This window comes from Maniola jurtina, chromosome 2, assembly GCF_905333055.1.
Source record: "Maniola jurtina chromosome 2, ilManJurt1.1, whole genome shotgun sequence".
Taxonomy (NCBI): Eukaryota; Metazoa; Arthropoda; class Insecta; order Lepidoptera; family Nymphalidae; genus Maniola; species Maniola jurtina.
In genome coordinates, this window is record NC_060030.1 from 1,212,626 (window position 1) to 1,353,191 (window position 140,566).

General features: G+C 37.6%; 11 protein-coding genes and 1 long non-coding RNA gene across 16 annotated transcripts; 4 read left to right on the forward strand and 8 right to left on the reverse strand.

Annotated features, from left to right (window-relative positions):
• Nucleotides 1-876: 876 nt before the first annotated feature.
• LOC123871255 lies at nt 877-2,278 on the reverse strand. The gene has a single exon (XM_045914954.1). The coding sequence runs from the start codon at nt 1,920-1,922 to the stop codon at nt 1,029-1,031; it is 894 nt and encodes a 297-aa protein (XP_045770910.1). The 5' UTR covers nt 1,923-2,278; the 3' UTR covers nt 877-1,028.
• A 600-nt stretch (nt 2,279-2,878) lies between these two features.
• LOC123871266 lies at nt 2,879-8,228 on the reverse strand. Its single transcript, XM_045914967.1, has 2 exons — nt 7,660-8,228; nt 2,879-3,619 (listed from the first exon to the last, which is right to left on the reverse strand). The coding sequence occupies exons 1-2, from the start codon at nt 8,198-8,200 to the stop codon at nt 3,357-3,359; spliced, it is 804 nt and encodes a 267-aa protein (XP_045770923.1). The 5' UTR covers nt 8,201-8,228; the 3' UTR covers nt 2,879-3,356.
• A 1,933-nt stretch (nt 8,229-10,161) lies between these two features.
• LOC123872460 lies at nt 10,162-11,455 on the forward strand. The gene has a single exon (XM_045916747.1). The coding sequence runs from the start codon at nt 10,487-10,489 to the stop codon at nt 11,270-11,272; it is 786 nt and encodes a 261-aa protein (XP_045772703.1). The 5' UTR covers nt 10,162-10,486; the 3' UTR covers nt 11,273-11,455.
• Nucleotides 11,456-28,209: 16,754 nt separating this feature from the next.
• LOC123872246 (clumping factor A-like) lies at nt 28,210-29,199 on the forward strand. The gene has a single exon (XM_045916413.1). The coding sequence runs from the start codon at nt 28,213-28,215 to the stop codon at nt 29,197-29,199; it is 987 nt and encodes a 328-aa protein (XP_045772369.1). The 5' UTR covers nt 28,210-28,212.
• A 5,359-nt stretch (nt 29,200-34,558) lies between these two features.
• LOC123870771 lies at nt 34,559-35,484 on the reverse strand. The gene has a single exon (XM_045914183.1). It carries the CDS (start codon nt 35,446-35,448, stop codon nt 34,738-34,740), a length of 711 nt encoding a protein of 236 aa, XP_045770139.1. The 5' UTR covers nt 35,449-35,484; the 3' UTR covers nt 34,559-34,737.
• Nucleotides 35,485-40,199: 4,715 nt separating this feature from the next.
• Nucleotides 40,200-42,038, reverse strand: LOC123870779 (protein lethal(2)essential for life-like). The gene is made up of 2 exons (XM_045914195.1): nt 41,565-42,038; nt 40,200-41,147 (listed from the first exon to the last, which is right to left on the reverse strand). The coding sequence occupies exons 1-2, from the start codon at nt 41,879-41,881 to the stop codon at nt 40,943-40,945; spliced, it is 522 nt and encodes a 173-aa protein (XP_045770151.1). The 5' UTR covers nt 41,882-42,038; the 3' UTR covers nt 40,200-40,942.
• Nucleotides 42,039-60,874: 18,836 nt separating this feature from the next.
• LOC123877989 (protein lethal(2)essential for life-like) lies at nt 60,875-61,470 on the reverse strand. Its single transcript, XM_045924956.1, has one exon. The coding sequence runs from the start codon at nt 61,388-61,390 to the stop codon at nt 60,890-60,892; it is 501 nt and encodes a 166-aa protein (XP_045780912.1). The 5' UTR covers nt 61,391-61,470; the 3' UTR covers nt 60,875-60,889.
• Nucleotides 61,471-61,800: 330 nt separating this feature from the next.
• On the forward strand, nt 61,801-70,385 carry LOC123877955 (myrosinase 1-like). Of its 2 annotated transcripts, XM_045924912.1 has the most exons (11): nt 61,801-61,822; nt 61,907-62,008; nt 62,441-62,519; nt 64,296-64,408; nt 65,397-65,589; nt 65,980-66,151; nt 66,749-66,953; nt 67,988-68,082; nt 68,516-68,818; nt 69,104-69,345; nt 69,803-70,385. In XM_045924912.1, exons 3-11 carry the CDS (start codon nt 62,476-62,478, stop codon nt 69,930-69,932), a joined length of 1,497 nt encoding a protein of 498 aa, XP_045780868.1. In that variant the 5' UTR covers nt 61,801-61,822; nt 61,907-62,008; nt 62,441-62,475; the 3' UTR covers nt 69,933-70,385. The 2 variants fall into 2 exon arrangements, with proteins under 2 accessions (XP_045780868.1, XP_045780861.1); XM_045924905.1 differs by lacking the exons at nt 61,801-61,822; nt 61,907-62,008 and having other exon boundaries at nt 62,416-62,519.
• A 33-nt stretch (nt 70,386-70,418) lies between these two features.
• On the reverse strand, nt 70,419-93,147 carry LOC123877970 (zinc transporter 2-like). 4 transcript variants are annotated; one of them, XM_045924945.1, is made up of 10 exons: nt 93,079-93,147; nt 76,491-76,660; nt 75,984-76,088; nt 75,502-75,622; nt 74,759-74,938; nt 74,227-74,323; nt 73,195-73,362; nt 72,515-72,646; nt 71,911-72,019; nt 70,419-71,437 (listed from the first exon to the last, which is right to left on the reverse strand). In XM_045924945.1, exons 1-10 carry the CDS (start codon nt 93,084-93,086, stop codon nt 71,292-71,294), a joined length of 1,236 nt encoding a protein of 411 aa, XP_045780901.1. In that variant the 5' UTR covers nt 93,087-93,147; the 3' UTR covers nt 70,419-71,291. The 4 variants fall into 4 exon arrangements, with proteins under 4 accessions (XP_045780901.1, XP_045780884.1, XP_045780879.1 ...); XM_045924928.1 differs by lacking the exon at nt 93,079-93,147 and adding an exon at nt 87,742-88,135 and having other exon boundaries at nt 73,195-73,359; XM_045924923.1 differs by lacking the exon at nt 93,079-93,147 and adding an exon at nt 87,742-88,133.
• Nucleotides 93,148-106,507: 13,360 nt separating this feature from the next.
• On the reverse strand, nt 106,508-108,554 carry LOC123873180 (probable flavin-containing monoamine oxidase A). The gene has a single exon (XM_045917909.1). The coding sequence runs from the start codon at nt 108,356-108,358 to the stop codon at nt 106,733-106,735; it is 1,626 nt and encodes a 541-aa protein (XP_045773865.1). The 5' UTR covers nt 108,359-108,554; the 3' UTR covers nt 106,508-106,732.
• A 3,441-nt stretch (nt 108,555-111,995) lies between these two features.
• On the forward strand, nt 111,996-116,106 carry LOC123872262. Its single transcript, XM_045916433.1, has 2 exons — nt 111,996-115,695; nt 115,967-116,106. The coding sequence occupies exons 1-2, from the start codon at nt 111,996-111,998 to the stop codon at nt 116,104-116,106; spliced, it is 3,840 nt and encodes a 1,279-aa protein (XP_045772389.1).
• An 11,402-nt stretch (nt 116,107-127,508) lies between these two features.
• Nucleotides 127,509-129,624, reverse strand: LOC123874128. The gene is made up of 3 exons (XR_006797836.1): nt 129,544-129,624; nt 129,225-129,226; nt 127,509-127,519 (listed from the first exon to the last, which is right to left on the reverse strand). It is a non-coding gene; the product is annotated as an uncharacterized LOC123874128 (long non-coding RNA).
• Between the last annotated feature and the right edge of the window lie 10,942 nt (nt 129,625-140,566).

Genomic DNA, 140,566 nt, shown 5'->3' on the forward strand with positions numbered 1-140,566 from the left:
TAGAAAAGAGCTGATAACTTTCAAACGGCTGAACCGATTTTCTTCGATTGTAACTAAGAACACTCTCGATCAAGCCACCTTTCAAACAAAAAAACTAAATTAAAATCGGTTCACTCGTTTAGGAGCTACGATGCCACAGACAGATATTTACACAGATACACACGTCAAACTTATAACGCCCCTTTTTTTGGGTCGGGGGTTAAAAAAGTAGAGATCCCTACGAAAATTGTAAACCCGTGCGAAGCCGGGGCGGGTTGCTAATATGCGATATTTTGCATGTGAGAAGAACATTGTTCCTCATTATTTATTTACCCCATAAAAATAGTAAAGTAGGTATACTATTTTTAGCTAATAGGTACTGTCAGCTTGACAATCCATAGAGAATAATGGATTTTATCATAGTTACAAGTGCTCAAAATGTCTGATAATTTACTGAAAGCGTCATCTTTTAATCATTTTAATTTTCTCGTTGATCATTTTGATGGGGGTTTAGCCACACAAGCACTACTCGTGTGACACGAACTTTACAAGCTTAGTAGTTAGTTTTTAAGTACGAGTTAGTTTATTCAATAAATTGAAGATGGCGACACAGTCTTCAGGAAAACATGCAGTTCAATGGCTTTCTCTAATCATTTCACGTTTTTATAAATTTTCTGTACTTATAATATGATCTGTCTGTTTGGCGGGACGATTTTCGAAACGGCTGAACCGATTTTGGTGAGAGTTTCAAAGAGTGGTCTAAGCTAGGTACTTTTGTCATGAAAAAAAAGGTTGTTTATAGAGTTTTTGAATCCACGTGCCCAAAATCACAGACGAAAGCTTTTGCACCTTTCTAATATTTTTTGAGGGAAGTTGTCTAAAAAATAAAAAACAAAATAATCTGAAAAATACGTTACATTTATTACGTCGATGACTTTATATTAGGTATTTAGTGCTTAAATAAATGATAAGGCCTCCTCAATAATTAAGTTATTGTAACAAATGTAGAGAAATAAAATGATAGACCCAAATGCCCAAAGTCAAACACTTCAAGGTATATTTCCTTTCGAATCCTTAGATCTATAGATAAATAAAGAGGTAGGATCGACATTTTGTGTCAAATCCTGAGAGTGAGACCCATAGTTGGATCCAGAGGGACGACCTGGTGGAGGATTGTGTCCATTTTGTGACCAACCCTGAGACCCATAGTTGGGTCCAGAGGGACGACCTGGTGGAGGATTGTGCCCATTTTGTGACCAACCCTGAGACCCATAGTTGGGTCCAGAGGGACGACCTGGTGGAGGATTGTGTCCATTTTGTGACCAACCCTGAAACCCATAGTTGGATCCAGAGGAACGACCGGCTGGGTCGTATGTATTTTCTATCCAATCCTGAAGACTATAGTTGAATTCAGACTCAGGCGCGTGCGGCACATCTATGACGTTTTTATTTACAACTGGACAACTTTTAGTATCATGCTTTCCAATAGGTACTCTGTAAGGAATTTTGATTATCAGGGTTTCTCCGTTTTTGAACGTCCACTGAGCAGCATCTGTGTTTACCATATCTGGCAGAACCTTCACATCTTGAAAGATTATTTCTTGATTACCATATTTTTCCGTAGCTGTAATATGTAAGAATTTATGTTTTATTCGAACTGTGATCTTGGAATCTCTGGCTTCTATCAGATCATATACGAGATAGTAATTATCGATTCTATACATTTCTCCTATCATGGCGGGCGCATTTTCCTGGCAAAATTGCACAAATCGTTCTTCCTGTGCGATTAGATCCCATTCAATGGGTTCCGACATAATTTCCAGGTTAGTTACAGTGACTCCAGGACATCGATCTCCATAAAAAGGTGGTCGGGTGCGACATTGACTTGTGTATGGTTCCACAATAGTTAATATTGCGCACAACACAAGTAGACAGAACATCATGAAACGGTGCTTGTTAGAATACTGTGCGTTAAGCAATCCATATTTATATTTAAGCACTTAGCGATAACCTTAAAGACCACACAATCACACAATGAGTACTAATAAATTATTTAATTTAAGCTAGCTAAACCACCGCAGCTTCACTTGGGTGAAATTTCGGAAATCCCTTTTTTAGTGGAGGTTTGTTATTAATTTATATGTTAGGTGGTCCATTCGTCTTTTCTTATTCGTGTTTTTATCCGGAGACCTATAGATGAACCCAGGCGTGTCTAGTACAATATTGAGAGAGAACAAATTAGAAGCTTGCACGGCTAGCACATTGTCTGTATTTTCTGATGAATCCTGAGACCTATAGTTTTGTTTATTTATTTTTATTTTTTATTTTAAGGTACGCCCACAGCATGTTCACAAAACACTTAAAAATACAATTGGTATAGTCTTATTCAGTGTGACACACCACTTACGGGCACACACAACTCCTGCAGGTAAAACAATGTAATATACATGACCGATCGCATAATATTAGTATACATAATAAAGGAAAAATTATATAGCTCCGAAGGATAATAAAAAAAAAAACAAGATAATATTAACAAATAGTACCTAAAAGTAATGACTGAATTCACTTATATTAATAATTAAAAATTACTATAAAATAAAATTACTTAATAATTAAAAACCGATAATATGTTATCGGTTTTTAATTACTAACTATGCAATTAAATGTGATTGAAATAACTACAAAATTAGGAACTGGCCGATTAATTTCTCAAAGCAGAGACAGCCGCCGCAATACATTTTTTAAAAGTAATAAACCCTGCCGAAAAATGTCGACTTCCTCTTGAGCGCTGGTAAGCTCATTGTAGATACGGCTTAAGCGATTTAAGGCAGAGTTGCTACCCAAGTTAGTTTTATACACGCTAATCCTAAAAGTTTTCTTAGATAGTTAATGGATCCAATTGAACGACGTGGCACATCTATGACATAGTTGTTTCTAGCTCCGCATGTTTTAGTAATTACTGTTTCTCCGAGAGATACTTTGTAAAGGATCGTGATTTTTAGGGTTTGTCCATTTTGACACATTTCCGAAATACTTTCTTAGAGGGAGTCCACATCATAGAGACGACTTAACATCCACCTGCACGAAAAAATAGATAAAAACTATCCAGTATCTATTTTTTTAGCGGGGAGTAGTGCAAAAATTAAATATTAAATATTTCAAATCTTATGCTTTATTTTCTAAATGTTGGAACCTAATTAATAGTTTTTCTAACTATGAAGAAATATTAGAACATCAGTGGATTGTAAGGCCTCTTCAAGCACTAAGTAACTGCAACAAATTGACGGAAATAAAATGATAGACTCAAAAACACGGAGACCTCGAGAAGAAACAATTACTCATCAGAGTCAAGTACCTCAGGGTATGTTTCCTGTCTAACCCCTGTAGGTAAATCCAGAGGAAGGATCGGCTGGCCCATTTTGTATTGAATTCTGAGACCCATAATTGGGTCCAGAAGGACGACCGGCTGGAACATTGAATCCATTTTGTGACCAACCCGGAGACCCATAGTTGGGTCCAAAGGGACGACCGGGTGGAACATTGTGTCCATATTGTGAACCACCCTGAGACCCATAGTTGGATCCAGAGGGATGACCGGGTGGAAAATTGTATCCATTTTGTGTCCAATCCTGAAGACCATAGTTGAATTCAGACGGAGGCCCATATAATACATCTATAACATACTTATTTACAACTGGACAACTTTTACTAAGTGTACCAAGAGGTACTATGTAAGGAATTCTGACTATCAGGATTCGTCCATCTTTGTACGTCCACTCAGCACCATTCGTGTTTACTATATCTGGCAGAACCTTAACATCTTGAAAGATTATTTCTTGATTGCCATATTTTTCCTTAACTGTGACATGTAAGTATCTATGTTTTATTCGAACCGTGATCAGGTTGTTGTTGGCTTCTATCAGATCATATATAAGGTAGTAATTATCAGTTCTATACATTTGTCCTATCCTTTCGGGTGAATTCACCTGGCAAAATTGTGCGAGTTCTTCTTCCTTTTCAATTAGACCTCGTTCGATGGGGTCCGACATAAGGTCCAGGTTAAGTACAATACCAATTCCAGGGCATTGGTCTCCATGAAAAGGTGGATTGACACGACATTGATTGGTGTATGGCTCCACAAGAGCTAAAATTGCGCTCAACACAACTATACGTAACATAATGGAACGCTGCTTGTCAGAATACTGTGCGTTAAGCAAGTCGTAGGTATTTATACTTCATTTTTATAGCAGTAAGCGATAACCTTAAAAACTCATTATCAGACAATGAGTACGTACTAATAATTTAATATTTAAGCTAGCTGACCGGCTCCAGCTTTACTTACGAGTAGGTAAAATTTCTGAAATTCCTCTCTACTTCACTTCCACTTCCTTCCTTCCTTCACACCTTCACTATTCCAAGGATATGAGTATCTACAGGATTTGTAATAAGTACTTCAAAAAGACCCGAAAAATAAAGGCAAAATAATAGTTTGACCTTAGCCAAATTAGTATTCACAATCGTCAGGCCTCATTCGCACGAGAGCTTTTTAACATCCGTTAAAAAAGCGTTCAAAATAGAACAAATGCATTTCCAAGTATCTGTTCACACGTCAACGCTTTTTTAGCGCACACTTTGTATTGTCAGCGCAACGTCGGGTTTTAACGCAACGTTTTTTTAACGCTCGTGCGAATTAGGGATTATCACAGACTGAAATATGTGTGTATGCAAACCGGGCCGCTTGAGTGAGCTTGTGTTAGAGAGAACTTCGCAGATTTCAGAACGTATCCGCTCCATCAGTAATCTTATAAATGGAACCTGATTTCTTAATTTCAGCTGTTTACTTAGTCCCAAATATTAGTTATTGACCTGCGTAGCTAGATATCTGAAGTAAAAACCCATCATTAAAACAAAACAAAGGAAGTAAAATTATCTGCATAAACAAGTACAGCGTATTGTGTCCTAAACCACATTTTCCTGATGACACTGGTAACTGATAAGCCCTAAAACTGGAATATCTACCACAGGAACAACGTGTACATGCTTAACAAACAATACAAAATTTTGTATATTTTAGTTTTGCGTGAATTTATCAAGGAGTCACACATCTTTGACGATGGTCCGTTTGATCATTTTGTTTTTATTGGTGCTTTTAAGTTTAGTTGAATGTCATCGCCATAGAAGATATAAGTACCACCATTATTACGGGTACGGCGCAAATCAGTTTTGGCGGCAACACAATTGGTTTCCCACCCACGATAATCGACTGTTCCATCATCAATGGAACACAAAAAGCTATTTTGAAGACTCGTCTGAAGAAAGTCCCCAAAATCAACACCTCTTCACTAACAATCAAAGAACAAATTATGGCTACCAACAACCCGAGCAGAATTTTCCTTACAACACAAAATCGTATGACATCGAAAAAACTCTATCAAGTGTTCCTTACAACAAAGAAATCTATGACTACGGAAAACCTCAACCAATTGTTCCTTACAAAACAGAAATCGATGACTATGGAAAATTTCAACCAAATGTTCCTTACAACACAGAAATCGATGACTACCAAAAACCTCAACCAAATGTTCCTTACAACACAGAAATCGATGACTATGGAAAATCTCAACCAAATGTTCCTTACAACACAGAAATCGATGACTACGGAAAATCTCAACCAAATATTCCTTACAACACAGAAACCGATGATTATGCAAAATCTCAACAAAACTACAACACAGGAATATATAATGCCAATGAAAACCCCCCAGAGCAAAATAAACCAGACGATACGTTACAAGCAGTAGTCAATCAAGTTATAGAAGTTGATAAGATGATTAAAAATATCTGCGACCGAGGACACAATCCTTCAGAAGAATTCACAGAAGAGTACTACAAACGCATATTTAACATAGAAGGTTACTTAGCCGATACAGCTGCAGTGAGAATTAAACATACTGTTCTATACTCTTCTTTAGATCCCGTTTTACAAGGAACCCCTCGATTAGAAGACTTGGCTTTACTCCCTGAGAATCTTATTGTTGAAGAGGCAGTATATAACATAGTGAATAATAATTTAATAGTTAAAATACCCTTCAAAAGTGACAGTATATTTATGGGGGGTGACGTATGCAGAGTTGGAGACATAGATGAGAAAATAATGATTGTATCAAAACAACCAGTGATGCTGAATTATGGTCATCTCATTGATGTAAGAAATGCTTTTCAGGATAAACCTGATACAGAAGAAGCTATCGTTTTCCCAGACGATTAAATTTACAGTTCATAATTTAGATTAAAATTTATTAATTTACAGATTTTTACCAAAAAAAAGCATCAATCAGTTTATATGGCAGGTTTCCTACACTGCATCGTACCGGAACGGTGAATTTCTTGGCGGTACGGCTTTGCCGGTAAGGTGATAACTAGTCACGGCCGTAGCCTCCCTCCAGAGTAGACCAGACTAGACCAGAGTAAATTTAGAGATTATAAAATTCCAAATTTCCCCAGCCGGGGATCGAACCTACTGCTGATAAGACCACAGCGTTCATCACTGCGCAATATCGTCATCCAGTTACTGAGTCTCCGAGAGCTTGTGATTTTTTCCAAGGACATATCATAGAACTGGTTACCTCATTAAAGTTAGCTAGTATCTAAGGTTTTCAGCGGGGAGTTGTGTAAAAAATAAAAAATAAATATTTTAAATGATATGCTTTATTTTTCTAACTGTTGAAGGAATATTTTAACATCACTCAGTTGTAACTCACTTGTAAGCAATCCTCAAGCATTAAGAGGGCTCTCTCCATCACTCGTTTCCACTCGTTTCATACAATCGTAGTTCCAATTTCATTTGAATACTAAGCAATCTAAGTCCATTAAATTTTGCAGACATATTCTAGAAACTAATATCTATGTCTGTGGTTTTCCAGATTTCTGTTAAAATATTCGGTTTCAAAGTTATGCGGTCTTAAAATTTTCATACAAATCTTGGAGCCCTTGTAATTTTAAAACTACATATTTTTAGAAAAATCTAAAACACCACAGACACAGATATTAGTTTCTAGAATATGTCTGCAAAATTTCATGGGCTTTGGTTGCTTAATATTCAAATGAAATTGGAACTACGATTGTATGAAACGAGTGGAAACGAGTGACGGAGAGAGCCGTAAGAAATTGACAACAAGTGTAAATTAAAAATTTATAACACCCCTGACAAGTGAAGGTGACAGTAACTAAAGAAGAGCTGATAACTTTCAAACGACTGAACTGATTTTCTTGGATTATAGCTAAGAATACTTACTCTCGATCAAGCCACCTTTCCAAAAAAAAAACTAAATTAAAATCGGTTTATTAGTTTACGAGCTACGATGCCACAGACATAAACACGTCAAACTTATAACACCGCTCTTTTTGGGTCGGGGGTTAAAAATAAAATGATAGAGCCAAATATACGGAGACCTCGAGCAGAAACAAGTGTCGACTGTCGAGCACTTCAGGGTATATTTCCTGTCGAACCCAAAGACCTATAGCTAAATCCAGAGGGACGACCGGTTGTCACATTATGTCCATTTTGTGTCGAATCTTTAGACCCATCATTTTGTGACCAATCCGGAGACTCATAGTTGGATCCAAAGTGACGATACCGGGCTGGAATAGTGTATCCACTTTGTGTCCACACAATACTATAGTTGAATTCAGACTCGGGCACGTATGGCACGTCTATGACGTATTTAGTTACAAGCGGACAAAACTGAGTAAGTTCTTCAAGAAATACTCTGTAAGGAATTCTGATTGTCAGGGTTTCTCCATTTTTGTACGTCCACTGAGCATAATCCGTGTTTACTATATCTGGCAGAACCTTCATGTCTTGAAAGATTATTTCTTGATTACCATATTTTTCCGTGGCTGTAATATGTAAGTATCTATGTTTAATTCGAACTGTGATCCTGGAATCTCTGGGCTCAGTCAGATTATATATAAGGTAGAAACTATCGTTTTTAAATATTTGTCCTGTCTTCATGGGCCAATTTTGATAGCAAAATTGCATGAGTCGTTCTTCCTGTTCGATTACAACCCGTTCAATGGAATCCAACATACTTTCCAGGTTAGTTTCAGTGACTCCAGGGCATCGGTCTCCATAAAATGGTGGTTGGGTACGACATTGACTTGTGTATGGTTCCACGAAAGTTAAAATTGCGCACAACACAAGTAGACGGAACATCATGATTCATCATACTGTGCGTTAAGCCATCCGTATTTATATTTTATAGAACGTAGTGATAACCTTTAAAAAGACTATCACACCATAAGTACGTAGGTAAGTATCAATTATTATTATTAAAATCTAAAATTAAGCTAGCTGACCCGCCCCAGCTTCACTTGGTAATACTTCTGAAACTCTGTACTTGATAGTGCCATTTTTGAGCTTGGTTTACATTTCCTTGGATATTGTGATTTGTTGATACAGCCCCTATGTTGGCTATGTTGTTATAATTTCAACCGTATTAACAAAGCATATAAAGCTGAATTTATTTTGTCATCAAAAAGACTCTGCTTGACTCCACTCTGTATGTATGCGGTGGCTCTAACGTTATTCTGAAGTTAGAGTAACGAAGCTCATAATTAATTTTAAACTTAAATAAGTAGGTGGATTACCTTTATATAATAAAGTCAACTATTACATATTTTGTTTTCTTGTTTGTTTTTTCCTTATTAGCTTCATAATATATATACTGGATATAGAAATTTAGGTTTTTCAAAATCCCGTGGGAACTCGCTGATTTTCCGACACAAAAAGGTACTTATGTCTGTCTCCGGGATGAAAAGCTAACTCTACAGTCCCTATTTGTAACAATCGGTAGGCCGTGACAATTTAGCAGGCAGACAGCATCGATGACAGACAGACACTTACGTATTTGTAATATATATTAGAATTAAAAAGCTCTTGTGTAAATAAGGCCTAATGCAATCGACTAACTAATATACGCTGTAGCAACTAGGTCCTTCGTGGATGAACACGACAGGTCGAGATGGCAATCGGGGTATGAGACCTGCACAGACGTTAGCGCGGGGGGTGTGCGGGTGTGCGGGGCGTCCCCTCCCGTTATATCCCGGGCGTTATAAATTTTAATATACGCTGTAAATAAGGCCTAATGAAATCGACTAACTAATGTTAGTCGATTGCATTAGGCCTTATTTACACGAGAGCTTTTTTAACGTCCGTTATGTTCACACGTTTTTAACGGACGTTAAAAAGCTCTCAAAGCTCTCAAAAAAGAGGTCTTAGGGTAAGCAACGTTGCCCTAAGTCCGTAACTGGATGGGCAACCGGTATGGAGATCCACGGCTTCATCCGCGTGGACAGTTTCAAAAAGTAGGCTAAGTTATGTCCTTTTCTGGGCGTCCAAGCCATCTCTGTACCTCGTAAAACGGTTAAACAGATGGGCCGTGAAAAGCTTGCAGACAGACAGACAGACACTTTTTTTCAATATTATAGTAATGAATTGAATTGTGCTCACTGCTCAGTATTATCGCGACCACACGTGAGTGATGAGGTCAAATTTTACCCAGGCACCCGTGGAAAACCCAATCAAGTTATCTGCTTTTGTATGCTTGGCCTTTAATAATAATAATAATTAGCTGCTTACTACCACTCGGTCTGTCGGGAGATTATTCTTGACTTCGTAGGGTCCCGTGCCTCAAAAGGAAAAATGGAATCCTTATAGGATCACTTCGTTGTCTGTCTGTCCGTCTGTCAAGAAAACCTATTGGGTACTTCCCGTTGACCTAGAATCATGTTTAGCAGGAAGGTAGGTCTTGGCACAAGTAAAAGAAAAAATCCGTAAGCCGTGAATTTGTGGTTACATAAAATAATGAAAATGTGTTCATTGTTCATGACAAATAACATAATTAGTATTTTCAATTTTCTAAGTAAAATAATGCCCGTTCCCAGTACCTATATTCTAAAACAGATTTTTATTTATTTTTATGCATAAAAGTTCTTGATATATCGTGTAAAATGTCGGAAAAAATACCCCAGTACAGAACCCACGGTGCGCGTGTATGGCTGGAACTTGGCCGGTTTTTTAACTTATATTACCTACCTACCCAATAATATTTGTGCTTTTGCAGATTCCCTTATATAGATTTTCCTTAAGGATAAAATATTATTATTGTCCTATATTTCAAGAATGTGCAATGTGTATATAATATTGCCTATAATATTGATTAACATTTCAATTTAATTAATTATATTGATTAATGTAGAAAATTAATAAGGCCAGAGGCTTAAAAATTCCCACGGGAGTGAAACCGTGGTAGTCGCTATTAATTACTGCATAAGAGTTTGGTATAACAAAAACAAAATAAAGAGGAGAGTACATAAAGGTTTATCTCCGTTCAACTCCATCGATGTGCGTTGCCCTTAGGTTTAGGGTTATCACTAAGTCGAACTACAAAAACGGCACGAATTTCGCATACAGCTGCATAATTCTAACAATCGCCGGTCCAAGATGTTCCGTCTACTTGTGTTGTGTGCAATTTTAACTTATGTGAAACCATTCTTTAGACATTGTCACACCCATCCGCCGTTTCATGGGAATCCGTGCCCTGGAATAATTGACACTGATCAGGACTCTATGCTGGAATCCAGCGAAGAAGATTCCCAGCCATACAGAGGACACTGTCATACCCATCCACCTTATTATGGAAACCCATGCCCTGGAATTAATGTGCATCCTGCCCCGGACTCTCAACAGGAATCCAACGGAAATTTCCAGCCATACCGAAGACACTGTCATACACACCCACCGTTTTATGGAAACCGATGCCCTGAAGTGACCGGAACTTCTGAAAAACCAAACATAGAAACACAGCTGCAAATAATCGAACGGGAAGTAACTAAACAAGACGAAAAATTCGCACAGTTTTGCAGAGAAAATTCGAAACTTGCGGCAGAATTATACGGAACTGACAGTTACTTCCTCAAATATATTCTGCCTGAAGTTGGATACTCGAAAGTTACGATTCAAATCGTGCACAAATTCATACATACTACAGTTACAGAAACAAATGGTAGCAACAAGATCATCTTTGAAGACGTGAAGGTTGTACCGGATATAGCGAACTGTCATGCCGCTACATGGACGTTCCATAATAACAAATACCTGCAAATTACGATCCCTTACAAAGTGCGTCTAGGAACGGAATATCCTACCACTTGTACAGTTGTCAATAATAACATCATAGATGTACCAGTCGTGCTTTACCCTGGATTCGATTATAGGCATAATGTATAATGCGTTCAAAAATAATAGAATAAATGGTCGTCCAACATATTGCGATATCTTAGATAGAAATACTTATATTTGGATTCCTTGAACACGAATGCCCAATTAAAAAGTGAAGCTTTTGAAGTGAAAAGTTCTGTAGTACCGCTATGATTTGAAACTCAATAAAACGAATCTTACACGAACTGCACACGTCATGTTTTTTTTTTTAGAAAGACTTACCTTGAAGTTATAGGCACATAATAAGAACCTTGTTAATTTATGATGGCTATTATATTATTGACTAATATTGACATTTCAATATTTGATCGTCATGATACGAAATAATTACACAATAGTCAATAAATATATTAAGTAATAAATTTGGAATACAAATATATAATATACTTAATTAATGTATAAATATATTATATGCCTGATTTAAATATAGAAATACTTACATAATAAATGTGAAAAATTTTTTTTTGGTAGCTTTACTATTGGATAATTTAGTTAATATAATACATATTACATCAAAATACCTACCATATTTATATCGGTTTTTATTTCAGTTTTTTGACATCAGCTGCTGACGATCCTCGTGAAATATTTTGAGCGGCAACAGTGCTGGTCAATTGTGAAAGTAGTGGCTAAGTCACATTGCTTCAATCTCTCTGAGTAGCTTATTAACAACCATCCTGAGTAGCTACATGATAGATGTACGAGTAAGTACGTGAATCTGACAAAATATACATTATATATTTTTTTTTTATATACTCTAGGTAAGCGCTTGACCACAATCACACCTGATGGAAAGTGATGATGGAACAGCATCTTGGGTATAATGCCTTGCTGCGGTGGTTTCTATGATAAATATTTACTAGCTGTCTACATCAATGCCAAGCTTTGCTGAAAAGGATGCCAACGGGACCTCATTATTATAACCTCCGCTGTCTGTCCGTCCGTCCCTCCGTCTCGTCTGTCTGTCAGCGAGCTGTATCTCGTGAAATGTAATAGGTAGACAGTTGAAATTTTTACAGAATATGTACTTCTATTGCCTGGAATAATTAAAGCCCTATATCTTGGTAAAAAAAGTACGGCTTGGCCAAATCTAAGCTCAGCTAGGGGCTTGGCTCTATTAGAGATCTCATAACTTTTTAACAGTGAAAACATTATGAACTTGTGAGTCTTGGCTATCTTTTTACATGAAATGTTTTTGGTGGGATTTCATTTCTTTTTGGCAGGTGCCCTAGATTTTTTTGGATCTATTTTTTGTAGGTACATCATTTTCATGGCCCACTCTCTATCGTTACCTCTTATTTTAAAAGCTTTTATTCAACTTGCAATGTACTCGTATGTAAATATGTTTGTTCGGGTGGAATCTTGCAACTCAATTTTGAAGCAGATATACCAAATTTCAGTCTTTTAGGACTTCAGGAAACACAGATACTTGGTACGTTTGATAAATCTGCCACAGACATCTTATCCTGAAAACTTTAGAATTCGAGCAACAGATTTTACAGATATGCATCTCATATACAAGAGGATGAAGGGGGACCCGATTTCTTAATTTATCTGTTGTTCATAATTCTTGAAATTCCTACTTAATGCCAAATTTCAGTCTTCTAGGACTTCAGAAAGTACCCTAGAATTTGTGACTAGAGGTTTTGAATGTCGATAAATCTGAAACTATAAAAGCTAGACAACTGATACTCAGTGCGTTTAATGAATCTGCCAAGGACATCTTATCCTGAAAATATCAGCATTCTAGCGATAGAATTTACAGATTTGCTTCCCCCATATAGAGGCGTAGAGGGGTGAAATTTCCAATTTCTTAATTTTCCTGTAGTTTGTATGCAATTTTTAGTCTACATACCAAATTTCAGTCTTCTAGGACTTCAGGAAGTACCCTAGAATTACAGACTAGAAGTTTTGACTGTCAATTAATCTGAAACTATAAAAGCTAGACAATCGATACTCAGTGCGTTTAATAAATCTGCCAAGGACATCTTATCCTGAAAATATCAGCATTCTAGCGACAGAATTTACAGATTTGCTGTCTCATAAGAGGCGTAGAGGGGGGGAAATTCCAATTTCTTAATTTTCCTGTAGTTTGTATACAATTTCTAGTCTACATACCAAAATTCAGTCTTCTAGGACTTTGGGAAGTACCCTAGAATTACAGACTAGAAGTTTTGACTGTCAATAAATCTGAAACTATAAAAGCTAGACAATCGATACTCAATGAGTTTAATAAATCTGCCAAGGACATCTTATCCTGAAAATATCAGCATTCTAGCGACAGAATTTACAGATTTGCTTTTCTCATAAGAGGCGTAGAGGGGGGGAAATTCCAATTTCTCAATTTTCCTGTAGTTTGTATGCAATTTTTAGTCTACATACCAAATTTCAATCTTCTAGGACTTCGGGAAGTACCCTAGAATTACAGACTAGAAGTTTTGACTGTCAATAAATCTGAAACTATAAAAGCTAGACAATTGATACTCAATGCGTTTAATCAATCTGCCAAGGACATCTTATCCTGAAAATATCAGCATTCTAGCGACAGAATTTACAGATTTGCTTTTCTCATAAGAGGCGTAGAGGGGGGGAAATTCCAATTTCTCAATTTTCCTGTAGTTTGTGTGCAATTTCTAGTCTACATACCAAATTTTAGCCTTCTAGGACTTCGGGAAGTACCTTAGAGGTTTTGATGATCATCAGTGAGGGACGAAAACGGCGTATTTTAGGTATCAATAAATCTGTAACCATAAAAGCTAGATATTTGATACTTAGTATATTTGGTAAATTTGCCGAGGACACCTTATACTGAAAATTTCAGCTTTCTAGCGTCATCCAGACCGAAGTTATGACGGGTCGAAAATACGGCGAAACACTTCGAGAAAAAGGTACGTAGCGCCCCGGCCGCCGTTTGGCTCGTCTTGGCGGGGGCACTGCCGTGCCCCCTGATTTTTCTTCCTGTTTATTTAGATCTCGTTCAATTGTTTGCAGTTGTATTTTTATGGTTGGCTGAAACTCTTGCCTGGGTTCCGGTGAAGAGTGGTCGAAATCCTCAGTAATTCCAGGGCACGGATTTCCATGAAATGGTGGATGGGTCTAAGAATGGTTTCACACAAGTTAAAATTGTGCACAAAACTAGTAGACGATACATCATGGAATAGTAATTGTTAAAATTATGTAGTTAAATACAAGAATCGTTCTGTTTTACATTTAGCACTAAATGCTTTGGGATAACCCTAAGTACCTACAAAAGCAGCACTTAACAAGTTGAACAGAAATTGGTTTTTACACTTAGAAAATTTATTATTTGACCTTATGGCTTATGAAATCATTACAACTTATAAACTGATATGGCTTATCTGTGTACCTGATGGGACTTTGCGTCTCAGAAACCATCTGACTTTTCTCATGGACTAAGAGCCAGCGCTTGCCAGACCTTTGTTATTTTATAAAAGCTGAAAGTTTCTCCGCGTACTGTCTATATTAGTATATTATAAAGTCTAATTTTCTTCGGAATAGCATTAAAAATCACAACATGCATTGCTTTAGTATTGTGGCCTCCTCCTGCCAGACACCCTTAAGAGGGGTCTCTCCGTCACTCGCTTCATACAAACGTAGTTCCAATTTCATTTGAATATTAAGCAACCAAAGTCCATGCAATTTTGTAGACATATTCTAGAAACTAATATCTATGTCTGTGGTGTTTTAGATTTTTCTAAAAATATGTAGTTTTAAAATTACAGGGGCTCAAAGATTAGTATGTAAATTTTTAAAACCGCGTAACTTTGAAACCGAATATTTTAGCAGAAATCTGGAAAACCACAGACACAGATATTAGTTTCTAGAATATGTCTGCAAAATTTCATGGACTTTGGTTGCTTAATATTCAAATGAAATTGGAACTACGATCGTATGAAGCGATTGACGGAGAGAGCCCTGTTAATCTTTTTAACTTGAAGAGCGTCTGGCAAAGGTAATTCTTTGTCCAAGATAATTGCCAGGTCTTAGGCTTCCGGTTGACTCAACTTTTCAAAATTTCCTCAAAAAGGGCTCAAGCCGTCAAGCCTCATGGTTGGGGCCACACACCAAAAGGCAAAAATATGAAACTATCATCGAGGTTTTAATTAAAATATATTTCCAATTAAGATAAGGCAACTCATCACAACAATTATGAGTGGCAGTCAATCCTATTCTTTCCCTTCAATTTGGTCGCTTTATAGACTTTTGGAAGTCAGAATAAAGCTCGGCTGGCACATCTATGACGTTTCTATTTACAACTCCACAAGTTGTACGAAGTTGGGTTTCTAGTGCCACTTTGTAAGGGACCTTGATCATCAAGTATTGGTTATTCCCATTGCGATACGTCGTCCAAACAGCAGCGCCAGCGTTGGATATATCCGGTAGAATCTTCACGTCTTCGAAGATTATCCTATTACCTGTTTTCTTAACTGTAGTGTGTATGAATTTGTGCTTGATTTGAACGTCTAACCTCGAGTAAGCGGCTTGTGGTAGATGATAATTGAGGTAGTAACTATCGGTGCCGTATAATTCATCTGCAATTGCCGAATTCTCTCTGCAATACTGCACTAATTGTTCTTCATGTTCAATTATGTTCCGTTCGATAGTTTTCAGCTGATCTTGATCATCAGTTTAAGTTCCTTCCAGGGTGGCAAGTCTTTGACAAGTTTCATTTACTCGGCATGGGGTGCCATAAAACGGTGGATAGGGGTGATACTGCCTTCTGTATGCCTGGGTTTCTTCTTCCCTGGTTTCCGGCGAAGAGTTCTGGTCGAAGTCCTGAATAATTCCAGGGCAAGGGTTTCCATAATAAGGTGGATGGGAACGACAATTTCTTCCGAATGGTTCCACGTAAGTTAAAATTGCACACAACACAAGTAGACGGTACATTATGGATACGCGATTGATAGAATTATTATGCAGTTGAATGCGAAAGTACGTGCGGTTTTTATAGTTAGCTCTTAGGGATAACCCTATCATAGAGGCGGGTCCAGTTATGTGTCATTTCGTAGGTCTAATCACGAAGGGGCGTTATCACAAAGTGTTTATTGCCGCTGCAACAACAAAATTATAAGAATTTCAAAACGGCCTCCATCTATGTGACTTAAAAAGTACCTGTATAATCTTGTACGATGATACGGAACCCTTGGTGCGCGAGTCCAACTTACAGTTGACCGGTTTTTTAACCCCCGACCCAAAAAGAGGGGTGTTATAAGTTTGACGTGTGTATCTGTGTATCTGTGTATCTGTCTGTGGCATCGTAGCGCCTAAACGAATGAACCGATTTTAATTTAGTTTTTTTTGTTTGAAAGATGGCTTGATCGAGAGTGTTCTTAGCTATAATCTAAAAAAATTGGTTCAGCCGTTTAAGAGTTATCAGCTCTTTTCTAGTTTTCTTGTAGAAAAGAAGGTTAGATACGTTAAGTTCATAATATTATGTCAATAGACAAATGTCAAGCTGTCAAGATGGACGTTGCCTAAATACATTGTTTGGTAATGGACGTTTCATTGTCTTCCCTTGATTTTCTTGATTTTTGATGTAGATTGACGGTTCACAACAAACTTGAATTTCTTCACTACTTTGGGTTTTGTATTTAAAACACTGAGGTCGATAGCATGATTAGTTTAATGATCCAAGGATGAATTTTACAAGAAAATAATAAATAACTGACGACGCGACGTATCGCTGTGTTTGATCTAGTGTTCAGTTCAATATGGCTCCTCCCTTCGTGTACGTTCGGGCGCTGTCGTATTTCTTCGTTGGTCCGCGCGCCAACATCTTCCCCCCTCTCAACGACCTTGGGATGTTGAGGTTACTTGTCCGATGCTGATGGCAAGGGGCACAGGCTATTGATGGCACGTCTGATGATGCCACTTGTGGTTAAAATGTCTGCTACACGTGCGACTCCGTCTGCTCCAGGATAAAGTTTTGATATGCGCCCCATGCGCCATTTTAGTGGAGGAAGGTTTGCTTGTTTAATGATGACCATATCTCCTTGAAGTAAGTTTCCTTTGTTTATTCGCCATTTTGCTCTTTGTTGAAGCTCACACAGGAATTCCTTGCGCCATCTTTCCCAAAATTGTTGTTTGAACTGCTCAAGTTGCTGGTATCGATTTAGACGACTTATTCTGGCGTCTAACAAGGCTGGTGATGGCAATGATGTGAACGGTCTACCGATGAGGAAGTGCCCAGGAGTCAAAGGAAGTAAATCGGTTGGATCAGACGAAAGTGGAGTAAGGGGTCGAGAATTCAAGATTGCTTCGACTTGTACGAATAAAGTCGATAATTCCTCGTACGTGAAATGATTGGTTCCTAACATGCGACTGATATGATATTTTGCAGATTTCACACCCGCTTCCCAAAGCCCGCCAAAATTTGCACAATAAGCTGGCGAAAAATTGAATTTTATGCCCTCATCGGCGGCAAACGAGGTGATTGATTCATTGTTTTCTACGGATTCTAAAAATTGGCGAAGATCATTGTTTGCGCCAACAAAATTCCGGCCATTATCGCAGTAAATTTCGCTAGGTTTTCCTTTGCGTGAAATGAATCTCTTTAGGCAAAGAAAAAAGTTATCAGTGCTAAGGTCAGACGCAAGCTCAAGATACGATATAAGATAAGCCTTAGTTGAGAAGCAGATGAAGAGGCATAAATAGCCCTTGGTTAATTTACAGCCACGTCCACGGCGATCTTGTATTGGAAAAGGTCCTGCAAAATCTACGCCAGAAATCTGGAACGGTAGGTTAGGAGTCACCCTCGACGCAGGTAAGTTACCCATTATAGGATTTAGTGTATTAGCTTTCATAATTCTACATAGTTTGCAGTTGTTTACTGTGCTTCTAGCTAGGCGTCTGCCTGAAATGGGCCAATAGTTTAGTCGTAAATTATTTAGCAATAATTGTGGACCGCCATGCATTAGTTTTATGTGCTCATAAGCAAATAATAATTTTGTAAATTGATGGTTTGAATCTAATAAAACTGGATGTATTTGATTATAATTTTCAGGTGAATTTTGGATACGCCCACCTACGCGCAAGATGCCATTATCGTCTACGAAAGGTCGCAGTGAGAGCAGGCGTGATCGAGAAGGTAAGCATTTTTTATCATTTAGTAGTTTAAGTTCGACTTCAAAATTTTCTAATTGATGTTGCTTTATTAAATAGATGAGAGAATTTTTAAGTTCATCAATTTTGAGATGGCCTGTATATTTAGCGCTCGGGTATTTAGAGTTATGGATAAATCTTAGTACGTAAGCTAAACTCCTTTGTAGTCTTGCAAAGTTTGAAAATCTGTCAAAATTTAATATTGTATGTGTAGCTGCAGCTTTTGGAGTTGCTATAAATGTAGATGTAGTTGTAAGTGTAGATATTTGCTTAGTTTTATTAATACACGCTTTCTTTTCAGGAAGTTCATTAATGAATTTTATATTACTTGGCCACTCAATTTCATCATTTGACAAAAACTGAGGACCTTGCCACCATAAGGCAGCATTTTGAAGATATTTTGGGTCTAAACCCCGAGAGGCTAGATCCGCTGGATTATGTGTGCCTGGTACATGTCTCCAGATGCCAGAAGAAGTCATCTCTTGAATCTTTGCAACTCGATTCGAAACAAAAGTTTTTAGATCACGAGATTGGGATGATAACCACCCAAGGACCACTGAAGAGTCTGTCCAGAAATAAGTCTTTGGAGGCACTGGAAGTCGTAAAGCCTTCAAAACCGCTGAAGCTAGACGAGATGCGAGTAAGGCTCCACAAAGCTCCAATCTGGGTATCGTTTGCGACTTTATAGGAGATACTTTAGTTTTTGCACACAGAAGATTGACACTTATCTGTCCTGATTTATCAGTTGATCTCAGATATATGCATGCCGCGTAGGCCTCAAGAGAAGCATCACAAAATGCGTGAAGTTCGATGGTTTTTGGTGCGTCATTGAGTGCGTATCTGGGAATTTGAATATTAGATAAATTGTCTAAGTTAAAAACAAAGTTAGACCATAAATTGGCAATGTCAGAAGGAATAGGGTCATCCCAATCAAGTTTTAATAGCCACAATTTTTGAAGAATTACTTTTGGGATTATTGTGCACGCACTCAAGAGCCCGAGAGGATCAAATAATTTTGCAGAATTTGATAAGATCGATCGTTTGGTTACTACAAAATTAGATTCAATTTTTGTAGGAAATTTCAAGACGTCAGCGACTGGATCCCATTTAAGGCCCAGTGCACTGGATTGCGAACTTAAATTTAAGTCCGTAGCTACATGAACATTTGAATTATTTTCAAATATAGAAGGTATGTTAGTACGAAATTTACGCAAGGGAAGACATGCAGAACTAAGGATTTCTGATGTTTTGTTTATAATATGTAGAAGTTCTTGTTCTGAGTTGCAGCCTGATAGAAAATCATCAACGTAAAAATCATGTTTTATTAAATTTGATATTGTTTCATCTTTGCATGTTTTAGATAATTCTAGAAGACATCGAGTTGCGAGAAAGGGAGCAGACGCAGTACCGTAAGTAACAGTGTTGAGTTTAAATATTTTGATAGGAAGATTTTCACTCTCACGCCATAAAATCATTTGAAGATGACGTTGCTCTGGATGTATCAAAATTTGTCTATACATTTTTTTCGACATCAGCTGACACTACAAATTTGTGTTGTCTGAATCTAAGTAAAATGGAAAACAAGTCATCTTGGACTACCGGCCCTACGTACTGTATGTCATTAAGTGCTATATTATTCGAGGTTTTTGAAGACGCGTCAAATACAACTCGAGTCTTCGTAGTTTCACTGCTTTCTCGAATTACTGCATGATGCGGCAAGAAACAGCCATGATCATCATAATCAGTAACTTCCGACATATGGCCTAAATCTTCATATTCTTTCATGAATTTATTGTATTCTGAACGTAAATTTGGATTTTTACTTAATTTTTTCTCTACTTGAATTAATCTTCTTTTTGCAATATTATAGGAATCACCTAGAGTATCAGCTGAATCGCGGAAAGGAATTTGTACACAAAATCTCCCATCTTTATCTCGGTAAGTAGTTTCATTAAATAGTTTTTCACAAAAGTGTTCATTGAAAGAAGACGTTTCTGCAGGTACTTCTTCAAGCTCCCAAAACTTAGAAAGTTGCCGTTGTATTTCCTTGCTGAAGTTGCAATAAATATCCGAAGTGTTGCTACGTTTCCCCCCCATGGGGCCAGCAACTATCCAACCTAGTTGAGTTTCTTGTAGTGTGGGCATATGAAGACCCAATTTAAATCTAGAAGAACAAAGTAGATCCCAGAAGACGTCAGCTCCGAGAAGCATGTCAACTTCTGAAGAAACAAAGAAGTTGGGATCCGCTAAGTGGATGTGGTTAGGTATTTGTAGACTTTCGATATTGATGTTGACTTGAGGCAGCTTGTCAGTAATAAGAGGAATGATGTAGCATCTGACAGGCATGCTAAATGTGTTGTATGTAGAGTGGATGACAATATTGCAATGTTCGGTAATCTTAATTACAGAATTGTTGAGACCGCATACCGAACGAAGATAGTTTTTCACTGTTGGTAGACCAATCTTCGTTCGTGCAGCTTCGGTTATAAAGGAAGATTGACTTCCACTATCCAATAAAGCTTTCAATGTAAATGATTTGCCGTTAGTTGTTACCTTCACCAAAGCCGTAGATAGAAGAGCTTGGTTTGAGGACACAGAAGACATACTAACAACGCAAGAAGGATCCTTCATATCGGTAGGACCAGAAGAGGAAGAAGGTAAGCTGTTATGTCTAGGAACTTTAAGATTAGATGTTGGAAGTGATGTAGTAGTTCCTTCGCGACTTTGTGACGATGATGATGATGTAGATGTTTGTGTCGGTGGTTGAATATAGTGAAGAGAAGACTGTCTATGTAAAATTGAATTATGTTTTCGTTTACAGAAGCGGCAACCACCCAGTCTACAGTTGAAATGACTGTGCCCTTCACGGAGGCAGTTTGTGCAAATTTGCCATTCGTGAACTTTCGCAATTCTGTCATCTGCTGACATCGATTTAAATTTTGGGCAATTATATAATTTATGGTCTAGCTTACAAGCTAAACATGCTTTGTTGGTATACGAAGATGATGATGATGATGATGAAGGTGAAGAAGGTGACGCTGCAATAAATGACTTTGATTTAACAAATTGATTGCGTTTATCTGATTTAATGGGTTTGTTAGCATGAACAGTCTCCAACACTGTTGCTCGCTGACGCAGAAATTCAAAAAAATTACTAAGCTTCACGTTGTCGTGGGTGCTCCTAAACTCCTCCCATTTTCCGGCTGTAGATGAGTCCAGTTTTGAAGAAGCCAGGTAAATGATCAGAGAATCCCAATGCTCTGTTGGTTCTCCTAGTGAATTTAGGGCATTTAAATTTTTGGTTATGTTATCAATTAAATTACGTAAACATTGTTCGGATTCCCTACTGATAGGTTCTATAGAAAATAAACCTTTTATATGTTCATTAATCAGAAGTCGCTTATTATTGTATCTGTCACAAAGAAGTGACCAAGCTGTTGAGTAGTTGATAGATGATACTGTGACAGAATTTATGACTGCGCTTGCTGAATCTTCTAGGTACGACTTGAGATAATGAAATTTATTTATGTCCTCGATGGTATCATTATTGTGTATTAACGATAAATACATGTCTCTAAATTCTATCCATTTACTTTGGTCCCCGTTAAATGGAGGAATTTTAAGCGGTGGCAACTTTACCCCACGATGCTTTGACCGGTCGGATCCGCTGACAGACACCGATCCGGATTCGTTTTTTAATGCGTTTTCAAAAATTTGTAACATTTCTTGTGCTTGCGCTATTAATTTAAAAAATCTATTTTCAATCTCTTCTCTTTCTTTCATCTGTAGGCCTTCGTCCTCAATATCTAAAGATTCGATTTTTGATTGCAATTCATCGAAATTATATGACAGATCTTGAAACTTACTTAACCTTAAACTTAATTCATTAGATTGACTTTTATTTAATTTAGTTTCTAAAAGAGGCGTTAAGTATTTTTCAAAAAGAGTAATGCGTGTTTTTACGCGTCTTCTTTGCGCAATAAGATCTTTTAATTCGGTCATTTTGTAAGCGCAAACAACAATATACGATATGAAGAAAAAATTAAAATATTAAAATAATAATAAAAACAATGCATCAACCAACCTCGAAGCCCCGTACAAACCGGGCGTATTAAGTAATCCACCTGTGCGGCACGGCTTACTCGATGCAGGCACCCGCAGTCAGCGCGGCGACTCGGCCGGCGTTCGGGAAGTAGGTATGAAAATATGATGCGACCGACCGCCACTTGGTGAATTATTTCTCACCACTCGACTCTGAAAATAGTCGGCGAATCTATGTTTTACTATTGAAATATTACTTAATGCACTGTAATTAAGATGGTACAGTTTTAATTAGATGCTGTTTGTACTTTGTATTAAAGAAATCTTTGAAATTAAACTGATGGAATGAATGTTTGTAACTCGTTTGAAATGATGAAAATGTCGACCTTTGTCGACAAATCGAAGCAAAATTGATAAAGAAGGATTAACGATGTATAGGATTAAAGATGTATAGGAAAAAAGATGTATATTATAGGAATGAGCATTACTTCCCTCGGATCACGTCGTGGAGGTCACCATAAACTTGTTTGGTAATGGACGTTTCATTGTCTTCCCTTGATTTTCTTGATTTTTGATGTAGATTGACGGTTCACAACAAACTTGAATTTCTTCACTACTTTGGGTTTTGTATTTAAAACACTGAGGTCGATAGCATGATTAGTTTAATGATCCAAGGATGAATTTTACAAGAAAATAATAAATAACTGACGACGCGACGTATCGCTGTGTTTGATCTAGTGTTCAGTTCAATATGGCTCCTCCCTTCGTGTACGTTCGGGCGCTGTCGTATTTCTTCGTTGGTCCGCGCGCCAACAACATAATTATTTATTTGAAAATGATGTTTTGGAAAACTCAGATACTTTGGATCGTCGGGGGTGTTATAAATTTTTAATTTACACTTGTTCTACAAACACACTGCATACGTCAAACGCTGTGCTTGTGCAAGTGACTTGCAAATTGCAAGTAGTTGACACGTAAACCTGTATGTAAGGAGCCTGGCAACATGGTATATATGCCATACCGCTGAAGACATAATTAGCTTTTTAACCGACTTATCATGTTTAGTTCTGTTTTTAAATAAAAGTCAGTTCTTTCCATTGAATTATTTATTATCTATAGGTTTCTTTATAGCCACGATTACAATTACACCTGTAAGTTTAAAAAAGTTTGGGTTTAGGTTTAGAGATATTTATTCTCATAAAGAGTTTACGCGAGTAAAACTTAGGAGATCCAGAGTGACCGACATAGCTCAATGAATTAGCCAGCTGAAGTGGCGGTGGGCAATCACGTCTGCCGTAGAACTGATGGCCGCTGGCGCAGACGTGTTCTGGTGTGGAGATCGCGTATCCGTGCAGTGTGGGACGACCTTAGACCCGCTGGACTGACGACCTTAAAAGGATAGCGGGAAGGGGATGGATGAGGAAGGCGGAGGATCGTGTGTGGTGGCGCGCTCTTAGGATGGCCTATGTCCAGCTGTGGACATAAACAGGCTGATTAATTGATTGGTTGAGTAAAACTTACAAGCGTATCTCATCGCTGCCTATGGTTGTATCAAATGTGTTTGGAAATTCATCCCCTCGAAATTGGGAAAACTCGGATGTTTCCTAAAATATTAGTGATTAGTATAGGTATTCCCATCGCTTACTCAGCTATTAAGAACTAACATCATTTGAGTCAGATGTCATGAGGTCAAAATAATCAATTTTTCCAATACCAATTTGGTTTTAACGTGTCAACTACTTTTGTGAGCTCTACTTCACACATCACAAAATCTTGAAGCCGACTCCAATCCGAATTGACTCACAGACCACAGTAAAGCATGAAAATATGAGCTTTATATTGTGATAATTACGGTTGAATATTCAACATTTTTAATTGAAGTACTTCGTTATTATTTATTTATCTGAAAGCAAGTCATGATTGTTTCCATCGGTGCCCATTGCCACCTCAGCTTCGCAGCTCGCTGAGCTATGTCGGTTACTGTAGTTCTCCTACGGATCTCCTCATTTCCAAATTGATCGAAAGAACAAGCTTTACGAACAACCAGCCCCAAAGGTCTAATTTTGCTAAACATTTTTCATACAGTGAATATTACATGTGTGTAAGCCTATAAGGCTTACACACACATGTAATACAATAATGTTAGGGTTTTCGCTAAGTTCTAACTATAAAAACAGCACTTTTTCGCATTCGACTGCATAATTCTGTCAATCACCGGTCCAAGATGTACCGGCTACTTGTGTTGTGTGCAATTCTAACTAGTGTGAAATCATTCGAGGACTCCGACCAAAGCTCTTCACCAGAATCCAGTGAATCCAGTGAAGAGTTTCAGCAAAGCAGTGCGCACTGTCACACCCATCCACCGTTTTATGGAAACCCTTGCCCTGGAATTTTTGAGGACTCGGACCAAAACTCTTCGCAAGAATCCAATGAATCCAAGGAAGAATTTCAGCTAAACGGTATGCACTGTCACACCCATCCACCGTTTTATGGGAACCCTTGCCCTGGAGTTTTTGAGGACTCAAACCAAAACTCTTCACCGGAATCCAGTGAAGAATTTCAGTCAAACAGTACGCACTGTCACACCGATCCACCGTTTTATGGAAACCCGTGCCCTGGAATTGTTGAAGACTCCAACCAAACCTCTTCCACGGATTCTAATCAACAACTTCAGCCAAACAGTATGCAATGTTACTCCCATCCACCGTTTTATGGAAACCCTTGTCCTGGAATTGTTGAAGACTCCAACAAAACCTCTTCAACGGATTCCAATCAACAACTTCAGCCAAACAGTATGCATTGTCACACCCATCCACCGTTTTATGGAAACCCGTGCCCTGGAATTGTTGAAGACTCCAACCAAACCTCTTCAACGGATTCCAATCAACAACTTCAGCCAAACAGTATGCAATGTTACTCCCATCCACCGTTTTATGGAAACCCTTGTCCTGGAATTGTTGAAGACTCCAACAAAACCTCTTCAACGGATTCCAATCAACAACTTCAGCCAAACAGTATGCATTGTCACACCCATCCACCGTTTTATGGAAACCCGTGCCCTGGAATTGTTGAAGACTCCAACCAAACCTCTTCAACGGATTCCAATCAACAACTTCAGCCAAACAGTATGCAATGTTATTCCCATCCACCGTTTTATGGAAACCCTTGTCCTGGAATTGTTGAAGACTCCAACAAAACCTCTTCAACGGATTCCAATCAACAACTTCAGCCAAACAGTATGCATTGTCACACCCATCCACCGTTTTATGGAAACCCTTGCCCTGGAATTGTTGAAGACTCCAACCAAACCTCTTCCACGGATTCCAATCAACAACTTCAGTCAAATAGTATGCAATGTTACTCCCATCCACCGTTTTATGGAAACCCTTGTCCTGGAATTGTTGAAGACTCCAACAAAACCTCTTCAACGGATTCCAATCAACAACTTCAGCCAAACAGTATGCATTGTCACACCCATCCACCGTTTTATGGAAACCCGTGCCCTGGAATTGTTGAAGACTCCAACCAAACCTCTTCCACGGATTCCAATCAACAACTTCAGTCAAATAGTATGCAATGTTACTCCCATCCACCGTTTTATGGAAACCCGTGCCCTGGAATTGTTGAAGACTCCAACCAAACCTCTTCCACGGATTCCAATCAACAACTTCAGTCAAATAGTATGCAATGTTACTCCCATCCACCGTTTTATGGAAACCCTTGCCCGGAATTAACTGCAGCTTCCGAAAAATCTTACGGACAGTTGCAAACAATCGAACAGGACCAAACTAAACAAGACGAAAAATTCGCGCAATATTGCAGCGAAAATTCGAAACTTGCGGCAGAATTATACGGAACTGACAGTTACTTCCTCAAATATATTCTGCCTGAAGCTAGATACTCGAAAGTTACAATTCAAATTGTGCACAAATTCATACATACTACAGTTACAGAAACAAATGGTGGCAACAAGATCATCTTTGAAGACGTGAAGGTTGTACCGGATATAGCGAACAGTCATGCCGCTATATTATATATATATATAATAACAAATACCTGAAAATTACGATCCCTTACAAAGTGCGTCTAGGAACGGAATATCCTACCACTTGTGCAGTTGTCAATAATAACGTCATAGATGTACCAGCCATACTTTATCCTGGATTCGAGTATAGGTTTAACCCTTAATACAACCTCTCATACCAAATGGCCAGTAAATTGGACAAGGTCGATATTATATTATAATTTTTAGGGTTCCGTACCTTAAAAGAAAAATGGAACCATTATAGGATCACTTTGTTGTGTGTCCGTCTGTCCGTCTGTCATGTCTGTCAAGAAAATCTAAAGGTTTACTTCCCGTTGACCTAGAATAATGAAAGGCAGGTAGGAAGGCAGATCTTATAGCAAAAGTAAAGGAAATAATCCGAAAACCGTGAATTTGCGGTAACATAGGCTGACTCGCACTCGCTTTAAATTTAATTTAATTTATTGTAATTTTGATTAATTATATATTTTTTTAGTTTTAATTTAGATTTATAGAATTTCTTTTATAGAATTTTCAATTATTATTTAACGGAATAATAATAAATATAAAAAAAAAATTACTGAATAAAATAAACGAAAATCATACGCAATTGTACTAAAATTTGTGTATAAAATGTACGTTTTCCCCTGAGGAAATCATGAATTTACTACATAGATAGTAAACATAATAGTAGTAATATAATATAATTAGTAATATAATTCAATGACGTCTGCAGCGTAGGCAACCGATGCAAACAAACGCGACTCGCTTTCAGGATAAATAAATCCCACCAAAAACATTTCATGTAAAATGTTGCCAAGACTCACAAGTTCATAATGCTTTCACTGTTAAAAAGTTCGTGGAATTTTTATATGATATAATATTTGAGCCCGGAATAGCTTGTGCGACAATCACTTAATACAATACAAATTAGTAATTGTCGCACAAACTATTCCTAGTGGCTTTAAAATATGTTATGTCATGTGGGGCCTTGCGAGTCAAACTCGCGCACCGAGGATTCCGTACTCGGGTATTTTTCCGACATTTTGCACGATAAATGAAAACTATTATGCATCACACTAATATTATAAAGGAGAAAGTTTGTATGTGTGTGTGTGTGTGTGTGTGTGTGTGTGTATGTTTGTTACTCCTTCACGCAAAAACTACTGGACGGATTGGGCTGAAATTTAGAATGGAGATAGATTATACCCTGGATTAGCACATAGGCTACTTTTTATCCCGGAAAATCAAAGAGTTCTCACGGGAATTTTAAAAACCTACATCCACGCGAACGAAGTCGCAGGTATCAGCTAGTAATAAATAAAAATCTGTTTTGGAATGTACAGGTAAAGCCCTTTCATATGATACCCCACTTGGTATAGTTATCTTACTTTGAAAATTGAAAATTCTATTATTTATTATACTTAAGGATTCCATTTTTCTTTTTGTGGTACGGAACCCTAAAAACTGTCACAATCCTTGGCACGGTTACAATCCAAGATGGTAGTGGACTAGCCCACTACCATCTTAAACTACATCATCACTTATAAGTTACAACCAGGTGATATGGGCGTCAAGGGCTACTTGGGATAAAAAAAAATCAGTCTGCGTTTGGACACATCCAGCCCGAAAGTTCTCATTTCGCTAAAGAACTTTTAGACATGACGTATGCTTTGCGCTCTATTGATAGGGTTATCGCTAAGTATGAAATATAAAAGACTCGCATTGCATTAAACAACATAATTCGGACAATCGCTGGTCCATGATGTACCGTTTACTTGTTTTGTATGCAATTTTACCTTGTTTGCTTACTAAACCATGTGTAGATAGACACAGCTACACCCGTCCACCGTTTCATGGAACTCCATGCCCTAGAATTATCGGGGACTTGGAAATATTGGAATCCAGTGAAAAAGATTCCCAAAGTGAGTCACTAGAGAACTCCGACGAAGACTCTTCATCGGAATCCAGCGAAGAAGATTACGAAAGTGAGTCAGCAGAGAGCTCCGACGAAGACTCTTCATCGGAATCCTACGAAGAAGATTCCCAAAGTGATTCACTGGAGAACTCCGACGAAGACTCTTCATCGGAATCCAGCGAAGAAGATTATGAAAGTGAGTCACCAGAGAGCTCCGACGAAGACTCTTCATCGGAATCCTATGAAGAAGATTTCCAAAGTGATTCACTGGAGAACTCCGACGAAGACTCTTCATCGGAATCCAGCGAAGAAGATTACGAAAGTGAGTCACCAGAGATTTCCGACGAAGACTCTTCATCGGAATCCAGCGAAGAAGATTCCCAAAGTGATTCACTGGAGAACTCCGACGAAGGCTCTTCATCGGAATCCAGCGAAGAAGATTCCCAAAGTGATTCACTGGAGAACTCAGACGAAGACTCTTCATTGGAATCCAGCGAGGAAGATTACGAAAGTGAGTCACCAAAGAGTTTCGACGAAGACTCTTCATCGGAATCCAGCGAAGAAGATACCGAAAGTGAGTCACCAGAGAGTTCCGACGAAGACTCTTCATCGGAATCCTACGAAGAAGTTTCCCAAAGTGAGTCACCAGAGAGCTCCGACGAAGACTTTTCAACGGAATCCAGCGAAAAAGATTCCGAAAGTAAATCACCAGAAAAAGAAAGGAAAAAAATATATTATAATGTATACCTATTCGTTCTTGGTGTGACAAATCATACAATTATCAATGTAACATTTTCATCTGTGATGCCACCCCAAAATGGTGTACACTAGTGTCCAGCTCAGCATAATAATGCCTTGCATTATAGGTATATTAGTATGACATTGGCGCATATTATTTTCAAATGATAAAATTGACAGATAGATGTCGTTCTATTCTTACTTCGGATGCTTAAACGATTCGATAGAAAATATTCAATGGAGGACAACACTACTGTCTCCTGCAGATTTTTTTTTGGTCTTCAGTTAGTAAAATTGGCATAAAGTAGAGAAAGAAGCCAAGTGGGGAAAAGTACATACACGATAAGAAGCTTTTTCTGTCAGTGGTTGCATTAAGTTTTTGTTAATTTATTAATTTTTTGTTAAGTTATTAATTATAGGTACAAGTATTAAAAATAAATCTCTAAATTATAATTTAATTATTTATTTTATTATAATAAATTATAAATTAAATTTTAAGCTTCAATAGCTCAATAGGCGTAATTCTAATTCTGTGCTCAATACATATTTTTTATAATAAAATTCCACAGTCAATTTTAGACTTGTCTTTACAAAAGTTTAAAAAATCTATTAAAAGCATTCTCCTGGCAAAAGCATTTTATACAATCGAAGATTATGTATAAATAAATAATAAAAATGCATGGATTTGACGCGCTCCAGCAATGCACGGGGCTGCCATTGCTCGTATAGTAGGTATGGCATATAATATAGTAAATTGAACAACTGAAAAGAGTAACCGTCGAGTTTCTTGCTGGTTTTTCTCGGTAGAAACGACATCACGAACCAGTGGTAAATTATTTTGACGATTCAAAAGCACTTGTAAAAGTTTATTTGAATTTAAAATATAATCTATTCTATTCTAATAGTTATAGAAGCGGACTGAAATTAGAAAGGGGGCTTCGACACTTCAGCTATTACCTACCTCCAGCTACTTATTTCTGCTCTAGGCGAATTACTGGTCTCACAGAACCACCCGCGTCAGCCAATCAACTCACGCCTACACACCTATGTCCCGTCTCCCGTACCCTAGCCATGCCATCCCCCATATTCAAATGCCCTAGGCCCGTAGATATGTACCTAGGCCACGCTTGACCTAGTTCGCCTGTATGAACAAGCCAGGCCCCGCTAGGGGCGCCTAGTGTTTCAATGAAGACACACGCTCGCGCAGATACAAGCTGCTGATGCCTGTGAACGGTGAGGTGGAACTTAGTGAGGTTTTTTTAGTTGGTAGTAGTCCGATATTATAACCATTGCGCTTGGTCCACCAGTGGTCAGGGTTGGAAAAAAAATAGTTTTTTAAGACAAACCATTTTTTGTTTAAGTGTGTGTGTTTTTTAAAATAAAAAGACAGTTTTAAAATATATTTGTTAGAATTTTTAAAACATGGCAATAAATGGATAGGTAATAACTACTATGTATTCTATTTCTATAATAGCAACCCTGCCCCCTGCCGGTGGTATCCGGATGAAGGTTTTCCTCGCGAAAAAAGTAATTTCTTATTTTCTTGGTTTCAAACGCACGGCATCTATTGAAACCACCAGAAACAACGACAACATTTCGTAACCTGCTTCAACTACTTGTCCATAGATGGCGTGAGCTAGCGCAAGAGAAATGAATTTTATTTTATGAAATTTTACTAAAGTTGAAAAAAATAATTTTAAATTTTAAACTTATTAAAAATTTCAAAATATTATTATGGCTAGGTAGGTAATTATTAAAATAGAAGTTAGTATAAATATCACACTTTTATAGATAGTAAAATTACTGTGATAATAATATTATTATGATACTAGCTGTGCCCGCGACTTCGTTCGCGTTCGTTCTCTCAGCGCGCTTTATAGTATAGGCACGGACGCTCAGGCGCGAGGCGTGTAGTACGTACTCTGTACGTTAAAAATGTTCGCCGTGATTCTTTAAATTGACATAACTTTTTTATTTATGAACCGATTGACATGAAATAAACACTAAATGTTAAGTGAAGTTTACTACAATATATTAGTGAAAACCGTATCTAAATCGAATAAGCCGTTTCTGATATTAGCGTGCACAAACACACAGACAAACAGACAAAAAAAAATTAATTACAATTTCGGGTCCGGCATCGATATAATAACAACCCCTGCTACTTTTTTTTTTGTATATTTCCATTGTAAAGACACCACTTTTCTACAATTTTATTATATGTATAGATTAGCACTAGGCACCTACTTTTTGAATAGTTACCCTACCTAGGTACTTAACTACCAAACTTTCAAAACTTTAATGTATAATAGGGTTACCATACATCTCAGTAGACTTGGACATGTCCTGATTTATAGTGATTTAAATCCATACTGTTAATTTGCAGGCGATCGTTGCTAATTTGTAGAGAGGTAGGGTATAGGTAGGTACACAAGTTTCTTTTAATGCTAAAAGTTGTAACGAAGCTACGAATCCACGTTGCTTGTGTATATAAAAATGTTTTTTACTTACTTAAGTAGTAAAAAAACCGGCCAAGTGCGAGTTAGACTCGAGCACCGACGGTTACGTACTCAGGTATTTTTTCGATATAAATCAAAACTATTACGCATAAAAATAAATAAAAATCTGTTTTGGAACGTACAGGTAAAGCCCTTTTATATTATGATATCCCACTTAGTATAGTAATCGTAATTTGAAAATTGAAAATACTAATTATTATTATTTGGTCATGAACACGTTATAAATTTTTTTTGTTATGTTACCACAAATTCACGGTTTTCGGATCTATTCCTTTACTTGTGCTAAAAGACCTACCTGCCATATTAATTCATGATTCTAGGTCAACGGGAAGTACCCTATAGGTTTTCTTGACAGACACGACGGACGGACGGACGGACAGACAGACAGACAACAAAGTGATCCTATAAGGGTTCCGTTTTTCCTTTTGAGGTACGGAACCCTTAACACAAATAATATATCAAAAAGTAGAACCGCAAAAGAAAAGCAGAAAAATATAAATAGAAAGGAGATCATTATTTTTGGGCCTTTTCTGAAAGTGCCGGCCAACGAAAAAAAATGGTACGCATCGTTAGAACTAGCCATTTGGAGTAATAGTTAATATGGCAGAAAAGTTGTAGGATTGTTCTGAACCAAGATATACAGGGTCGAAGATTCGTCATTTTCATACATTTTATTGATTTCTAAAAGTGCTGGGAAACATAAAATAATGTTAGATATTGCTAGAACTAATGATTTGAAGCAATTGTCATTATCACGCGAAGGCTGTGGGGCCATTATATGTCGTGTTATACAAGATATACAAAAAATGAATATACTTTGTATAATTAATTGTAACCGATTTTACGATTTTGTTACTGTTCTGATTGTTTTAGACGAATTTGAATACACGTACAATTATTTTGACTCCCACGAAGTGCTGGATCAGCTGCAATGTGGACAAAATTCGTTTATACATACCTGGATTGTATGCGGCCTTGTAATACTAGGTGATCTCATCCAGCCATCTCCCAAACTTCTGCCACTGGGATATCTCCGGCGAGCTCTGTGATGAATGCACCATTTGGTTATAAGTACTGTTCACCATAGTAACTACGGGCCTTCTTCAGTCGATAGCTGCCCAAAGCAACCTGCGTCGATTCTTCTGTGAATCTAGGAAAGTCATTGAACGGAGGATGTCGGCTTCCATAGCCTAGAAATGAGCTCTTCTTCTAGTATAATTATTGTGTGTGATAACAAGTTCTGCTAAACTGTTTTGCGCATTGACCAATTCATGGATTTTGTCAAGGAAATCACGTCTGTAGTACACGTTATTGTCTATCAGAACATGATAGCTGTTTAGCGATGTTACCGCGATCCTGAAATAATCGATCACGTTACTTAATGCCCGGTCACTCTGATCAATCCTGAGCAAACGAAAATCTCTTTTAAAGCAATTGTTCATCACTTCCACCATCCAGCGGCAAATGTTAACAAGCTTAGATTTATTGGTTTGGTCAGTAATTAGCTGGGTTTCATTTAAATGTTTTGTTTCTAGCATTTGTGTCACATAACCACATGCCTCAAGAAAGAAAGGCTATCGATAAAGGGCATGTACAGACAGATACAGGCAAGTACATATATCTCCAGAAAAGCACTAATTACTTTTTCCAGTGAAAATCATACCCTAACCACAAGTTCCGAAACCACTAAAAGCCTTTATATTTGTTGCGATGGAACAATAATCTACACGCTGCAGCAACTTTTAAATGATACCTTAAATGATATAGAAGATTTTTACTGGATTTTTATCTTAGTCCATGGTTTTAGAGATACCATAAACAATCTTGAGGTAATCTTTCTTTCTTGAGGTGTGCGGTTATGTGGCACAAAAGCCAGTAACAAAGCATCAGTAAAAAACCCAGCTAACTACTGACCAAGCCAATAAATCTAGACTTTTTACCATTTGCTGCTGGATAATGTAAATGATTAACGACCGCTTTGGAAGAGATTTTTGTTTACTCAGGGTTATTCAGGATTTGTAACCGGACATTAAGTAACATGATCGATAATTTCAGGATTTTGTCAGCATTGCTGAACGGCTATCATGTTCTGATAGACAACAACGTGCATGCACGTGATTTTCTTGACGTAATCCATGAACGGTCAGTAAGCAAAACAGTTCAGTAGAACTTGTTATCACAAACAATATGTAATTATAATAGAAGGAGAGCTCATTTCCAGGCTATGGAAGCCAACATCCTCCATTCAATGACTTTCCTAGATTCACAGAAGAATAGACGCAGGTTGCTTTGGGCAGCTATCGACTGAAGAAGGCCCGTAGTTACTATGGTGAACAGTACTTATAACCAAATGGTGCATTCATCACAGAGCTCGCCGGAGATATCCCAGTGGCAGAAGTTTGGGAGATGGCTGGATGAGATCACCTAGTATTACAAGGCCGCATACAATCCAGGTATGTATAAACGAATTTTGTCCACATTGCAGCTGATCCAGCACTTCGTGGGAGTCAAAATAATTGTACGTGTATTCAAATTCGTCTAAAACAATCAGAACAGTAACAAAATCATAAAATCGGTAACAATTAATTATACAAAGTATATTCATTTTTTGTATACCTTGTATAACACGACTTATAATGGCCCCACAGCCTTCGCGTGATAATGACAATTGCTTTAAATCATTAGTTCTAGCAATATCTAACATTATTTTATGTTTCCCAGCACTTTTAGAAATCAATAAAATGTATGAAAATGACGAATCTTCGACCCTGTATATCTTGGTTCAGAACAATCCTACAACTTTTCTGCCATATTAACTATTACTCCAAATGGCTAGTTCTAACGATCCGTACCATTTTTTTTCGTTGGCCGGCACTTTCAGAAAAGGCCCAAAAATGTATGGAGCTAGAATGATCTCCTTTAAAATGAACAAATAATGTGATTTACTTCATTATTTACTTTACTATATAACCAAAGTGACTCAAGACAAATAACATGACTATTGCCCATACCGAAGTTGTAAATTTCAAAAAAACATAGTACATTATACATTAACAAGGTTCACAAAGGGCTTTTTATAAGAGATTAATCTTATAGATTAATTGTCTGGCATTTAATATTGTACAGGCACAAATTCTACATCGCCTTTCAAGTCAACCGCGTAAGTTGTGGCTTCCACTTTAGGAATCTCGTTGGTCTGTATTTCATTGTTCTTGCCCAAATCGCCTCTGACTAAATCTATGTCTCCATTTTCATAGACCGGGCTTTCGGTCTCCTCTCGACTGCGGTCCGGAACTGGGGTGACAGCTTCTGCATCAACTGCAGGAGTAAGTTCTTTGGTTCCGCTATCGCTGCTTTGTACGACTGGAAAAACGATCTTCAGAACACCATTTTCATAAGACCAGCTGCCCTGTTCCCCCACACACGCCGGCAGCGTCCTTACATCCATGTAGCTATTATGGTTCACACCGGAACTAACCGCTTGAACCATGAGTAATCCCTTCCTGGCTTTAACAACAATGTCTTTCTCCTCGAACCCGGTTAAAGGAATCGAGATCTTGTACTCGTTCCCTTCAATTCCTTCCGAGGAAGATATACTCGGGAAATGTTTGCTGAAGTCGGATAACACTGTTTCCAGCTCCATCATCTCTCGGTTTAGATCTCTGCTTAGTTCATCCCAGAACCTGTTCGTGTCGAACATTTGCTCGTTCAAGTATCGCTCCAAGCTGCCATCGAACGGTGACGGGGCTGAGCGGTGGTGTTGATGCCACCGCGGCGCTGCGCTCGCGCATGCTAACAGACTCACTAACAATATCGCGATCATTTTCTTTCTTTGTTTCACTATTAACTGAAGTGGCTCGAGTGTATCCTGTATATATAACGCCCGACGATGGGTCATAGTTTATCGTTATCTTTATGTTCTGGAGTGGGCAAACATTTACTCGTGGTTGTCAGAGGTCGATTCTTAGAACAGGGTGCTACAGAATTCTAATATGATATTTATGTATCCACCAATGAGTTGAAATTCGCTTTAGTAAAAGAATCCCTTACGAATGTTTGCCCGCCAGTTTGTCTGTGTGCGCTTACAATATTGTTAGGTATCTCCTTGTGGGTGTGAATTTCGTATAATTGTTTTTTTTTTTTATGAATAAGACGCAGATCTGTTTATATTTTGTGTGTCTTAATGTTTGTATTTTGTTTGTCTTAATGTTTTCCTAGAAATTATGTTAGAAGCGTAGACCACGTTTGGGTTAGAGTTTTATAAATTCTGTAAAACGTTTATCACTGAAACATAGTATTTATATAAATATTTATTTTAATTGAGTTTCAACTACTTATCTAAAAATGAATTATTTTATGGTTGGAGTGTGGACCAATTTATTTGTCTTACTTACACTAACACGTCAAAAGGATAAATTAAAATAAATAATCCGCATAGATTAACAATTTGTGTTAGAAGTATAACATATTCTGTGTCACAAATTCGAACGAACAAAAGACCAAAGAACGTTACTCGTATAATTATTTCGAGATAACTGCAAAATGTAGTCATATTAAACGGTGGATGATTAAGGCACATAATTAAAGTATTTACACAGCTGTTTCCTGTGACTCATTATTTTTTTATGCATAGCTAATGTTATCAAAAAGTACAAGTAGTTATGTCTGTTCCAAGACATGCATTATAATATTATGTCTCTTATTCGGTGACTACAAAGGCTGATGAAGTAATATAATATTATCTAGAACTTTCTGGTTCAAACGATATGTCAGAGACTCAGGACTGGACATTTTACATTATACGATATTATCTGGGGACAAACTATCAATCTTCATTATTGTCATAAGTATTATTCATTCTACTGATAAATAAGCGAAATTTTTTCATTATTATATCAACTTCTTCATAAGAAAGCGTCACTCAGGTGATGAAGAGAGCTTATTCTTGGAGTTTATCTTCGTGATCAAATCAGAAATGAGGAGATCTGCAAAAGAACCAGAGTATTATAAAGATTTCATCTATCTATCTATCTTATTTTCTTCGCTTTATCTTTATTGTTGGTAGCAATTAGAATTGAGCTTAGAGTTGCACTAACGATCAATCGGGTATTAATTAAACTGGCAAGTTTTAATCGAACTAGAATCATTTATCTTAAAGTTGAGTGGTTCGTTATCAAAATGTAGAAAAGTATTACAATTGCCAATGTTTTTTCCTCAAAAGTAATTTTACTTTGTCAAGTTGTTAATTATATACGATATGCGCTATCTTAATTTGCCTTATATGCAGAATAATTTAGATACAGGGTCTTGCCTTACCTAGGGACTATTTTAAAACACGAATAATTAACTAACTTAGTAATTTTCCGACTACGTAGGTTTGTAACTCATCACTTTCCTCAAGCGTGTTTGTGGTCAAAAGTGTGCCTATATTGAATTTTTATTTTTATTAATTTATTTATTATTTACTGGCGTGTTCTGAGTTCTGATACGCAGTTGATCAGTTTTAAACAATAATTATTAAGTAGGTACCTACTTATTATTTTAGATATTTATTTAGTGGAACGGTGTTATGTAAACTATGAACTCCATCCATTTGGGAATACCAATGAGATCACAGTGATATTGTTATTTACCTAAAGAATACATAAATGGTTGTTATATAGGTAATTACAATATAATATTGATTATTGATAATATATTAGATACTAGATGATACCCGTGATTTCATCCGCGTGGATGTAGAATTTTTAAATCCGGGGGAACTCTTTTCTTTTCTGGGATAAAAAGTAACATATGTGCTAAGTCAGGGTATAGGCTATCTCCATTCTAAATTTCAGCTCAATCCGTTAAGTGGTTTTGGCATGAAAGAGTAACAAACATACACACACACTTACATGCAGACGCGCAAACTTTCGCCTTTATAGTGCGATCATTGATGACAATCAAGTAGGTATATATAATGTAAAGGTGCATGAACATAATCGCATGTGTCTACTTATATCTAATGTAGATGGCACAATAATATGTACAATTTTACCTAAGAACTAGTTTCTTCTCGCGATTTCCTATGCGTAAAATAAAAATCTGTAAAACCTCAAAGGTAGGTTGGATTCTATGGACTGGTTTTGATAAGGTAGAGCAGCATTTAAGTTTTCAAAACTTAAAAATTCATCATATTAGTTTCACGGGTTTACACATGATACGTGAAGAAACAAATAGACAGTCAAAATGAGGTATGTACCTACCGATCTTCGCGCACTGAAAGTCGCGGAATTGTCAAGTTCTGATACCTACTAACTCAACAGATTAGTCTAACTATTAATGAATCATCATTTATCATTGCGTGACCTGACCCAATCGTTTTTAAAATAAATGGGTATCGGAAAAAATACACCATATTAATTATAGACTAACAACAATTGCTTAGATTGCTTATAATTTCTACAAATGTCTTAACACTTGGCTGATGTTGTAATAACGAAGTTTTCAAAAACAAATATAGAACAGACAAAGACGCTGGTATAATTTATTATATTGGTATGGTATAGATTTATTTATTTATTTTATTTCTTTCTTTTAAATGTACTGTCAAGTATCAATTATAATCTTGCCAAACTGCACCGCAGTTTGTTGGCGAGTTTGCGCTCATAAAAGATTGTACCAAGCACTGAACTAATCTATAGGTAATCCTCAAAATATTTTTATCTAAGGTTGAGTAGACTTTTTTGAAATACTAACTTTGTCTTTGGAAGAAAGCCCTTAAAAATTCAATGTGTAGTTATCTAATGAATGTTCTACAAACAAAAAAAAATTTTCTTCAAAAATGTTTATCATCTGTTATACCGAGCTTTCCCGAATACAAATTGTCTTTAAGAACAAACGCAAGATCTAAGTAGTCATACAGAATGTTGTATTGTAAACTTTATAGAAATAATGCTTTTATTGTTGGTTGACCCCTTTTCTAACATAAGTAGGTACAATTTTTTTATTGGGAGACAAGAAAAAAACAGGAAAATGTGTCTACAGATAGTTATCCTTGAATGTTGAAAACAAAATAATGTTTATCGTCGATTGACCCGACCGTTTTCTGAAACAAACAGTCTTTCGGGGAAAAAAAAACAGGAAAATATAACATAAACAATATTTTTAAAACAAAGAAAGACTAGAAAAATGGTTGAGGTTGTGGTTTCCCACAGTAATAGATTTGCTCTTAGGGAAGTTATAATAATTGATTGCACAATAAAAAATAACTACTAACCTATATTAGGTAATACGTGTTTACCTATAAACAATCATTTATTTTCATGTGTCCTGTTTATCAAGTGTATAATGCATAACTGCCTAGTTGTTTTTTTTATTCAGATACAAGTTAGCCCTTGACTACAATCTCGCCTGGTGGTAAGTGATGATGCAGTCTAAGACGGAAGCGGGCTAACCTGAGAGGGTTATGGCAGTTTTCATTAAATCCATATCCATTTGGTTTGTTTTCTACACCAAATCCCAAAATTTCAGGTTTATAACTTACTACTAGCTAACGAGCTAGAGACCTGTGACATGCGAACGGATAGATAGACAGACGGACGGACAGACAGACAAACAGCCAGCAGAGTGACATAGTGCTCCGTTTTTACCGTTTAGGTACGGAACCCTAGAAACAAAAGCTGACTTATATGGCATAAGTGATAAGTACCATATTATAATGATATAACTACTTTATGGTTGAAATGAAAATATATATTTATGATAATGGACATAGTCCCGAAATTTAATGTAATCATTTTGGTTACTTTAGGTCAGTTACAGTGCTCCACCGACCGTCAGTGCGTACCGTCGGTGCTGATGATGCGCATTGACCGACCGTTGTTTGTATCATTCAGTGCTCTGCGTACCAGTAAACTGACCCGACGTGTACAGTCGCTTTCAGTATCGATAAGGTTCATGTTTTTCGTAGCGACAAAGTCGTGGCGTAGACGTATGGACGCGTTTACAAATAGTTTAATTGCTGCATATTATCTTCGTAGATATTTTGACAACAATAATACACGCATGCGTGCGGTCGGTGCACCGGTCGGTACAGCACTGAACGCGTTCATTTGTTTACATAGCGCGTCAGTCGACCGACGGTACGCATGCGCACGCGCTCGACCGACGGTCCTCGTACGCAGTGCGTAGCAAAATACGCGTGCGTACGGTCGGTCTAGCACTGTACGGTTTATGAATTTTCATACATATGACAAGCGCGACTGACGTACGCACTGACGGTCGGTGGAGCACTGTAACTGACCTTAGGCCTAGAATTTTAATTCACCTTAAGATTAGGGGTGTGCGTTAAGTCTTTTCATTACAATTTAATTTTAACGTGTTCATGCAAAGTACCTAATAAAATCCGGCTCCATATTCATGCCGAAAACATCGACGAGAATCGACGATTTTCTCGCCGATACTTTTCGGCGGGTTTTTATTTTATTTTTATTTATTTATTTATTACATACTCTTAGAAGTATTACACAATATACATACTCTGAGAACACTCTCAATCAAATCATTTTTCAAACTATAAATACTAAATCAAACTTGGTTCATCTGTTTACAAGCTACGAGGATGTCCAGACAGATACACAGATAGGTACGCAGATACACACACACATTTATACACACGTCAAAAACTTATAAGATTTATCTTTATGTGTGGAGGGTTAGTAATAATTTCAGAGATGGAGGACCCAACTTCTCCATGGTTAACAACAAAACAATTTGAGATCAGTGTAATAGCTTAGTAGCTAGTAGATTTTATACTCATACAATTTTAATTTCTTCCCTATTATGTAATAGGTTCCATTTCGGTAAATACATATATCCAAAAAATTTGTTACATAAACTTCCCAGTGTAATTCAACATTAAATTATCATTCAGAACATTTCACGAGAAAGGTCTATATACTGTGAATAGTTGTCATTAACAAGTAGTAATTAATTTAATTTTATTATCAAATCAAATACGTACTAAGTATAATAATTGACAATTCATTCTTAAAAACAAACTTAAATCTAAATTAAAACTAAAAAAAATATAAAATTTAAAAATATATTGTATAATATAATATATGTATATTGTAATTTGTAATATTAATATATTATTCAAATTTCTACATGGAATATGTAAGTCTCCTGTAAGAAGCCACGGTGGGGCAACTAGTACCTAAATAATATGGATAGACACTAAGGGAAGGTTGTTTATAGAAGGTATAAAAGTTGCAGATTGCAGGTTAAGGTTGTTGGTAGGATTTCTACAGGGTACAAATAGACATTGAAATTATTTAGCCCTGCTTTTCTTCTGCGGATTGCTGAGCCACTGGTCCAGTTTGGACGATAGGCACAACCCTCTCGTTAGTAGCCGCTGATGGGGCCTTCAGAGATGCAGTAATGGTAAGTACACCATCTGATGAGAGCTTGCACATCACAGAATCTTCTACAATGCCTTCAGGAAGCTTATAGCGCCTTGTGAAGCCTCGAGCGACATACCTGAAGAATAAAACTAAAAATATGATGCTTTCGAACATAATTGTAAGGATAATATTTTTTTAGGGTTCCGTATCTCTTGAGATACCTATAAGATCCCTTTGCTATCTGTGTGTCTGTCGCGTCTGTCAAGATTTACAGACTAGCGCTTGGCAGCAATCAAACCTGCTAGCAAGTGATGATGCAGACTAAGATGGAGCACGCTTGCCTAGAAATTGCCTATTCACTCTTGACTTGAGGATATTAAAAGTGGAAGGAAAAACTGATGCCCGAAGGGCGTTCCATATACTAGCGGTTCGGATTAGAAACGAGGAAGCAAATCGCTTCATACGCGTCCGAGAAATGTTAACTACGTACGAATGAAAAATAAAGACAAGGTATAGGTCTGCCGTAATAATGGACAATACTACAAATACCTACCCATGCTCGTCCCTGCGTTCTTCATGCTTAGCCTCCACCACCAGGAAGCCATCGGCTGTCTTCACAGTAATGTCGTCCGGTGCAAAATGCTGTACGTCCAAATTAACTTGGTACTTGTCTTTATCTTGCTTAATCGAGGATCCGGCCTGGTTCACAGTTTGGATCCCCCACGGTCCGAAGTTCGGTCGGTTGTAGTGACCACAGTGGTAGTGACCATCTTCATGAGACGGTGACAACCCTAAGCCGGCAAAGTGTGCAGCATGACGCGGCGTGCCCGTCCGCTTAAGGGGGCAATCCGACATTAAAATAAATGGCATTTTTAATTAACTTTTGGTTAATTTATCACTGATAAATAATTTTAAAATCACCAGTGGCAAACTGTTTTCTAGGTGGTTTTCGTGATATTGATTATCAATTATTAGTATTACCGATGCACGTTAGGCCTAGTTTTCAAATAACAATGCACGCCATCTAGTAGCGTCTGGAGAAATGTCGAAAAATTTAGCAGCTTGCGTCTAGAATTTACGCGAGCCGCGCAGCCGCGGATCGCGGCATTGTGCAGTTGTTGTCAACCTTTGGTGCTGGTTTGTAAAACTGATTAATAACTTTTAATTTACTTACCGATTTTATATTAAGATCTTAGTCTATTTATAGTACTAATATTAGAAATCTATTATTTCAAAATTTAAATTAGTTTATGACATGGTATTCATGCGAAAGCATATGGGACGCCACTGCCATAATAATATTATTCCAATAAAATACCCCTACACCTCAAAACACGTACAAGCAAATCTCTAAGTAGCCAGCAAGGGGTTTCGAGCCTAAGCAATACAATATACTTGAGCAATACATTGATGGAAAATAACGCACCTAGAGAGATTTAAATTAGATAATAATTTATACTTAGATTAACTCAATTTAATGCTTAATTATTTGGTTTGTGAGTTAGTGTTGCAAACATCTGCTATTTTAGTTCTATCCACTCAACGACAGATGGCGCCTTTGTCGATGGTACATATTCTAGAAATTTCAATGTTGATACTGACTACTTAAAGGTCGTGATGCTATAAAATGTAATTTGTTTTTTTTTTTACAAATTAATAAAATGATTATTAAACAGCAATAAGAATTGAGTTTGGAATTGAGAATTTCTTTATCTTTCATATATCATCTATTCACTCATAGATGGCGCTGCTATTCAGTGTTTTCAATTTTGTTTTCATTATTTTCAAAAAATTAAGTTCCAATAAAAAAATAACCACCGTGAAATGGACTACTTACCAACTAGATCTTAGTTTAAAAGGATGTAAAGTGATACCTGTTAGCACCTAGGTATTATGTAGGTACGTACCTACCTAAGTGGGTACCACTGGTATGTAAATATGTACCTACAAAATGTACTTAAATTAATAGGGTACAAGTATACCTATTGCATTTTACAAAACTTAAACATTAAGTACGAAAGTGCGTGTAAGTTAAACTAAGTGCCTAGAGATTTTGATATCTAGATATTTAAGTAGCTACCTGCCTAGATTGGTGAAAGTGAAGACTATCCATTTTTTTAATTCAACCCCTTGCAGCTTGCCAGGTTGGAGGTAGTACTTGAAACTATACTTACGGTCTAGGTCTACCTAAACAGGTCCTACCTCAAGAAACTTGAAGTTAACGCGGCGGCCTCCGTTTTCGTCGATACTAAAGTTTACTAAAATGGAATTAAGTTAGGAACGCATGGATCGAAAAATTTGAAATTAATATATAATATTTTTCATTATATCCCCTTGGATTTGGTCCGATTAAAACATGATTGGACAAACTTTCCTCGATAGAAAAAAAATCAGAAGTTTGGTCTAAAACCTTAGACTTTTGGGTTTTTCTCTTTAATGACAAAGCTCTTAAAGACGTAACTTTCACCATAGGTGTAAAACAATCAAATAAATAATTCGGTCCGATCATTTCACAGTAAGTGCTATATTTCAAATTATATTCTAAATTATTTGATTTCACGCTTCCTCGCTTATTCTCTTCAAATCGCGTACAGAGCGAGTACAAAGAATTTTCGACCCTATTGTTGAGTCTTATGGGCCGTAATTACGTTATCTTGTCAGTCATACCCGTCGCCTCAGCGCGGCAGGACCTGTTTCGGGTTTCATAAGCATTTTGTCATACTGTAATTGTACAGAATGCCATAGAGTAGTAAATTCAGTACTATGTTATAAAGTATTTTTATTTAGGATTTTTCTAGATTTTAAGATAAGTTTATATTGTGCATTTATTACATTAAAAAAGTAATTATTTTAAAAAGAATGCAGTAAACAGTACATTGCAGTGTAGTGAAGCTAATATTAGGTCATTATAGACCAGGACTTATAATTTGAAAATAAAAATTAATTAATCTGAGTGCTCTATCCCGGTAGCTCAAAGATCAAAAACCAAACTTGTAAAATGCATAAGTATTAGAAGATAAGATGGAAAAAAAACTTTATTGATATCAATTTAAAGGTTTTTAGGGGAAAGTACTAATTATTATGAAAATAGGATGAGAGGAGACCGCGTATAAGCAAGCGTAGTGTAGGACGTCCTCCAGCACGATGGACTGATGATATAAAGCGGCTGGCGCTCTTTAGGGAAGGCCCATGTCCAACAGTGGACATCCACGGGCTCATAATGATGATGAAAAAATGAAAAAATGAAAAATCTTTATTCAGAGCTCTTTACAATTCCTTAACAGTAAAGTACGATAACAACTGCATTAGTTTCAAAACTGTGTTGCAGTTGTTAACGCCCACCTCCAGATTTACAAAAATTAGATACTCGAAAGGAAAAAGAACAATTTATAACAATATTAAAAATCAGTGCATGCTATGTTAAATTAATATGTGTGTTTGTGTGTGTGTGCGTGCGTGTGCGTGTGCGTGTGCGTGTGCGTGTGCGTGTGCGTGTGCGTGTGCGTGTGCGTGCGTGCGTGCGTGTGTGTGTGTGTGTGTGTGTGTGTGTGTGTGTGTGTGTGTGTGTGTGTGTGTGTGTGTGAGTGTGATGTCGGTAGTGTCTACAATGCGCCTGTATATCTGTTTTAATAGGTACATTATTTTAAAGTCACAAAATTTTCTGTGTCACTATACGAAAGTGTTTTTAGCCATTTAGTCGTAAGAATTTTGCAACTTCTGAGATTAACAGGATATATATTTAGGTAGTAATTTATTTTGTTATATATTATCGAGCTAGCTTTACTGTAATGCCTTGCTGCAAGTTCTGTTCTACATGGTTTTATTTGACACACTTTATCAAACCTTCTTTTATGTAAACAAAGGTCAGGGTTAAAACACTGCTCTTTGTGCTTGCGTATGATTACATGCAAAATGTAAAGTTGTCGAACTGTCATGACATCGCACAGTGAATACAGTTCACGCGTTGGAAATATTATTGGTTTTCCCAACATAACTTTTAGAACAGCTCTTTGAGCTCGTTCCAAGCGTAGAAGTAACGTTTTCCCGCAACTACCCCAGATAGTTATGCAGTAACATAATATTGACTGTACGAGAGCAAAATACACGGTTTTTAATGTGTTTATGTCCAGTATACATTTTAGGTTCCTAAATACGTAGATCATTTTTCTAGTTTGTCCAACAAGCTTATTGATATGAGGAGCCCATGATAATGTGCTGTCCAAAATTACTCCTAGATATTTTATGGAATTAACACGGTCAAGATTGTCACACCTACAAATAGCCAAATTGAAACCACATTTGTGTGCTTTTATTAAAAATGATTGTTCAGGTTGGGAGTTCCTTTTTATTGAAAATGTTATATATTTACTTTTTTCTATGTTTAATGACAAAAGATTAGTAGAAAGCCACATCATAATCTTTTCCAATGCCCGCTCCGTGTTTGACTTAGTTTCTGTCCAATTTTTACCTCGTACTATTACAGCCATGTCGTCAGCGTATGCAAATATATTAACATTAGGAAGATGGAGTTTACACAATTGGTTGATGTAAATGAGAAAGAGCGTCGGCCCGAGGACACTTCCTTGGGGAACTCCGTAAGTCAGCGTTTCATCTTGACTTAGGACGTTTCCGATTTTCACGCACTGCAAGCGATTTCTCAAATAGTCCTTAAGGATATCAAGAACTACTCCTCTCACTCCAATTTCTTCCAATCTATGAATTAGGATTGGGACTGCGACTGTATCAAAGGCCTTTGACATATCAAGAAATATGCCAACAACTTTATCTTTCTTATCTAGGCTCTCTGTTATTGTACTAGTAAGGTCCATAATAGCATCCTCCGTCGATCTACAGCTCCTAAAACCATATTGATTGTTTGACAAAATGCTATATTTATTAAGGTACTTAGTAAGACGGATATTTATTAGCTTTTCTAACACTTTAGATAGAGAAGAAAGGATAGCGATCGGCCTGTAGTTATTAACATTGTCTCTGTCCCCGCTCTTGTATATGGGATGAATGACCGCTCTTTTAAAAACCGTTGGAAATATTCCTTTCGAGAAGCACGAATTAAATAAATGCGTAAGTATAGGTGATAGAATATGTCTGGCTTGTTTTAAGAGCATGCAGGAAACTCCATCCCAGCCTGTAGCACAGCCACTTCGTAGGCCAAGTATGATATTCTCTATTTCTTCTTTGTCACAGTTATATAGAACCATGGAATTAGACTGTGTTATAGATTGGAAACATGGGTCATCTTTAATTGAGATGTTGTAACAGCTGCTATTTGAGGCCTTAACTTTTGCGGCTAGCGTTTCACCAATACTGGCAAAGAATTTGTTAACAGTGTTAACAGCACTCATGTTATCATTAGAAATCTTTAATAGCTCTGTATGGTTATTCTTGTGTTTTTCAAGGTTTGCCACTCGCTTAATAAGATTCCATGTAGCTTTGGGCTTAGATTTAGCCTGTAGGAATTCATTATGTTCATATTCACGCTTAAGTTTTTTAATGAGGTTGTTGCAAAAATTCCTATAACGTATGTATACATTCTTTTGAAAGTCGTCGCTAAGGTTCTTTTTAGACTTACGATATAGTTTGTCCCTATGCCGCATACAACGTAAGAGTCCACTAGTTATCCAAGGTTTTAGTATTTGTTTTTTCTTAGGGACTAAATCATTACGAGTGTGGCTTTGGACTATAGCTGTTAGCCTGTTTACTAAAATTTGGGCCTCTGCTTCTGGTTCCTCAGTGTTAAAAAGAAAAGAAAAATCAGTTTTCTCTAATGTTGCAATTACAGCTGGTAAATCTGTACGCTTTATAGTGCTCTTAACATTGGAGTTACAAATGTTTAGATCACAAGACAACATTACTGGCGAATGATCAGTTATTAAGGAATCAAGAATCAAGAACCATTGATGATGATGATCATGATTATTATGAAAATGACATCCACTTTCAAGTCCGAGATGTTTATCCAAGGTGCTATAATTTTTAGTTTCTTCACTTGCTATGCAATGATATCATTTATTAGGGTTCCGTACCTCAAAAAGAAAAGCGGAACGCTTATAGGATCAATTTGCTGTCTGTTTGTCTGTCTATCTAACTGTATGTCTGTCTATCTGTCCGCCTGTCAGTCTGTTTTGTCCGTGTGTGTTGTGTCTGTCAGGAAAACCTATAGGGTACTTCCCGTTGACCTAGAATCATGAAATTTGGCAAAAACCATGAATTTATGGGTTCATTAAAAAACAATGTGTTTCAATTTTCAAAGTAAGATAACTATACCAAGTGGGGTATCTTATAAAAGGGTTTTACCTGAACATTCTAAAACTGATTTTAATTTATTTTTAAGCATAATAGTTTTTGATTTATCTTGCAAAATGTCGGAAAAATACCTGAGTACGGATACGGAAACTTGCTGCGCGAGTCTGACTCGCACTTGGCTGGTTTTTTTATGTATATACGTCACTAAGTAGTCAATAATAAGTTTGACTAAAAATTGCAGTGTCATAAATGTTTTATAGATCAAAAAAATAATCATACTATTAAATATTCCTTCAACTTAGACCTTATTGTCACAGCTTAAAAGTTGAAAATGTGCAAAACAAAATTTCATACGTACTTAATACTTTTTCTCACAAAACTAGTTCAATTTACAAGAAATGAAAGATCCTATTGTGTTTGCCTTTGTCAATACAAAGGATCTTTGTGGCTTTTGTGTTCTCACTCACGTATACTAACATTAAAATATCGATGTTAAAATATTCGTTGTAAAACTTACCTTATGCAGTTATTCTTAAAGTATACATTAAATTGTTATTAGGACGAGAGTTGCTTCGTTTTGGAATGCCAAATCAGTGTATCAATTTTTCTTGTTTTGAATCGAAAGGTAAGAACAGTAATAAAATGTAACTACTGAAATCGTTTGTTCGTAGCTTTTATAGGTTCGTGAGAAGTAGTATTGTTGTATGATAATTTGGTCAATTTACAGATCAAATTTCTCAAAATCCTGTCTTAGTGCGGGTCTACGTTATATAGAGAACCAACTGCACCTTTTCAAACTTCAAAATCCCATCAGGACCAGTCCTGGCACAATTGTTAGTTAGTGGTAGTACCTTTTCACCCCCACTTTTTTTCATATTACATCCGTTAGGTCAATTTTTTTCGTATAAAATGTAGCCTATGTTACCCGGATTTACACCTCATTCATCAAAATCAGCCCAGTAGTTTCGGCGCTACGGTGGAACACACAGAATCTGGATACAAACACACACACATACATATACAGACTGCTAAAATCATAACTCTTCCTTTAGGCTTTGCCGCAATGGGGTAAAAAAACAGGCTGAATTGAGAACCACCTTCTTTTTGGAAGTTGGTTAAAAATTAAAAAAGGAGCAAGCAACAGACCATTTAGACTATTTACTTTTCCAGACGTTTTAGATACTATCTCATTCAGCGTTTATGTCATCTAACTATGTAATTTGACGTCTGGCTAATGAGGTGTTCTAATCATACAGACTATTCACAATTCCAGACGTTTTGCTACTTGTGCATTCTGTTTTTATGGCGTACAGCTAAGTTGACTCTCTGCTGACTGGGTAATCTGCTTTGATGTCATCTAGCTGAATTGTCTATTGGCTTACTAGGCACTTTGCTTTCATGTCAGTCAACGTAAAATTGTCTTTTAGCGAAAAGGTAATGACCTCTTTTTCTGGATGCCTAATGATAGGCATCCAGAAAAAGAGCTCAGCTTCTGAATTAGAGAAAATAATTACTACAAATTTAAAATTTGAATCAATGGCCCGAATCTGAATATAACAAAAAAGCTATAAAATATTTTAGTCTCTGTCTTGACTTTGTTCAGTATCATATAAAAACATTTCTCCAGCGCTTTGACTTTGAACCTTAACGTAAACAGTTAAGTTAGCGTATTGAATGTGTACATACCTACTTATGCTCTTTTGGAATATTTCACCTAATTAGTTAACTTTTATGGCTATTAGCTCCGAGCGGGCCGGTTTGACTGTAATATTGAATAAACAAAAACAAGGATTATAAACAAAACAGCTTTTTATACAACACGAAATATATTATAATGTTATCCTGTTATGGCTGCAGGTGCATATAATCTCTTTCAGGTGTTTTTGCACGCCTAGCGCGTGTGATATTTTTTTACTATGAAAAATATGAAAAATAGGATTTTACGATCTCGGTAATTAGTGAAATGCAATAAATAGTTACTTGTGTAATGTCCGTGCTAACTATATTTTCATTGAATTTCAGTTGAGTGTAATTTCTTTAATCTCAGCATCTATAATAGCAATAAGATATAGAAAATATAAGATTTACCTATAAATGTAAGTAATTAGGAATGACAGTATTATCATTATCAATAAGTGAAAATTTCAGAAACTTGGACTTGTCCATGCTATAATCTTTTATCCATGTGAAGTATCTTCTTTCAAGGCCAAATGTAATGGTCACCACAGTAATGACCAAAACTGGCAGATAGGGGTTTATAATGAGAACGTTAACGTAAAATAGACCTTAACCGCCTTGTTTTATAGCTCAAATTAATCCATTCATGTATAGCCAGTCAAACAGAACCAGAAATTAAAATCGGTGTAATTGAATTTAGGACCTTAAGTCAAGGTTATTTAGGCCCATTTTAATTTAATGTTGTAACGTGGTGAAGCAGTCGATGGTTCGTCGGCTACTCCGCCACATACATTGATTAGGATTTACCCTATCGAGGTTTCGGGGAACGGGGGTTTCGAGGAATAAAACCCGGATTACTATCTAACGTGCTTATTTATTTACAACCTTAACTTATTTTGATACAGACTAGTTTTATTTACAGTGGTTATCGAACACGCGGGTATATCGGCACGGCGACCCGAAATGCTACAGTACGGAACCTACCACCCTTCTAGCGGTGCGGAACTCTAACGTGTCGCGGGACTCTAATCAACGGACGACCGAGGGTGGGTGTCGCGCGCGCGAGGGGAGAGACGGCGGAGCTGGTTACGGGGCAACGGGTTTCCGCGTACTCCAACACCTCCAGCGTCTATCCTGTGGTTGCGTCTGCCCGAGTTCCCGCGAGCCGACACAGTGTCCACAGAACGACTGACTGCAGTCGGCGGCCGCGGGCGTTATATACCCGCCCGCGGGTGTCGGTCGGCGGGAGGGCAGCGCGGTGTCGTCGACGGATCACGCATTCGCGGCGTGGCTGGAATTTTCCATCATATCTCATCGGTGCGGGTACTTCATGCTTGCTGCGCTACAGACGGATCGTGCATTCGCTGTGTGGCTGGAATTTTCCATCATATCTCGTCGGTGCGGGTACTTCGTGCTTGCTTCGCTACATCCTCCTCCCGGGAATGGAGACTTTTACCTGTAAAAGTCACAGTTATAAAAAACAGAATTTTTTGATACGGGTTGTTTCTGATTTACTTCTTGTGGCCAGTGATCTACTTTTCCACTGGACAAGTAGTTTCAGTTATGATCCCTGTTTTTTGTTCTTTTCGCGTTCACTATTCTTCATATTTTCGGTGTTTCGGTGTGTGGGTGTTTTCTACCCTTTTATAGTGGACGGATCTTAGCGTATATCACGGTGTTTTCCCCCCTTTCTTATGATGTATTCGGTGTCCATTTTGATTAACGGCGTGGTAGTTCCATTGTACTGATTTATTTTGTTGCATATCATGCGTTGAACGGTTTAATATCTTTTATATGAGCGGTTACTGCTTTGCCGGTTTCCTCGTGCTTCAGTAAAAATATTACGGGCGATTTTCGTTCCGTAATTCTATATGGGCCTATGAACTTAGGTGCTAGTTTCGCGCAAAAGTATTTGCTTGCGTTCGAGAGAGGATAGTCCTTCTTTAGAACTCGGTCATTTATGCTCGGTATCCACTCTCGTCTTCTTTTGTCATAATTTATTTTCTGTTGTGTTGAGGCTCCACTTTGGTTGTTCCTCACTATTTGGTAGATTTCCTCTAATTTTTGTTTCTCTCTTAAGGCGGGTGTGGGAAATGGGTTGTTATCGTGTATACTCCGTAATTCTCTTCCGAATAGTAGGAATGCTGGAGTATATTTGGTGGATTCTTGGACCGAAGTATTTAAGGCGAAGTTAAATTCGTGTAAATACTCGTCCCATTTTCTGTGGTTTTTTTTCTATGAATGCTGCTATCATTGTTTCGAGTGTTCTGTTCACTCGCTCGGTCGGGTTGCATTGTGGTGTATACGGGGCGGTTAACTTATGTTCGATTCCGTACTTCCTTAAGGTATCTTCGAACTGTTTACTCGTAAACGTTTTTGCGTTGTCGGTTAATAAGGTTTTTATTCTCCCATATCTTGTTAAAATGCATTCTTTTAGGGCGTTGACTACCCCGCTCGTCGTTGCAGTCCTCAAGGCTTTTACTTCTGACCATTTTGTGAATTTGTCGTGAAAAACGATGATCCACTGGTGTCCCTTTGAGGAGCGTGGTAGTGGGCCGATGAGGTCTGTTGTGACTACCTCCCACGGCTCTTCCGCGTTTTTTATGTACATTAGTCCCGGTTTTTGTTTTGTGTACCTTTGTGTTTCTGACATGTTTCGCATCTATGTACGTATTTTGCCACATCTCTGAATATTCCGGGCCAGTAGTATCGTTGTGCGATCTTATTGAACGTTTTCGCTGTCCCTAGGTGACCGGCGCTTGGTTCGTCGTGATTTTGTTTCAGGATGTTTTCCTTGTCTCCGTCTCTTATACATAGCTTCCATTCGGTCGTCGGGTCTAAGTTTCCCCCATATCGTGGGTTGAATATTCGTCTGTATAGCTTGTCGTCACGTATGCAGTAATTTGTTTCTAACTCGGGTGCTTTCCTGACATTTGCTATTTTTTTTGTGTACCAGTCTTTTTTGTCTACTGTTGTTGTACATACGGGGTTCCTTGACAGTTCATCGGCTATTACGTTCTGTTTTCCCGGTCTATATACTATATCAAAACTGTATTGCTGTAATTCTAGTGCCCATCGCGCTAGCCTACCTGATGGGTTTTTTAGGGTATTTAACCATTTGAGGGCTTGGTGATCGGTTATTATGGTGAAATGGTATCCTTCCAGGAACGGTCGCATTTTCCGTATTCCCCATATTACTGCTAGGCACTCCTTTTCTGTGGTCGTGTACCTTGTCTCTGGTAGTTGCAGCGTTCGGCTTGCGTACATAACTACTTTTTGTTTCCCGTTTTCTTCTTGTGTCAAAACTGCGCCTAGCCCTGTGTCACTGGCGTCTGTTTGTAGGATAAATGGTTTTGAGAAGTCGGCTCTGGTCAGTATCGGGTCTTGTATTAGTAGTTGTTTTATTTTCTCAAATTGTTGTTGTTGTTCTGTTCCCCAGTCGAATTTCTTGTCTTTTCTGAGGAGTTTCACTAGCGGTGCCGTTAATTCTGCGTAGTTGGGTATGAACTTCCTGTACCATGATGTCATTCCCACAAATCGTCGTACATCTTTGACGTTTTCCGGTGCCTTGAGTTGTTTAATTGCTTGTATTTTTCCCTCATTCATTTTCAAGCCTTCCCTTGTTACTATATGGCCTAAATATTCTACTTGATTCTTGCAGAATTCGCATTTTTGTTTATTTATTCTGAGACCTGCTTCCGTGATCCTTTTGAATATTTCTTTGAGATGTGCTATGTGTTCTTCGAACGTTTTACTACACACTATTATATCGTCTAGATATACGTAAGCGTTTGGTTCTAGTTCCGGGCCTATTACCCTGTCTAATAGTCTTTGGAATGTTGCTCCACTTGAGTGTAGTCCGAACGGCATTACTTTAAACTGAAATAGTCCTCTCCCCGGTACTGTGAATGCCGTTATTGGTTTACTTGTTTCTGCTAGTTTGACGTTCCAATATCCGTTTTTGAGATCGAACTTAGAGAAGTATTTTCCCGCGCTTAGTTTTTCTAGTGTGTCGTCTATTTGTGGTATTGGGTATGCGTCCTTTTCCGTTATCTCGTTTATTTTTCTGAAATCGATGCAGAAACGATACTCGTCGTTATCCTTCTTGGCCATCACTATTGGTGAGCTGTATGGGCTATTCGATCTTTCAATGATTCCTTCGCTTAGCATTTGATTCACGTGTTCGTTTATCTTTTCTTGCATTTTCGGGTTCCTTGGGTAATATTTCTGTTTTACCGGTTCGTTGTGTTTTAGTTTTATCTTGTGTTCAACCCAGGTGTTCCCTTTTGGGCTTTTGTCTGCTTTTTCAAACTCTTCCTCTAGAACTGTTTGTAGTTTTTTCTTTTGTTCCGGTGTCAGGATTTCCTCGTTCCCTTTTTGCGTTTCTGGTTGTGTAGTTTTTGTTTGTTCAGCTGTCGTCGTATGCCATCCTACTGTGAGTCCTAACCTTTTCAGTAGGTCCATGCCCATTATCATGACTGTCGTCGATGGGAGATAAATAACTTGGTGTATTACTGTTCTTCCGTTTATTTCCATCTTCATGTTTACGGCTGTGTCCGTTGTAACTTTGGATCCGTCTGCTAATTTAATTGACGTTGTTTTATTTATCGTTTCATGAGTGTCTTCCTTGAGTTTGTCCATGATTTCTTTATTGATGTATGTGCTTGTGGATCCTGTGTCTACTAGAGCTTTGAACGGCTGTCCCTGTATTTTTACTTCCATGAATATCCTGTTGTCTTTTTCTGCTTTTGTGCATGCCGTGTATGCTTGTGGTTTCTTTTTTTCTGGTTTGTGTCTGTCTTTACAGCAGTTTCTTGTCAGTTTCCCCATTGATCCGCAGCGGCTACAGAATATAACCTGTTTGTTTCTGCATTCTTTTGATGTGTGGTTTTTCTTTCCGCATTTCCAGCAACAGTTTGTTGGGTGGGTACGGGTTTATCATTTTCCCTTCGGTTTTATGCTCTTCAGGTCTTGGACTTGTTGCTTTTCGTTCCCCTTGTTCTGGTGGGTTGTATCTGCGTTGGTATGTTTGTTTCCCTTCGTCACCCTTGTATCGGTCTGCGTTTATTTTCTCGTAGTCTCCCGCCAACTGTATGAGTTCTGTTATCGTATCAAAGTCCTTCCTTTTGATGTAATATTGATAGTTGGGTTTCATGTTGTCGTATATCCGTTCTAGTTGTTGTTCCGCGGATAGTTTTCCGTGTCGCCTCATCAGTGTCTGTATGTCGGTCAGGTATTCTACAAAGGTTTCCCTGTGTTGTTGGCGTCTTTTTATAATCGTCTCCAGCAGGTTTTTATCGTAGTTCCTTGGGTAGTGGTATAGCTTGAAACAATCTGCAAAGTCGTTCCACGATTGCCAGTATTGGTTGTTATTCCTGTACCACAACGAAGCTTTTCCTTGCAGGCATCTTGGCATTACGTGTATTATCTTGTCTTTGTTTACTTTCAGCGTCTCGGCTAATTCTTCTACCCTTTCGAGGAATTCTACTGGGTCTCCTGACGAGTCAAACCTAATATTCCAGCGGGATATCGCTTTATCGAATTCTTTCGTTTCGTTTTCTTTTGCCATGGTGTCGTCCTGATATGTTTCGTCCTCTGTTCTTATTAATTGTGCTAACTGTCTCCGTAATTCCTCGACCGTGCTCGTGGCCGATACTTGGGTATCCCTCTTGTCTAGTTCTTCGAGTAATTTCTGTTTAGTTAATGTGTATATCCAAGATGTTGGCATCCTACTTGCCCGGTTGGTCTTACTTTTGACGAGTTTTCCTCGTGTGTAAGATTTAGGTTATATGTTCTTTCAGAGCTATTCGTTTGTCAGTATGTCGGACGTTTTGTTAGATATTGCGGACGGACTTTATTTTATTTTTCTAGGGTACGGAACTTAATTTATATTTATTTCCCTTACACGGTACGGAATTTATTTTCTATTTATTTATTTTTAACGGAACGGAACTATAAATTACACGGTCCGGGGTTCCTTTGTCTCCCGACTATTGTGTATCTGTGTTTTTGTGTCCGTCTCCCCTTTCTGCGTGTTATCCCTTCGGTAGGATGCTTGTTCTTGATTCTATCTGCCCGAATTGCCACGTGACCGACCGACCAAGAACTCGCATCCGATTCGCGCTAACTTTTGTTAAGATAGTGTCCTATGTTTTCCGGTCGGATATTCACCCTTGTCGTCTGCCCGAATTTCCGCGAGCCGACATTTGCAAGAGTTTGTATCCGTTTTTCTTTTCAAATTCCCGGTTGCTATTACTTTCCCCGTGTAACTAATGTTTCTGTTTCAATTTATTTTATACGGAACCCGGATGGCTGATATTTTAAATTTTTACAATTTTATACGGAACCTTGACGCGTGATATTTCGCGACGCGGAACCCGGACGGCCAGGTGGGTTATTTACGTGGGCGCCAAATGTAACGTGGTGAAGCAGTCGATGGTTCGTCGGCTACTCCGCCACGTACATTGATTAGGATTTACCCTATCGAGGTTTCGGGGAACGGGGGTTTCGAGGAATAAAACCCGGATTACTATCTAACGTGCTTATTTATTTACAACCTTAACTTATTTTGATACAGACTAGTTTTATTTACAGTGGTTATCGAACACGCGGGTATATCGGCACGGCGACCCGAAATGCTACAGTACGGAACCTACCACCCTTCTAGCGGTGCGGAACTCTAACGTGTCGCGGGACTCTAATCAACGGACGACCGAGGGTGGGTGTCGCGCGCGCGAGGGGAGAGACGGCGGAGCTGGTTACGGGGCAACGGGTTGCCGCGTACTCCAACACCTCCAGCGTCTATCCTGTGGTTGCGTCTGCCCGAGTTCCCGCGAGCCGACACAGTGTCCACAGAACGACTGACTGCAGTCGGCGGCCGCGGGCGTTATATACCCGCCCGCGGGTGTCGGTCGGCGGGAGGGCAGCGCGGTGTCGTCGACGGATCACGCATTCGCGGCGTGGCAGGAATTTTCCATCATATCTCATCGGTGCGGGTACTTCATGCTTGCTGCGCTACAGACGGATCGTGCATTCGCTGTGTGGCTGGAATTTTCCATCATATCTCGTCGGTGCGGGTACTTCGTGCTTGCTTCGCTACAATGTTACTGTGTGTGTGTGATCTCATTCTATGAAAGTTGGTGAAATGTTAAATCTCCTACTATAATAAGCATACAGGTTGAAAAAGACACCTATTAGCATGATTGTAAATAGATCTCATTCATTATTTCTCGTTGTTGACAAAACAATAAAAGTACATTATAATATTGTTGTTTTTTTTTTATCAGTGACTGTTTACTAACTAATGATAGTAACTTGGCAACAGTGTGCATTAAAATCCATACTAATATTATAAATGCGAAAGTATGTCTGTCTGTCTGCTACGTTTTCACGGCCCAACCACTGAACCGATTTTAATGAAATTTGGTACAGACTTGGGATACATCCCGGAGAAGGACATAGGCTACTTTTTATCCCGGAAAAATGAAGAGTTCCTACGGGATTCAAAAAAAACCGAAATCAACGCAGGCGAAGCCGCAGGGATCCTCTAGTAGTATATAAAACAATATTTAACTTGTACACATATTTTTATAGATACGCAATGTTATATATTACAATAAAGTAACCCAGCGAAGTCGAATGTAATCGATTCTGATGATACCTACAGATTAATTTTTTTAAATAAATTTTTAATTATTTCATAATAAATATTTTTTATCACTATAACTTTGAATTTTAAACTTATACATAACTTGACTTTTTACTCCATCGTAAACACTGAAGTGGGGTGACGTAATGATTAAATGCAGGAGCGATGTGAAAATAATAATCTACACTGTGGCGATGCGCAACCGGTTCAGGGGCGTCTAAGAGAGATGCCGATACAATGTGTATCGCCATCTCTAGATTTGAAATTATACCTGGAATATACCGTCCCCTTAAGGGTCCCTCTATGTTTTTCTTTTAATTCAAACCAAATTCAACCTTTTTAGAAGTGAATAAAGACGAATTTTCGACTATGCAGGCACATGCAAGTTATGCCTTGCCTATAGTGACAGAGCAAGTCGAGTTCATTGTCACTTTGAATGGGTACCTAGGTATTTACTCGCCTAATTTGGATTGCAATATTATGCAGTCAAGCGCATGTGAAGCGCTATGTCAAGGAGGTAGGTATCTACTTGTATCTATTACTACACATTAGAAATTATAGGGAGAAATACACTCACCTTGTAAGTGTCTACCTAGGTACCTACTTAATTCTAAATCTGGAATAGGTTTAGGTTTTTTAAAAATACCACAAAAATTCTTTGATTCTCCGGGGTAAAAAGTAGCCCCTTATGTCGTCGACATTCCATCTACACGCACGAAACGTTTTGCGTCTTCATTCCTCATACGCATGGCTAAGTAAGGTTTGGAATACTCTCCCGCGATCTGTATTTCCTACCAATTACAATCCGGGTATCTTTAAAACAAGAGTGAATAGGCACCTTCTAGGTAAACGTGTCCCATCTTAGACCACATCATCACTTTCCATCAGGTGTGATTGTGGTCAAGCGCTTGCCTATAGTGAATAAAAAAAAAAAAAAGATTCAAGCTTCTATAAGCTATCTTCATTCCTAGGCAAATCAATTCAGTCATTGGGCGTGAAAAAGTACCTAAAAAACATAAAACTCTCACAATATACGGTCTGACGAGACGATAAGGGTTCGGTTTTTTCTTTTGAGGTCCGGAGCCCTAAAAAGGAACCCTTATAGGATGGCTTTGTTGTCTGTCTGTCCATCTGTTGTAACTGTCAAAAAAACCTATAGGGTAGGTACCATGGACAGAATCATAATTTGGCAGGTAGGTAGGCCTCATAGCACACGTAAAGGAAAAAAAACGAAAACTGTGAATCATTTGTAGTCACATCACAAAAAACCAGCCAAGTGTGAGTCAGACTCGCGCACCGAGGGTCCCGTACTCGGGTATTTATTCCGACATTTTGCACGATAAATCGAAAACTATTATGCATAAAAATAAATAAAAATCTGTTTTAGAATGTACAGGTAAGCCCTTTCATAATAATTATCCCACTTGGTATAGTTATCTAAGTTTATAAATTGAATGTAGGTAAGTAATTATTTGTTCATGAACACATTTTTTTTGGGATGTAGGTACTTAACCATAAATTCCTGGTTTTTGGATTTTTCCTTTACTTGTGCTATAAGACCTACCTACCTGCCTTTCATGATTCTAGGTCAACGGGAAGTAGGTACTAGATACCCTATAGGTTTTCTTGACAGACACGACATACAGATGATCAGACGGACAGACAGACAAGACATACAGACGAACAGACGGACAGACAGACAGCAAAGGACATTAATTAGGGCTCCGTTTTTACCCATTGGGTACGGACTACGGAACCCTTAAAATGTTGAGAAATGGGTGAGTGCGTGTGTGTAAAATTTCAATAAAACATTCATCCCTATAGTAACCATGTGAATTCAAAGCCGATGGTAACCGATAAATCAATAGATAGGTACCAGCTATCACGAGACTGTGGGATGCTATGCAGCTGAAGATGAGGGAAAGTATCAATTTATTCTGGTTTTCATACTTTTCTAAGGATTAGCCATTATAAATTGAGACCTTAGATGAAGTGTCAAGTAATCCTAGTTACACTTACTTTTGTGCCTACGACCATCATAAATAGAGACCTCATCTCATACATGAGCCTGCAAGTGCCTGCAAGGTGTCAACCTAAACTGGTACTTTATACTTTTGTAAAACCAGACCATCTTAAGTTGAAACTCTGTACGAGAGGTGTCAATTTATGTTGGTATTCATACATATATGATATATAACCATTATAAATGGAGACGTCAGATGTCTCTCGCCCGGGATGTTCCAAATTAAAATTGTTATTAACAGTAAATTTTACTGTGTCCACTATAATTTGAGCTCCTGTTTGTACGGCTTCGCATCTCCAGACTAATATAATGGTGATCTGTGCCTTGCAGTTTGCACGTGGCCCCACAGCGAGAGTGAACTAGAGTGAGGGAACCAGTTACAGATAAGTAACGTTACTCTATGGAGGGAACTCTCGACGATATGACAAATATTAGCACAGTTTTATATTAGGCTATGATGATGCTTAGCCGGCATTTGCGCGAATATCAAAGGCGTCATCTACATCGATGGTCATCTCACTGTATGTATTTGCTCTCACTAACTGCACTTGCGTTATGCGTAGGTTACAATAGCAACATTGAAACATTGACTTAGCTTCTTTCTTTCATTTGAGTTATAATAATATGTACTTATAGAAATCTTCTTCTTTAATAGGTAAGTACTTACTCACTTAATCTTCAGAAAATGGTCTTAATATAGGAGTAAGGGCCGATTCACACCGGAACGGCAGCGGCCAGCAGCGGCGCCGCAAGCACTTTCAGTGTGAAAGAATTTTAAACTTTATCTACATACTTAAAAGACCAGTATCGCTTGAAAAGCTCGATAAAGCCTTCGGGCCGGCGCACATATGGCGGAGCGCAGCGCAGAGCATGTCCGTGAAGTTTTCTAATCGCGAGACAGTACGCGAATTTCTACCAGAGAATGCGCGGGACTGCGCGCGGATGCGTGAGTATCCGCACGGATGCACAATTGATTTTAGATATTATTTCAATGAGGAGAATGTCGATAATATTTTGACTGTGAAAAATGCTCTGCGCTGCGCTCCGCCATATGTGCCCCGGCCCTTACCTTTCGATAGTCCAATAGATAGACTAGCTATCGATAGTCTATCGATAGTTAAGGCAAAACAGATAGCAACTGCAACCTATCGATAGTATTGTCACGTGGCAATATATCGATACTATCTATACAGCAAATCAAGCAATACTACTGATGAAGGCAATATTATCGATACTAGGTATCGATAGTTCTACCTTCGATTTTATATCGATAGTACTTATTGCAGAATTTGCCAATAAGTACCAAAAACAATCTGATAGCTGTACCTATCGATAGTTTAACACCATTGATAGTTGCCACTAAACTATGGCAAATTTTGCAATACTATGGAAGATATTCTCGAACTACGTAAACCTTTGATAGTAGGTATTGCCTTCTTTGATTATGTATACAGGGGAATGCCTTCATCAGTAGTATTTATTGCTTGTTTTGTGCTATCGATAGTAGGCAATCCTGCTGGGCGATTCAGAACACTCAATCCGGTAAGTTATCATACGATAAGATGTATGTTTTAAATTGAAAGTGCATCTTATCGTACGACAACTTATCGAATCGAGTGTTCTGAATCGCCCGGCTGAATAGTTTTCGAGAGCAACTATCAATATTCAAACTATCGACAGTTTTGCAACTCTTCCTACCTTCTTAGGGCCGGGGCAAATATGGCGAAGCGCAGCGCAGAGCATTTTTACAGTCAAAATATTATCGACATTATCCTCATTTAAATAATATCTAAAATCAATTGTGCATCCGTGCGGATACTCGCGCAGTCCCGCGCGTGCTCGCGCATTCTCTGGTACAAACAAATTCACGCGATTAGAAAACTTCGCGGACATGCTCTGCGCTGCGCTCCGCCATGTGCGCCGGCCCTTACATAATCTTAAAAAATAAAATAAAACAGAATTTTTATTTTATACATTTATTTATCTAGGTACTTACAATTATAATTTAATCCTTAATTAGGTACTTAACAACAAATTAGTGACTTACTTAATTTTATTAAACAAAACTTAGGCAGATTTGAGTTTCAGTCTTTAATAATAATTAGAAAAAAACTATTACAAAAGATACCCGCCTAACGCTTGGGACAAACAATTCAAAATAGACAATAGAGAATAGATTGTTCAATAGACTATTTACAATACAATTGTAATAGTTTAATACACAGACATTTTAAAACAATGGAAAAATAGCACAAAATTACAAAAATTACTGTTCAATTTGCTTTTTGACTGGACCTGTTTTAATTATTGGCACAATTCGCTCACCAGTCGACGGCATGGGTAAAACTTTAGGCGCGGTCACGATTAAAACCCCATCGGAGGATAACTTTGATTCCACTGTGTCTGGCAAACATCCCTCAGGCAAAGCGTACCGTCTCACGAACCGTCTGGAAACATAACCGTGCTCATCCAGCCTCTCTTCGTGCTTTCCCTCCACTGTGACAAAACCATTCACAACTTTAACACTGATGTCCTCCGGTGCGAAGTGCTGCACATCCACATTCACCTGGAATTTCTCGTAATCAGACTCGGTCCTCTCCTTCATAGCCAGGTTGTTCATAACAGACGACAGCTGATCAATTGTCCGGAACATATTTTCGAACTGTTTGAAGTAATCATGTGGCACTACTTGGTTGATTTGTCTGAAAAAGTCTCTGTCCACCATTTTGCTAGGCCTCTCGCCGAAAAGATTTGGGATTAACGCCATTTCTCTTAGTTTTTCTTCACAAAGTCGCTTTCTCTTATCACCAAAGTTATTTTCTCAACGATTGACGGTCACAAACGCGAATGCGCGGCCTTTATATAGTCTGGGCAGCGCCACCTATTGGTGACGTGCGCGTCAAGAATGTTCAAGAAAACTCTCGTATGTCAGCCAAGCTGCTGCCAGACTACAATATTCGATTCTAGAACAATCCATCGAGAAGGCGATTAAATGAAATTTCTGTGTGTATGAACAGCGCCATCTAGTGACGAGTAGCTGTATCATGTTGATATTGTTAACCAATGTGTTTATTGAAGCACCAATAGATGTCACTAACTTAATATTTTTATTTATTGTGTGAATGGCGCGGCGCGCGGCGGTCAAGTTAGAGAGTGGAGAGAGCGCAATCCTTTCACGAGAAAAAACTTTATTTATCTGGTTAGTGGAATTTTTCCTTTCATTCAAACCTTCCAATTTGACTGTGAGATATAATAAAGCGTGAGTTTTTTTGTTTTAATGCAGAAAAAAATTTAAGCAAAGAAGTTAAGAAAAGAGCAACCGCCGAGTTTCTTGCTGGTTCTTCTGGATAGAAAAGGCATTCCGATCCTGTGGTAGATATACGTGGTAGGTATTATATTCACAAAAAAAATTGGTAAATGCAAGAACTATGCAAAATAATTTTGTCTCAAGTGCGGATTGGCAGACCTCAGTTCTCATCATAGACTTACGATTTTTTCGCTACGCTCTAAAACCTATGGTTCTCACACACTTTTGAGAACATTATGGAAAACTCTCACGCATACAAGTTTCCCCACACATAAATCCGAAAAGTTAAAGGTGCGGAGTTAAAGGTGGCATTAAATGCGGGCATGGAATCGAACCCCCGACCACTCGAATATTATGAGGTTCTGAAACGCATTAACCACTCGGTTATCACAGCTTTTTTATCACAGCTTTTTCACAGTCACACGATAGATACATTTGCTTGTTTTTGTCTATTAATAGTAATTGCAGATAAATAATATTAATAAGCAATTATTAATGCAATGTCGTTAGGCTATCAGTCGCCTCGGAGACGACGGGCAGGCGACATGACTTGGGGAATAATAGCTTCGATGCTTTTTGCCAGTTTCGGGTAAGCTCATACTGATTCATTCATGCTCATTTTATTAACCTTTCGCGCATGTTTTTAACCCTCGACCCAAAAAGAGGGGTGTTATAAGTTTGTACGTGTGTATCTGTGTATCTGTTTGTGGCATCGTAGCTCCTAAACTAATGAACCGATTTTAATTAAGTTATTTTTGTTTGAAAGGTGGCTTGATCGAGAGTGTTCTTAGCTATAATCCAAGAAAATCGGTTCAGCCGTTTGAAAGTTATCAGCTCTTTTCTAGTTACTGTAACCTTCACTTGTCGGGGGTGTTATAAATTTTCGATTTACACTTGTTATTTAAGTCATAGTCATCATCATCATGGTCGACCCGTCGCTGGCCCACTACTGAGCACGGGTCTCCTCTGAAAGTGAGAGTTTGGGCATAGTCCACCATTGCTAGCCAAGTGCGGATTGGCTGACTTCGCACAACCTCTGAGAACATTTTTATCTTGGAAAGTGACAAGTTTTTAGGGTTCCATACCTCAAAAGGAAAAACGGAACCCTTATAGGATCACTTTGTTGTCTGTTTGTCTGTCTGTCTGTCTGTCTGTCAAGAAACCCATAGTGTATTTCCCGTTGACCTAGAATCATGAAAGGTAGGTAGGTAGGTATTACAGCGCAAGTACAGGAATAAATCTGAAACCTCGAATTTGTGGTTATATCATTTAAAAAAAATTGAAATGTGTTTCAATTTTCAAAATAAGATAACTATACCAAGTGGGGTATCATATGAAAGGGCTTTACCTGTACATCCTAAAACAGATTTTTATTAATTTTTATGTAAGTATAATAGTTTTTGATTTAATCGTGCAAAATGTTGGAAAAAATACCCAAGTACGGACTCGCACTTGGCCGGTTTTTTTCATGGTTACATTACATGGTCATAATCTGTAATGTGTGTCTAATAAACAAAATAAATAAATAAGTTATGGAGAGCTCACAGGCGTGCAAATTTAATCACGATGTTTTCGATATTCAATTGATTAAACACACTCTGAAAAGTTAGAGGTGCGTGCCCAGATCGAACCACCAAACCCCCCCAATTTCCGAAAAGAGGTCCGATGTCTTACCCATGACGCCACCACCGCTCTTCATTCATATTCATTTTTAACCCCCTACCCAAAAAGAGGGGTGTTATAAGTTTGACGTGTGTATCTGTGTATCGGTGTATCTGTGTATCTGTCTGTGGCATCGTAGCTCCTAAACTAATGAACCGATTTTAATTTAGTTTTTTTTGTTTGAAAGGTGGCTTGATTGAGAGTGTTCTTAGCTATAATTCAAGAAAATCGGTTCAGCCGTTTGAAAGTTACCAGCTTTTTTCTAGTTATTTCTGTAACCTTCGCTTGTCGGGGGTGTTATAAATTTTTAATTTACACTTGTTTTTCAAGATTTTCATTTGGTATCTATTTTGAAAATGTCTAAGTTTCTAGTTCATCAGCAAGTTAGTTTAAAATAGGGGTGGCGCTTTCAAAATCGATGTTTAGAATCGATTGTACCGAATAGACAAAAAAACAAACGAACGGACAGACAAGAAAGTAAGTCAATATTGCATTGCCATCCTGTTTCGATTTATATAATTATTTCACTTAATAATCACCTATTTATATGTATTTATTTCTGTTTGCAGTCAGTTATATAGGTACTTGTGTGTCTGTGATTGCAATATTTTTCCGAATAGATCGACAGGCAAGAAAGCGAGTTAATAAGAACGTGTTTAGAAAACCTATTTTGTTTAGCAATTTTCATATTATCATGTTAAAGGTTTGGTGGCACATTTTCCTATGAGCGGTCGGAAAAACTATGCTTTCCTGATGATTTCATATTCGGCGTCGCTACTGCCGCGTACCAGATAGAAGGGGCATGGAATACATCAGGTGAGTGTTCCACTTCAACGAAAGAAGACGTTTTATAACTAATTCTAAACGGTATGGTCTTATTGGTGGGAGGTCCCGGTTCGATTCCCGGCGAGGTTTGGAATTTTATAATTTCTAAATTTGTGGTCTTGTCTGGTTCTAAATTTGTGGTCTGGCAAGGCTTCGGCCTTGGCTAGTTACCACCAAACGGCAAAGCCGTGCTGCCAACGATTTACCGTTTCGGTACGATGCTGTATGTGTAGAAACCAAAGGGATTTAATTAAAACAGCCATAAGCCCGCTTCCATCTTAGACTGCAGCATCACATATCACCAGGTGAGGTTGCAGTCAAGGGCTAACTTGTATCTGAAAATAATATATAGACGTCCAAGGCTGGACATACTCGTAGGTCTCTTACAAGGATCGTCACAGAACATAATCTTGTGGTATGACGTGATGCCCAGTGGCTAGTGACTCCTTAAGCTAGTGGGCAGTCTCTCAACTGCACTGCACTTTACGGTACGGGTTGGCTATTAAGAGAAAGACCCAACATTCAAGTCGATTCTTCTATGCCCCGTCCATTGCCACTTCTGTTTCGCAACTCCTTGAACTGTGTCGGTTCCCCTAAGTCTCCAGCGGAGCTCTTCATTCCTGATTTGATCATGTAGAGAAACTGATAGTACTGAAAAATCTGCTTAGTTCGTGGGACTTAATGTTCTCTAAACTGGTTCTGGTATATGGTCTGGTAGTTTTGCCAGTAATTTCCATCCCGAACGTCCATTAAAAGTTACACTTTTATCTACGTGCTTGTCTAGAAGTTGGCTATTCACTCTTGACTTGAAGGTACCCATATTAAAAGTGGAAGGGAAAACTGATGCCGGAAGGGCATTCCATATCCTAGCGGTTCGGATTAGAAAATAAGAAGCAAATCGTTTCGTACGTGTCCGAGGAATTTCAACTACGTACAGATGCAGACCTTGACGGTCATATCAAAAAAATTATTGTTGCAGGAAAAGGTGAAAGTATCTGGGACAGATACACCCACGAGAGACCAGACCGTATCTTCGACCACCACAATGGCGACGTCGCGGCAGACTCCTACCACTTGTTCCGGCAGGACGTCAGGATGCTGGAGTACCTCGGCGTTCAGCATTACCGCTTCTCCATATCTTGGCCGAGGACCTTGCCTAGCGGGTTGAGCAAGTAACTACTAATATATCTTCTAGTATCCTACTCGCACTTGACCGGTCTTTTTATCAGTTTGTCTGGGCTTCAGTTAATTTCTATATCGCTCCATATTACTGACTAGATGATGCCCGCGACTTCGTCCTCGTGATAAAAAGATTTCGAGATGTAAGCTACCTCTGTACCAAATTTCATAAATATCGGTTAAACGGATAGGGTTTTAAGAATCCCGTGGGAACTCCTTCATTTTCTGAGATAAAAAGTATGGCCTTCCCCGGGTTGTAAGCTAACTCTGTGCCGTTCATCAAAATTGGTTAAACTGTTACACACTTTCCATTTATAATATTAGTATAGATTGGCATTCTATCTTTAAAAAAATCTTACGTCGAAAAACCATTTGTGTTGCAGTGAAATAAACGAAGATGGCATCAGATATTACATGGAGCTGCTCGATGAGCTGAACAGCCATGGTATCAGCCCAATAGTGACGATGTACCACTGGGACCTACCTCAGGCCTTGCAGGATCTGGGAGGCTGGACCAACCCTATTATTGCTGAGTACTTCGTGGATTATGCGCGAGTAAGTTCACCTATCACGGCTTTTTTCTTAAAACCACTGATCATTTCGGTCGTTAGGATGTACCATAGGGATCTGCTTCAGATCTGCAGAATCGGAGAGGCTGGACCTTCGAAGTGTATACCCTGGCCATTGCCACTTCAGCTTCGCAACTCGGTGAGCTATGTCAGTTACTCTTGTTCTACTACGGATCTCCTCATTTCTGATTTGATCATGTAGTAACACAAAGAGCTTTCTCCATCACCCGTTAAGTGACTCTGAGCTTTCTTATGAGACCCATAGTTAGCTACCATGTCTCGGATCCTATGTCATCACTGCCAACACTTGGACATAGGCCTTCCCTAAAGAGCGCCACCACACCAGATCCTACGCCTTCCTCATCCAGCCACTTTATATCGTCAGTCCATCGTGATGGAGGGCGTCCCACACTACGCTTGCTTATACGCAGTTACACTCAAGGACTTTCCGGCTCCAACGGCTATCACCTCTACGACAGGCATGGCCTGCCCACTGCCACTTATTCTTGCTAATAGTTTGGGCTATGTCAGTGATCTTAGAATTCTGTAAATTGATCTAATCTCCAAATCTCTCACATTGCAGGTACTCTTCGACCATTTTGGCGACAAAGTAAACGTTTGGTTGACTTTCAACGAGCCGCTATCCTTCTGCCACGACGGGTATGGTGGCTTGGACGCACCGGGCGCGCACTCCAGTGGCTTTGAAGACTATCTGTGTGCCCATAACGTGCTCAGGGCTCATGGCATGGTGTACCGCTTGTATATGGACCAGTACAAGGACAAAATAAGTAAGCAGCGTCTTCCTGCTTCGTTCTCTCAATTCGATGGACCTCTTTGATGCAATCTTTGCTACAATGTTCCTCCATTGCTCCCTATTTCTTCCTACATTGCTCCCTATTTCTTCCTCCTTTGCTCCTTATTTCTTGCCGCATGGATTGCATCGCAGATAAGTATGTCAACTGTTTCTTTTATTTGGTCTGAGCAACGTCTCGGGCTACGTCCGCGGGGTCCTCTTTCCTTCGATCTTACCAGTGACCATGAGTCACTGGCCATGAGGGAAAGGCTGTATTACTGAACAAGCCTATGCCTGCGATCCCGTCCATGTAGACCATGCAAATTTAAGAACTCTATTTTACCCCTTAGGGGTTGAATTTTCAAAAAATTAATAGCTATGTGCATGCCTTTCCGCTCGATCCGATCAGTCAGTATTTATTAAAATTAGTTTCTGACTATCTACTAAAATTAGTTTGGGTACTCACCCAATGAACTGTGTTATCCCTTATCTCTTTATTAGAAGTCAATGACTTCATGAACTGATTATGATAATAAATAGGTCTCGTGGACTTCGAGTCTAGCGTCTGTTACGTCATTGATACCGCGATGATTTCCGGATTGAGTATGCTGAATAGGCCCTACTGACTGTTACCAGGGGAAGGGAAGGGGGATTGTAAAGCTCCACTTAGGGGTAAGCCCTAGGGTTCAAAGAAATAATTGGAGAGATCAGGGGACAACGTCTTTCTAAGGGCCACGGCTTAGGATGATGTTGGAACGAATGGGTAGGTTGAACTTGATTAGTCCCCACCCGCCCGAGATCGTGGCGTGAGTCTTAGATGAAATCTATAGAGCGCACTTTCACTTTGCTTAGACTTAAGTTTCAGTGAAAACGAGACAGATTTATGCCAGCGGTATAACGCTGTCTCGTTTTAACAGTGTCTTAAGTCTGAGCAAGGTCAAAGTGTGCTCTATAGGTCTCAGCCTTAGCCGGCGAAGACAACCTCTCTTCGCCGGCGAATTATTGCAATATTTAAGTATGATGTTTCAGAGAGCGTTGGTATCACGCTGGACTTCTCGTGGCTGGAACCGGCTACGACTTCTGATGCAGACCAGAAAGCTGCGGAGACTGCAAGACAATTTTATGTAAGCTTCCACTTAGATATTAGTTATTACCAACGCCCTGTACATGTAATACTAATCATTAGACGGGTCATTCTGAATAAAAGTTTTTGTGGGTTGCTGCTCGATTTTGCTAATAATTTGATGTCCAATGTAATTATTCCATACTAATTGTGATACGTACCTACTATTTAATATACATACAAAAAAAACCCCAGCCACGGCAGAAGGCTTCTGCCAAACCAGACTACGAATAAGAATAATAGAATTTTGAAATTTAAATTCCCTAATTGCCCCTGCCGCGAATCGAACCTGGTACTTCCCATTGGTGCAGTGGTAAAACGCTGTGGTCTTATAAACAACAGCGCTTCACCACTGTGCCAGGTAGGCTGTCCGGTTCTCCGTGGCTGCATGTGAGAAGAACAAAGCACCAAGCAAACACACTTCTCCGTTTCAGTTCGGATGGTTCGCTCACCCAATCTTCTCCAAGACCGGAGACTATCCTCCAATCATGCGAGAGAGAGTCGACACGATATCCAAACGTCAACACTTCACTCGCTCCCGTCTGCCAAGCTTTACTCCAGAAGAAGTCGAAATGATTCGAGGTTCCTCCGATTTCCTCGGCCTGAACCATTATACTACTTACTTGATAGCCAAGAACAAGGGGAAGATATCGCTAACACCGTCCTTTGAGGCTGATATGGGTGGAATTGTGTCGCAAAAGAAAGAGTGGCCCAAGTCCAATTCAACTTGGTTAAAAGTAAGTATTTTCTAACACGGAAATGTCGTCCTATCAAAATTTATTTACCACATTCTTATACTTAACTTGAATTTGTACTTAAATACTAAAGTGATACTTTGGTTAAGACTTAAGATATAGTTAAATGAGACAAATGAATATCTCTCACATAAATGTGTCTCGTTTTTACTATGTTAGTTATAAAATGTGATGTGTAAGCACAATTTAAGAAATAATCTTTTTCTTTCTTTCTTTAACATCCTTTATTTATTTGAAAAAGGAGTTAGCATCCTTGATTGGTTACAGGTCGTTCCATGGGGATTCAGGAAGTCCCTCAATTGGGTCAGGCTGGCATACGACAACCCCACAGTCTTTATAACCGAAAACGGCATGTCCTTGGAGCGAGGCTTGAAGGACAGCCGTCGTATCAACTACCTGGACGGTTACCTCAAAGCCCTGTTGACGGCCATGACGAAGGACAACTGTCGAGTGGTTGGGTACACTTACTGGAGCTTGATGGACAATTTCGAGTGGACCAGAGGATTTTCGTAAGTTTTTTCAATCAATTACACAGTTACCACAGATTTAGCATTCCAGTACGATGCTGTGTTAAAACTGTGTAGTCCATACAAAATGAGAATTAACTCGCCATTTTAACTCTGCGTCAACTGTCATAGCAAAAGTACGGATCACCTTTAAAAAAAAAAGATTCCGACGAATTGAGAACCTCCTCCTTTTTTGAAGTCGGTTAATAAAAACTAAAATTTGACATTACAGTTGACACATAAAGTTAAAATGTCGAGTGAGATCTCATTTTATACGCATTAAATATTATTATGGGTTATTACCATATACATCGATGGTTATTACTTTTTAATAAAACTGCCATGCTTCTTCCAAGTTAGCCCGCTTCCATCTTAGACTGTATCATCACTAATACCATCCAACCAACTATACCACAATTGTATCTTTAGAATTAAAAAAAAAAATGGTTTTTTTTTTCAGAGAGCGTTTCGGTCTCTATGAGGTGGACTACGATTCGCCCAATAAGGTTCGCACCGCTAGATCTTCTGCCGAGTACTTCAAGCAACTGGCCCAAACTCGCTGCATACCTACATGGAATTATACAGTATAATATCTTGTATAATATCTAATATGTAATTATAAAATATCTTTGAGAGCACTAGGTTTAGATCTGTCAATCTAGTTTAGATAGGATGTGACTTGTGTAAGACAGAATAACACTCCTATCTGTAATCTGCCGATAGATTACTTGGCATTTGGCAACATTGGTATAATTAGTCAAAAATTGTATGATTAAATTTGTATGGCCTTTTTTGACAGTCAACAACGTCGCTAACGTTCGTTTTCAATATTCAATCTACTTATCTGTAGTAGCACCATACAATTTTTGACAAATAACAACGTTGCAAAGTAACTTAACTCCAGTTTACAGATAGATTAAATATTGAAAATGATGTAACTTATCCACAGATATCTGTGATCAATTATTATTATTCTTTTTGGTCGTTAGCCATAGTATTTAAGTAGGTAAGTAAGTAGGTATATAGGTTCGATAGATGTATTCAATATAAGTAATAATTAAATAAAAAAACTATCATGATAAAAACTAATTTTATTTTCAAATTCATCAGGATATTTAATTTAAAATTCATACATCTTCAATCTTCAACTTAGAACTAGTTTAATTGGAAGACCACACTTCCACAAAAAGGCGAATTAGTACCTACTATAATTTTATCAAGTTTATAAGTACAGTAGCATCATTTGCATAATTTAAAAAATAAATATAATTGCAAGCACGAATGCTTGATGTTTTCAGAAGAATCAGACGTTCAAATCTCCTTTTTCTCCATTGCCTTAGACAATAATACAGGCACGTATCGGAAACATTGGTATCGATTCTGATATTTTTCATACTAAACTTAGAGTATCTGCATCTTTTTCTTTTTGATACTGATAAAAAAGGACGGAAAATTATTTTTAATTTGAAGACTTTTAGTTTAGTTTTAAATTAAACACTATGCTCAAGACTGGCGCCTAAAATCACGAGGTTTGACAGTTTTAAATTAAATTAATGGCCGATTTTTCAACCGTCAAATAACTTTTATCTGAAGAAAAAACTGTCCAACTCTCAAATTTATTCCTCAGATAAAAGTTATTTGACGATTGAAAAATCGGCCCTAAGTTTGTGTGTTGTAAGTATAAAGGTATATATTATTCCGGCTTTACTCACGTATTTAAGTAAGCCCGACTAGTTTCAAACCTTCACTCGCTTCACTTTTCACTTTTTTATTTAAATAATGGAAGTCACTCACGATAGTTCAAAAGTTTGTCTGTCCTTTTCTTATTAGTACCTATCTGCATTGGTAAAAAAAAGATGCGAATACTCAAAAATTCAGTTGCCATCACAATCAATAGTACAATTTGATATCTAAACTACGATCAGCCACTAGGGTTTCAACACTATCGATCAGGACTGCGGCATCTTGCACTGGCTGCACGCTTCCATCCCGTCGTTGAATTCTTCGATCTGGAGTGTCATTTCGAAAAAGTTGTACTTCTCGTGGACCAGCCGCGTCGCTTGCTCCAAGACCTTTTGTGGACTAGCGCCGGTGCCTGGAAAATTGAAAATTCAGGGATAATTTACCAAAAAGTTAGCTCCGTCTGCCGTGGAGAACCTAAGGCCATAGAGTATTAGTGTTAAAAAACTGGTACAGTGCGAGTGAGACTCGCACAGGAAGGATTCCGTACCATTGTACAAGATAAACCTTAATTTAAAACTCTGCAAGTTAATAACGGTCTGCGCCATCTATATGTGATGAAGTGAATTAAATTGGTGAACACATTTTTTTTTTTCAATTTTCAAAGTAAGATAACTATACATCAAGTAGCGTATCAAATGAAAGGGTTTTACCTGTACATTCTAAAACAGATTTTTATTTATTTTGATGCATAATAGTTTTTTATTAATCGTGCAAAATGTTGGAAAAAATACCCGAGTACCTACAGAACCCTCGGCGCGCGAGTCTGACACACGTGGCCGGTTTTGTTTTTGCGTAAAGATTCAAAATTAGAAAAATGGTTCTTACGAATAGCAAGATGAGCAGACAAAGCAGTCTTGTCTAACGACAATGCCCACATACGAAGGTTGTGTATCCGGACTACGCCTGGCAATGACAAGAATGTGTTTGCTACCTCCTGCGAAAACATAAAACAAAATCATATAACTTGCAATAAAAACAAAATGTAACTTTTTTACAATATACCACCGACCACAACTACCACAACCTACTAATACCAATGTACATGGTATATACTACCAATTTTGTAAGTTACGCCGATGAACCTGCGCAGAAATCTTTTTTTAGAATGGCGCGAAAATATGTCAGCCAATCCTAGCACGCGTCCGTCTGCTATTGGTTGTTGCCTACGCGCCATGTTTTGTTCGCTCACAATTCGCGCGTACAAAATCTGCGAATTGTGAGCGAGATAGCACGAGTCTCTGTTGTTCGTGTTTAAAATCTTAATATCAAGCAATAAGGTCTGTTTTTCATTGTACATTCGGTTTTAGTTGGCGTAAGGTTGCGCTTTTCTGCACAAACGAATTTTGCCGATGCAACTTACAAAAGTAAATCAAGAAATCTATGGCATTTTAATTTCATGAACAGGGTCAAATTAAAAAAGTGTACCTACCTGAAAATCGACATCTCTGGGAGATCCTTCCATCAATACCAGTAAGGTGTCCTTGATGATGTTGAACGTCGTGATGAGCACCAGCACCGAGAACAGGAACGTGCAGATCGGATCCACGAGGTTCCAATCTGGCTGCAAAAGACATTACACAATTAGTTGCTTACATACGCAGTGGTAAGCGCTGTGCTCTTATTAGTGGGAGGTCCCGGGTTCGATTACCGGCAGGGTTTGGAAATTTATAATTTCTAAATTTCTGGTCTGTTCTGATGAAAGGGTTCGGCCGTGACTAGTTACCACCCTACCGACTAATCCGTGCCGCCAAGCGATTTAGCATTCGGGTAAGGAGTATGGGTTTAATGAAAACTGCCATACTCCTTCCAGGTTAGTCCGCTTCCATCTTAGACTGCATCATCACTTACCACCAAGTGAGACTGCAGTCAAGGGCTAACTTGTATCAGAATTTTAAAAATAATCTGTTGCGTTGGAAGACCGCCCACTAGGAAACGAGTTGCAGTGAGCCGCTGGATCCAGGCGGTGCAAGACCGTGTGAAAGTCCCTTTTCATATTCCTAACTAGTTTAGTTTTTGAGGTAGCCCCCATTACACAAATGGCTTAAAACTGACAACTTTGACGGCTCGCCTTTTTCCCGGGTTTTTCTATCAAACATCATAAGTAGGTACCTTAAAGTATATGACAATAGCGGCGACCAGGACACCAAAGCTCTGGAGGAAGTCACCCAGCACGTGGATGAAGGCAGCTCGGACGTTTATGTTTTCAGTCTGTTGGTGCTCATGCTCGTGTTGGTGGGACGAAGAACTCTCGGCGTCTGAGTCTCCGCGTTCTTTCTGCTAAAATTAACAATGATAACATTAGCAATGTATCTACTAAAATTAGCAATCATAGCATTAGCAATGTATCTGCTAAAATGACCAATGATAACATTAGCAATTTATCTGCTAAAATTTGCAATGCACCTATCTACTGAAATTTGAAATGCAAAAAATATTTAAGAATAACTAGCGATACCTTTGAAAACGCAGATGGCTAAGAAAATATTTACTCTAGAAATTAAAATGTGAAAGTGAAAAAGTTCTAAAGGTTTGTCAGTGTTTATCTTTGGTTTTATGTCAGATTAGCACAGTTTCGAGCTTATCTTATAACTCATCATAATATTAAATGCATTTGATGTTTTATGCTCACAAATCTTGAGATCAATATCTACAAATGGTAAATTATAATCTGTCGTGTTATCTTTATCTAATAGGTACTTATTTTTGTTATGATTGAGAAGGTAATCGGCCACTTAATTATATAATCTTTAAGTATTGCTATTATCAATAGACTTAGCGTTTTGAAATTACTCTGCTATTGACACTTTATTACTTGACATTAGCCAAGTGTATATCAAGATAATGCAACAGGCATAACGCATAAATGAGTAGGTTCCTGCGGTATTGAAAATTTGTGGGAGGGGTGTGATAACGTGACGCGAGAGCTCAGTGATTCGTCACCTTGTGACATCCATCGCCCCTCCCGCACCGCTCCACTACCGCAGGAGACTACTCAATTATCCGTTATACCTATAGTTTGGTATTATAACAAGCCAAAAATATAAGAAGAAGAAAAAGAAAAGAGTAGAAAACTTAACACGGAAAATGGAGGAAGGGAGAAGAATGAAAGAAATGAAGATAGAATAAGAGAGTGGTTAATACCTTATTGTTGAGAACAGGATTGGTGCCACCATGAGTGTGACCATGGCCACCGCCGCCGCCATGACTGTGACCATGTTGATGTAACGTCAACCCCATACTGAAATAAGAAGAATTAATTAAAAAGTGTTTTAGGCAAGCAAGAGAAAAAAATATTAATTGATTCCTATCTTTTAATTGATGCTAGAAAATCAATAAGAATGTACAGAATGAATGATGAAAAGGTAAAAACATGCATAGCAAAAAATTTAAGTAAAATAAATAGGTGAACAAGTAGGTATGAAAATAAGTTGACAGGCAATGTTCTAAGCGAGTTTCTTTTTCAATTAAACCAATAAAACCGTCGTTTATTAAGTTATTGAAGCTTAAAATTATGATGAAGAAGACGTAATCATAAAAAGATTCCATAAAAATTAAAAAAAAAATTAAAACATTATGTCTTCATGGGCAATATAAGCGCATATTAAGATTTAAAAGTTGTTATTGAGGCTGCATAAAGAAACTAGGTTTATCGAAAGATAAAGTAGTCACTCACACAAGATTAACGGCGACGCCCACAGCCGACGTGATGAGCATAACAGTAGCATCTATCTCGAACTCCTTGTATATGACTCTCTGCACAGCCATGTACACCAGCACTGCCGTCACCACCCAGATCAGCAGCACTGACGTTAGAGCACCTATCACCTCCGCTCGGTACCAGCCGAAGGACATTCTGGAAGATAATCATCACATCATTGTATCATAGCAACACTGGTATTACGAAGTGTCTCGCAAAAAAATTATAAAAATTATTAGGTATTTATGTAGCACGGATAATTTTGCTTTTATACTAGTTTTTTGACCACCTGAAAGTATACTGGAACTGATGTACAACCTCGCAAAACACCTACTTATACTCAGACGTGTTGTTGCGTTATGTTTGTTTAAAGTTAGTTTTATTTTAGTTGAAAATCAGAATAGTATCAAATTGGGCGTTTATCCAATATTTCTAAGACGACGGTGATCTATAGAGTCAAAGGCTTTGCTAAGATCTAAATTTTTGACTTAAGGTTAATTTGCCTTCCTTTTGTAAAATGAATTAAACAGGATAACCAACTGAATGATTTAATAACGTACCACTCTAACCGAAAACTGTTTTAGAAGCTTAAGATTTTGAATAAAGGTTCACTAAGAGGATTCTGAGAAATCCCAACGAAATCTTTAAAGAACCTAAATCCAGCTAAGACGCGGTTTAAAAAGCTATAAGCTTATAGTTAAGAATAATTAAGTGCTTACTTTCTTGTAGCAGGTCTGCTAGCAACCCAAAGTGAAAATAACGATATCATAAAGCTGGCGAAGTCTGTCAACAGATGCGCCGCATCCGTGGCTATAGCAAGACTGTTTGACAAGATACCACCTGAAATTATACAAGGGAAATTATATAATTACACAATTAGACAACTAGTTCTGCATAAGCTAATTTCGTGAATAATGATCGATGAGTGCTAGATGGAGCTAAGAATTATCCAGATATTTGTCATCAATTAGACGACAAGTTAATCTTCAATCAAAGCAATGAATGAGGCAAAACTGACAACAAAACCTCATGGACGCCAAGCATCAGAAAACTGTTTAAGAAACTAAAGTGCATATTTATTATTCAAGTTTAGCAAGTGATATTACTCGAGTTATGTGATAGTAAGAATGTGGTTAGCATTAACAAGTGACAAGCCGCTATGCGAAATTAATGATAATTAAACAAAAATTGGAAAACTCACCAACAATTTCTCCTATCATAAATATAACACATAATATACTAGCTATAATAAGTTTTCTTCTTGCTCGCTTATCTATTTCTTCATTTCTTGACCTATGACAATGCCCTGAAACAAAAGTATACATATTGATCGAACTGTCGATATCAATAAATCAATGCAAAGAAAATTAATAGTAATTAATTTTAAAATAGCACATTTTATGTCTTAGGTAAAATCATTATTCTTAGTTTTTCTTTCCATAAAGTTTTTATCAGAGATTGATTGTGGTCACTGATCACTTTCGTTATGGTGTGAACTGTCCCCGGTTGGGTTGGTTAAATTTTTCTTTTATTCGATTACAAGTTATCCTTTCACTGCGATTTCACCTGGTAGTAAGTGATAATGCAGTCCAAGATGGTAGTGAGCTACATCTGCCCTCAAAGACGTTGCTTCGTGATGACCACGACCGCTCTGCCAAGAGTGTCACGACGAAGAAGAAGACAGTATTAAATTTGTTTGAGTTCTTACTAGCTGCTTCAGTAATACTGCCGTTCCTCATCTCCACATCATCACCGTCAGCAGTGGTCTCGATGACCGCGCAGCAGCCGGTGGAGGGGTTCCCGTGGACGCAGAAGATGACGCGTCTGCCGCGGGTGGGGGTTTGTTCCGATCCGTATGTGGTTTTGCCATCTTTGTACCTGTGGACAGTTCAAATATTTGTACAGTTGAAGATATTACATCTTACAGTCAAAACTACTTTTGCGAACGTCAACGGTCGGTCGGTTGAAAACACAGAAGTGCTTTTGCCTGAAAAATATTGGTTAATGGTAGGTCACCATCATCATGATCAACCCATTGCCGGCCGGTTTAAGCCATAGTCCGCCAAGCTGGCCAAGTGAGAATTGGCAGATTTTACACACCTTTGAGAACATTATGGAGAACTTAGGCATCCTGCATGCCTTAGAGTTGCCTTCCTCACGATGTTTTCCTTCACCATTAAAGCAAGTGATAATTAATTGCATGTTATTTGTTTAAACGTAACTGAAAAGTTAGAGGTACGTGCCCGACCCCGAAAAGAAAGCGACGTTCCAACCGCTTCATACCAGTTATCACCGGTTTTCGCATTAATCAGTCTATTTGCGTCTACTGCAGGACATAGACCTTCCCGAAAGCGCACCACCATACACAGCCCTCCGCCTTCCTCATCCACCCACTTCCCGCTGTCGTCAATCCAGCAGGTTGGAGGTCGTCCCACACTACGTTTGCATACGCAATTTGGAAATTGAAAATTTCAGTATTGGACGTTGCAAAACGTGTAGATATGCAAAAATGTTTATTAATATTCATAAATCACTATCATTGCTACACACAAAGTTGTTTACTTTGTGATTTGTATGCGGTATGTAGCATTGATAAGTCACAGAAGTCGGGCATTACAATGATTGTTCTATAACTATTCAAGAACCATTTCAACAATGAATCGGCCATTTATTGCAATTTTACTGCATTTTGTACAGTAATGTGTATCTTTTCCACCGCATGACATTCAGTGTTAATAAAAACTGTGAAATACTATTTGGATTTAGATCGAAAACGTGATTTGAAAACGTGAACTCCTCTTCGAAATTCGTTTAAAGAAAATAATATCTAGCATTTTATAGGTACAGTGATCCCAACACAAGTACTTAGCCAAGTCTGAATTGACTACTTCTGTTGTACTAATTGCGCGGTGTAAATTAAAAACAGATCTCAAGACAGACCTCTGGTTTTTAATGTTTAGGGTTCTGTACCTCAAAAGGAAAAACGGAACCCTTATAGAATCACTTTGTTAAATCTGTCTATCTGTGTGTCTGTCCGTCCGTCCGTCCGTCCATCCGTCGTGCCTGTCAAGAAAACCCCGGGAAGTGCGCTATAGGTTTCACCTCAAATCATGAAATTTGGCAGGTAGGTAGGCCTTATAGCACAAGTAAAAGAATAAATCTGAAAACCGTAAATTTATGGCTACATCACAGATAAGAGAAGAGGATGTAGAAAAAGATGTTGATTTGAGACTTATTATGTAATATGTTTACATAATAGAAAGCAGTAGACAATATTAATTATTATTATTATTAGACAAAATATCAAGACATCTATAACTTCTTCAAAATGTAATGTAGGTTAGTAGTGCTAAATAACAAACTGTCAATCTATTTAAATCATTCAAACGTTGTATTACTTTTTTTTTTTTATGATACTAGCTAGATACGTTATGATAGGTATATCTAATTCTCGGTATCTGCTTTGAATAACACTTTATAATTTTTATTAGATTAAGTCCTAATATTTTTGATAAACATGATCCATCAAATATAACTAGTAAAGACAGTAGGTATGTACCTACTTATGTTAAAAAAATATAATTTCGAATAAATTATAGTAATAATTACAATAATGTATGATTATAATGACGTAATTAGGATTTTAGGAATTTAGGGTAGGTAGGTACAATAGCTATTCCTACTATAAGCTATCAGTTATCTCCTACCTATTGTACTAGTTAAAACATTAACAGCTATAATAATTACAGTCAAATCCTCTGATGTAGAAATGAGTACAGATACTACCTAGATATAAATGCACTAATAAAATTATTTAAAAATTACTGATATTAATTATTCACCAGATAAATTAATTTTAATAATAATATGTATAATTATTAATTATAAATTAATTGGAAGATCCAAATGAAAAAATAGGTAGGTACTTTTTATCAGTACTAATTGATGTATTACATGGGTCATGAACACGAGCAAAGTCAGGGCCAAAAGCACAAATATAGTATAATAAATATAGTATAACGACAGTAGGCATATAATAATTAAGTATTATTAATGTAACAATTAGCAATCTTATCAATATTGTTCCAGCCTCGGCACCTAATCTCTAGGTCGGAAATAATCGCTAAACAATTTGTATGTTATCATTATCAATTATAAGACATACACCTACTTAATAATTATTCATTCTCAAGATTTGGTCTGTCTGTCATAATATTAGGGTTCCGTACCTCAAATGGAGAGAAGAAACCCTTATAGGATCACTTCGTTGTCTGCCTGTCTGTCTGTCCGTCTGTCGTGTCTGTCAAGAAACCTATAGGGTACTTCCCGTTGACTCATGAAAGGCAGGTAAGTAGCTTATAGCACAAATAAAAGAAAAAATCTGAAAACCGTGAATTTGTAGTTATGTCACAACCAAAAATTAAAAGGTGTTCATGAACAAAATTAATAAGTACAATATTCAAAGTAAGATAGCCAACCAAAAGTAAGATAGATACCAAGTGGGGTATCATATGAAAGGGCTTTACCTTTACATTCTAAAACAGATTTTTATTTATTTGTATGCATAAAAATACCCGAGCACGCAACCCTCGGTACGCGAGTCTGACTCGCACTTGGCCGGTTTTTTTAAGAACAACGTACATGTCATGTACAATATTATTTATACAATACATTCAATATGGAACCATCTACTTCGAAGCAATCGGTATTCAAAACAATGTATTGTTTCCGATACACTGACGATTCTTAGTATCTAGCAGAATCCGATGTGTTTAATATTGTATCACCATCATCATCATCATGATCAATCAGTTACCAGCCCACTACTAAGAATAGGTCTCTTCTTAGAATGAGAAGCCTGCCACGCCGCGCTGGCCCAGTGTGGATTGGCAGACTTCACACACCTTTGACAACATTATGGAATTCGTTTAAAATTATAATATACTAGAGGATGCCCGCGACTTCGTCCGCGTGGATTTAGGTTTTTTAAGATCCCGTGGGAACTGTTTGATTTTCCGGGATAAAAAGTTGCCCATGTCAATTACAGGGACGCAAGCTACTCGTACCTCGGTACCTTTCATACAAATCGGTTAAGCGGATGGGCCGTAAAAAGTTAGCAGACAAACAGATAGACAGACAGACACGCATTTATAATAATATTAGTATGGATTATACTTATTGTAATCTGTTTTCGTTGCCTAATAAAATAAATACATACATTAAAGATGGATCAAGTAAAGGCCACAATGACAATCCATTTACACGAATGTGCAAGGAAAAATCCCCGTCAGAGAAGAGGATGGATTGTCAAGCGAGCCACAGCTGATATCACGACCACGACCAGTCAAAGTCAAAGTCATTTTTTGGACTTTGTCTGTGGTGGCGTTTGTTGGCGCGCGTGTTGTGACTTTTTAGAGTGTTTTTTTGTTAGAAGTGGCCGGTTTTTGTGTCCCGCTGGTGTTTATTGGTGGTGGAACTGACCGAGGAACTGACTGAGAAGCGCTCTAAAGGGGCGCCGCGTGTATGTCGGCGGGCGCCAGCACAGACGAAGTCCATACTTATACATATAGTTTTCCTAACTTGTAAATAACTACACACTTGACATTGGCTAATCAGTGTAAAGCCAGATCAGAGAAGAAAAAAAAAAAAGTCATTTTTTCAAAACGGTATTATTGTACACTTTCTGATTGTCAAACAATGATGTAGTAATGAAAGCTACGAAGGGTGCTACGAGGGATTTACCGTCTGTACCCGTACGTAGTTGAAATTCCACAGAAACTTACAAAGCGATTTGTCTCCACGTTTCTAATTCGAACCGCTAGGATATGGAACATTTTTCCAGCATCAGTAACTGTTTTTCTCTGCACTTTTAATATAGGTAAATAAATACATTCAAGGTGATTAAATAAATATCATCAAGGATCATCACTTGCCACCAGATCTGATTACAGCCAAGCGCTAGTCTATAATTAAAAAAAAAGAAATCGCGTTAAAATACTAGCAAGCAATTGACCAATATCCTATTGAATAAGCACCTTTTCGGCGCCGCCTTATCTCATAAGCAGGTAACTGTTATCAGTCCGAAACTTATCGGTAAATTATTACAGTAGGTAGCTATAAAATACCATATATCGGGAGCGGGCAGGTTTATTGAACTTATTTCTGACCTTGTTTGGGGCCTTACAGGATATAACATTACCGTGTAAGGTGACCAGAATAAATAATTTTGTAAGTATATAAGTAATTCAGGGAAAGATAGCGCAAGATTCGTATAGTATTGGTTTTGAATCGGAATTATAACTGTCACATGGGAAAGTCATCCTAGGTTATGTAGGAAAAGCCTACATAACCCAAGATGACTTTCCCAGGACGTCGGGTATCTTAATTTCTCCTTTCTTTTGTATTTTTTGTTTCTGTATTTTGCGAAAATTGACAAGTTAAAAATGGCGCGTGAGGAGTCTTTTTGTCCGGACTATATCTGAAATTGTAGATATAAAAGAAACTACGCATTTTCTATGAAATACTTATCCGATAAGTAGGTAGGTATACCTATTATAGACAATCTAAATGTGCACAAAGTTATTTCTTGTATTAATATAATAAAGGCAAAGTTTGTGTGTAAGTAAGTACGTTTGTTACTCTTTCACGCAAAAACTACTGGATTAACCCATAGACAATTTTTTATCCCGGAAAATTAAAGAGTTCCTACGGGTTCCTATTTTTAAAAAGTCGCGGGCATCACCTAGTTATTTTATAATTCTAGTACCGAAGACTTATACCTACTCACAAACTTGAAAGGGAAGCTGGAAAAAGTCTGCTTAGAGACAAGCATTTCCAATGTAACTTAATTTATTATTACTTTGTATCTACAATTTCGGTACAAGAAAAATAAAAATGAAATAAAGCTACTTAATAAATAAAATTCTAAGCAGCCAAAAATGATCGAAAACTCGCGGTCGTTAGACTCAACAGGTAGCTTCTACAAAACATTATTATAGAACTGTTAGTTAAAACATAACAAGCACTAACATTGGTAATTAGGTATATGCTTGTCTACCTGTCATTACATACTTTTATGCCTGTCTCCTGAGTAACATGTGAATAACATTGTTCATTAGTTGACTAATTGTCATGAGCAAATAATACATCCTTCTATATTATAACGTGTAATATTTTTGTAAATAAGTAAATCCTTGTGAATTCTCGAGGAAATTTTCAGATGCGCAAATTCTAAAATAATCGTTTCAACAGAGGTAAGTATTTCTTACTTTAGTCTATCTGAGTAGGTACAGATTGCCTTTCAGAATGAGAGGCCACAGTCTACCAAATAAGCTAAGCTAAAATTCCTAGTAGCTACAAGATTGAGGAATCCACGGACTCTCTTGCCAAAGGAGCGCTGGTAGGATATTTAGCCATGGCTCTCTTAACGGCACGATTAAAAGGGCTCTTGCCACCACCTAGACGTTCCTGCGCTCATTGAGCCGGCAGGGATTAGTCGGGATGATGGCTAGAGACCTGATGGATTGACGCTGGTTCTCTGAGAACCTGGACGGGCGCTAATGTGGGACGCAACGTGCGTTGACACATTGGCCCCGTGTCCCGTCCACATGGAGACAGCATCAAAGCCGGGAGCCGCAGCAGAAATGGCTGAAAGCGGCAAGCGGCGCAAGTATGCCTCTCTTATTGAGAGTTACATTTTTATTCCGTTTGCCGTGGAGACCCTGGGGTCATGGAGTCTTAGTGCTAAAAAAAATTTACGAGACATTTCACCGCGTTTAATAGCTTCATCGGGTGACAGAAGGGCTGGCTCATTTTTTGCGCAACGGATCAGCCTGGCTGTCCAGTGCGGAAATACAGCCAGTATTCTTGGCACCATTCCACGCGGGCATGATTTGTGTAGTAATTAGGTAAGGCTAGCTTTAAGTTTTATTGTAATATTTACTTTATTAAAAAAAAAGTAGCTACATGGTCTACCACGTGTTGATAAGCAGACTCCATACATCTTTGGGGATATTATGAAGAACTCTCAGGCATGCAGGTTTGCTCCAGGCTGTATAATTACATCAAATTAATAGCAATATGTGAACCATTACTTGAAAACTGGTTCTTTCCTAAACTAACGCTGAAATATAACCATAGAGACAAGTAGGTAAGTACCAGATAAAGTGTAACGACAAACACGTGTTAACATAAACAAGACGTAAAAAAACTATCTATGACTGACTTAATTATCTAATGCCCATTGAAGCAGAAGTTGTATAGAAAAGAATCTATGTCATAGGTATTACCTCAGAATAAGTACTATTGACAAGTGTAAATAAAAAATTTATAACACCCCCGACAAGTGAAGGTTACAGTAACTAGAAAAGAGCCGATAACTTTCAAACGGCTGAACCGATTTTCTTGGATTATAGCTAAGGACACTCTCGATTAAGCCACCTTTCAAACAAAAAAACTAAATTAAAATTGGTTCATTAGTTTAGGAGCTGCGATGCCACAGATAGATAGATACACACGTCAAACTTATAACACCCCTCTATTTGGGTCGGGGGTTAAAAACAACACTTAAATCTCGGCTTGAATTAGAAAAGAACTTTGTTGGATTCAACATTAAATGAACACTATAACTGTTGTCAAAATTAGCGTTAACAATCGATTATAACAATCCAAACATAACTCTAAACCACCTCTAAACGTATAACCTACCTACTAATGTATTTATAATGGGTATTTACTCGTAGACGTTTATTGTTTATATTAAACGTACGAGAAATAATCTAAATATAACTGAACTTACAGTAGCAGCGGCTTCTTATCCTCAGTCATTGTCACAAATCACAAACAATATCTCATTAAAACGCCCCCAATCCCATAATAAACAAAATAAACACTTGAAAAACTGGTCAAATGTCAAAGCGATCGAGAATCAATTAGTCGCATGCATCACTCGAGTCGTACTAATGCGATATCTTGGCCGTTATCTTCAGGAGCACGACTATCGTCTGCCGGCGCTCCTTAACTTTACATTATTCGATGATAAGGGACAGTGCAAATACTGCCAACGTGATAAATGTGGGGTGATATTCTGTTATTGTTATTCTCGATTTATTAAACCAATTCTTTCTAACCTTTCATTTTTTTTCGTCTCTCGTCTGGCTTTACAAAGATTAGCCAATGTCAAGTTTGTAGTTATTTACAAGTTAGGGAAACTATATAGGTAAGGTCTTCGTCTGTGCCGGCGCTCACCGACACACGCGCGGCACCCCCTTAGAGCGCTTTCCAGTCAGTTTTTAACCGACTTCCAAAAAAGGAGGAGGTTCTCAATTCGTCGGGATCTTTCCCCGATTACTCAAAGACCCCTGGACCGATTTGGAAATTTTTTTTTTTTTTGAAAGGGTATACTGTGCAGGTGGTCCCATATAAATTTGGTGAAGATCTGATGAATATCTTCGGAGATGGAGAACAGAACTCTTCAATGGATAAGAGCAAATTGCTCGCGATCACTGTAATAGCTTAGTAAACAGTAGGGTTTTAACTGGGCATAGCATATTATAGTACAGTGGGGCCACTAAAAATTGTGAAATAAAAAATTTTCAAAAGAAAAATAAAACCGACTTCAAAAACCAAAAACACTAAAAAGTAGAAAATAATTTTTGTTTAGCTACACATGTAATGTACCTAGGTATGAAGTCGGGCGAGCTTCACTCTTGGATTTCTAATTTTGTTTTAATATGCTCGCTCGACTTCATACCTAGGTACATTACATGTGTAGCTAAACAAAAATTATTTTCTACTTTTTAGTGTTTTTGGTTTTTGAAGTCGGTTTTATTTTTCTTTTGAAAATTTTTTTAACAAAAAAAAAACACTCCAAAAAGTCACAACACGCGCGCCAGCAAACGCCACTACAGACGAAGTCCCCTTTCATAATTTGACCAATTTGTAATCTTTTTATTTTTATTTCTACCCGCCCTTCATTAAATCTTGGAGTACACTTGAATGTATAGTCCTGTCTATTAAAAATTGTGGTAATGTCCATTTGGTAATTATTAATATTTAAAATTCTTTCAGGCAGATTATTTTCAGATCATTTTTATTTTGAACAGTAGGTACCTACCTACATTTCATAATTTTTTTACTTGACCTTTTCTCTTTGTTTAATTGTACCAAGGTCACTAACAAACAATGGAAAGCGAACTTTTAATTCTATTCAATTCAGTTTGATTTCCAAATTATATTTGGACATCATGACGTAATCGATGGACTGTCACACGTCTTGTATGTAAATGATCATCAAATAATTAAACATAATAACTATGTAATAACTGGTAATAGTGAGCCTAATATACTTTATAATATAATGTAAATATCACACTATCACACTAATATTAGTGATAATATTATAAAGGAGAAAGTTTGTATGTGTGTGTGTCTGTGTGTGTGTGTGTATGTTTGTTACTCCTTCACACAAAAACTACGGGCCAGATTGGGCTGAAATTTAGAATGGAGATAGATTATACCCTCGATTAGCACATAGGCTACTTTTATCCCGGAAAATTAAAGAGTTCCCACGGGAATTTTAAATACCTACATCCACGCGAACGAAGTCGCGGGTATCAGCTAGTAATCTATTAAAGCTGAAAGTTTCTCTGCGTATTGTCCCCACCACAGGGAGGAACGATTAGCGACTATGAAGTTTGGATCATGGTGGCATTGGGCGATAACAGTTAATAAAAGTGTAAAAAATCTTACGTCAAAGTATGAAGTCAAATTTTTTTACCCCACACCCATATAGGCACACTTTAAAAAAATGAGGTAATTAAGCCTCAATAGCTCAACGGTTATAGGAGCGGACTGAAATCCGAGAGGTCGGCGGTTCAAACCCCACCCGTTACACTATTGTCGTACCCACTCCTGGCACAAGCTTTATGCTTAGTTGGAGGGGAAAGAGGAATGTTAGTCATGATTCAATAGCTAATATTCTTTCAAAAAAAATTACTTACCTACTTTTCGTTTTAAGAAATACAATAGCAAATGCGTATTTCTTCAGTGTATCAGTTTTCTATGTCACAAAATCCAAAAGGAGCTTGAAGTAGCGATCAAAGTTTTATTTGTTTGCGAAAAAGGCGAAAACGTATAAAACCAAGGACACAGAATCACTAGTAGGACATAGTTTATGTCGTAAAGGCAATTAATTTCCTAATATATTTTACTATGTTTGTCAATTTCTCTAGCTATTTTGGAAATAAACTATTAAACAGAAAGAACTCTGTGGTAAATCGTAACCTTGCAACGTAATTTTGCATTTATGAATTAATTATTTTTACAATAGTAGAGTTTATCTGTAACTTGTAAAACAGGACCGTAGAATTTGGAGTAAATATTTTTTTTCTAGCCCAAATTGCCCTACCTACTAAGTACATATTATTATCATTGACACAAATAGAGAAATATTTGTGATATCTACTAAAGCTTTCTAAAATTCTATGGTTTATTTGCATAACAATTTTAGGGTTCCGTCTCTCAAGAGAAAGAAGGGGCCCTTATAGGATCTTGTCTTCGTGTACTATCTCTCTGTTAGACCCTCAAGGGTATCAAAATCTATAGGGTACTTCCTGTTGACTAGAATCATGAAATTTGGCAGGTAGCATTTTTTTATAGCACAAGAAAGAGAGAAATCCGAAAATTTTAAATTTGTGGTTACATAAAAAAACTTCTAGTACTATCTTCCTCCTATCACCTATTTTCTGTTCTTTTTCTATGTACCTTCTTTTCCCGACTATTGTGTGTTTAATTCTGTGTTAACTTTTCTTTGGAGACTGTTTTGGTGTGTGTGCTTTGTATTTGTTTTGTTTATTGTTTATTGTTAATACTGTGTGTCTCCAAAAAAATAAAAAATAAATAAATAAATAAATAAATAAATCTTGTACGATGGTACGGAACCCTTCGTGGGCGAGGCCGACTCGTACTTGAGTGGTTTGTTTCTATTTTTACGATAAATAAGTGAAATAAGTTTATTTCTGTATAAACCTCGGAAAAAGAAATATGATTGAAGTCCATAGAATTATATTATTACTAGATGATGTTCGTGGCTTTGCCCTCGTCGATGAATAACTTTAGCATAATTTATACTTCGATGAGTGAAGTAAACAAAAAGCACTGGACCCTCATTAAAACAAAAATATTCAAACTTAGATAGATAACTATGAATAATAGATACTCATATAAATGATACAAGAGTAAAATATCATAATTTATGGATGTCATTATTCCTATTAGAATACTCTAAACCTTATTAAATAGGTACGGTAGGTACAATTTTAAATAAAAAATATTACCTACGTAAATATTTGAAAAATAGACCATTTCCTTCTTCAAACTAAAATTATGTACCACACAATCTTGGGTCCCAAAAGACAGATAAAAAGTACCAGATATACCTACATTATTAAGTAAAAAATCCTCAAAATTCAAGGTAATCAGCGAACACTGTTAAAAAATTACTTAAATAAATAGCCACGCACCAAAGAAAAACATGTTCAAAAACATTGAAAGAAGGAAAGATAATATTCAAGCTAAACATTATGCAAATACAGATAAATGAATATCCTAATTCTTTTTAGAATCCTTTATAAAATATCACGGACATTTCTGATAACAACAGATGTCACTTCCCCAAAGTTAAATCACAGGTTAAATCTAGAAACCACGGTGATAACTAAAGTAAATAACAACGCACTAACAACTACTAAGTACTTAGTTACGACGTTCTAAAAATTGATCGTTTTTCGACCCTCATAGATTTAGTTTTAAGTTTACGTAATTAATTATCACCAATACAATCATCTTTTTTTAAATCTAACAATTCTGACTATATCAAGATGTACCTATACAAATAGTACCTACTTTGAATAAATTATTTCGAGTTTTGAGTTTTGATTAGAGCAAATATCCAAACTTACCCGTTGACCGTGGTGTTCGTGCCTGGATCCATAATTTTCTTTATAACTAAACAGCCTGGGGTCTCACTTTTCTCTGTAATGTAATGGGCTTCAATATCTTCCAATATCGCTGCCCGGTCCGCATTAGTTCTATTTAACTTATCACTGGACAAACTTTTGGACCTATACCGAGCATTTAGGGGCGTGAGTCCTCTATCTAAAACACTCAAACCGTTCAGTTTAACATCGTTCTGTTTCTCGTTAATTATTTTGGATGACATCGCGAGCGCCGCGTACGTCAATGATTCACTATGCGCAAGCGCTCGCACAACTGTTGAACTCACAAGTTGAAATGATCAACTGATGTTAGACGGCGGCGGTTAACGTGTTATGCCGCCAGCAGCCGAACAAAACAATCCAACGCGACGGATGTAACAATAACACTGCCATTCTTTAGGTATTGTATAATATATACGGCGTTTCTTGTGGCCGAATAGTAGCTCGTGATAGCCGTGGCTAAAAAATTTGGTTGGTTTTCAACGTTTCACAGATGAGCGATCATACAGTTTAGAATGTACTTAATTAGAACCTTGGATATAAGTGTCACCGAGGTGTCTCTCAAACTAATCAAGATTTTGAGATCAAACGAGTAGGCAAACTTTTCCTATATAAAAAGACTAGGGACTCGCGCTGGCTTTGCACGGATAGCTTATTATAATTTTTGTAGGGAACTCTAATTTTTTGAAAATAAAATACAGCTTCTGTTACTCAGGAATTATGTAGCTTTCTATTGGTGGAAGAATTTTCAAAATCGGTTGACTAGTTCCAGAGATTACCCCTTACAAAGAAACTTACTAACTTTACCTCTTTATTATAATAGTGTAGAATGTAGATAAACTAACTGATACCAACGTATAACTCGAAAGGATAAAGAAATTGGAAATTTTGCATATTAGGCTCTCTCTAACCTCCTAAGAAGGATTCTTAGTGGAGATCTTTGAAAACCTACACCAATGCGGATGAATTCGCGGACATCATTTAGTTTAAAATAATAATAATGTCCTCCTGAATTTTATATCCATTTCGAAATTCGGCCACAGCGGCCAATCTCTATAGAGATTAGATATCTGCGCGGGAAATATTACAGTACACAAGTTGTACGCAACACAGGTTCACTCTCTATTCCCTCATTCTGTTAGACCGACGGAAATCCGACATGACCGACAATCCCAAATTAAACAGTTGTTTACTTATACTTTATTAAATAACAAATACATAGTTCCCAAAGGGATGCCCCTTGGGTATTGATTTTCAGGGATGCAGGGTCCTATCTCTGTATCCCAAAATGCAGACAGACAGACACACTTTCGCATTTATAAATAGTATGTAACAAAAATGCCCTGTATATTCTATAAGTTTAATAAATATAAATCAAAAATTAGACTTATCCATTCGTACTAAAGCAGCAGCAAAAGTAATTTCTGAACTGTATGGTAGCTAAACTGTGTCAGCTTCATGAGTTTTTCCAACCAATCCAATGCCGGGGTGAAGGTGAAATTTTGTAAAAAGAAAAATACTGTGTAACCAATAGAACGAATGATGCTGCGATGAGTCTGTAGACAATAAACGACAATCTAAAAACAAAGGAAGCTAAGATTAGACGCGGAAACTTATTTTAGGTCATTCTAAGTAATTACCCGTTATTTTTAATCCATTGTTTATTAGTTAACTTTTCTTGATATTGCGTAGAATTACCATACTCTATCCGCGGAAAGAAGTTAGTATAACGCTCTCTCTGTTATGTAATCCCATACAAATGATAGAGACGAAAATTTCAGTTGGCACTAACCATTTTGAGTCACCAACCAATCACAAACACGTTTTCAAAAACATTCGGAATTCAATTCAAAAAAATTATTTGTCTGTAAAGTCGGTTTACTGACGATAGTTGAACGTGACAACAAAGGCCGATTGTGCTTCTTTGTCGCTCGTTCCGCGCTCTCGCTTGCACTTCAAGCCTTACATGGAACGCCTCAGAGCGAGGTAACGCCGCATGAGTCATGTTTTTTCGTGCGTGCAGCCGGCTCTATCGAATTATAAGACGTTGTCACGTCAAAATGTTTTCAAAAGACAATCGAAATTCAATTAGAAAACATAGTTTCGTTTGTGATTCTAAATTGTTAGCGTCCACTGAGATTTTTGTCTCTATCTGCATTTGTATGGGATTACGTGAGCGCTATAACTATTAACTTCTTTTTACGGATAGAGTATAGTGAAGTTAGTGGGTTGTGAGACGACGTCTTTCATTCTAGATTTTTTTTTTAATTTCATTGCTAGCTAGACTTTGACTGCGATCTCACCAGGTGGTTAGTGATGATACAGTCTAAGATGGGAGCGGGGTAACTTGGAAGGGGTATGGCAGTTTTATAACACGTTACACGTACCCTTTGGGTTTCTACACGGCATGGTACCGGAACGCTAAATCTCTTGGTTTCTACCATGTTTCTACTTTTTGATAGAGTTTTTTTTTTTTTCTTAACACAAACACATACATTATTATGATTATTCAGTAAGTAGGTATATTTAAGTTTTCCAAACTTTTTTTAAATTCTTTATTTGAACCCAATAATAGGTGTGCATAATTCCGTTTGACATCCTGAAACTCTCTTGAGTTTTCTAAGTTTACAACAACAAATTACAACAACAGCCACACAAATCAAAGAATAACATAGATATACGATTGTCCGAAGAATTGTAATGTGTAACGCACAGTAACCGAGGCTGGCCGGTGACCTCCAAGAGACGTGCTCTGGATTAATTAATATCGATACATCCATGATACACTCACTTCTCTAATAGAGCCTACTGCTCATTAGTCACGTATGGACAAGAGGTCGTAAATTCAGTTTCCGGTCTCATAGGTTATCTGAGTGCATCTTCAATGTACGCGTATCTATTTAATTCATTATCACTTGCTTTAATGGTGAATGAAAACATCGTGAGCAAGTATGTACTTATTCATTCTATGGAGGAAACCTACATGTTTGGGAGTTCTCCATAAAGTTCTCAAAGGGTTTTTTTTTAATTTATAGACGCGCTTGGCTGCAATCAGACCTGCTAGCAAGTGATGATGCAGCCTAAGATGGAGCGCGCTTGCTAGAAGTTGCCTATTCACTCTTGACTTGAAGATACCCATATTAAAGGGAAAACTGATGCCGGAAGGGCGTTCCATATCCTAACGGTTTGGATTAGAAACGAGGAAGCAAATCGTTTCGTACGTAATGTACTCAAAGGTGTGTGAAGTCTGTCAATCCGCACTTGGCCAGCATGGTAAACTATCGCCAAACCCTTGTTATTCTAAGAGGAGACCCGTGCTCAGTAGTGGGTAGGTGATGATGATATTTGCTATATGATTGTGCTATAAGACCTACCTACCTACCAAATTTCCCCTAAAACCCTATAGGTTTCTTGACAGACACGACGGACAGACAGACAGACAGACAGACAACAAAGTGATCCTATAAGACTGCCGTTCTTCCTTTTGACGTACGGAACCCTAAAAAGATAGCCAGAAGTAGCCGGGCTACGTAGCCAGCGACGTTGCCATGGAGTCTCAGTGTGTTAGAGCTCTAATAGTTAATAATGAGTGATCAAATCAAATGGTTTACGTCGTAGTTAGTAAGCAGTAACATAATGCAGCCTTGAATGAATCGTGTTATATACCTACTTAGCTGGAAATTGTACTGCACCGTGAAAATCGTTAAAAGAAGACTGGCTAATAAGCTTCCTATTTTTTATATGAAACGCAATTTTACTGGCAAGGTTGGTCTTATACCTATAAGTTATATTAAACAATCTTACTTTAGGACTTATTTACATTTATTCTAAACGAGGTGAATTTCGCACGCGACTTTGTCCGCGTGGTATTGGCAGTATTGGTATTAAGTTAGGTACATACTTAGCATAAATTCAAATTCAAAATATTTATATTCAATTAGACTTTTACAAGTACTTTTGAATCGTCAAGAGCATCTACCACTGGTTCGAAATGCCTTTCTACCGAGAAGAACCAGCAAGTAGCTCGGCGGTTGCTCTTTTCAAAGATTTGATATACAAATTACAATATTATGCCATGGACATAATGGGTACCTAAGGTACCTAACTTAAGTTTTTCTATTTCAATTTTCAAAACCTAGTTAAATAGAGACCTGCATTATTAACATAGCATCATTTATCTATCGTAAGTATGAAATACAGAAATTCATGTTATAGCTTTGACCGCAAATCGACACAATATGGGAACGTGTGAAATGTAAACATTTTATATTGATAATAGTATCAACGCACCTATATTTTTAGGCCAAAATCAATCGTAGTTTTTAGGGTTCCGTTCCCGAACGGTGCCAATGGAACCCCATTACTAAGACTCCGCTGCCCGTCCGTCCGTCCGTCTGTCAGCGGGCTGCTCGTGAACCATAATAGGTAGAGACCTGTCTCAGAATATGTATTTCTGATAAAAGGCATATTTCTATACTATTAATTATATTATTCTGTGCCTTTACATCCAAATGTATGTGGACTTGTAGGTATTATTTTGTCCTCAAGGTTGATCCTCTCCTACTATGGCAACACTTTAGATTAGAACAATAAGGTCAACAATCATTATGTTAACAATAGATTAGGTATACCTACAGATAATATGCGGTCTCTAGCACAGTGCTGTGAAGAGTAGCATGACACTCTTGTTCGATTCCAGGAAAGGAGGATTCTTGTTCTGTTCCAGTTGTTATAGCTTGTAAAAAGCATGATAAATAAAATAAAATGAAATTTGTTTATTTCAAGTAACTAAATGTTTACAGTATCTCTAAGAGGGCGGAGCCTTCTTTTAAGGAGTAGTAGAAGAACTACTTCTCAGTCAGAAAACACCGCTCTTCTATAAGTAACAATACTATAAAATCAAAGCTTATTGGTAAAGAGTGGATTTGACTCATCAGCAATGCGCGGGACTCTTATAACTGTGGTAATAATTCACACACTTTATGCAGTAGGTACTGCCATAATAATTTTTTATTAACAAGTGTAAATTAAAAATTTATAACACCCCCGACAAGTGAAGGTTACAGTAACTAGAAAAGAGCTGATAACTTTCAAACGGCTGAACCGATTTTGTTGGATTATAGCTAAGAACACTCTCGATCAAGCCACCTTTCAAAAAACAAAAACAAATATTAAAATCGGTTCATTAGTTTAGGAGCTACGATGCCACAGACAGATACACAGATACACACGTCAAACTTATAACACCCCTCTTTTTGGGTCGGGGGTTAATAAAGAGCAACCGCCGAGATTCATATTTACCCAAACATGTTCCCACAGATACGTTTCCCAGTTGCAATTTTCAAAAATGTTTCCGGAACTATGCACCCCTCGTTGTTCACCATGGCCAATTTTTTTTTATATATTCTGTTATAATTAGTTATTACTTATTATAAATTTATATGTCACAGTCACACTCTCTTCACTCTTGATTCTTGTATGCTATCAAAAAGGTCCGATTTCGCAAGAATAACATAATAGTTTACATGTTACGACCACGATAAGACGACGACTTGAAAAAGTGTTTGAATTTTCAGTTTGGGCAGAAAGTACCTCCCAGAAAAGTATAAAAGACTAGTAGGTATATCTTAGACCTTTGTAATATTAGAAAGGCCTAATTAAGGAAAAACTAGTTATCCTTTTTACTAGACCTTTCTTGTATTAGAAAGGTCTAATAATATACTAGCCCGCGACTTCATGCGCGTTCTAGGATTTTGGGAACTCTTTGATTTTCCGGGATAAAATGCATTTCCCTGGACCTAGAAAGCTGCACAGAGGTTCCATTTATAATGTAAATAAGTAGTAAGGCTAGATTTCAAAAAAATCCTACGGGAGAGGAATAATTAATAATATAAAACAGGTTTTATATTATTTTCGCCAAGAGAAGCCGTTGACTATTAGTTAGTTCGTAAATAATAAGCATTTCTAATCGAATCGGACCAGTGTCGTTTCTGGGATGGGATTTCTGTGGTCGTTGTCCTTCATGGTAAAAAAGTTCATCAATGCATAACAATGATTTCATGGAAAATTGCATAAAATACCAAAACGTACACAATACGCATGATGGCATGCCTTTTAAGTTTGATAATGGCTCTACTTAGGGTGGATGGTACCTACCATTAGGTACTTGTGCCTATGTACCTACCTACCTACTGTGGTACCTACCTACTGTGGTACCTACCTACTGTGGTACCTACCTACTGTGGTACCTACCTACTGTGGTACCTACCTACTGTGGTACCTACCTACTGTGGTACCTACCTACTGTGGTACCTACCTACTGTGGTACCTACCTACTGTGGTACCTACCTACTGTGGTACCTACCTACTGTGGTACCTACCTACTGTGGTACCTACCTACTGTGGTACCTACCTACTGTGGTACCTACCTACTGTGGTACCTACCTACTGGGGTACCTACCTACTGTGGTACCTACCTACTGGGGTACCTACTTATATAGTACCTACTGTGGTATCTACCGTGGTACCTACAGTGGTATCCCAAGTAACACAAAACTGCATTAAAAGATGTCACATGAGGTCCACATCGGTACTTTAAGCGTTTATGAAGACTTATTAGAGTCCACCGTTACTGTAAAAGCCTACTGTTACGCTTTCTCCTGTACATTGACTTTACTAAGTACCACGAAGACACCGCTGTAATGTTGCGAGCGTTACTATCAGGTGCGCAGGTCATGTTATTCAGCTTTTAGCAAGTTTCAGTACTTTCAGCTACAATAAAGTATTTTTATGGACTCAAACTAAGCTATTTTCTGAATAAAAGGTCACAAGTGTATCTTTCAAATGTTTGCATTTTAACTGAGCATATGTGAATTATTATAAAGCTATCAGTTACTCTGTGAATTCTATTAACGCTTCATGCTGCATATAGTTGAACTTTCACAGTTTTAAGGCTATCGTTGTCAACGATCCCCCGTCGATTTCCTACGTATGATATTATTGTTCTTATCTCTATCTGCCCTGGTTCGTGCATTCTCGGTTCCTAGATCGGTACATTTGTGATAACCAAATTTCAAATTGCTGTGATTGGCTGAATTTACCATGTTCTTGCTGCGATAGTGAGTTTGAGCCACTAGCGGAACAATGTTAGCCGGTCAGAAATGATTGCAATTAGTCAACCTGTTTGACGTCCGTGTTCTGTTTTCGATTACAAAAAAGAAAAAATTGTTGTTGCAATCATCAATTTTAGCAAATAGTGAAAGAGAGTCGGCCAATCAGAGGTCACAACTACCGTCACACTTTCTGTCACACTATGGCAGTAGGCATACCGAGTAATGAAAACAATTTTTCATTCTGTCTAGGTCGAAGTAGGGTTGCCACCTGCCTCTTTTTGATTTACAGGCTACCACCATCAAAAATACGGGGTTTAGATTTGAAGAAATTTGAAAATTTGAAGTATTTGAAGAAATAGGCGGTGGTTCTCTCTGAAATGCATGGAAAGCCTATTTAGATATTTCAGTTTATTTGTAAGTTTTGTATGTTTGCAATGTGGTTTTAAATAAAAGATTTATTTATTTAAATAGCTTTTAAAAACTCTTAGTTTTGTAAAGCAAAATGTTATACATTTCATGCATACAATCTTTTCATTTCAACTTAAAATTACATTTAATTTGTAATTCCACCTTCACAGTATCAATACTATGGCCGTAGCCAGGAATCGATTGCGGGAGAGGTTTTATTAGGGCCGGAACTGAATCCTGTCATGAGGAAAAAAACATTCGCTCAACTTTATGAGCTAATTACCTGGTTAGTGGAATTTCGCCTTTCAATTTGACAGTGAGATAAAATACAACAATAAAAAAGCGCGAGCGCAGTGAGCGTAAGTGTTTTTGGTTCAATACAGAAAAATTAAAGTGAAAGGGAAACGAGTGTAGCCATAGCAAGATTTTATTTTTAAAGCTTCCTATCCATACTAAAATTACAAATACGACAGTATATCTATTTGCCTATCTATTTGTTACCCTTTCACGGCCCATCTTCTTTACCAAAATTTTGGTACTTACTATTCAGAGGTAACTTGCATCCCAGACATTTTTTTTTAGGCGGCTTTTTAGCCCGGAAAATCCCCCACGGAATTTTTAAAAATCTAAATTCATGCAAACGAAATTGCTGGGTTTACACCAAGTAATAGAAATTCAAAGCGCGAGTGAAGTGAGCGCGAAATGTTTGATATATTTCCAAAAAAAAATTAGTAAGCAAATGCAAGAAATAGTGTAAGTATTATTTTAGGCTTAGGTTTTTGACGGCTTCCCAGGCGCAGTCGCCATTTCAAAATTTCTGGTCTGGTGGGAGGCTTCGGTCATGGCTAGTTATGTGGTTAGTATGGCCCTAACGGCCAAGAAATTAGACTGCATCATCACTTACCACTAGAAAAGATTAAAGTCACGGGCTAACTTGTATAAAAAAAGGCTTACATCCTCAAACCAAGCCCCGCCGCCTTGGCTACGACCATGATCAATATCGAGTGGGTTTCGGCTACGCATTGCCGCAAAAGGAAAATATTCTTTCTACTGGACATAACGTCAGTGTTTAATTTCGCCAGCCAGCTCCTGCTGAATTTGTAAAAAACCGGCCAAGTGCGAGTCAGACCCACGCACCGAGGGTTCCGTATTCGGGTACTTTTTCCGACATTTTACTCGAGAAATTTACACAACATTTACACAAATTTACACAAATACACTGGAACTTAGAAGAAACCAAAGTGACATGATGTTGCTACAAGCTATTTTGACTGGACAAATTGACTGTCCTAGCCTGCTGTCAGCTTTCTCATTCAACACTCGCTCCTTTAGGCCTCGTAAACCTCAGCTACTTTGCGTACCGAAATCCAATACAAACTACGCCCAAAACTCCGTACTTCTACGCCTGGCGCGAACTTACAATAAAACTTACTCAGATTTTGACCTTTTCCACCTATCCAAAATACAATTAAAAAAAGAAATAATTAAACTGCATCAGAAAAATAATAATATGTAACTATGTATTTATGATATTATAAAACTACTATTTATGAATTATAATATTTATGTTAATATCTATAATCACACACACACACATGCGCGCGCGCGCACACACACACACACACATACACACACACACACACACACACACATACACACTAACACTCGCTTAGTTCTGTTATAATTTATAATCTCTTTTATGTTAACTGTAATCATACTCATATATTGTAAACCCATTTGGCCTTATTTTTATATAGTTTAAAATGTAAAATTATATTAATTGTACCGCTGTTGTTTACAAATAAAGGAATAAAATAAAATAAAATAAATCAAAAACTGTTATGCATTAAAAAAATATGCATAAAAATAAATAAAAATCTGTTTTAGAATGAACAGGTAAAGCCCTTTCATATGATAACCCACTTGATATATGTAGTTATCTTACTTTGAAAATTGAAAATACTAATATTTGTTCATGAACACATGACAGACGGATAGAAGGACAGATGGACAGACGGACAGACGGAAAGACTGACAGACTGACAGACAACGAAGTGATCCTATAAGAGTTCTTTTTTGCTTTTGAGTTACGGAACCCTAAAAATATTTAGTTTTATTTGCCCCGTATTTTATTTTCATAATTACAGGTTTGTATATCCTGAAATACGGGGTAACCAGTAAAATACGGGGCCTCTGGCAACCCTATTCGGAAAACACTGTCACATTCAAGTTAATGTCAAATATTTTGTTTTCAATTACAGAAAGCTGCATCAATCATTATTACAATATTTTCTTTGTTGTGATTGGCTGAATTTTTGAGTTTCAGCCAATAAACAGACTGTTTGCCAATTAAACGTCATAACAATATAAATGCCAGAAAGTTTAACCAAATAAAACAAACTTAATGAGAACCTAGTGAGAATGCAAACGGCACACAATTTATAATACATATTATGTTAGTCGTATATAATAGATATTATAGTAGTCGTTCACTTTGGTAATAGTCAGATTGTCATCAGTAAAATTGATATTGGTTGATGTATCGTAAATTATTGTTTCGGTGACAAATATTTTTATTATCTATTTATCTTTGAACAGAATGGAATAGAATGAAATGGAATGGAATACAATGATAAATTTTTATTCCTGTAAACTTTTAGGTAAACTTCAAAGTGTTTTTGGATGGTCAGCAAAATTTACCACTGGTTCGGAATACCGTTCCTACGTTTTCTAGGGTTTCGTACCACAAAATTAAAAACGGAACTCTTATAGGATCACTTTGTTGTCTATCTCTCTGTCTGTCGTGTGTGTCAAGAAAACCTCTAGGGTACTTCCCGTTGACTCAAAACCATGAAATTTGGCAGGTAACCTAACTGCGTAATTTTGGGTAGTTTTTTTAATCGATAAAGAAAGTTTGCGACATTGTTCTATAAAAAATTTGGATTCCAACTCCTCAATCCTGATGTTGCAGTGGACCTGACTACTAAAGCTAATGGGATTTAAAAAGTGTCGATTATTAATTGATATTGAAGGTATCTATACCAAGTAAACACTTTGTCGTTGACCTCAACCCTGATGCTGTAAGAAATTGCATTCCTAAATCCTGGTGATCCCTCGGGATTTGAAAAGGATCATCCGTTTAAATATTCTTACGTGATACAGAAACAAGTTGCATCCCGGGGACGGGCTATTACGGAGAGGCAACTTTTGTTCTGGGAAATGAAAGGATCGGGATTTTTAAAAACCTAAATCCACGCGAGCGAAGCTGCGGGCATTAGCTAGTTGTAAATATATTTAGAAGCTACTATAAGATAATAGATAAGATACTTATTTCCTTATATTTTTATTGTATGGCAGCGCGCGGTTTTAAATTATAAATTGCACGTCCTGTCCTTTTCTGTAATACATTTTTTTCTCAATTTCTACCGCTTTATCTCATAGCAAGAGTCCGTAAGACATAATACAGTGAAAATAGGCAAAATATACAATTTTTTCAGTTTCCACGTCAGTACCTGTCGAATTTTTCTAACAGTGTAAGCAGCAGAGCTGAGTTTACCATCAAGTGTTGATATGTGGGTGTTCCATAGAAGCTTTGCATCTAACATTATACCGAGAAACACAGGGTTCTCCTTTATTTTCAACACATGATTATTTATCAATGAATTTATGTCATTTAAGGTCCTGGTATTGGGCAGTGTGAATTCAACACACTTAGATTTCTTTGCATTTGGAAGTAAATTGTTAGCAATAAATCAGAGAGTGACCTGTGATATGGCATTACATATAGCATATGGCATTGTCAAAAATTATAATATTAAAGCTGTGCGTCTTGCGTGAGGAATAGGTTGCAAGAGAGTTGCAACTTGCAGGGTTTGATGCATGCGCTATTGCCAGCAAACATGAGACATATTTTTATCTACAGGCAACGTCTGAGTAGGTAACGCATACGTCTAACACAAGTTGAAATGTACCAGTGTATTTAGTTAGACCTATCGACAAGTTTGGAGTTGGGTGCAGTCTAAATGTGGCCCGTGTGTTTAGACTGTCAGTTTCTGTCAGTTTCACGTGTCGTCCCCCGCACTTCACCACCCCGCTTGCACAAATCGAGACAGCACGAAATTTTCAAGATTTCTGGGTGTAATTTCTGGTTTTCGTAGTTCCCACATAATTATAACAATATAAAATATATAACGATAATTTTTTTACTACATAATATTCATTAAATTTTCTAGGTCTGTGGTTTTTCCAAATTTCATTAAATTGCTTCGTTGTCTAGAAAAACGAGCACAAAGTTGGGCCTTTTTTTAAAGAAAAATACAAATCTTTGAGCCCCTGTAATTTTAAAACTACATATTTTTAGAAAAATCTAAAACACCACAGACACAGATATTAGTTTCTAGACTATGTCTGCAAAATTTCATGGACTTTGGTTGCTTAATATTCAAATGAAATGGGAACTACGATTGTATGGAGTAAGTGACGGAGAGAGCTCTGTTAATCAGCTGTTATACGCACTCTTATATCTGCACTTATCTAGCCCACATGATCCCTTTGGGTGGACGTATATGGTGTTAAATTACAGCAAACAGGTATAAAGCTATTCACTTGTAACCCTTTGTCCTACTTGGGCTGAATAATTGTACTCCCGTAGTCATTTAATCTGCTAATGGAGTTATTTAAGATCCTGAAAAGTTCTTTTTCAGCGCCTCGCCGTACTTGTACCTATATCATTTATATTGTCAGCGTTATAAAAACCGGACAAGTGCGAGTCAGACTCGCGCTGAGGGTTCCGTACTCGGGTATATTTTCCTACATTTTGCACGGTAAATCAAAAACTATTATGCATAAAAATGAATATTAATCTGTTTCAGAAAGTACAGGTAAACTCCTTTTATATGATACTCCACTTGGTAAAGTTATCTTACTTTGAAAATTTAAAATACCTACTAGGTAAGTAATTATTTGTTTTGAACACATTTTAATTTTTTTATGATGTAACCAAAAATTCAGTTTTCGGATTAATTCCTTTACTTGTGCTATAAGACCTTCCTACCTGCCAAACATGATTCTAGGTCAACGGAAAGTATCCTATAGGGTTTCTTGACAGGCACGACAGACAGACAGACAGACAGATGGACAAAGAGACAGACAACAAAGTGATCCTATAAGGGTTCCGTTTTTCCTTTTGAGGTACGGAACCCTAGTAAATTATAGGGTTGTTGTAGAAAATGTGGAAAAAAGAATAAGAACTAGTGAAATACGGTTTATCTTCTTCTTTAAGAGTTAAGAGTTCTTTTCTTTAAGAGTTCTAAAAACGAGTTTTGGCCTATACTTTTCAACGTTTTTAAGAATCCTTTTTTCAGACCTTTTGTCATTGGCATTTATTTCGAAATAGGCAAAATGAAAAGATTAGACGCTTATTTGGAAAATTTTATTATTGAAATGGAAAAATTGCTTAAAGATAGCATTTATTTAAAATTAAAGCTTGATTAGCCATCAGAGTCTTCATGGTTTTCGAGCTGATCACTTGTGACAGGTGCTCTGTTGCTTGTTGCTCTTGCTGAGAGCAGAATACATTTGCACTTAAAGTGCAAATGTCTGTGAATGTGCAAGTGAACTTATTCGACATTTCCACTTAAAGTGCAAATGTCGAATAAGTTCACTTGTGAATTACCCTGAGAAATAAAGTTATAATAAGTATTAAAAACTAAAGATAAAAGAACGAAAGAAAGAAAGAAATAAAATAAGTACTGACTTATTTACTCATGTAAAAACGTTCACCACGGACCCCTAAAAGCTAACCGTAATGCTAATAGCTTTGCGTAATGTTACCAACTATTCAGCTGTACATCAATCTATGGCTGACTTATTAGACACAAGAACTACTCGTATCAGCTTTTTGCTGATTAATATACCCCTAGCACCTCATTATAGCCCTTAAAGCATTTATTTGGCATTATTACGGATCACATTGCTTGCCCACCATTTTCTATGTTCTAAATTACAATATTTATTATTTATTTACTATTTATTTTTATTTTGTCTATCTATTGGACTTGAAAAAGATGTTTAGTTATTTATACGTAAAAGCTTATTAGCATAAGCGTAAAAATTCAAAGAAATTGCTGGCATTTTTGTAATATTACTATCCATTTTATAATAGGTTTTCCAAGTAAACAGTTATATTTCGAGGGCGCGTGAAAATTTTGGTCTAAAAGTATATGATATTTGACAATAAACTTGCTTTCCCCATCAAACAGGCACTAATAACAAATACAAGTTCTACTTACCAAAAATGAATTAACTTTTTACTTCCATTATAGAAATGTCACATTGTGATTATATTATGATGGTTTGCGCACAAGCAGAATATCAAGATAGTGTGATGTTAAGGAATATATGGAGTAATATTTATTCACAATTTCGCCGCTCGTGCTCTTTTACCTGCATAAAAGCGTAAAAAGGGTGCTTATTTGTTGTTTGAGCTGCATAATAGGTAGCACACACTCTCTTTATCAGCCAATGTTCAGCTCTTGGGACGAATGTTACCTTTGTTAATGCTTATTAAATGCTTATATAATGCAGTTAATCAGCTAGTTGCTGCATAATTTGTGCCCAAATCAGAGTTATATCTTCTGAGGATGCTATTATTCAGATATTATTCAGCTCGTATATAACATGTTTTGGAGCTAAAGTTTCCAACGTGGACAGTGATTCAGTTGATATGCAGCACTTTTGTGTTACTTGGGATCTACCATGGTACCTACTCTGTGGTAATTACATGGATTACCAGGTAACTAGAGATATTGGACTTTTGAAATAGGCACCTATAGTACGCGACAGGTCGAGATGGCCATCGGGGTGGGGATCGCCCGCGCTAACCCGGTGTGGGATAGATAAATATATAGCATTTTTACAGAAATATGAAAAACCACTATCATAGATTTCTAGAACGTATCCAAATTTCCATATTAGGTATAGAACTCTGCGGAAAATTCGCGCGATGGAAATTTCGCAAAGCGAGATTATACCTAGGTAGGTATCTGTTCGCACATTGTTCATTCGATTGAGTTCAAATCTTGTACAGTGGTTGTTGGCATTTGCGTGAAGTTTTCTGGTTTGGTGCCATCAACGTACAGTATGTGGAAGACACGATTCTCATTGCAACGCATAATAAATGGGTTAGATATAAATTAAATAACTCGAATTTTAAAAATCCACCGACATAAAAACCTCTACTTATAAGAAAACTAGAAAAGAGCTGATAACTTTCAAACAGCTGAACCGATTTTATTTGATTATAGCTAAGAACACTCTCGATCAAGCCACCTTTCAAATAAAAAAAAACTAAATTAAAATCGGTTCATTCGTTTAGGAGCTACGATGCCACAGACAGATACACAGATACACACATACACAGATACACACGTCACACTTATAACGCCCCTTTTATGGGTCGGGGGTAAAAAATATTTTTTTCATGAAAATAAACTTTTAAGTATTATAAGTGCTTTTGAATAGTCACTGAATTTACCGCTACCCTTCCTATGTCCCGAGAAAAGAAGATGAAAAGAACCTGCAAGAAACTCAGCGGCTGCTCTTTTTAGTAAATAGGTATTCAATATATGCGAAATAGGCTTGCAGCTATGTGTAATAGCTGCAAGCCTATTTCGCATATATGCTTTTTTCAGGAGCATACTTTTAATCGATTTTTCAAACTTGTGTAAAGGCAAGTCAACAATTAATTAAATTCAATCAGGTCCGATGGAAAGTATTGTTATTATTTGTTATACAACACGTCATTCCTATGCTGTTAGTAAGTTCATACGACACATGGTACCTACGTAACACGTATTGTGACGTGATTTTGACCCACTAATATTATAGCGCATCGTGATAATATGGAGTAGGTAATTATGGTTGAGTAGGTACCTACCTACGCACTAGTTTATTCATTAATTTTAGTTTTTGGACCTCTAGCATTTAGACACCGATGCAGATCGCGGCGAGTGGAGTCGAATCTATCATCATCATCATGATTAACCCATTGCCAGCTCACTACTGAGAACGAAAGAATAAGAAACCCAAGAATAAGAAATGTTTGGCCATAGTCTACCAGACGACGCTGGCATATAGTGCGGATTGACAGACTTCATTCACTTTTTGTTTTTTTAAAGAATATTAGCCATGTTAAATGACTAATATTCCCCTTTCCTCTCCAACTAAGCTTCAGGGACAATAGTGCAACGGGCGGGGTTTGAACCTTTCGGTTTTCAGTCCACTCCTTTACCGGTTGAGCTATTGAGGCTCTAACATTGAGGCTTTTGAGAACATTATGGAGAATTCTCACTTCAGGCATGCAGTTTTTCTCACTAAGAATTCCTTCACCATTAAAGCAAGTGGATACATACCGCGTGCGACTGTGCCAGTCTTTGTCTATGCCTACATGATACATCTTGTCTATGTACTAAAGGCGTTAAGTTCCATATACTATTATTTATAGAAACGTCAAGGATACTAGGATGCCCTCTTTTTTAGGGTTCCGTACCTCAAAAGGAAAAACGGAACCCTTATAGGATCACCTTGTTGTCTGTCTGTCCGTTTGTCCATCTGTCCGTCTGTCTGTCAAGAAAACCTATAGGGAACTTCCCGTTGACCTGGAATCATGAAAGTTGGCAGGAAGGTAGGTCTTATAGCACAAGTACCTAAAGGAAAAAATCCGAAAACCGTGAATTTGTGGTTACATCACAAAAAATATTAATGTGTTCGTGAACAAATAATTTAGTATTTTCAATTTTCAAATCTACATTCTGAAACAGATTTTTATTTATTTTTATGCGTAATAGTTTTTGATTTAGCGGTAGAGGAAAGTTGTTTCGTACTGGTAGTTTGAATGTCCTCAAGGGTGCAATGATGTTCTTTCTTCCAAGGAGAGTTTCTTCCAAACAAGAGGGTTCCTCTTTCAAAGTGTTGGAGATTTTAAATAGTAAGGAGTCCTCAATCAAAAAATACCATAGCAAAAACACCCGGAAACATGTGAGAATGTCCGGATAATCTTTTGACAATCGCGTACAAACTCATCCAACTAAATAATAACGTCTTTTTGCAACCGCGTGGCCAGTGGTGCGGAGTGATAGAAAACAATCAGTTTCCTCTTCCTCGTTCGCGATTACTTCAGGTTTTGCTCAAAAACTGTGGTTCCGGAGTTTGAAGGTTAAATAGGTACATTTCTGCCATAGCACCCTGTTAGTTAGGTCCTTTTATTGATACATGAATAAAATTAATTACTTCATTCATCATTCACATAAAGCAGTTTAGTTAGGCGCAGAAGTTTTCAAATTCCATAAATTATGATCATTATCTTATCAATTTAATCTTTTTATCCACCTAATTCTTTACTTACCATTTTTTAACCTGTATGATACAAAATATTACTTAGGTCTTAAATACATTAGAGCTATTCTAGACATTTAGTTTTTCAAAGATGTTATAAAATTCTAGATAGACAACTCTTATAATAGACAAATTCGTGCGCTATAAAAATATTGCGCCTTACATAAAATCATAGCAATTGTAGCAGTTTATTGAAATAGAATACTCAGTTCGTCAGGCGTTTAATTACGGCATTTCTCATAGAATTCCTACTGCATGATGGAGTTTTGTGGTATAAAGCATTATAGACTTATTTATTGGTTTTTGAAAGTTACTTTTAAGTGAAAAAAATAGAACTAAGAAGAAAAAGAGCAAAGAAACTATATTTTGGACGAATGCCTCAAAAATCACATCACACTAATATTAAGAGGAGAAAGTTTGTATGTGTGTGTGTGTATGTGTGTGTATGTGTGTGTGTGTGTGTGTGTGTGTGTGTGTGTGTGTGTGTATGTTTGTTACTCCTTCAAGCAAAAACTACTGGACGGATTGGGCTGAAATTTAGAATGGAGATAGATTATAACCTGGATTAGCACATAGGCTAATTTTTATCCCGGAAAATCAAAGAGTTCCCACGGGAATTTTAAAAAACCTACATCCACGCGAACTAAGTCGCGGGTATCAGATAGTCTTTGATAAAGAAAATTATAGGTAGGTACCTTGCCTACTTATTGCTTATCTTCCTCATAGCGTCATAGCTATCAAATCAATCAAACTTGACCCTATTATTGGCACCCTTGGTCTTCTTAAAGGTCGCTTCCGATCTGCATACGACTGGCCTATATTAGGGCACGTTTAAGATTGTCCTAGCGTGGCCGATACGATTCTTGACTTCATAATTTGATGATAAAGTCATTTTGATCATCACTAGGTATTTTGTAAAGCTTACGGTATTTTTACATTATATTATTACTAAGTTTTTTTTAAGTTCCTCTACAAGCTAGTCCTTGACTGCGATCTCACCTGGTGGTAAGTGATGATGCAGTTTGAGAAGGTAGAGATTTAAAAATCCCGTGGAAACTCATTGATTTTCCGAGATTAAAAGTAGCCTTTGTCCATGTCTTTAAGAAAAGTTTTTCTAGTGCACTCTCGAGCGTTTTCTATAAAAATATACTTTGGTTCTCATAAGGATATCAAACAAACATAACACAAAAATATATAACTTGGAAAACTCTGGGTAACGGAAATATGGCAAACCACAGACACAGATAATAATATGGTCCTAGAACTGCATATTCATCAACCAATCATAAAATTGAGTTTAAATTCATGGTTAATATTCAAATGAGAACAAAAAATACGTTTGTTTGAAGCCCGCTACTAATGAACTCCTCTTAACTTCCTAAAAAAATATCACGCCGACCTGTAACGTGATTGAAAAACCAGCCAACTAACAAACACACTTTCAAATTAATTATTACTAGCCGATGCCCGCGACTTCGCCCGCGTGGATTTAGGTTTTTCGAAATCCCGTGGGAACTCTTTGATTTTCCGGGATAAAAAATAGCCTATAGCACATAGGCTATTTTAATCCAGGATATTATCTATCTCCATTCTAAACAGCCAAATCCGTCCCGTATTTTTTACGTGAAGGAGTAACAAACATACACACACACACACACACATACAAACTTTCGCCTTTATAATTAGTGTGATTATTACCTACCTACCTATTAATTGTAAGTGTAGGTATAGTTTCTTTCATAAGCTCAACAATAAACGTATGGATTTAACAGAATAGGTAGAAAGTTTCATTAAACATATTTTTTTTAATACGTATTAAAGTTATTAGTGTCATTTTTTAATTGAAAAAAATATTACAGTCATTGAATATCAAAACAAGATCAATAAAAACCATATAAAGTATGCATTAAAAAATTGAGAGTTCTTGAACAAACACATTTTCAAAAATTGTAACAAAAGTGGAATTAATGTTGGAGTCTATAAGCAGTTCTTACTGAAATTCACTACACGCATTTGCCTCTACTGGGATCAATTTAATTTTTTCATTTCCGCATGTAATACTGTATTAATCGGATACCAACATAAGCTGCAGCTGCACATGCCATTGCCCGCATGCTGCTTGTTATTGTTAATTGCGCAAGCCATTTGCTCAAAGGATCCTCATTTAAAATAGTCGGCCATTCAGCTGCAATTATATCCTCGTAAGTGATAGCTTGTGGCCGTAAGCAGCTTATTAAATGGAGATAAGCTGTGTGACCAGCTTCTAATGCTGCCGCTACGTCTCCATCAGCAAAAATATCTAAAGCACCCCATTCAAGATATTTAGGATTTGGTCTACCTGTTAGACGTCGCAAGCCTATAAAATCCCCACATTTTGGAACGTATACATCAGCTATATCAGTTTCTTTATAACTAACAGGTGTCGCTGCTTCATCACCAAAAAGTCTTACTAATTGTTTTATAACCGCCTCTCTTGAATCTTCATCATCTTTAACCTTCAAATAACCAATCAAAGCAGCATATTTCTCTAAACTACCAGTTGCAGACATTTGTGGACGCTCTGTAGCCCAAATAATAGGTCCTTTAACGCTTAATATATCACCGCTGTAACCAAAACGATGCCAAAAACTTTCCTCGTATTGAATTAGAAACTTTTTTGCTCTACCTTTTTTCATAGCAGCAGTTATAGATAGTTCATTGTCGTAAAGCAGTTGTGCTTCAACCTCAATGTTAAGCAGTTCATCAGGTTTCATCGCCATTGCCAACAAACTGCAAACATAATTTGTATCTCCTTTCAAACTTCTTAATATAACCTGTTCATTTGAGTATGAGCTTATTCTGTTAATAGATTTCGCTGACACGGTAATATCAGCGACGCTTTTCTGTAGTTTGCTAGCAATACGTTTTCTACAGTGACCTAAAAGCTTTTCACGAAGCCTAGTGTTGTTGCCGTCTAAATGATTTCTCGTACCACTTGTCCTATAGCACTGGTGTAAATAGAAAAGAACAGATACTATGGTTGCTGGTGCACCACAGACTATATTTACTATATTTCTCATAATATCTTTTGAGTTCGCAAATATTAATGCGTAACTTAAATGTTTTTCCATTGTTGTTTGATCGAAGTACATTAGTTGTTTTCGTTCGTATGCATTGTCAATAGCATGTGCTTGAAAAAGATCTTTCATATATTGGTCTAGTAATGTTTGATACTGGTTCAATTCAAACTTCTCCAGAATGTTGAGATAGTCGAAATCGTGGTAATCCTGTGTACATTCTACAGTATCGCCTGTTTTGTATTCAAACAATTTGTTTAAGCTTGTCTTTAATTTTTCTGGGGAGATTACTGCATCTGGAATAGGGACATTAAATTCCTTTGCGTAGACAGCTATATAGTGCTTTCCAATGCTCTCTATTAGTTCTTTAGCTGTGCCTTTATGTATATATTCCCCTCTTTCTTCCTGTTCTTCCTGGAAGGCGACATTGCACTTAGATTCAATCTCTTTGCCAGTTAAGTCCAGAACTACTATATCCACAGTATCACCGAATCGCTTCTTTAGTTTATGCGCAGTAACAAACCCAGGCAGACTACAGCCAAGTATGATCACATCTGCTTTGATATGACTGGTTGAACTCTCCCATGTCGAGCTTTTTGTATGTTTAACCATATTATTTATCTACATTTGATATACTAATTAGAATAGGGAAATTATTGATTACTAAGCACACGTTATTGATCTTGAGATGCTATAGTTTCTACTTCGATTCGGATGTTGGGATATTGAATTTATAAGGGAATTTAGGAAATGAATGATGGATGACCATGACGTCAGATATCTATATCTATATTATATTTGTTATAGATTCTTGACAATTTGTTTTTGTTTGATGATTGATGAAAATAAAAAAACATATAAAAAACTTGTTACAAATATAACAAACCAAAGAGTTCTTATATGGTATGTACTATGTATAACACTCGTAACTATTTCTTTATCTTATATTAAAAATAAACGTCTTATATTAGTGTATCGTGAAAGATGCACTTTCAAAAATAATGCGAAACGAAGCCCCTTAGGGCGGTCGTTTTCGCCTGTATGCCTGTGTGTCTGTCTACCTTATTGTGTTGAGTAACATTGGTTTATCTGTGCCACACCCTTACACTTTAGCGCGAAACATAAAACATGTGGTGCCATCTATGTTGTGAGCATATACTAAATTTTAGTTTGTGAGCATTGTTGATGTAGTAGTGCGGGTCTTCTCCGTTTGGTCGGAACGGCCAAGCGGGGGTACGGGCCTCGAGGCATGGCCTCCTTACCCGGGTGAGGCGCAGGGCAACATTGTACCCTGGTGGTGATCTTTTAGCCGGGATTTCACCGGCTAGGGCCTGCCACCTTGGCTTACGGCCCTACGGGCTTCTTTGTATATCCGGTGTTGTTAGTCCGGGATTGGTCTCCGCGCGACGGCGGCGGCTAGAGTTCGCTGTCGAGCGCGGAGACGGGGTCATATCCGGTGGATCTTGCGTCGTCGTAGTCGTCGTCGCTTAGGTCGGCTGCGTGCCGCTCCGGGGATGGCGGTCGCAGGAGCTCACGAGGTAGTTGACGTCCGGTCGGCGGTCGAGGGATAAGTGGAGCGATGCCGTGGAGGTGTTCGTACGGTCCGTTGTCCGCGCGCGCAAACATGCGCCGCGCGAGTGTGCGGACGTACTCCTCCACGGTGGGCGTCTTGAGGTCGCGATGGATGACGTCATTCCTCACGTACCTCGGAGCTTCCACGATTAGGCGCAGGCACTTGTTTTGCTGGACCTGTAGGCGGCGTCTACTACATTGTTGATGTTATTTCAATCTATATTATTACAAGTGTAAATTAAAAATTTATAACACCCCCGACAACTGAAGGTTACAGTAACTAGAAAAGAGCTGATAACTTTCAAACGGCTGAACCTATTTTCTTGGATTATAGCTAAGAACACTCTCGATCAAGCCACCTTTCAAACAAAAAAAAAACCAAATTAAAATCGGTTCATTACATAGGAGGAGTTTAGGAGCTACGATGCCACAGACAAATACATAGATACACACGTCAAACTTATAACACCCCTCTTTTTGGGTCTGGGGTTAAAAATAAGTCATGTTTTTATTTGTATCGGAAAAATCTCATTTTTGCGAGCTTTTTCCTATTTTATTTTTTAAGATCGAAGTCAACTTTAAAAAATCTTTATGTAGTCTAGTTTGATAAATACATTTTGTTTTACATATCATTGCTGTCCCTCCAATGGCCCCTCCATTCCTTTATTCTAAGGAATCTTTACCTGGTAGGGTGTTTAACATACCTAATCATTACAATTTATAATGAAGAGTGAGTGGCAATGACCCAAGACCGCTGTCTAAGTCAGGGCCACGGTAATGACGTAGTGATTACGTTTCAACTCGTTTCGCTTTATAGTTTAACTTAATTAATCGCCATACATTACATACAACTTCACTTATAACACAGAACTCTTCAACCAATGTATCCTATACATCGATATACATATTGTATATCAAATCTTTGAAAAGAGCAACCGCCGAGTTTCTTGCTGGTTCTCTTGGTAGGAAAGGCATTCCGAACCAGTGGTAGATGCTTTTGACGATTCAAAAGAACTTGTAAAAGTCTAATTGAATAAAAATATTTTGAATTTGAATTTGATATGTTTTTGACAATTTAAGGTACCTACAGAGATAGCTTGCATCCCAAGGAAGGTCATAGGCTACTTTTTGTCTCGGAAAATCAAAACGTTCCCACTGGAATTCTTAAAAAATCTAAATCCGCGTGGAGGAAGGTCATTATCCATTTGGTGCACAGCCAAACCACCAGGCGTTCCGGATTTCCGGAATGACTCCGCGGCATCGATGTTTCGCGCCGATACATCGAATATAATTCTCGTAGTCCAGTCAAATCAGCGAGGATTTGGGACCACCGTATTATTGCCCCAACAAACCCCCACTATTGTATAATTGATGAAAAGGGTTCACGACCTTCAGCAGTGAGTAATATATCGCAGAGAGAGAGGGATATGTCAAGGTAGGTCGCCGTTCGGCGTTCGTATGCAACGATTAATGCAATGCGCCTACTTTATTTGCACTATAGACGCCTTGGCAATAAAATATTAATTGCAAATGATAAGAGGTTTAATAAATCGCTAGCCGGGAATTGAACCTGGCGCTAAACGTGCGCCGGCGCACGTACGCCACTGACCGTGAGCGGCTCCATTCGCAAACACGACACGATTAGAAAGTGCAAACAATATTATGTCCGTCATTTTGCTCTATCTCTGTCTATATACGCTATCTATAGTTGATAAATTGTGACGCATACAAGTTGAATGGAATATATTCCTATCTTTATACCTTTGTGCTGTTTGAATTGTAAAGCACTACACTTTTACTATGTACCCACTACAATTGCTTTTAAGTCTTCGCACTAGATCTGTATTGTCAAAAAGCTGGATTGCCTCGACATTGTAGCGGTTGCCACAGTTGCAAGAAGAGGGCGCGCCTCATCGCACAAAGACATCGACCAGCAGACCTCGATACGAACCTAAGCCGGACGCCATTCACGACGTTCTCTACTAGATGGCAACACTAGTGTTGAACCTTAAAGTTGAAGTGCAAGAACACGCAAATCTATATCGCACTAACGGAGTGTTTAGGAATCTGTACTTGTTCGCGATGATTCTCTATTAATTTACTTCGAGAAAATACAAGTTCAAAATAAGTGCGTCAAAACAAAGGACTGTCTGTTTACGCCGAAAAGAACAATAGGCCAGCGTCGAAATCACTCCAGAAACGTAAACATCTATTGTCTGCGGGTTTTTATGACCCACTCGAGGTGTCCAGAAAAGTCGGAGAAAGAGATAGGCTTATACGAAAGCAAAGGACAGACGGAGCCTCGGATTACTATATAAACTGACGTTTTCGGCGACGGACCAGTGTGTGTGTGTGTATACTCTTAACAGTGAAAAGTGCTGAGAACTGAACAGTGGACTCTTAAGTGAAATTAAGTGTAGTGAATTAGTAAAGTATTAAGTGTAATTAGAAATATTGTTGTGTGTTGAATAAACGTGATTTACCTTAATAAGTGTTTCACTGTAGTTGTCGCACGTACCTTGACGTACCTACCTACCCGCCAGTTATAAGGTTACTTAGTGCTCAGTGCGTTACAATTGGTCCTTCGAAGAGCCGGATCGGGTTATTGTAGTAGGTAAACCAGGTGAGGATGCCGACAACAAGATCAGAATCACGCTCAAGGATTACGGCGGAAACCATGGCGAGAGATGTGACTGTGAGTATACCAGTCGAGTCTACAGACACGTCCACTACCAGTCAATCTACGTTAAGGACGCCTCCGCCCTGTGTAAACGTCAGAGCAGTGGGGTCCCCGGTGCAACAGATCGGGGACGTAATCAGGGGGAATACAGACCCTGCCCCCACAGAGGGGGGCATTCCGGTATTCACTTCTGGTACTATCGACGTTTCACCGAATGTTGAGCCTTCTGGATCATTCAGGATGAAAGACAAAATTAAGGAATCACGTCAACAAGCGCTGGACGTACGAAGGACTTCTTTGAACCCTTATAAGTCTACGCGTGCGGATAACGCGTACCCGTTGCCGAGGAAAGAGAGGTCCGAAATTGAAAAAGAGTTAGCGCAGAGGGAGTATGAAACCGCCAAAGCCCGTGAAAAGCTGGCTCGAGCGAAATTATTGGCATTACAGGAACAAGAGGAAACCGAAGATGAAATTTACGAACAAGAACAACATGTCGAAGAATGGGTAATCCAAGCTTCAGAAGAATTTGAAAATAAAAGTCAGCACCAGGCGTCAAGGCAAGATGAAATATCGACGGTACAATTACTTGTACAGGAAATCAAGAAGTTAAACGAAAAAGATAGAGATATTATAGAGTTGCCTTCATTCAGTGGTGCAAGTGCAGAGTGGTTAAATTTCAAGAAAGCTTATTTTGAATCAGCTGAGAATTTTTCCCACGCAATGAACCGAGCGCGCCTTCGCAAGGCTCTACGAGGAATTGCCAAAGAGGCAATGGAAAGCTTGATGAATAGCGTTGATGATCCAATGATCGTAATGCAGCACCTTGAAGATAGATTTGGTAGACCTGGATCTTTAGCACTAGCCGAGTTAGAAAAAATGAAACGGATAAAACCAGTGAAAAATGATCCAAGAGACATTTGCAGATTCGCCAGCCAGGTAAAGGCCTCTATTTCTGTCATCAAAACCTTGAAGAAACCACAGTATCTTCACTCACCAGAAACTTCCAAGTGCATAAGGGAAAAAATGTCAGTGAACATGTTCGATAGATACGTCGCCTTTTATAGCCGATACAGAGATACAGAAATAGCCGACCTAGAAATAATCGATTTATTTCTTACCGAAGAAGTACAGAATTATGGAGTTTTCGCTCCACCTGAAATTATTGACACCATAAAGCCGCAATATGCAAACATGAGAAGGATAGTTCACGCTATGTTAGAGCCAGAAGAGAGAAAACAAGAATCACCGTCGACGAGTCGAGAAATAGCCATTCGCACAGTTAAGAGTGCATGTAACTTATGTGATGAGAATCATGGCCTATTAGAATGCAAGAAATTCAGAGAAGCAAGCGTAGATGAACGATGGGAAATTGCGAAGAAAGCTAAGATATGTTTCAAGTGCCTTCGTTACAGACACCAGAGACTGGACTGCAAGGCTCCACCCTGTAGGAGATGCAGGAGATACCACCATGTAGCTCTTCATTCTGAAAGACCCGCACCAGCTGCAGTCCAGCAGAAGAACGAGTCGTGCAACAATGTCGACTACGAAGATGAAACATATAACGATGAAGATGGGTATTTTGATGATGAACCAGAAGAGAAAATTGTATCCATCAATACCACAGTGACTAAAGGAAAGGTGTATTTGAAGATGGTGCCAGTGAACCTATATGGCCCAAAAGGAAAAGTCCGAGTGTTAGCATTGTTAGATGAAGGATCTACAATTACACTGGTAGATTCCTCGATTACAGAGAAGATTGGAGTTGAAGGAAAGAGAGAACCATTGACAATAGAAACGGTTGGTGGAAAAGAATTGAAGAAGAATAACTCCTTGAAGGTCAAATTGAAAATAAAAGGCGTCAACAGTAGAGAAATAATGACCATGGAAGCCAGGACAATGGACGATTTGAAGTTGTCAGAACAAGAAGTTGATACAGACGTAATAAACAATTGTCCTCATTTAGTAAAAATCAGAAAAGAACTCGTTTACACCGGTGAAAAGCCTAAGCTTCTTATAGGACAGGACAATTGGGGATTGATTGTCACAAGGAAACTATTAAAAGGAAAGGCCACCAAACCAGTGGCATCACTTACAAGACTAGGATGGGTTCTGCATGGATTTGATACAAGTGCTAATGCCGTAGTTAACTTCGCTAACCACTGCCGAACTAAGGAAGATGAAATAGAAGAAATCGTCAGAGAACACTTTAAACTGGAGTCTTTGGGAATACAACCTAATTTGCCTAGTAATGACAGTGACCGAAGAGCCTTAGAAGTTCTAGAGAGTACCACGAAGAAACTACCAAGTGATCAATACGAAACAGGGCTTTTATGGAAAAAAGAAGATGAAACTCTACCGAACAATTACCATCAAGCTCTTCGACGACTTATGAATATTGAAAAGAAACTAGACCGAGACGATGCATTAAAAGAATCTTATACAAAGCAAATAGAGAAGTTGTTGGAAAAGGGTTACGCAGAAAAGGCCCCAGAAAATACCAGTAGCGGGAGAACCTTTTATCTTCCTCATTTTGCAGTCGTTCATCCAATCAAAAAGAAGCCAAGAATAGTGTTCGATGCAGCGGCAAAATTTGAAGGTAAAAGCCTTAATGATGCGCTACTAGCAGGACCGGATTTACTTCAATCCCTATTTGGAGTTTTGTTACGATTCAGAGAGGGTCCAGTAGCAGTGGTGGCCGATATTCAAGAAATGTTTCTAAGGATAAAGATAAGAGAAGCGGGTAGAGACAGCCTTAGATTCTTATGGCGTGGAGAAGATAGAAAGAAGAAACCTGAAGAATATCGGATGACTTCGGTAATCTTTGGAGCTGCATCGTCTCCAGCGACCGCCATATACGTTATGAATAAAAACGCTAAGGAATACGGAAAATCTTTCCCTGAAGCAGTGAAAGCAATTGAAAAGAACCATTATATGGACGATTACCTGCAAAGTTTCAGGACCACTGAAGAAGCAAAGCAAACGGCAGCAAAAGTGAAAGAAATTCATGAAAAGGCAAGTTTTCACTTGAAAGGCTGGGCTAGCAATGATGCGAGAGTAATTGAGGAATTCAGAGAAAAGATACAGAATGATTCTTTAGAACTCACGAAAGAAGAAAAAACTCTTGGTTTAAGATGGTTGATGAAAGAAGATGCATTGGCTTTTAATGTTGGTTTACGAAATACCTCGGAAGAACTCATGAATGGGACGAAAATTCCCACCAAACGAGAAGTAATGAGCGCTGTCATGTCAACATTTGACCCTTTGGGATTTGCGACACCTGTATTGATTCAGGGGAAGAAATTAATTCAAGATATTTGGAGAACGAAAATTGACTGGGATGAAAAAATTCACGAAGATCAAGTGAAGTCATGGTTGAAGTATTTGGAAGAAGTATCCACTCTAACAGAATTAAAAATCGCAAGATGTATCTCACCGTACTCGCAAGAAGGAGAATTACATACCTTCACAGACGCAAGCGAAGAAGCTTATGCCGCAACCGTGTATTGGCGGACTATAGGAACTGATGGGAAGATACACGTTACCCTAATTGCAGGGAAAGCAAGGGTCGCACCGACGAAACCTATTTCGATTCCAAGGCTAGAACTGCAGGCTGCTTTACTAGGGACAAGGTTAGCAGCGACAATGGAACACGAAATGGATCTACGTGTGCTAAAGAAAGCATATTGGACCGACTCAAGTACAGTGTTGCAATGGATTAAATCTGATCCTCGAAAATTTAAAACCTTCGTAGCTCACCGGCTGGCTGAAATCGAAGAATCGACAAACGTTGGAGAATGGAGGTGGGTAAAGGGCCTACTAAAGAAAATCCAGCCGACGATGCGACGAGAGGGACGCCAAATGACTTTGACCAAGCAGCGAGATGGTTCCAAGGCCCTTCTTTCTTGCGCAAAAACGAGGATGAATGGCCTGTGAGAAGATTTGAAAAAGCGAATGAAAATCTGGAAAAGAAAGAAAGAAGGCGACAAGACAAAGGAAGAATAATACCGTCAACGCCGCCAAGCAGAAGGAAGAGAAATGGAAACCAAACTCAAACCCTGAGGAAGAAAGGACGAACAATAAAAGAAACAAGGAAGAACGCGAATTATAGACGTGCAAACTACCGGAGGAATGCCAAGACGTCCTAGCCGTCGAGTCATCGTGGTGGTTCCTACAGAATCATCGCTTTAAACGTGAGAAGGTGCTTTGGCACCGCGGGGAGATTGTTCGCGATGATTCTCTATTAATTTACTTCGAGAAAATACAAGTTCAAAATAAGTGCGTCAAAACAAAGGACTGTCTGTTTACGCCGAAAAGAACAATAGGCCAGCGTCGAAATCACTCCAGAAACGTAAACATCTATTGTCTGCGGGTTTTTATGACCCACTCGAGGTGTCCAGAAAAGTCGGAGAAAGAGATAGGCTTATACGAAAGCAAAGGACAGACGGAGCCTCGGATTACTATATAAACTGACGTTTTCGGCGACGGACCAGTGTGTGTGTGTGTATACTCTTAACAGTGAAAAGTGCTGAGAACTGAACAGTGGACTCTTAAGTGAAATTAAGTGTAGTGAATTAGTAAAGTATTAAGTGTAATTAGAAATATTGTTGTGTGTTGAATAAACGTGATTTACCTTAATAAGTGTTTCACTGTAGTTGTCGCACGTACCTTGACGTACCTACCTACCCGCCAGTTATAAGGTTACTTAGTGCTCAGTGCGTTACAGTACTATATATAACAATTTTAAGGTGTAATCGTCGGCCCAGCTGGCGCTACCGAGCAAGACAACTGCTCGGGGGGAGATCTCCCTTTGGTACGGTCGAGCGGCGAGCCTACACACCGCTCCAGTACAACGTGTACATGATGTTGTCTGTTACTTGTTGTAGACTGCTCAAGCGGTTTTGACAATAAAAGAAAGACTGTTTGAACATTCAACATGCACGTGCGAAGACGGTCCGACATTTGCGAATTTAGCGAGCACAATGGAAACGCACAGCTGTCTGTGCGAATCGAGCCGGTTGCCATTTAGGGCGCCTGACGACCCGGCGGCTAGGTTACATATTGCGGACGGATATATAAAGCGAATGCCAATTCTTGTGAACCACATTATGAGTGTAAAGACCAACTAAGCGTAAAAGTTTACACCTTTAGAATGTACTTTACTTTTTGCTAAGTGTATGTTCCTTGTATGGACTGACCATTTTAAATTCACATAGGAATCCATTAGATGACAAGTTTGCTTATTATTTATCATCATTATAAATATACAATTAAGTAAAAGCTTATTGAAAGTTACTTAGTTAAAATATTTTTTCTCTTGCAATGCAAAAAAATATTGTTTAGTTTACGCTCATTAAAAGTTACTTAGATACTTAATATTTTTTTTCTCTTTCACGAAAATGCAAAGAAAATATTGTTTAGTTTACTTAATCTAATTTTGTTTTAATAGTGATAAATTGATCCTATTTTAAATATTTTTTTCATACTTAATTTTTGAAATATTTTTTATTCAATTAAACTTTTACAAGTAGGTTACTTTTGAATCGTCATTCCATACTACTGTACTACAATGCCCTGACAGGGTTTCATGTGTACCTGTACGTTAGCTTTAAGTATACTCGATCCAATGTACCTACCTGAAAGCAAATTAATGAATAAATGAAATAAATGAAAAAAAAAGAAAAATAAAACCGACTTCAAAAACCACAAACACTAAAAAGTAAAAAATAACTTTTATTTAGCTACACATGTAATGTACCTAGGTATGAAGTCGAGCGAGCATATTAAAATAAAATTAGAAATCCAAGAGTGAAGCTCGCCCGACTTCATACCTAGGTACATTACATGTGTAGCTAAATAAAAGTTATTTTTTACTTTTTAGTGTTTGTGGTTTTTGAAGTCGGTTTTATTTTTCTTTTGAAATTTTTTTATTTCACTATTTTTAGTGGCCCCACTGTACTATAATATGCTATGCCCAGTTAAAACCCTACTGTTTACTAAGCTATTACACTGATCGCGAGCAATTTGCTCCTATCTATTGAGGAGTTCTGTTCTCCATCTCCGAAGATATTCATCAGATCTTCACCAAATTTATATGGGACCACCTGCACAGTATACCCTTTCAAACAAAAAAAAAATTCCAAATCGGTCCAGGGGTCTTTGAGTAATCGGGGAACATACAAAAAAAAAAAAAAAAAAAAAAAAAAAAAAGATTCCGACGAATTGAGAACCTCCTCCTTTTTTGGAAGTCGGTTAAAAAAACCGGCTGGACTCTTATAAATTGACGTGGCCCTTTATTTTTATTTTTATTCAGATACAAGTTATCTCTTGACTGCGATCTCACCTGCTGGTAAGTAATGATGCAGTCTAAGGTAGAAGCGGGCTAACCTGGAAGCGATATGGCAGTTTTTATTAAATCCATATCCCTTTTGTTTCTAGACGGCATCGTACCGGAACGCTAAATCGCTTGCCGGTAGGGTGGTAACTAGTCACGGCCGAAGCCTCCCACCAGACCCGATCAGAGATTTAGAAATTATAAAATTCCAAACCCCTGACGGGAATCAAACCACCACTTGCCACTTACCACGCGCGAGGGAGATTGACAAAATTTAGCCATAGTCAGTCGCTGTCCAAGTGCGGATTGGCAGACTTCACACACATTCGAGAACATTATGGAGAATTCTCAGCAATGCAGGTTTCCTCACGATATTTTCCTTCACCGTAAAAGCAAGCGATATTTATCGGCCCGAAAAGTTAGAGTGCATGCCTGAGGTCGAATTCCCGACCTCCCGGGTAAGAAGCCGATATCTTGGTATAAAAGCACCCTAAATAAAGAAAAAAAGTAGGTTATCACCGCTTTTCGGCATAATTCAAAACCTTTGAATTAGTATGTACCAATCACACTAATATTATAAAGGAGAAAGTTTGTATGTGTGTGTGTGTGTATGTGTGTGTATGTGTGTGTATGTTTGTTACTCCTTCACGCAAAAACTACTGAACGGATTGGGCTGAAATTTAGAATGAAGATAGATTATACCCTGGATTAGCACATAGGCTACTTTTTATCCCGGAAAATCAAAGAGTTCCCACGGGAATTAAAAAAAAGCCTACATCCACGCGAACGAAGTCGCGGGTATCAGCTAGTAAATAATTCCTTAAAGTTTATAACCCATTTAAACTTTTAAACAATCGGGGATAATGTATTTAGCTGATAGATAGCTAAATACATTATCCCCGAGTGTAATAGGTTATAAACTTCAATAAAGTTTATTACTTTGTTAACCCTGAAAGAGGTAATCTTCGGAAACTGATGGATCAGTGAAAGAATTTTCAGTATCGAAACATTATTTCCGGAGATTACCCGCTTTATATACAAAGCATTAACTTTTACTTCTTCATAATACCTACTAAGTGCCTACCTATCCAAGTTATAAAATAATAAAAATAAAAAAAAATGTATACAATTAAACTTTTGAATCGTCAAATGCATTCCACCATTGTAGGTCTATTCCGAAAAACCTGCATCAATCATTATTACAATCGTAATTGTTGTGATTGGCTGAATTTATGATATTCAAAGCTTTGTAACCAATAGCCAGCGAGTGTCAACCAATCATAGGTAGTTGCGATCGAATGGAAACACTATCATACCCTATTGAAAAGTAGATGGAATGACACATATTATCATGTAAACCTTAGTGGTTTTTCGCTGAGTCAAAGTAGACTTGCCTGACAAGACCTATTTTTAACCCCCGACCCAAAAAGAGGGGTGTTATAAGTTTGACGTGTGTATCTGTGTATCTGTCTGTGGCATCGTAGCGCCTAAACGAATGAACCGATTTTAATTCAGTTTTTTTTGATAATAATTTTAAAAAAAACCTGTGTCTAGCAGTGTACGTCTATTGGTTGATACTGGTGATGATGGTGAAGACGTTGGCCATATTATTTGGACACTGTATTGCCAAAGTGCGTGGACGCAGCTGACGCATCTTGGCCCCAAGCCGAAACACAATTGCAACCGTTTAAAAATAATGATGACTAAAAATAATGCTAGGTACCTAAATATATCTGTGTACAAACCTTCTTGACCTAGGTTATTTGCAAACAATATACCTACTGGTATTATTCTGGCACTTGAATTTCTTGGACTGACATTATTTGGGGACTGATTTTTCAGTTCCTAAAGTTTAACAGACTTTTTTCAGGTCTCCGAACCCGAAGGATGCCAATAGGACCCTATTACTTTACCCCACAGCTGTCCATCAGTCTGTCTGTCTGGCAGCGGGCTTTTCTTATCTCTTGAACCGTAATAGATAGAGAGTTGAAATTTTCACAGAATGTGTAGATATTTCCACCACTATAACGACAAATTAAAAAAAAAAACATAATGGCCGCCAAGAAAATTAAAAAAAACATGAGTGTTATTTCTTGAACGGAACCCTTCGTGTGCGAGTTCGACTCGCAATTGGCCTGACACATTATTCTGATACAAGTTAGCCCTTGACCAAAGACAAGTTACAAATTATATTTATAAGAATCGAACCCAGGACCTCTCGTTTATATAATACTAGCGACCCGCCCCGGCTTCGCACGGGTGTTCTGGGATAAAATATAGCCTATACGGATTCGGAAGAATCCCTCTAAGTAATGGTAAAAGAAATTTTGAAATCGTTCCAGTAGTTTTTGAGCCTATTCAATACAAACATACAAAGGTTTCCTCTTTATAATATTAGTATAGATAAGACCACAGCACTCACCACTGCGCCTGCGGTCGTCGAATATAATAAGGAGTATGTACATATGAGCTTAACAAAAGTTGTGAAAAACATCTATTGCAAAGTGATTGCAAATTCAGATAAACAGAAAGCTTTGCAAATATTATTCTACTTCTCATTGACGTTAATGTAATCTATTAACAGGGCTCTCTCCGTCACTCGCTTCATACAATCGTAGTTCCAATTTCATTTGAATATTCGTAATTAATATATTTGATTAATTACGTAAATGGCAGCTGTTGACACGATTATCATATTGTTATCAGTTATCATATGTACTATTTATCATTTATCTAGTTATCACTCGTGTCACGTGTGACGGCGCTAACATGCTAACATGTTGAATTGTAGATTGATTGATAACTTTAATTTTTTTAATGCATTTTATGTATTGCAAGTTGATTAATATATTAATAATTAAAAAAAAAAAGAGATTTTTGCCAGCAATTTTTAATCAATAAACCATCATATTATAATATAAATTAAATATACCATTGGTTAAGTTGGTTGCCATTGGTTACCATTGGTTGGTAAATATACCATTCCTATCGCGAGAGGAACCAGAACAAAAGTAAAGAAAGGAGAAGAAAGAGAAAGAATAATGATATTATATTTCATACTTATTGTGTAAACAAGTGTAAATTAAAAATTTATAACATCCCCGACAAGTGAAGGTTACAGTAATTAGAAAAGAGCTGATAACTTTCAAACGGCCTGAACCGATTTTGACTCGAGCCTGACTCGATCAAGCTACCTTTCAAACTTAAGTATAACACCCTTCTTTTTGGGTCGGGGGTTAAAAAGAGGGGTATTATAAGTTTGACGTGTGTATCTGTGTATCTGTCTGTGGTATCGTAGCTCCTTAACTAATGAACCGATTTTAATTTAGTTTTTTTTTGTTTGAAAGGTGGCTTGATCGAGAGTGTTTTTAGCTATAATCCAAGAAAATCGGTTCAGCCGTTTGAAAGTTATCACCTCTTTTCTAGTTACTGGAACGTTCACTTGTCGGGGGTGTTATAAATTTTTAATTTACACTTGTGTAGAGTCTAGTATCGTGTATAATGTCATAGAAGTAAACAGAAATTAGACAAGGCATAAATCCTATTACCAATATTTTTTTAATTTGCTAATTTAAGTTTTTTGGAAGATGACGCAAATGATATACTAACGCGAAATATTATTTGCGTCATTCACAAAGTAAAGAACTTAAAAAATATATTATTTTATGACACTCAATAAATCTTGCTATTTTTCTATGAGATATTTATTTTCATATAAGTGATTTTGTATACGAATAACGATTATTTCCATGCTAAAAATATTGCTCCAGATACTTATGTTAAAATCTACTAGGGACCACTTCTATTAGGTTGTAAAAGGCGATTAGTTCTGGACTTCAATTATTTATTTTATTTACTGTAATGTCAAAACACTTATTCAATTTTAATTTTTAACCCCCGACCCAAAAAGAGGGGTGTTATAAGTTTGACGTGTGTATCTGTGTGTCTGTGTATCTGTGTATCTGTCTGTGGCATCGTAGCGCCTAAACGAATGAACCGATTTTAATTTACTTTTTTTTGTTTGAAAGGTGGCTTGATCGAGAGTGTTCTTAGCTATAATCCAAAAAAATTGGTTCAGCCGTTTAAAAGTTATCAGCTATTTTCTAGTTTTCTTGTAGAAAAGAAGGTTAGATTCATAATATTCAAGTGTCAATTGACAAAATATGTCAAGCTGTCAAGATAGACGTTGCCTAGATATACATAATTATTTATTTGAAAATGATTTGTCGGGGGTAGGTATTGAAATTTTTTAATTTACACTTGTTTATTCATATACAAGTTAGGCCTTGACTATGATCTCATCTGGTGGTAAGTGATGATGCAGTCTAAGATACAGAAGCGGGCTAACCTGGATACTCCTTTAATTTTTACACGGCATCGTACCGCAACGCAAAATCGATCGATCGATCGATCGATTTGCCAGTAAACTAATTGCATTATAAAGATAAATTAATTGCAGAATTGCAGGCATTGAGAGCTACCAGTATAAATATCGTTTAATTTACTTGTTATTTAACCTCACAGACTAAATAAACACGATATTTATTTAAAATAATTGCTTATAGCTCAAATTGGCTGGTTTATTTCAGGTTTATTTATACAAGAAATTGGAGTAAGGACTGTTTGAAATCCTGAAAATTATAGGACAATGCACCTTCACCTCCTTAAGGCTTACAGGATGCTGTGACCTAGTTACGGCGAAATCTGCCCTATTCTCGATTATTATAACACAAGCTGATGCCCGCCACTTCATCCGCTTGGATCTAGATTTTGAAAATCCCGCGGGGACTCTTTGATTTTCTGATATAAAATCTCTTTAATAATATTTGGCGTGATTATTTAGTTGAAAGAAGTGTGATAAGTTTTTGAAGATTTCTTCAAAATTAATTAAAATCAATTATATTTTTGTTACCTAGAAGTCTGCTCTATTTTTGACTCAATTTATAATTAAAACATGATAATGTGCTGATAAAAAGATTAAGTACTTCGATATTACCTAATTAATCTTTTATGTGACCGATAGCGCTCGATAAGGCATTTACTAAAAGAAAAGAGTGAAAAACATTTAAAAAAAAATCCAAGTATCACTTCACACCATCAAATAATTCGACCACTGCGCAGATCAAATCAGAGTTATTTTTTCACTGACACCAAAATAAGTAATTTAAATACTTTACATAATTTTTTTTAAACTACTTCGTTTTTTTTTATTACATACGTCTTATTACTTACCTACCTACATGTATATTTTTTATTTTTGTATTTATTTTTTCACTATCAATACCATAGTTTTCTAAAATTATTTACCTGATTTACCTAACAATCAACTGGAAATAATATAATAGCCTCATCTGGTGACAGGAGGGCTGGCTCATTTTTTGCACAAAGTGTCAGCCTGGCTGTCCAGCGCGGAAATGCTCTTTTTGGCACCATCCCATGCGGGCATGATTTGTACAGTTAATTAGATAAGGTTTAAGTTAATTTTTTAGCTTTAGGTTTTATTGTAACATTTTCAGCTTAAAAAAACTGGGATTCAAACCTAAGTCTCTTGATTGTGAATTCACACCACTGCACTCTAAACAGCTAGGATCTACAAAGTTTTCACAATTTTATTGACATCGTAGGTGTGGTTATGTCCAAGTTTTTATTATTAATAAAAAAATCATAAAAATAAATAAGAAAATAAATAATAAAACATTTGTATAAACTATTAAAGTACTAAAAATACCTAATGTGGCACTTTGTACCCTATACATACATTTACCTACTCTTTGGTTTGTACCTATTTTATTTATATTTAACTTAAATTATTGCAATTTGTATCCATAGACCTATATACTCTCTACTATAATATAAATACTCTTTGTACCCCAATACTTTCATGAAGAAATCCCTAATCCTTGGAATTCTTCCAAATTAATCAAAACCAAGAAGGTATCTAGGTTAAGAGTCCGCCTGCTCGATAGACTATGGTCAAAACTCTTTTTAACCCCCGACCCAAAAAGAGGGGTGTTATAAGTTTGACGTGTGTATCTGTGTATTTGTCTGTGGCATCGTAGTTCCTAAACGAATGGACCGATTTTAATTTAGTTTTTTTTGTTTGAAAGGTGGCTTGATCGGGAGTGTTCTTAGCTATAATCGAAGAAAATTTATAATAATAATATAATATAATAAGTATAGAGGTTTTTGTGTCGGGGGTTTTTTTTAATTTTAAGTTATCATTCTGAGAGGAGACCCGTGGTTTATAGTAAGCCGGCAATGGGTTGATTTTGATGATGGTGAAGTTAGTTAACAACCAGACGGGAAGTTTGACATTGGTCGAATGTGGAATAACAGTTGAATGGCAATTAGGTGATCGTTTGCTTTACCTTGAGTATGCTTTGTAAGTTAAGTAACATCAATAAAGGCAATTTGATTCCAAAAGTTAATGAGATTGAATTAAAGAAGACATGAATCAGTTGCTAATATTGATTGGCTTCAAGGCTTGTTAATGGAAGTATATAATCTATATAAGCATATAATCGTAATCACAAGGTCTTTCATTGAACGGCTTGCAAATTATAATTAATGGTTTTTTTCTAATGTTTGTAGGTAGGTAAGTATACTGTAAGTACATTATTGCGGAAGTAATTCAACGATGCGCGTAACGAAAATGAAAACTGAAAATGAATCAAAATATAGCTAATATTTGTTTCACGTAGGACAGCTTGTTCCATTTGACTCTACCACCGGTTTGGAAAGCAAATTCTACTGAGAAGAACCGGCAAGAAACTCAATATCCGACAAGCATTGCCTATAGCGACTGCTGTAGAATAAATACAATATTTTTATGATAGTGTTTTTACCTACACTTAAAAAAACTATTTTTTTTAAATACCTATCATTAACTGTGGAGCCGGCAGGATTCGAACCTGCATCTTCTGGTTCAGCGCTCGACACGACGCTCTGACAGCTAAGCCACTCACAAGTGAAGTCATCTATACTAATAAATAAAATTGGAGTGTCTGTCTGTAATTTCGAAATAACTACCTCATATTAAGCTCATATGGTTATTTGAACGATAGCAACACCGAATCACACGTTTTTAAAATTTTTGTCTGTCTGTCTGTCTGTCTGTCTGTCTGTTTGAAAAGGCTAATCTTTGGAACGGCTGAACCGATTTTGACGGGATTTTCACAGACAAGTAGAGGATTGACCAGGGTGTAACATAGGCTACTTTTTTAACCGACTTTCAAAAAGGGAGTTGTGTTTTTCTACCTATGTACACCGAAATCTCCGAGATTTCTGAACCGATTTGCGTAATTTTTTTTTAGTCGATAGAGGAACTTTGGGACATTGTTTCATAAAAAATTGGATTCCAACTCCTCAATCCTGATGCTGCAGGGGACCTCACCATCAATACTGATGGGATTTAGAAACTTTCGGTTATAAATTGATTGATATTGAAGGTATCTGTACCAAGTAAAGACTTTGTCGTTGACCTCGAGGACCCAACTCCTCAACCCTGATGCTGTAAGGAATATCATTCCTAAATCCTGGAGATCCCTCGGGATTTTTAAAGGATCATCCGTTTAAATGTTTTTACGTGGTACAGAAACACGTTGCATCCCGGGGACGGGCTATTACGGATAGGCTACTTTTGTCCTGGGAAACCAAAAGTTCCCACGGGATTTCAGACCTTAAATCCACGCGGGCGAAGCTGCAGGCATCAGCTAGTTGAAAATATAATATGACAGTGAAATGTAAAGTAGGTAGGTAATTAACTGGTATGATACCACTTTAGTATCTAGTAAGTAATCATAATCATAATCATAATAATCAAGTAGGTAGGCCTTATAGAAAAAGTAGACGTCTTAAAATTGCAGAGGAAGTGTGGACGTGCGCTTCGTCGCCTGCGCAGCCCGTAGCCAGCCCGTAATAAATACCTGGCGTGGGATATCGCCATACTAGGGTATGGATGTGGACATGTGGTGAGTTGATTTGTAGCATTGCAACACGATTTAAACTGCTTTTTGTAGCCAAATTGGAGCTAGGTACTTGTGAAGGAAAATGGCAAGAAAATGATAAACTTTGACAACATAATTTGTGGCTACTGGCTATGTTCAGATGAAAACTTGCTCTGAGTAAGAGTTCTCCATAATAATGTTCTCAAAGGTGTGTGAAGTCTGCCAACTCGAACTCGACCAGCGTGGCGGACTATGACCTGAACCCTTTTCATTTTGATAGGAGACCTGCCAACTAGTAGCACGACGATAGGTTGATCATGTTGATGCAATATAATATGTCTTACTATAGAGCACATATCATGATCAATACATTTCCGCCCCACTACTGAGTACGGGTCTCCTCTCAGAATGAGAAGGGTTTAGGCCATAGTCTGCCACGCTGGCCCAATGCGGGTTGGCAGACTTCACACACCTTTGAGAAAATGGAGAACTCTCAGGCATGCAGGTTTCCTCACGATGTTTTCCTTCACCGTTAAAGCAAGTGATATTTAATTGCTTAAAACGCACATAACTGAAGAGTTAGTGGTGCGTGCCCGGGATCGAACCCCCGACCTCCGATTAGGAGGCAGACGTTCTAACCACTAGGCTATCACAGAGTACATATGCCTTTTACCATTTGCCAAAATAGAACAAAAAGGGCACATGTTAACTTTCAATTAACGCAACCGCAGGCTGGTGGCGCCGAGTGCATTAAGTAGTATCATATTTTAATCATGATCATATTGTAACGTATGAAACAGCCGCATTATGGTTAACTGTGCAGCGGGGTTATTCTCTACAACGCTGTGCTCGTCGTTGAGTTCGCCGTCGAAACATTGACAACAGCTAGTTGTGTGTAAAAAAACTGGAGTGGGTCAGTTAACCCACCCCAGTTTTTTTTTCTGAAAATCCTATTATTGGGGATCTACTATATAGAGAGAGCATCTCCGTCTGTGTTGGTGTTAGCTGGCGGCATCGATGTCGATGGCTGGCGGGCGCGCTCTGCCTTTTTGGAGTGTTTTTTTTTTGTTAAAACTGACTGGAAAGCGCTTTAAGGGGGTGCCGTGCGTGTGTCGGCGAGCGCCGGCACAGACGGGGTCCATACTTGTATAGTTTCCCTAACTTGTTACAAATAACTACAAACTTGACATTGGCTAATCTTTGTAAAGCCAGACGAGAGAAAAAAAAAAGAGAGCATGCAAAATCTCCAATTTCTAGACCTAGTAGTTTGAGATGTACCTTAATATTATATACCTAGTCAGTCAGTTTCTCTTTTGGCGGTAAATTTTTCAAACTCTTTCTCTATCAAACAAATATTCCCACATGAGTGGACACTGGACAATGGACATACAACATACATCATTTAAACATGTAAGCCTCAATAGCTCAACGGTCATAGGAGCGGACTGAAAACCGAAAGGTCGGAGGTTCAAACCCCACCCGTTGCACTATTGTCGTACCCACTCTTAGCACAAGCTTAACGCTTAGTTGGAGGGGAAAGGGGAATGTTAAAAAAAAACATAAACAATAGGCCCGTGGTGTGGGGAAATCTCAACAGTAGATCTAGGTCCAGCTGTGGGAATTTATCAGTTCTGAGAAGATGTCTCGACGTAGAAAAAGCATTCCAAACCAGTAGTAACTATAAAATAAACAACGGAATCACGAAAAAACCACTTTCGAAAGGTTTGAGATCTTTTTCAGATCAGCGATACTTCAGCGCTGTGATCAAGGCTGTATATTTAAACAATATGCTGCAGGATCAAATGACAAACGAGAGGGGACACTCGGGAAGGCACCAATTACAGGAATGCGAAAATCCATCACCCATACCAAACATCCTAAATCCACCAACCATTCAAATGAAACTCTACTTTAAAATTATTGCAATAAGATTGATTTTTCATTGGAGGTGTTCCCGTAGATGTGTTAGCTGCAATGTGGTGCAGATTTGATATTTGCAATGGGTGCAGTAACCTCTCCTACAGATCACGTAGGCCACACTAGGCGTGATATACATTATATAGGAATAGGTTAGGTAGTATCGTAGTGAAATGTGAAATTATTTGCATCTAAGTGCCTCGTAACTTGCTTTTTTGTGTTTCTGTTTATTAATAATTTGTGTCCTAGTTTGTTCAGTACTAAATTCCCGAGTAGCTATAGAGACTTGAAATTTCAAACATACTCTTAGCTATAGAAACAGAAATAGAGATAATTAAATAAGTACTTAAACAAAAGTAAAAAAATTAAGAAAATATTTTTTTTCAAAATGCCACGTTTTTAAAACGGTCTAAAAAGTATAAAATCATTATTATAGTTAGCTATGAGAATACTTGTAAGATTTAAAATGAAAAACGTGAGGCGCATGCAATAGATTTTCTAGGATCATGTAATGAGTAGCCCTTAGTATGTCCTTCTTCGGGATGAGAGCTACTTCTGTACCTCAAAATCGTGGGCCGTATGGTAGGCGTCGTAAAAAAGGTAACAGACAGACATACAGATCAGTTTTGCATTTATAATACTATAAATAAGTAAGTTTTGTTAGGAATAAAGCAATTATTTTAAATATTAATTTTCACGCGAAAAATAAGTTTTTTAAGAACCTTGACAACATAAACCAGCTACCATAGAAATGGAAACAAGAAAATCAATTTTCTAGATTACCTAGAAAATTGTTTCACTTGAACCTGAAAGTTAACGTTGTCATAAGAAAAACATGTTTTTGGTCTAATTTATTTTATCAAAAAACAGTCAAACCCCAGAAACCATAAACCCGATTTAAACTGCTTGCAAAAGCCAGTGAAATACGTGATTCATGCAATATCACTGAAACTTGGAAAATCGGTTCGATTATTTTCCCCACTTTGCAGTATAAGCACCTACTTCAATATCACAATAACACCTCAGTAACACTTCTGGGTAATTACTTGGTAACACGAGACAACATTTTGTTATAAACAGGAAAAAGTTAATATGGGCAGCGCGCGCCCAAAAAAAATCGGCACCCTAGACGGATCATTGGGATTGCGCCTTGGATGAAGTAATTCATCCAAGGCGCGATAAATTTTCACTCTCATCAAAATTCAAGACAAAAGAAACATATCTTTACTAGCTTATGCCCGCGACTTCATTCGCATGGACTACACAAAATTAAACACTTATTTTTACCCCCAGGGTTTGAATCTTCAAAAATCCTTTCTTAGCGCATGTCCACGTCATATAAGCTATCTACCAGCCCGATCCGTTCAGTAGTTTGAGCTGTGTGTTGATAGATCACTCAGTCATTCAGCTTTTCCTTTATTTAGGTAGATAATTTGCTCTGTGGTGTTCATTATGTGTATTTTTATGCAAAAGAAGCACAAAGGACATAACAATCAGTTTCACGTTTCGCATACGTCAGAAATACTTTAATTCTGTTACGCAACACGTTTTCTCAGCAACCGGTTGGTTCCACGGTAAGTGCAATCGACCTTTTTTGGGGATCAACTAACAAAAGGAAAATCGAATTATAATCACTAGCTTTTGCCCGCACCTTCGTCTGCGGTACATCTGTATATCCATACTTAATATTATAAATGCGAAAGTGTGTCTGTCTGTCTGTCTGTCTGCTACGTTTTCACGGCTCAACCGCTGAACCGATTTTAATGAAATTTGGTACAGAGTTAGCTCACATCCCGGGGACGGACATAGATTACTTTTTATCCTGGAAAATCAAAGAGTTCCCACGGGATTTCTAAAGACTCATACACTATAACCGATTTGTATGAAAGGTACCGAAGTATCTTGCGTCCCTGTAATCGAAATAGGAAACTTTTTATCCCGGAAATCAAACAGTTCCCACGGGATCTATAAAAATCTAAATCCACGCGGACGAAGTCGCGGGCATTCTGTCTAGTATTATATAAAGAAGAACTGACTGACTCACTGATTGATCTACCAACGCATAGCTCTAAACTACTGGCCTGATTGGGCTGGGCATACAGATAGCTATTATGACGTAGCCATCCGCTAAGAAAGAATTAAAAAAAATTCAAACCCCTAAAGGGTAAAACAGAGGTTCGAAATTTGGACGCGGACGACGACTCGGGCATAAGCTACTTAGTATGTATATTATGTACAATAATTGACGTTGGGTGAGATGTGGATACCCCAGAGTTCAATGTGGTCAAAAATCGGAACAGGACAAAAAAGGTAGGGGTCTTCCGTCAAGAAAATGTAGCAGTCCGAAGTTGGAAACTTGGTACGTGCGTTTGTAGGTACTTTGTACACGCCATGCTGTTAGTTCTGCCTGATGTCTCTCTGGTCGTGTCGATTTGCCGCGCCGTGGCCTAAATTAATTCTGAATTTGGGTTAAACCTATTCATAAAATGGTCTGTTTCACATCGAACTCTTACAATAATTCCTTTCAATAAATTGCATCATGATGTTATTGATAAATCAACAATGAACATCATGAACCACGCCCACCAATGATTTTATTATCAAAAAGTAGGTATAGTTGTTTTGTATGGATGATATGGATGATTTATTTCGTCTTCGCCTTATCAGTGACACACAATGATAAGGTTAAGATTATTCTAATTTTGCTTTCGTGACTCTGAAAAGTGTTTTGTTTTTTGACGACTCAGTGAAGACAGCCAAATATGATTTCCAAGAAATGTTTTGCACAGATAGCCTTGCAGGGTCAAAATGTAAGAATTCTCAACTAAACATTCTCTCTCAGAATGGGAAGGAATTAAGCCTAGTCCACCATGATGGTCAAGTGCGGATTGGCAGACTTCACTCACCTGTGAGTACATTATTGTGGACTATGTAGAACTTAGCCGCCATATTATAATGAAATGAAACACATCCTTCAAGCTTCCATATAACTTGGACTTCATCACTGTTGAACAAAGTGGGCCCAGGGTTCATACAAAAATGAACATGGTCCTGTCTACGGAACCCATTGTTTATGGTACAGGTGCTTGCAGTAACTGACTTCCGATACTCAGAAGCGATAATTCGAGCGGGCTGTCCGGCCAAATTACAAGCAGAAATACGTCGAAAATCTGAGTAGGTACTAATTGGGCAAACTTCGTTTATACTTATTCCTTTCCCACATTATGTCTTTTCGCCTTATGCCCACCCTCGGCTTATATGCAGACACTTAACCTTTAGAAATTTTTCCAAGTTTCTTAAAGGTTTTCGCAGTAGGAAGGCGCGTTCCAGTGGCAAAGGCATCCGACGATTCAAGAGCACATGTAAAAGTTTATAAATGAATAATAGTCTTGCTCTTTTTCTACTCGTATTTGAAACGAGATCGTTGTGTTTAACTAACCTTAAAAAAACTTAAATCATCTTTTTTTTATCATTATAGGTAAGCGCTTGACCACAATCACACCTAATGGAAAGTGATGATGTGGTCTAAGATGGGACGCGTTTACCTAGAAGGTGCCTATTCACTCTTGTTTTAAAGATACCCGGATTGTAATTGGTAGGAAACACAGATCGTGGAAAAATCGCGCGCATTATCTTGTAGGGTAGAGTGGAGCATAAAGGTCCACAGGTATAAAGGCTCACCATAAGTACCTAGCATATAAAAGAAGGGTTTCTATACCTACTTAAAGTTTTGGTTAAAATCTAATCAGCTATTCACAAAAATAGGCGCTTTTGACGTAATTTGCAAAAGAAACAAATAAAATTTTATTCAATTAACACCAGCTGGCCTCTAAAAATGGCGTCAAAAATGTTATCGTCTACTATACGTCATACTCACGCAGCTCCGATTTTCCAATAAACAAATTTATTTTACAAACAAAGTTTAAAATTGATGATATTTTATTGAAGTGCCAAAATCAGCGTCTGGCTCTAGATCAAAAGCAGCACTCTGATTAATTTATAGCTAAATATTAGTATTGTAAACCGTATAGGCATTGCGTAGCTCAAAATTGAAAGACCTGAAAACCGTAGGTATTGCCTCCAACATTGAAAGACTTGAGGGCTGTGAGCTGTCCCACACTCCTCAAGCAATATAGGATATATTCTGATTCTAATGTCATCCTGTGTCAATACCCTTCTCAAAACTGGTCAGTGCGAGTCGAAATCGCATACGAAGGGTTCCGTACTATCGCACAAGATATTTTAATATTTTTATGTACAACAAGTTAATGACAACAGCGCCATCTATAAGTAAATTAATTTTTTCGTGAACACATTTTAATTTTTTTTGTGATGTAACCACAAATTCTCTGTTTTCGGATTTATTCCTTCGTTTTCTTGTGCTATAAGACCTGCCCTACCTGCCTAATTTCATGATTCTAGCAGGATTCTAGGTCATTTTCTAGGAACGGGAAGTAGGTAGGTACCCTATAGGTTTTTTTGACAGACACGACGCACGGACGCACGGACGGACAGTTAATCTTAAGAAAATTTCCCCCTTGTCAACAAAAACAGGAGTGACGTGGCATTGTTATTTTGTACCGCATTAATCAGCTCATAAACAATTTTTATCTATTCGTCATATTCATAACTCGTAAACGTCGACGCATACGCATAATTTCTTTGCGTTGTATTTATAGAACAGTTTATAAATAGAATGTTTGTTAGCATGACGACTGGTCAGGTGGTGCGGTCACATGCCGCGTCACGCGGTCACAATTACAATAACATTTAAACAATGTCATGCTCTAGGAAATGAATAATTTTATTGTAAACGAACCGCGCCCCCGTGCATTGATACGGTCTGCGTAATGAAAGGAGGAAAGTATCTTTCTTTTATCATAATTTCACTTAAGAAATGTACGTAGTCGAAATTCTACGGATGCGTAGGTATCTACGAAGCGATTTGCCTCCATCTGTGAAATTTTCACATAATGCTTATTTCTGTTTCATGCTGCTTTAGAAACAAATACCTAGAGTATCAATAGGTCTATGCAACAAATAATAAAATTTAAAAAAATGGCTGCTTAAATTAGATAATTTAGGTAGGTATATATGCCTTTTTTAAGCACCTAGGTAGGTACTCATTTGTCTAAGTGGCTGAACCACTTTACTGCTCGCCAGTTTATTTTAGTTAGTACCTATTAGGTACTGAGTACCTAACTAGGAGTTCACAATTGTTTACTAAAAGCATACACACACGTCTCAAACCGATTTTGATAATGCTTTTTGTACTTAAAAGGCGGAAGCGAAGTTGGGATCTTATAGATCTTTAATGGGTGGTCTGTTTGATGCTTCTGTGCATTAATAGTAACAATAAACAAATGTAATGCTAGTTAATACCCATTACTTTACGTTTAACTATTACTTATCCATTGCTAAGAGGGTTCATACCCCCTGAGTCATTTTTGAGCAATTTTCATCAAAATCGGTTAAACTGCTGGGCCGGGACAGACAGACACACTGTCGTATTTATAATATTAGTATGGGCTTAAGTATTTCATCACAATTTTACCATAAAAGTAGCTTCTGTAGCCGTGACGGATCAATCCTCGTGGGCGAACGGTATCTCCCCAGGGAACCAAGCAAGTACACAATAGATGCAATGCATTCCTTATTAATTTAATTATATGTAAATCCTTCAATCCGGTGATAGCTTGCGGTACCATTCTGTTGAGACCGTTATTGTATGACAAGGGTTCATACACTTGTACGCTGAAGTTCGTCAAGATTTCATCGCCATTGCATTAAAAGGGATGAAACCTAGTAAAACTCACTTGTCCGCCATAAATTGCACAAATTAAAAAAAAAACAGTTAAATGCTACTCGGACTTGGAAATAACACATAATATTTTTTTTAATTGACGACTGTTTTGAAATTTTTGAATATTTGTTGTTATAGCGGCAATAGTGATAGACATACTGCGAAAATTTCAAGTATATATTCATTACGGTTCATGAGATACAGCCCGCTGACAGACAGACGGACGGAATTTAGGATCCCTTGGGGAGGCTTAATAATAGGCTGGCTCTTCGGGTACGGAACCTGTATAAAGTAAGTAGGTAGGTGTAAGGAAACTGATAAGTGTATGTCGTCCCTTATCTCCGTAGATAAATGCGATCATTATGCGTATTAGATTACACGCTATTACGAGACCAAGAGACGTTGATACATTTAAATCTACATATAAATTTATTGTGAGACTGCAAGACTTCATTTAAATAAATGAAGTTTTGTCGGGTCACGCGAGAGCCCATGTGACCATGTCAACTCGGCAGCTGCTGTAATTGAAAGAAACTGAACTGTAACTGTAAGAAACTGAAAAGTATAGAACTGTAATTGAAAGAAAGAAAGAAAACAACTTCGTTCGTCGCGTGGATTTAGGTTTTTAAAAACCATTCCGTGGGAACTCTTTGATATTGCGGGATAAACAGTTGCCTATGTCAATTTCCGGGACGCAAGCTACCTCTGAACCAAATTTCAGAATATGAATAGGTTAAACGGATGAACCATTAAGAATCCCGTGGGAACTGTTTGATTTTCCGGGATAAAAAGCCTATGTCCGTCCCCAGGATGTAAACTAACTCTGAACCTTTCATCAAAATCGGTTAAACTGTTGGGCCGCGAAAAGCTAGCATACAGACAGACAGACACACCTTCGCATTGATAATATTAGTATGGATTGAGCCACACATCACATGTTAAAAGTTGGCTAACCCGGCAGTTCCTCCATTTGAGCATTAAAGCCAACATGCCTCAATCTGAAGAAGCGCTAGAACAAACTATGTTATGTGTGGCACAACCTATAAAGATTACAGGTATAATGCTGCATGTCTTGATATACAAGAGAATAAAGCGCTGATTTACAGCCAGAACCCTGAACAGTGTATGGAATCTAATTGTCTGGTGTGTAAACTTCGGCCGTGGCTAGTTACCACCCTAACGGCAAAGCCGTGCCGCCAAGCGATTTTGCGTTCCGGTTGTTTAGTATTTTTTTTATCTAAACTTTTGTAAAATCTGTGTCTACATTATTGTATGTAATCTGTTAAATATCTATCAAATCAATTGTATCTCCTTTCTCTTTTCACCCTGACTGGAATAAAATGGTCGTGTTTAAAAGCTGCTCCGCCTTTAATTCGAATAATCCTATAAAACCCTGAGTTGGAGCACCGCAAAGCAGAAATACAAGGTCGGTGAGTGTCCTAGACCCCGCAGAAGCTGTAGGCGACTCGAAACGCCTGCAATCCTAAACACCGGTATGTGCAAGTAGAAATACCGATAAAGCGTAGGTGTGGGTTTAATAAAACTTCTATGCTTCTTCCAAGTTAACCCGCTTCCATCTTAGGCCGCATCATCACTTACTACAAAGTAAAATCGCGCTAACTTGTAATCGATAAAAAATGCATAAACATCCTAGGAAGCCGTAAAGTATGGTATTTACAGTTTTCCTCTCTCCATGAAGTATTTAGTAACTAAATGGCTTTTAAAACATGTACCTACTTAATTAAAAGCCTGATTTCCGGTCACAATGATGCGACCATCACTATCACTCTACCCATGTTATAAATGGAAAGTTTGTTTCTTTGTTAGTTTATGGGTGTGTCTTTCAATCACGCCGCAACGGAGCAATGGATCAGCATAATTTTTTGCATGGTTATAGTTGAAGACCTGGATAGTGACATAGCCTACATTTTTATCCCGGAAAATAAAAGAGTTTTTGATTTGATTTTTTTGATTTTTTGGTTTTTGAAGTCGGTTTTATTTTTCTTTTGAAATTTTTTTATTTCACACTTTTTAGTGGACACACTGTACTATAATATGCTATGCCCAGTTAAAACCCTACTGTTTACTAAGCTATTACACTGATCGCGAGCAATTTGCTCCATTGAGGAGTTCTGTTCTCCATCTCCGAAGATATTCATTAGATTTTCACCAAATTTATATGGCACAGTATACCCTTTCAAATAAAAAAAAAATATTTCCAAATCGGTCCAGGGGTCTTTGAGTAATCGGGGAACATACATAAAAAATAAAAAATAAAAAAAAAAGATTCCGACGAATTGAGAACCTCCTCCTTTTTTGGAAGTCGGTTAAAAAGATCTGCATTGATAAAACAGAGTCCAAATGTATTTCCAATCTTCCGTTTAAGCCCAAAATGACATTATAATCGTTATAATTATCGATAAATTCGCCATAATTATTTGTAAAGCTATAAATATCTTATCAACTCGTATATTAAGCTCATCCCTCGCACTGCAACTAATATTATTAAGGATTAAATAGCTTAGCGTTTATGACATAGTTATTATTATCAGTAATAAGTAATATTTTACTAAACCTAAGTTAATGCAAGTCTCTTAAGTAGATAATAATTAGTTATTGTTGTCAATAAATTCGTTATGCATATCGCGGCTGGAAACAAAAAACCCGGCCAAGTGCGAGTCAGACTCGCGCACCGAGGGTTACGTACCATGAACCATCGTACAAGAAATAACACTTTTTTTAATAGCGACCATTTTGAAATTTTTGTTATTTGTTGTTGTAGCAGATTTGAAAATACACATTCTGGAAAATTTCAACTCTCTACCTATTACGGTTCACGAGATAAAGCCTGCTGACAGACAGACGGACGGACATCATGCAGGGACAGCAGAGGCCTAGTTATAGGGTCCCGTTGGCACCCTTGGGGTACGGAACCCTAAGAATACTAAGCGCACTTTTGTAATCCAAAAGTTAAACAGGGTTCCAACGAGCATAATGCATTTTGTTACAAATTGCAGTCAAATATAACTCCAAAATTTTACCTGACCGTTTCCATGCCGCCTAATTGGTAATAACAGGTTCCCCGCATAATTACCGTCCAATCTGCCGAGATCACGTCAAATTACACACATCCCATTCAAATTCAATGTCAGGGGTCGTTATCCTGAATCGTTACTGGAGTAAAAAGGATTGAGGTCTGGGCACACACAATGCGGAGCGAATATTAAGGGTGAGATTTATAAAGCTCTCTTTGACTTTGCTCAGACTTAAGACCGAGTTAAAACGAGACAGATTTATGTGAGAGAAATACATCTGTCTCGTTTTAACTCTGTCTTAAGTCTAAGCAAATTCAGAGTGCTCTCTATAGATCTCAGCCTAAGTGTCCGTTGCTGCTCATAGACGGGCTCATGTTGTTCAAGGATCTGTATCATACACATTGTATAAAGTATATACAGCTTAGATAAAGTAAGTATATGGGGCTGGCATATAGGTCACCTATAAATAATTTAAAAAAAAGTAATTGTAATGCGTACAAAATGTGATCTCACTTGCCATTTGAACTTTATGTGTCAACTGTCATGTCAAAAATACGATTTTAGTGCATATTTTATAGGTGAACTATACTTTTGGCATAACAGTTGACACACAGAGTTAAAATGGCGGGTGAGATACTATATGCCATATTATGTTTGTGACAGATACTTAGTCACTATATCTATATCGTAAACTAAAGCCACAAAACAAGAAAAAGTAAACTAGCTAATGCCCGCGATTTCGTTCCCGTGGATATAAGTTTTTAGAAGTCCTTAAGGAACTCATTGATTTTCCGGAATAAAAAGTAGCTTTTTTGTTAATCACGGGTATAATCTATCTCAATTCCAAATTTCAGCCAAATCAGTTCAGTAGTTTTTACGTGAAAGAGTAACAAACATCCATACATCCATTCATACATACATACAAACTTTCGCGTTTATAATATTAGGATATGTATTTATTAGGTACTTACCTACTATAAATTACCTACTAGTTATCTTGTTGATCTATAAACATTTTCCAAGAACTATTCGACGAATAAGCGCATCGGTGGTTATATAAATAAACCGTTAATTGATTTGTCACCAGTTCCCCAGAATCTTTTAATGCCAGCAGAAACTGGGGATCACCGTTCACGCACTAATCTCAGCGATTCGCAGAATGTTTACCGTGGCCAGGACTTTATCGTACTGTGAACGTGAACCCATACACGATGCATCTTTTTAGGGTTCCGTACCTCAAAAGGGATAACGAAACCTTTATAGGATCACTTTGTTGTCTGTCCGTCTGTCCGTCGGTCCGTCCGTCCGCGTCTGTCCGCCCGTCGTGTCTGTCAAGAAAACCTATAGGGTACTTCCCGTTGACCTAGAATCATGAAATTTGGCAGGTAGGTAGGTCTTATAACACAAGTAAAGGAATAAATCCGAAAATCGTGAATTTGTGGTTACGTTATTAAAAAAAATTAAAATGTGTTTCAATTTTCAAAGTAAGACAACTATACCAAGTCCGGGTATCATAATATGAAAGAGCTTTACCTGTACGTTCCAAAACAGAATTTTGTTTATTTTTATGCGTAATTTCGTCTTAGATTTATAAGTGTCGGAAAAATACCCGAGTACAGAACCCTCGATGCGCGAGTCTGACTCGCAATTGGCCGGGTTTTTTTTTTTTAATTTATAGACTAGCGCTTGGCTGCAATCAGACTTGCAAGTTGGCTGCAAGTAACGATGCAGCCTAAGATGGAGCGCGCTTGCCTAGAAGATGCCTATTCACTCTTGACTTGAAGGTACCCATATTAAAAATAGCGGGAAGAACTGATACCGGAAGGGCGTTCCACATCCTAGCGATTAGGATAAGAAACGAGGAAGCAAATCGCTTCGTACGTGTCAGAGGGATTTCAACTATGGTAGAAAGGTGAGAGAGGAATCAGGTCAAAAACTCAAAGAAACATGTCAAATCCTAAGATAGGTTATATGTAATAGGTATATCATGTCAAATCTGTATTTTTATGGTGCTCTATCACCGAAAAGATTCTATAGCGAAGTAGCTTTACATAATTAACAGGGCTCTCTCCGTCACTCGTTTCATACAATCGTAGTTCCAATTTCATTTGAATATTAAGCAACCAAAATCCATGAAATTTTGTAGACAAATTCTAGAAACTAATATCTGTGTCTGTGGTGTTTTAGATTTTTCTAAAAATATGTAGTTTTAAAATTACAGGGGCTTAAAGATTTGTATGAAAATTTTTAAGACCGCGTAACTTTGAAACCGAATATTTTAACAGAAATCTGGAAAACCACAGACATAGATATTATTTTCTAGAATATGTCTGCAAAATTTCATGGACTTTGGTTGCTTAATATTCAAATGAAATTGGAACTACGATTGTATGAAACGAGTGACGGAGAGAGCCCTCTTAAATACTTACTCCCAATCTGATGCCTTGCGCTTTACCTTGTTTTAAGAATCAAATACCTCAATGACTTGCTTTTCAAAACAAGGAAACCTAATATTTTGTTATTACATATATGTAAACACCGGGAGATTTCGCTGCGGTCAAGTCGTCCCTAGATTCCCCTGAATCTTGTGAGTTGTGCCTTAGCGGAATTACTAGATCATTTTCAGATGACTACCGTACTGTGTTTGCTTCCGAAGTCACGTTTACATTTCTATGATTTCAGACTATCATGCTTCAGTAGATAATTGTCCTAACTACTTACGCACCAGGCGGGGCTTGTAGGTTTGAAAATAAAGTTGATATAGGTATTATATTTTTAAATTTTTATAATATTTTTAAAACTCGCATAAAACCTAGATTAGACTGACTAGACTAGACTAATTTTTTTAAAAGTACAAATTCAAATTCAAAATATTTTTATTCAATTATACTTTTACAAGTTCTTTTGAATCATCAATAGTATAAATACATTTCATATGACTGATAAATAAATAATTAATAAGTACCCAAAAGTTATATCTTTTGAGATTTAGTTGTTTTCTATATAGAGATTGGATCAAAAAAGTAATAAAACATTTTATTAAGAATATTTTTGGTGCTCTTTTTAAAAAAAATATTTTCAATGATATCCTCGAGGTCTGGGAAGGTAGATAATAAAAAAAATATGGACCCCTATTTGCCTCTATGAACTGAGCGTTCTTCTTAAATGTTTACACTTTACAACCGACTTTACATGTATGTTTAAGCGCGCTCCGTCTTGGGCTGCATCATCACTTGCCAGCAGGTCTGATTGCAGTCAAGCGCTAGTCTATAAATAAAATAAAAGAGAAACCAAAACCCTAGGTGCTATGTATTCCCTATAAACTCTTTTGCATCATTGCAGAAGCAATACAGGAATGCGGTAAGAGCCATAACCTACTTAACAAAGAAACCGCAGGCATGAGCGAATCAACTACCAGAGCAAATAAAATTAAGATGGAAATCAAATTGACGTCACCAGAATTTCCCTGATGCTATGATTCAGGAGATAGGTCAATAATTATGATTAAACCAAAAGATTAGGATATCGCTCAGGTA

Coding starts and splice junctions, on each gene's coding strand:
- LOC123877970 (XM_045924923.1), bottom strand. CDS start 88,001: ATGTCATCCAAAATAATTAACGAGAAACAGAACGATGTTAAACTGAAC. Junction 75,623..75,983: donor TATGATAGGAGAAATTGTTG/GTGAGTTTTCCA, acceptor GTATAATTTCAG/GTGGTATCTTGTCAAACAGT. Junction 74,939..75,501: donor AGCAGACCTGCTACAAGAAA/GTAAGCACTTAA, acceptor ATTATCTTCCAG/AATGTCCTTCGGCTGGTACC.
- LOC123870779 (XM_045914195.1), bottom strand. CDS start 41,881: ATGCCATTTATTTTAATGTCGGATTGCCCCCTTAAGCGGACGGGCACG. Junction 41,148..41,564: donor GAACGCAGGGACGAGCATGG/GTAGGTATTTGT, acceptor TTTATTCTTCAG/GTATGTCGCTCGAGGCTTCA.
- LOC123870771 (XM_045914183.1), bottom strand. CDS start 35,448: ATGATCGCGATATTGTTAGTGAGTCTGTTAGCATGCGCGAGCGCAGCG.
- LOC123873180 (XM_045917909.1), bottom strand. CDS start 108,358: ATGGTTAAACATACAAAAAGCTCGACATGGGAGAGTTCAACCAGTCAT.
- LOC123871266 (XM_045914967.1), bottom strand. CDS start 8,200: ATGATGTTCCGTCTACTTGTGTTGTGCGCAATTTTAACTTTCGTGGAA. Junction 3,620..7,659: donor CGAGTCTGAATTCAACTATA/GTATTGTGTGGA, acceptor AATTCAACTATG/GTCTTCAGGATTGGACACAA.
- LOC123877955 (XM_045924905.1), top strand. CDS start 62,431: ATGTCGTTAGGCTATCAGTCGCCTCGGAGACGACGGGCAGGCGACATG. Junction 64,409..65,396: donor AGGGGCATGGAATACATCAG/GTGAGTGTTCCA, acceptor TTATTGTTGCAG/GAAAAGGTGAAAGTATCTGG. Junction 65,590..65,979: donor TTGCCTAGCGGGTTGAGCAA/GTAACTACTAAT, acceptor TTTGTGTTGCAG/TGAAATAAACGAAGATGGCA.
- LOC123877989 (XM_045924956.1), bottom strand. CDS start 61,390: ATGGCGTTAATCCCAAATCTTTTCGGCGAGAGGCCTAGCAAAATGGTG.
- LOC123871255 (XM_045914954.1), bottom strand. CDS start 1,922: ATGATGTTCTGTCTACTTGTGTTGTGCGCAATATTAACTATTGTGGAA.
- LOC123872262 (XM_045916433.1), top strand. CDS start 111,996: ATGGCGAGAGATGTGACTGTGAGTATACCAGTCGAGTCTACAGACACG. Junction 115,696..115,966: donor AGCATATTGGACCGACTCAA/GTACAGTGTTGC, acceptor AATCTGGAAAAG/AAAGAAAGAAGGCGACAAGA.
- LOC123872246 (XM_045916413.1), top strand. CDS start 28,213: ATGATGTACCGTTTACTTGTTTTGTATGCAATTTTACCTTGTTTGCTT.
- LOC123872460 (XM_045916747.1), top strand. CDS start 10,487: ATGTTCCGTCTACTTGTGTTGTGTGCAATTTTAACTTATGTGAAACCA.